Raw genomic sequence first — 144179 nt, 5'->3', positions numbered from 1 at the left:
TTTGCTCAAGTGACCACGTTGGTTGGGGACATGGACTATTTCCCTCTTAAATGGTTCTAACCATGTAAAAGTGATGGTGTTATGATCTCTAATTTGGTTGTGTAAGTTGTTACTTAAGGTTTTTGTCTTATATGGAATACCAATTTTTTTCCAAACATAGTATTAAACCCCATTTGAAGAGTTTATCTTGTTGTTAATGAAGTTTTTTCTCCCATGTTGCCACATTTATAGGATATGTTATTTCTATACATTTTTAGAATACACAAAAAATTCCATTGCATCCATAGTAGTGTTCTTAGTTAAGAGCATCTTTTATTTCATCCATAAAGGTGTATGCTTGCTTAATATACAACATTGTTCATCAGATTCAAAGGTATACACTCCAAATACGTTATTTTTTAATTTTATTTTTACAAAGTTCATATTTTAGTTTTCTATTCATATTCTTAGTTTGTTACTCTTTCTAGTATGTGTATTCTCTTTTCCGTATGCTCTATGTGTCCTTGGAAAATTAAAAATAGAGTGGAAAGTGTATTCTTGGTTGCATATGCTCTTTGTTATGTGCTTTACATGTGATCTTGGAAAATGAGCAATAGAGAGAAAAACATGTATTTCTTCGGTAAACTAATGGAGGTCTAACCCCATTAATGTTGAGATTTTGCATTATTTTGAAATTGTTGTTTGCTTTTGGATGAAAACCTTCTAGTTTATAAGAGCTTACTTGGAGGTAGAGCTCTAACATGATCAACAACAACTTCATCCTATATTTTTATTTTAATTATTTATTGATATGCTAAATTTTGATCATGGTTTTTTAATAAAAGAATCAACCATGCCGTGAGTCTCAATAATTAAGTGTCCGTTTCCATAACTACCACTCTAATCTTTAATTGAAAATCAAGGTGAAACACTACCACTGTAATCTTTAATTGAAAGCCAGGGTGAAACAACCATAAAGTTTCAGAGGAATAACCATGAAACAACATTTTTATTTTCAACTTATATTTTATTTTAATTATTTTTTTAATAATTTTCTTTTCACTTAAATTTAAACCTACACACTCGTTTCCCTTTTGTATCTAATATACTATATAAATAAATATACATTTAAAAATATAATATATTAAAACCTAAAATAAATGACATCTTTTATTATAATATATAGAAACATTAAATTTGAATTAATTATATATATATATATATATATTTTATTTTTTTTCACTTTGAAATTTCAAAGTACATCATCTCAAATATTGTAGTTCATATTATTATTGGTATTAATTTGTCTCAAGGGAAATTATATTTGTTGTTCACTAATTTAAGAGTAATTATATCAAAATAAAGTAATTGTTCCACAAAATAACTATTTAGGACTCAATTACATATAGAAGTAAAATAAATGTATGGAGATATATCATGTGGTCAAGAGAAGAAGTCACTGTAGCGGGATCCTGTGCACTTGTATCAATAGGAGCAAAGGGCTTGATCTCACTTTGAAGATGGGTTTCCAAGTGATGCATATGAGCATCCAAGCTCGCCTAACATGAGCATTCATATCGCTAAACGTTATTAATTTTGTTGAAGGAAGAGACAATGTCATTATGATCTTCATGTTTTCATCTGTCAATGGAGATTGATGGAGTTCAGATAGTTGTTCCTTCTTCCCCTAGTGTGACTTTGGTTAGGGACCCAATTGACTACTTCCTCCAAGATTTTAGAGTCAAAAAATGCATGGACGTCATTAATCATTAGAGTTTTAAGCTGGTGGATTTCTTCAAGAACACCAGGAGGTCTAGCAGAGTGGAGTGGCTTCTTGGGCGTAGGCTTGGGCACGCGATCGAAGTTGTGGTCCTCTTCCACTAACTCCCCTACGACCATGCTTACATTAGATCTACGAATTTTGTGATACATAATGTAGATAAAACGTCTTTCAGAATAATCACATCTTAACTAGGTTGATGGTTGGAAATTGAGTAAGAGATGCATTTTGACTCTCTCTTTCTACTCTCTTTATTTTTATGTCTTACTTCTAAATATTATTTATCTGTAATTTGGAACTTTTTTTTTAATTAATTTTTTTTAATGATAAATGAATAATATATTTTTGGAACTTATTCTTAACCCTCGTACTATAGTATTATAAAATTTTACAAGATCAAGTATTAATTTATTTAATATAATTAAAATAAATAACCAATATAGTATTATTTAATTTAATTTATGAATCATTCTCACTATATGAATATTAAGTTTTATATATAATTATTTCTAACAATTACTTTTTATTTTTAATAAATAACTCTTAAAAACCAATTTTAAAATATTATTTTTTACCTTATTAACTAATTTACTAATGACTAACTCTGGGCAATGATGCATCCATGCTATTTATTCCTGAAGATCGATTGATTTTTTCACGTTGTCTCGAGGATGAACCACATTAGTTGGTTCAAAACATATATTTGACCAAGTCCTAATGGTGTGAGTTTTCGGAAAGACATTGATCTATGCTTACATTGTCAAGGCATTATGTGCTAATAAGTAAAGAGTCCAACGAGACTATTGTACCCCAACAAATGTGAACTAAGGTGATTAATACTTAGACAAACGAGTTAAATGAAAGGGTAGAAGCTACAGGGAATTTGAGACAACCTAAGCGAACATAGATAAAAAGACCAATAAACCATGGGTGTAGAATACCACCTTTTGGTAGTAATTCCCACTTGCCAAGAGACCCCAAGGCATAGGTCACAATGCATTGTCATGAAAATTAAAAGGAAACCTCTATATTTGAACCACACAAATTTAGAGTAATAGTAATAGATAATAGGGGACAAGAGGAAATATGATAACCTAATAGCACTAACTTATTTAACCAAACTTGAAAACGAATCAAACATTAAGTGTAGAATGAAATAATCAACAACTTCCCCCTTCAACTCCAATGGAATCTGCAGAGTCACAAGGCATGAATATTTTGACTATCTAAGTTCGAGCTCTAGTCTATAATTCCTACTAGCCTTAGAAGTTGATTTGCATGCATTACAAAGTCACTACCACTGCATCACAAGAGGCAAGTGACCCCTTCTCAGGAAAAGGCCAAGATTCATGCCATGGCTCTCCATACTTCCCTCTACACACATGCTCGACACTAACACATTGTCAAGAGAATAATCCCACTAGTTGTAGGGTAAGGGTGCAAGCACATCATAAATTTCAGAGAGCAGCGTTGCACTTTATAGGATAAAAGAACTGTGAGAGGCTTCACATCATAGTAAGGAATAAACTCCAATGCAGATGCATGGGGTAGACTGGCCATGCTACACCCTCTTAAATGCAATGGGAGGGGGCAAGGTAGCGAGCTCCCTCAAAACTCCATTGCCACCTAGCCTATCACCTCAATTGGGGTAAATGTGTATAAATATTTGAAATAGTTTCTAAATTTAAGATTTTCCATTTATTATACTTGTAGATGGTAGGTTATATTGTAATCACTTTTAATAAAAAATGCTTGACTTTCAATTAGTTTTGAAAATTTAAAACAAATTTTATAATGTTTATTAAAGTTTTTGAAAAAAACAAATATTTAACTGAATATTTTGCAAACTAAAAATAAAATTTGAAATTTTTTAAATTTAAATTTCTATTTTTTCATTGGCTCATACATATGAAAAGACTATTTTTATGGGCATATAAATAGAATTCGCTAGATATAAAATTCATTTTTAAAAAATAGATAAAAAAATGTACCACCAAGTGTTATAATAGTACACACATCACATCCTAATGTTTATGAAAATTCATTACAACATCAAATCAACCTTATAAAAAGCTATCAAAATATGTTAAATAATAGTGAATTTAATATCATATATGTGAGAGATATAAACCGTAAAATATGAATCACTTTTAATTAAGTGATACACATCTTGACATATATAAAGCACGAAGTAATTGAGACTTATATAAGACAAGGCCGCATAGCTAGTGTCCCTGCAGCATAGTTTAATTTAGCTACTAATTCATTTTTTATTGCTACAATGTAATTAGTTTTGGTTAAATGTAATTACTCAAAAATTGGTCAAAAGTAATGTCGCTGCTATATTGCTTTTTTCCCAAGTTGTTATATAACAATTTCTCTTTTTCTTTTAATGTGTCATCTACAGAGCCAATTGGTTCAAGAACTTTAGTGCTTTTCATGGGTGGCATTGGGAAAGATACAATGTAAGCCTTTTCTCTTTTTACAACTTTTTGTATGGTGGTGTTCATCAGGGTTGGAATTTGGATTTCTCTTTACCCATCTAACAATTTTTTTTGACGTTTTAGGTCTTTATGTTACCAGTCACCAAACATTATGTTTAAAATTTTGCCCTTCAAGATTGATGTGTTGAAAATAAATTAACCCTTCAACAATAAGTGTTTGATTAAAAAATTGTCTTCCAATAACATAGTTATATTAAGAAATTTAATTTATTGTAATGGAAAAAACAAAATGACCATAAAAGGCAAATGATTTAGCTATATATATATATATATATATATATCAATCAAATTCTCTCTCTCTCTCTCTCTCTCTCTCTCTCTCTCTCTCTCTCTATATATATATATATATATATATATATGACTAACATTGAACTCAAAATCATATCAAAGCCACTCTAATAGGAATCCATATTCCATTTAATTAGAATATTTTTTAGACAAAAAGATTTACTTAAAATTTCATATCAATATCTCATTTAACTTTTTAAGAAATCTTTTATCTAAATATTCACAAATAAATGTTTTGGATGTAAGGTTGGATATTTAGACATCTAAAAAACTCAAACATATATGGTTGTCCTTAAGAATACAACTTAACTAGAAATTGCACATTAAAGAATATTCAGTTAAAATACTAATGATGAAAAGCTCAGAACAAGGTTGGATATTTAAACATCTAAAAAAATCAGAAACAAAGTTGGATATTTATTACACAATACACATTTATTTGATCCATCCTTGCATAGAGATTCAACACAACATGTGAAAACATAGATAGTCTAATTTTATGTATATTTGATCCCAAAATAAAAACCAAAAAGACTCTAAAACTTAAAATAGCCGTACATCCAACTTTGCAGCACTACCTAAATAATGTTGGTGTCAATTTTAATGTGTTAAGAACATTGTAACTAGTTGTAGACAAATTTCAAATCTTAAATGGCATTGGTTGTATCTTAAGTGGATAAAAATCTGATGTGATACTCAAACCAAGTGCAACATTTGAAAGTATTTGTAGCTCACGCAAATAAAAGGAGTGATACTCAAACCAACTGCAAATAAAAGTAGTGAGCTCACGCAAGCTTAATATTAACTCAAGCTGACTCGGTACATGCTTCATTACAAAGGTTTTGGATGGACAATTTCAGGGCAAAAGACAATTGAAAGGTGCAACCTATTTGAAATGAACACCACTCATAATTTCAAGTATATTAATGCAACATTGCTTATATTGTAACTTGTAAAGGCCCCATTGGTTTATATAGTCCATCTCTGTAAAGAATCATTCTCTGTAAAAGCTTTGAGAGCATTCTGTAAAGATTTTCTTCCATTCTGAAATAAAATGAGTATGTCATTCTGCTATTGGGTATCTCTATGCATTGATAAAGTCTGCTGTGGTAGTAGTTTTCTCTGTGCTTTCGTCCGAAGTACGCAGGAAGTTCGCCAAAGGATCAAAGGGACACCAAGGTCGTTTGAAGGCGTGGGAGCCATTGTTGAGGCCGTCAGAGTGTGAAAGATCCGAGTAGGTTCACCACTGGTTCACCAGGAGTTCAATATCAAAGAAAAACGAAGAGACTCAGCAAGAGCAAGCTCGTGACAGGAGCCCCTGCTAGAAATTGGTATCAGAGCCAGTAACGTCTGGTTCTTGAGGTTGGTACTCAGATCTATACTCTTTTAAGAAGAATGGAGTCTTTCAGAAAATCTGTTTCTTTCCGAGAGCTTGAAGAGAAGGATTCTCAAGCAGAAGAAAATCCCCTTAGGGATATGTTTGCAAGTAGTTCAAGTAGAACCTTAAACTCTGCTGAACTTACTTATGAGGAAACTCAGCCCTCAACCCGGTGGGAATTACCAGCTATAACCCCCTCCGAAGTCTATAGTGATTTAGCTCCTTTTCATTTAATTGTTGCTTCTAGGATAAGCATTAAAGAATCTGTCAGTCAAGTCCAAGAAAACTCTGATAGTATTCAGACAATACCTTTGCTAAATCCCAAAGCTTTACAAGCAGAAGCAAAAAGGTTAAAGACAAATTATTTGCATCTAGGATGTATTCGGATTGGAATCAATCCTTTAATTCACAAAGGACTAGATACTTTTGTGCTTGCTACTGTAAGAGACATGACGCACAACAAGTATACAGATTCTATAATTGGTGGAATAGTAGCCCCTTTGTCTGATGGCCCTGTATATTTCGACTGTTTCCCAAACTTCTCTATGTATGTGTTTGATGAAACCATTGAAGATATCCTGCAGTTGCAGATCCAAACAATGGGATTTGATATGAAGAAAAAGAGAAACAATATAGCCATCCAGACCAAAGCCTATTTTAGACACACCAATACTTTGTGGCCAACAATCCGTCATACTCCCAGTAGAGACTCCAAGTCTAGTGTTGTAGTCAAAACAGATCCTAAGAACCAAAAGGTTGAACATCTGTTAATCAAATGGGAAGATTTGCAGTTTCCAGAACATTGGGTTGTAAACCATTCCAGGCCTCATGTACCCCGAAACATCACCTCTGCAAATATTACAGAAAATGCTTCTAATGCAGTCATATCTTTTCCCCGCAGATCAACTATTGATCGCCGCAGAATTGATGTTGCTTGTAAATCTTCAAAATACTACAGAGATCCTTCCACTGTTGATACCGCCTGTTCGTCATCATCTTCCTGTAGACATAATCAGCTTTATGAATTAGCCCAGCTTGTAAATTTTTCTTCTTTAGAAGTAAAATGTCCAGATTGTAGAGATGTCATAAATCTGCTCACTTTAGCTGAACAAAATGTTCATCTGCATCATAATCCTCGAACTGGTATTGCTCCTCCTTCTACTTCTATCAGCTCATGCCCGAATCCTAAGTGCTCTGATATTCCTTTCCCACATGAGCCAGAGCCGGATTCAGACCATGTTCTCATGATCCATACAGTAGAAGAAGAAGACCCTAGGCTCACTGAGATGATTTGTTTAATGAGACCAGCAAAACCAAGATATGGGCTAGGGAAACTTGAGCAATCAGAACTGATCCCAGAATGCAGATTCAAACAAATTCCTTCTGACTGTAAAAAGCCTGCAGTCATGGAAATGCATAAGTTCTTTGCACTTATGGATGGATGTTTGAAGTCAGAAATCAGTGCCAAATGGATGAAAGATATGTTGAATTGGGATTTGTATACAAATCCTCAGGCAGAAGAGTTTGACCAAGCATACACTCCAGAACAAAAAAGACAGTTAGCAACTGATTGGAAACATTATATGGAGACAAATAATACTTGGATATCTTTCTATTCATGGAAAGATAAGATTGCTCCTATAAATGTTTTCACTGGTGCTACCTCTAGCAGTATAACTGATAAACATGGATGGACTGCACTTGATGGGTCTAAAGTAGAAACTCCTACTACATTCCCTCCTTATAAAGGAATTATTTTAGGAGAAAATACAAATGCAGCCAAAGCCATCCCTCTGGTCCAAAAAGATGACAATGCCTTAGGCATTGATGGAAGAATTCAAAAGGCAAGTGAACAATTAAATTGGACCAATACTGCTATTAAAGGTCTAGAAATGAATGTGGCAAAGACAGAAGATGTAAAAAGGCAGATAGATGTTGTACAGTCTTCACTGAGTAGTGTAAATACTTGTTTGAATAATTTACAGTTTGATTCCAGCATGACTCGTTCTTACACTAGAGAGTCATTAAATAAGATTGAAGAAGTAGGAGAAAACTTAGTTGAACATATTGATGTAACTAAGACTCTCCTTACTGACTTGAATGCAAAATTTAAGAAGATGCAGATAACAAAGATCGAGAAGCCATTTCCAAATTCTTTCTTGATAAAAAGAAATATAAAGATTGAAAATCCTGTTAGAAATGTACATAAATTCCCTCTGCTGTTCCCTAAAGAAACTGCCTCATCATCAGGAGTTGATGAGTCAGAACATATCAATATTGCTTCCTTATTTAAGGAACCAGAGGTAGAAAAGGAATAGAAAACTCAGGAGACACAGATATTCCCAATCTATGAGCCTCTAGAACATAGATTTTCCAAATATCTTGCTCCTGACATTGAAGGAAAAGGGAAAATGCTTGAAGCCCATACTTTCTTCCCTGATTCTCACAGAGAATGGAACATAGACAACATGAGCATTGGCCAAATTCGCCAAATGATAGATTTAATGTATACTGAATACAAACTCATGTGTCTCAGAGGCAAGTCAGAAATAGATGCTTGCAGAACCATCATTCAATGTTTTACAAGTACTCCCCTCAGGTGGTGGGAGACTGAATCTTCTCCTAAACTCATTGAAACCATGGAAGCAAAAGTTCTCAAGAATGAGAAAGGAGATGTTATTCATAATCCTGATGGTATTGTCATAAGAAATATTATTGGTGCACTAACATCAATGATTCTGGAACATTGGTGTGGCAGTGAGACAGAAATAGCCAACAAACATGAGGTTATCCTAATGAACCTCAAGTGCCATAAGATGTCGCAGTTTGATGATTTTCACAGAGACTAGATGCAGCGGATCTATGAGGTGAAAGATTCCAAGAATTTGTTATGGAAGTAGGTATATCTTGCTGCTCTACCCTCTAGATTTGTTGATTACATCAGAATGCAAGAGATTTTTCAGTTACCTTTTGAATCTTACACATGGGGTGAGATTTATTCTCATATTACAAAGGCATTGGTGAGTCTTTGTACCAGTTCAAAGGTTAACAAATCTCTAGAAAAATTGTCTAGATTGCCAGATAGAAAGTCCATTTGCAACAAATATGGACTTACAGTAGATGACCCATTGGTGAAAAAGAGAAAGTCTAGAACAAAAGCCAAAAGAGAATTTAAAGAGACTTTCTGCAGAAACAAAAGAGATTATCCACAGAATAAAAGAAAGCCTCTTACAAAGGATAGAAATCAGAAATATAAGAAGAAGGGTTATTACAGATATGTTTCAAAAACTCATTATTATAACCCCTCTGATATTCAATTGTGTACAACCAAACAAGATAAATGGAATAAAGTCACTTGTTGGTTGTGTGGCCAGAATGGGCATACAACTTCCAGATGTCCTCAAGGAGAAGAATCAAAGCTCAATAAAGGAAAAAGGAAAGTTGTTTATGCTCAAAAAGCTAAACAGGTAAAGCAAGAACACTTAGGACCAATATTTGGTCTTAGATGCAAATCAAAGACACATGTTACAGAAAGGTGCCCAAACCTTTCTATCAGGGATACCGCCCAGAAACACCAACTAGAAGAATCCTCTCTTGATCCTTTTAGTACTACATCAGAAGAAGAATTTCAGGTTAATATGGGCCAGTATTCTGATTCAAATTCATCAGAATGTTCATGCTCAAATTCAGAAGAATGTGCTTGTCATATTTTCTATGAAGATGACTCTGAATATTTTTCCAGCTCCAGTGAAGAAGAAAGACCTAAGCCTCCTAAAGAAAAAGTCCTAATGGCATCCACTGAAGAAGAAGCAGAAATGAAGATCCTATCTCAGATTAGGGCAATGGAGGAAGGAGACATGAAGAATCGCCTGATAGAAGCATTCACTGACCAGCTCAAGACCAAAGCTTCAAAAGAATCAGGTAAGAAACCTTTGTTTGTTGATGCATCTTATGAAAGGAATACTAAATCTTTCCAAATGCATCACCAAAAGCCAGGAAAAGTAAGATCCCTGACTCTAGGAGAAGTAAGTGGTGAAATCCACCATCTCAAAGCCGAGATTTCTGCAATCAAAGCTCAAATTGCAGAAATACAGAAAGGGAAACAAATTAAAGAAGAAAAAGAAGAAGATTCCTGGAATCCTACAGCCTATCATCAGGAGATGCAAGTTGCTGAAGGATCAGAAGACCCAAATTTTGGCTTCAAAGATATGAGGTTGTTCACTATCACCTATCAGCAACATCATGTTAAGGTAAAAATCTGTATCCAAGGGCAAATCTTTTACATGACTGCATTATTAGATTCTGGTGCAGATATTAATATTCTTAACATTAAGAATGTTCCAACCAAGTATTGGGTTTCTGCTGAAAGAGAAGTAGGTCTAGGAAACAAGAAACTCAAATATGAGATTCCTAGAGCTTCACTATGTTTCGATACCCACTCTGTATATATGAAGTTTTCCATAGCAGACATCCCTGTTGATTGTATATTAGGGAATGTCTTTTTGGCTGTAGTTGAACCTCATGGCTCAGCCAGACTAAAAGGAAGTAGAGCCGGCTATTTCATTTCTGTGCCTACATCAAAAGGTAGAAGAAAAAGAATTTAACTTCCTTATGTTTCAAGCCCAAGAGTTTCTACAATGGTCCAAGCTATGCAAAAATTGGACAAAGCATAATCTCTACTATCAGAGCTCAAAGATCTAAAAGGCACATTGAGAATTGAAGAACAGCTAAAACTATCGCAAATCAAGAGAAATATCCAAGAGCTAAAAGAGAAATTAGAAGAAAAATGTTGTTCAGAAGAGCCAAATGCTTTCTGGAAGAGAAAGAAACATACTATAAAACTGCCCTACAAAGAAGGATATACAGGAGAGCAATCCCAATGAGCTATGCCAAGAAGAAATCCAGCAATTGCTTAACAGAGGATTGATCAGAGAATCCAATAGTCCCTGGAATTGCTATGGATTCTATGTGAACAAAAGAGCTGGACAGATTAGAGGTATTCCTAAACTTGTGATAAATTATCAGCCTCTAAACTCAGTCTTGGCCGATGACACTTACCCCATTCCACATAAAGGAGATTTGATTAGAAGAATTGTAGGAGCCAAGATATTTTCAAAGTTTGATCTAAAAGAGGGATTTTGCCAAGTTGCCATTGATGAAGAAGATAAATTCAAGACTGCATTTAGTATTCCTGCAGGGCACTACGAATGGAATGTCATGCCATTCGGTCTCAAAAATGCTCCCTCCAAATTCCAGAAAGTCATGGATGATATTTTCAAGCCATATTTTGATTGGCTAATTGTTTATATTGATGATGTTTTAATTTTTTCCAAGAATGTTGATGACCACTTCAAACATGTAAATATTTTCATGAAGTTGGTTTAGAAAAATGGGCTTGTACTTAGCAAAAAGAAAATAGAAGTATTCCAAACTTCTATAAAGTTCTTAGGACACAATATTTGTAATGGACAGATCTCTCTGCAACAACATGCTATTGAATTTGCAGACGAATTCCTGGACGTGTTGAAAGACAAGGCACAGTTGCAAAGATTTCTGGGATGCTTAAATTATGTGAGCAGTTTTTATCAGGATTGTGCCAGCGACGGGAAAGTGCTCAATAAGCAGCTTGGAAAAAAACCCACTGAATGGTCAGATATCTAGAGTTGTCCAAGAAATCAAAGCAAAGGTAAAATCTTTGCCTATACTATATGTCGTTGATGACCAAGCTTTCAAGATAGTTGAATCTGATGCCAGTAATATTGGATGGGGAGGAATCCAAACAAAAAGTTGGCAAAGAAGAACAAGTTGTACAGTTTGCTTTAGGAGTATGGAATCCAGCAGAGCAGAACTACTATGTTATTGAAAGAGAGGTAAAAGCTGCATGGAATTGTATAAGCAAATTCGAAGTATCTCTGATAAACAAGCCTTTTCTTCTGAGGACATATGCTTCGGCAATGCAGAGAGTCTTATCTAAAGATATCAAGAAAGATTTTTCTGTAGAACACATCAAAGGAAAAGATAACAGTGTTCCTGACTTCATGAGCAGAGAGTACATTGATCAGAAGGAAGCACATGTTATGATGATTATTACTGAATGGGACCAGCACCAAAAACAAGAAGTCTTGAGGACCATTCCGGATGACCAAGACTCGGAAACGTACAAAAACCATTGGAGACCCACATGGCAATTAAGGAATACAAAGGTCCTTGATGCCAACCTACAACCCCTGACCTCCAGCACTATGTACCAGAAAGAAAAGTATACCTAAGGGTAGAAAATGGATCCATGATATGATGTATGACAAGGCAAAAGTAGACGCTGGAACTGCGCGACGGGCCCTAGAACAAAGTTTTCATGACATTGCCGGCATTTAGTACCATGGACGTCGCAACACAGTAATTTATGAAAGCTACTATTGCATCTATCGAACCAGAGATTTGTGGAATGAACCAGGACAATTCCCTGTCCAACCATGTGCCTAGTGGCCGAGAAATGATCCCAAGGTAATGTTTCCTCACACAGTTTATGATTTTGCAGACTACAAAAAGCTATGGTGGGACTTCCTTAATGTTGATGATAGAGAAGACACACATTATACAAAGCTAAAATTCAGTACGCTAGCAGCATCTCAACGAAATCAACAATGTGAGTGGTTCCAGAATTAGTGAACAGATTACAGAGTAACCAGAACAACCATGGACCCAGTGAACCAATAGGGGATATCAACGTCCATTAAATGCTGACAGTACCAAATACGAACGTCTATTAAATGTTGAATGCTTTACCATGGAACGATGGCAGCGTCCATTTGAAAGCCAGCCATCGATAAGGGGCAACTTGTTTGAAATGAACACCACTCATAATTTCAAGTATATTAATGGAAAAGTGCTTATATTGTAACTTGTAAAGGCCCCATTGGTTTATATATAATTTTAAGTGCAAACCAGTAGGGGATATCAACGTCCATTAAATGCTGACAGTACCAAATACGAACGTCTATTAGATGTTGAACGCTTTACCATGGAATGATGGCAGTGTCCATTTGAAACCCAGCCATCGAGAAGGGGAAGAAACCTCTCTGTTAACATACGAACAGCAACCATATTATGATTACAAAATAAGATCCCAAACATTTTAACCCATCAAAACCTAGAAAAAATAGATTTCAAAAAGAAATTACAATTTTCTCAAATGTAAACATTAAATAATGTAGTTTAATTTCTGGTCTATTTAGATTTAATGTCAATATTAATACATTTTGAATAAGTTATTACTCTGCGGCTGCCCCAAGAAATAATAAATTAGTCTGCATATATAAAAATATTAAACAAGCTATTATAAAATAGCTATTATTTGTTATATTAATACAGTGGGAAATAAAGACTAGGCTAAAAGAACATATATAAATATATGAACAGGGAGGGAGTCGTAAGTTGTGTAAGTGCCGTATGCATTACAGACAACAGTACCACAGATTTTTCCAGCAGAGAAATTAACAGAATAGTAGAAAACAGACTTCACTTTCAAATAATTTACTAAGTTAAATTTAGTTCAATTTTCGATAGTTTAATCATTATCCAAATATACGGATACTGGAAGTCATTTTAAATTACGACTCTACTTCTGTTCCCGTCTTCCAATTTCCCAGGTACCAGAAACTTCATAGGTCGAGTCCCGACAAAACAATGACGGATCAGTTCACCAACTTTGTTGCAATTCCTTCAATGGCAACGATTTTAAGAGGAGTGGTGAAGGGGCTATTTCTTTCTTAGTATGCGGTTGCATAACCCAAAGTACAAATAAAAGTCACAACTACCATTAACGTTTGTCTTTTATTTGACATTTATCACTATCTTTATCTTGCTTGTTTGGTGCAAGTTATTATCAAACGTTCGTCCTGGTACGTTTGGTGGATTATTAAGTTTGAAGTTTCATTTTAAATTTTCATATGTGTTTGAAGGAGTACAAAAAAGTGAATTTTTGAAGGTGAAAATGTGTGGTTCAAGGTGTGGAGTTGGGTATTTGTGTAATTTTTATTTATTTTAAATGCCAACTTTTTTTTCATAACTAACTTTTTCACATTGTTTTGAAGTCATCTCTTCTTTTTTTCTTACTCGCAAATATTATTTGGGAATTTTCCTTTTTATGAAGTTTCATTTTCTTTTAAGCAAACATTGGCTTTGAAATCAATTTCCTATAACTTAAAATCTAATTCAAGTTTTATACCTCATTATTAAAATTATTATTATTATTTAAAATTATTAATTACTTTTAGCATAAACAGCAGGTAATAAGCAACAACACAGCATATTACACTTATTTTATGTTATAATAAAAATAATTTACATTTGTTAGCTTGATAGGCTTTCAAAAAAATATGGATGACCTAAATGTCATCTAATATTCTTATTCTTACAATATCTAACCCATGAGATGATTTTATATTCTTATTCTTACACTATCTAACCCATGAGATGATTGTGGCCGCTACATCCACGTGAAAATCTAGATAGATCAACCCAAAGTGTGACGCCCTCGGGCCTCGGGCAGGCGTGCACGATGGGCGGGCGCCCTCGTGCACGACGGAGAGCGCGTTTTGGCACGAGCGGGCGGACAAATTGGACGACGGTCGGGTGGCGAGCTGGGTGAAGGCGCGCCCACCCACCGGGCAGACGCACACGGGAGTCGGGTGGAAGGCGAGCTGGGCAGAAGCGCGCCCACCCACCGGGCGAATGCACACGAACGAAATGGCGAGCTGGGCAGGAGCGCGCCGGGCAGACACACACGACGGTTGGGCGGCGAGCCGGGCGAAGGCGCGCCCGCCCGCCGGGCAGCAGTAAACGGAGCAGAGGTATGGTTACCAAAGCTGCGGGCAAGCAGCGTGGTTCGTCACCAAGGCGGACAGACACGAAGATTGAACGCAGGTTGGGTTGTCAAGGGAGGCCGAGCAGATTTGAACCGTGAGGACTGTTGAAGCCATCAGAGCCAACGTTCGAGCGTAGTAAACAGGGAGGCGGATCTTGGTGACAGCATCTTGGTTCGGGTGGCACGTCAAAGTGCGCAGGTTGGAGGTAGAGCTCGGGCGAGCTACCTCGGGTGATAACTGTGCACAAAGGCGGAACCAGCAATACGACATTGGAGACACATTGGCCGGATGTGGCCAAGTGTCGAACGAGATGAAGAAAGCATCATACGAGGCTTATACACATGTAATGGAACAGCCATTAAAATGTGAAGAAGAACGTATGTAAATGCATATGTGGAGCTTATGCGAATAAGCGGAACATATGAATAATAACCATTTATATACAGGGCTGATATATGTGATGGAATGGCCATTAAAATAAGGAAGACGTATATAATGGAGAAAAAAGGTGAAATGGGTGACAAGGAATAAAATATATTATATACGGGGCTTATATGATATAATGGGGCAGCCGTTATATTATGGAAGGAAGTGCGTATATAGTTGGAGGATAAAACAAAATAGCCACTTTACACCCAAGGCATGAGTGCATTCCACATGGCAGCAAGGATGGGCGTAAGGGACAAAGTATGGGACTTGTATTGAGATAACCGACATACTTATGGGTGATAATGTATGGAAGGTTATTAAAATAACATAAATTAAAGTGATACGTGAAACTTTATGGTAAAAGGGGAAGTCGGCCTTAAGGCGGTGGAGACCTTTACGAACATAAGAGGAAGTATAAATATGAGCGGATGAAAGCTCATTTGGGATCATCGAAGTATTCGCTCAATATCTCTCCTTCGTCTAAGGACAGGAGTGTTGATACTGCCTACTCGTCATCATCTTCCTGTATACATAATCAACTTTATGAATTAGCCCAGCTTGTGAATTTTTCTTCTTTAGAAGTAAAATGTCCAGATTGTAGTAATGTCATAAATCTGCTCACTTTAGCTGAAAAAAATGTTCACCTGCATCATAATTCTCGAACTGGTATTTCTCCTCCTTCTACTTCTATCAGCTCATGATCGAATCCTAAGTGCTCCGATATTCCTTTCCCACATGAGCCAGAGCCAGATTAAGACCATGTTCTCATGATCCATACAGTAGAAGAAGAAGACCCTAGGCTCATTGAGATTATTTGTTTAATGAGACCAGCAAAACCAAGATATGGACTAGGGAAACTTGAGCAATCAGAACTGATCCCAGAATGCAGATTCAAACAAATTCCTTCTGATTGTAAAACGCCCGCAGTCATGGAAATGCATAAGTTCTTTCCACTTATGGATGGATGTTTGAAGTCAGAAATCAGTGCCAAATGGATGAAAGATATGTTGAATTGGGATTTGTATACAAATCCTCAGGCAGAAGAATTTGACCAAGCATACACTCCAGAACAAAAGAAACAGTTAGCAACTAACTGGAAACATTATATGGAGACAAATAATACTTGGATATCTTTCTATTCATGGAAAGATAAGATTGTTCCTATAAATGTTCTTACTGGTGCTACATCTAGCAGTGTAATTGATAAACATGGATGGACTGCACTTGATGGGTCTAAGGTAGAAACTCCTACTAAATTCCCTCCTTATAAAGGAATTATTTTAGGAGAAAATACAAATGCAGCGAAAGCCATCCCTCTGGTCCAAAAAGATGACAATGCCTTAGGCATTGATGGAAGAATTCAAAAGGCAAGTGAACAATTAAATTGGACCAATACTGCTATTAAAGGTCTAGAAATGAATATGGCAAAGACAGAAGATGTAAAAACGCAGATAGATGTTGTACAGTCCTCATTGAGTAGTGTAAATACTTTTTTGAATAATTTAAAGTTTGATTCCAGCATGACTCGTTCTTACACTAGAGAGTCATTAAATAAGATTGAAGAAGTAGGAGAAAACTTAGTTGGACATATTGATGTAACTAAGACTCTCCTTACTGGCTTGAATGCAAAATTTAAGAAGATGCAGATAACAAAGATCGAGAAGCCATTTCCAAATTCTTTCTTGATAAAAAGAAATATAAAGATTGAAAATCCTGTTAGAAATGTACATAAATTCCCTCTGCTGTTCCCTAAAGAAACTGCCTCATCATCACGAGTTGATGAGTCAGAACATATCAATATTGCTTCCTTATTTAAGGAACCAGAGGTAGAAAAGGAATAGAAAACTCATGAGACACATATATTCCCAATCTATGAGCCTCTAGAACATAGATTTTCCAAATATTCTGCTCCTGGCATTGAAGGAAAAGGGAAAATGCTTGAAGCCCATACTTTCTTCCCTGATTCTCACAGAGAATGGAACATAGACAACATGAGCATTGGCCAAATTCGCCAAATGATAGATTTAATGTATACTGAATACAAACTCATGTGTCTCAGAGGCAAGTCAGAAATAGATGCTTGCAGAACCATCATTCAATGTTTTACAAGTACTCTCCTCAGGTGGTGGGAGACTGAATCTTCTCCTAAACTCATTGAAACCATGGAAGCAAAAGTTCTCAAGAATGAGAAAGGAGATGTTATTCATAATCCTGATGGTACTGTCATAAGAAATATTATTGGTGCACTAACATCAATGATTCTGGAACATTGGTGTGGCAGTGAGACAGAAATAGCCAACAAACATGAGGTTATCCTAATGAACCTCAAGTGCCATAAGATGTCGCAGTTTGATGATTTTCACAGAGACTAGATGCAACGGATCTATGAGGTGAAAGATTCCAAGAATTTGTTATGGAAGTAGGTATATCTTGCTGCTCTACCCTCTAGATTTTTTTATTACATCAGAATGCAAGAGATTTTTCAGTTACCTTTTGAATCTTACACATGGGGTGAGATTTATTCTCATATTACAAAGGCATTGGTGAGTCTTTGTACCAGTTCAAAGGTTAACAAATCTCTAGAAAAATTGTCTAGATTGCCAGATAGAAAGTCCATTTGCAACAAATATGGACTTACAGTAGATGACCCATTGGTGAAAAAGAGAAAGTCTAGAACAAAAGCCAAAAGAGAATTTAAAGAGACTTTCTGCAGAAACAAAAGAGATTATCCACAGAATAAAAGAAAGCCTCTTACAAAGGATATAAATCAGAAATATAAGAAGAAGGGTTATTACATATATGTTTCAAAAACTCATTATTATAACCCCTCTGATATTCATTTGTGTACAACCAAACAAGATAAATGGAATAAAGTCACTTGTTGGTTGTGTGGCCAGAATGGGCATACAACTTCCAGATGGCCTCAAGGAGAAGAATCAAAGCTCAATAAAGGAAAAAGGAAAGTTGTTTATGCTCAAAAAGCTAAACAGGTAAAGCAAGAACACTTAGGACCAATATTTGGTCTTAGATGCAAATCAAAGACACATGTTACAGAAAGGTGCCCAAACCTTTCTATCAGGGATACCGCCCAACAACACCAACTAGAAGAATCCTCTCTTGATCCTTTTAGTACTACATCAGAAGAAGAATTTCAGGTTAATATGGGCCAGTATTCTGATTCAGATTCATCAGAATGGTCATGCTCAAATTCAGAAGAATGTGCTTGTCATATTTTCTATGAAGATGACTCTGAATATTTTTCCAGCTCCAGTGAAGAAGAAAGACCTAAGCCTCCTAAAGAAAAAGTCCTAATGGCATCCAGTGAAGAAGAAGCAGAAATGAAGATCCTATCTCAGATTAGGGCAATGGAGGAAGGAGACATGAAGAATCGCCTGATAGAAGCATTCATTGACGAGTTCAAGACCAAAGCTTCAAAAGAATCAGGTAAGAAGCATTTGTTTGTTGATGCATCTTATGAAAGGAATACTAAATCTTTCCAAATGCATCACCAAAAGCCAGGAAAAGTAAGATCCCTGACTCTAGGAGAAGTAAGTGGTGAAATTCACCATCTCAAAGCCGAGATTTGTGCAATCAAAGCTCAAATTGTAGAAATACAGAAAGGGAAGCCAATTAAAGAAGAAAAAGAAGAAGATTCCTGGAATCCTACAGCTTATCATCAGAAGATGCAAGTTGTTGAAGGATCAGAAGACCCAAATTTTGGCTTCAAAGATATGAGGTTGTTCACTATCACCTATCAGCAACATCATGTTAAGGTAAAAATCTATATCCAAGGGCAAATCTTTTACATGACTGCATTATTAGATTCTGGTGCAGATATTAATATTCTTAACATTAAGAATGTTCCAACCAAGTATTGGGTTTCTGCTGAAAGAGAAGTAGGTCTAGGAAACAAGAAACTCAAATATGAGATTCCTAGAGCTTCACTATGTTTCGATACCCACTCTGTATATATGAAGTTTTCCATAGCAGACATCCCTGTTGATTGTATATTAGGGAATGTCTTTTTGGCTGTAGTTGAACCTCATGGCTCAGCCAGACTAAAAGGAAGTAGAGCCGGCTATTTCATTTCTGTGCCTACATCAAAAGGTAGAAGAAAAAGAATTTAACTTCCTTATGTTTCAAGCCCAAGAGTTTCTACAATGGTCCAAGCTATGCAAAAATTGGACAAAGCATAATCTCTACTATCAGATCTCAAAGATCTAAAAGGCACATTGAGAATTGAAGAACAGCTAAAACTATCGCAAATCAAGAGAAATATCCAAGAGCTAAAAGAGAAATTAGAAGAAAAATGTTGTTCAGAAGAGCCAAATGCTTTCTGGAAGAGAAAGAAACATACTATAAAACTGCCCTACAAAGAAGGATATACAGGAGAGCAATCCCAATGAGCTATGCCAAGAAGAAATCCAGCAATTGCTTAACAGAGGATTTATCAGAGAATCCAATAGTCCCTGGAATTGCTATGGATTCTATGTGAACAAAAGAGCTGGACAGATTAGAGGTATTCCTAAACTTGTGATAAATTATCAGCCTCTAAACTCAGTCTTGGCCGATGACACTTACCCCATTCCACATAAAGGAGATTTGATTAGAAGAATTGTAGGAGCCAAGATATTTTCAAAGTTTGATCTAAAAGAGGGATTTTGCCAAGTTGCCATTGATGAAGAAGATAAATTCAAGACTGCATTTAGTATTCCTGCAGGGCACTACGAATGGAATGTCATGCCATTCGGTCTCAAAAATGCTCCCTCCAAATTCCAGAAAGTCATGGATGATATTTTCAAGCCATATTTTGATTGGCTAATTGTTTATATTGATGATGTTTTAATTTTTTCCAAGAATGTTGATGACCACTTCAAACATGTAAATATTTTCATGAAGTTGGTTTAGAAAAATGGGCTTGTACTTAGCAAAAAGAAAATAGAAGTATTCCAAACTTCTATAAAGTTCTTAGGACACAAGATTTGTAATGGACAGATCTCTCTGCAACAACATGCTATTGAATTTGCAGACGAATTCCTGGACGTGTTGAAAGACAAGGCACAGTTGCAAAGATTTCTGGGATGCTTAAATTATGTGAGCAGTTTTTATCAGGATTGTGCCAGCGACGGGAAAGTGCTCAATAAGCAGCTTGGAAAAAAACCCACTGAATGGTCAGATGTCCAGAGCTGTCCAAGAAATCAAAGCAAAGGTAAAATCTTTGCCTATACTATATGTCGTTGATGACCAAGCTTTCAAGATAGTTGAATCTGATGCCAGTAATATTGGATGGGGAGGAATCCAAACAAAAAGTTGGCAAAGAAGAACAAGTTGTACAGTTTGCTTTAGGAGTATGGAATCCAGCAGAGCAGAACTACTATGTTATTGAAAGAGAGGTAAAAGCTGCATGGAATTGTATAAGCAAATTCGAAGTATATCTGATAAACAAGCCTTTTCTTCTGAGGACATATGCTTCGGCAATGCAGAGAGTCTTATCTAAAGATATCAAGAAAGATTTTTCTGTAGAACACATCAAAGGAAAAGATAACAGTGTTCCTGACTTCGTGAGCAGAGAGTACATTGATCAGAAGGAAGCACATGTTATGATGATTATTACTGAATGGGACCAGCACCAAAAACAAGAAGTCTTGAGGACCATTCCGGATGACCAAGACTCGGAAACGTACAAAAACCATTGGAGACCCACATGGCAATTAAGGAATACAAAGGTCCTTGATGCCAACCTACAACCCCTGATCTCCAGCACTATGTACCAGAAAGAAAAGTATACCTAAGGGTAGAAAATGGATCCATGATATGATGTATGACAAGGCAAAAGTAGACGCTGGAACTCGCGACGGGCCCTAGAACAAAGTTTTCATGACATTGCCGGCATTTAGTACCATGGACGTCGCAACACAGTAATTTATGAAAGCTACTATTGCATCTATCGAACCAGAGATTTGTGGAATGAACCAGGACAATTCCCTGTCCAACCATGTGCCTAGTGGCCGAGAAATGATCCCAAGGTAATGTTTCCTCACACAGTTTATGATTTTGCAGACTACAAAAAGCTATGGTGGGACTTCCTTAATGTTGATGATAGAGAAGACACACATTATACAAAGCTAAAATTCAGTACGCTAGCAGCATCTCAACGAAATCAACAATGTGAGTGGTTCCAGAATTAGTGAACAGATTACAGAGTAACCAGAACAACCATGGACCCAGTGAACCAATAGGGGATATCAACGTCCATTAAATGCTGACAGTACCAAATACGAACGTCTATTAAATGTTGAATGCTTTACCATGGAACGATGGCAGCGTCCATTTGAAAGCCAGCCATCGATAAGGGGCAACTTGTTTGAAATGAACACCACTCATAATTTCAAGTATATTAATGGAAAAGTGCTTATATTGTAACTTGTAAAGGCCCCATTGGTTTATATATAATTTTAAGTGCAAACCAGTAGGGGATATCAACGTCCATTAAATGCTGACAGTACCAAATACGAACGTCTATTAGATGTTGAACGCATTACCATGGAATGATGGCAGTGTCCATTTGAAACCCAGCCATCGAGAAGGGGAAGAAACCTCTCTGTTAACATACGAACAGCAACCATATTATGATTACAAAATAAGATCCCAAACATTTTAACCCATCAAAACCTAGAAAAAATAGATTTCAAAAAGAAATTACAATTTTCTCAAATGTAAACATTAAATAATGTAGTTTAATTTCTGGTCTATTTAGATTTAATGTCAATATTAATACATTTTGAATAAGTTATTACTCTGCGGCTGCCCCAAGAAATAATAAATTAGTCTGCATATATAAAAATATTAAACAAGCTATTATAAAATAGCTATTATTTGTTATATTAATACAGTGGGAAATAAAGACTAGGCTAAAAGAACATATATAAATATATGAACAGGGAGGGAGTCGTAAGTTGTGTAAGTGCCGTATGCATTACAGACAACAGTACCACAGATTTTTCCAGCAGAGAAATTAACAGAATAGTAGAAAACAGACTTCACTTTCAAATAATTTACTAAGTTAAATTTAGTTCAATTTTCGATAGTTTAATCATTATCCAAATATACGGATACTGGAAGTCATTTTAAATTACGACTCTACTTCTGTTCCCGTCTTCCAATTTCCCAGGTACCAGAAACTTCATAGGTCGAGTCCCGACAAAACAATGACGGATCAGTTCACCAACTTTGTTGCAATTCCTTCAATGGCAACGATTTTAAGAGGAGTGGTGAAGGGGCTATTTCTTTCTTAGTATGCGGTTGCATAACCCAAAGTACAAATAAAAGTCACAACTACCATTAACGTTTGTCTTTTATTTGACATTTATCACTATCTTTATCTTGCTTGTTTGGTGCAAGTTATTATCAAACGTTCGTCCTGGTACGTTTGGTGGATTATTAAGTTTGAAGTTTCATTTTAAATTTTCATATGTGTTTGAAGGAGTACAAAAAAGTGAATTTTTGAAGGTGAAAATGTGTGGTTCAAGGTGTGGAGTTGGGTATTTGTGTAATTTTTATTTATTTTAAATGCCAACTTTTTTTTCATAACTAACTTTTTCACATTGTTTTGAAGTCATCTCTTCTTTTTTTCTTACTCGCAAATATTATTTGGGAATTTTCCTTTTTATGAAGTTTCATTTTCTTTTAAGCCAACATTGGCTTTGAAATCAATTTCCTATAACTTAAAATCTAATTCAAGTTTTATACCTCATTATTAAAATTATTATTATTATTTAAAATTATTAATTACTTTTAGCATAAAAAGCAGGTAATAAGCAACAACACATCATATTACACTTATTTTATGTTATAATAAAAATAATTTATATTTGTTAGCTTGATAGGCTTTCAAAAAAATATGGATGACCTAAATGTCATCTAATATTCTTATTCTTACAATATCTAACCCATGAGATGATTTTATATTCTTATTCTTACACTATCTAACCCATGAGATGATTGTGGCCGCTACATCCACGTGAAAATCTAGATAGATCAACCCAAAGTGTGACGCCCTCGGGCCTCGGGCAGGCGTGCACGATGGGCGGGCGCCCTCGTGCACGACGGAGAGCGCGTTTTGGCACGAGCGGGCGGACAAATTGGACGACGGTCGGGTGGCGAGCTGGGCGAAGGCGCGCCCACCCACCGGGCAGACGCACACGGGAGTCGGGTGGAAGGCGAGCTGGGCAGAAGCGCGCCCACCCACCGGGCGAATGCACACGAACGAAATGGCGAGCTGGGCAGGAGCGCGCCGGGCAGACACACACGACGGTTGGGCGGCGAGCCGGGCGAAGGCGCGCCCGCCCGCCGGGCAGCAGTAAACGGAGCAGAGGTATGGTTACCAAAGCTGCGGGCAAGCAGCGTGGTTCGTCACCAAGGCGGACAGACACGAAGATTGAACGCAGGTTGGGTTGTCAAGGGAGGCCGAGCAGATTTGAACCGTGAGGACTGTTGAAGCCATCAGAGCCAACGTTCGAGCGTAGTAAACAGGGAGGCGGATCTTGGTGACAACATCTTGGTTCGGGTGGCACGTCAAAGTGCGCAGGTTGGAGGTAGAGCTCGGGCGAGCTACCTCGGGTGATAACTGTGCACAAAGGCGGAACCAGCAATACGACATTGGAGACACATTGGCCGGATGTGGCCAAGTGTCGAACGAGATGAAGAAAGCATCATACGAGGCTTATACACATGTAATGGAACAGCCATTAAAATGTGAAGAAGAACGTATGTAAATGCATATGTGGAGCTTATGCGAATAAGCGGAACATATGAATAATAACCATTTATATACAGGGCTGATATATGTGATGGAATGGCCATTAAAATAAGGAAGACGTATATAATGGAGAAAAAGGTGAAATGGGTGAAAAGGAATAAAATATATTATATACGGGGCTTATATGATATAATGGGGCAGCCGTTATATTATGGAAGGAAGTGCGTATATAGTTGGAGGATAAAACAAAATAGCCACTTTACACCCAAGGCATGAGTGCATTCCACATGGCAGCAAGGATGGGCGTAAGGGACAAAGTATGGGACTTGTATTGAGATAACCGACATACTTATGGGTGATAATGTATGGAAGGTTATTAAAATAACATAAATTAAAATGATACGTGAAGCTTTATGGTAAAAGGGGAAGTCGGCCTTAAGGCGGTGGAGCCCTTTACGAACATAAGAGGAAGTATAAATATGAGCGGATGAAAGCTCATTTGGGATCATCGAAGTATTCGCTCAATATCTCTCCTTCGTCTAAGGACAGGAGTGTTGATACTGCCTACTCGTCATCATCTTCCTGTATACATAATCAACTTTATGAATTAGCCCAGCTTGTGAATTTTTCTTCTTTAGAAGTAAAATGTCCAGATTGTAGTAATGTCATAAATCTGCTCACTTTAGCTGAAAAAAATGTTCACCTGCATCATAATTCTCGAACTGGTATTTCTCCTCCTTCTACTTCTATCAGCTCATGATCGAATCCTAAGTGCTCCGATATTCCTTTCCCACATGAGCCAGAGCCAGATTAAGACCATGTTCTCATGATCCATACAGTAGAAGAAGAAGACCCTAGGCTCATTGAGATTATTTGTTTAATGAGACCAGCAAAACCAAGATATGGACTAGGGAAACTTGAGCAATCAGAACTGATCCCAGAATGCAGATTCAAACAAATTCCTTCTGATTGTAAAACGCCCGCAGTCATGGAAATGCATAAGTTCTTTCCACTTATGGATGGATGTTTGAAGTCAGAAATCAGTGCCAAATGGATGAAAGATATGTTGAATTGGGATTTGTATACAAATCCTCAGGCAGAAGAATTTGACCAAGCATACACTCCAGAACAAAAGAAACAGTTAGCAACTAACTGGAAACATTATATGGAGACAAATAATACTTGGATATCTTTCTATTCATGGAAAGATAAGATTGTTCCTATAAATGTTCTTACTGGTGCTACATCTAGCAGTGTAATTGATAAACATGGATGGACTGCACTTGATGGGTCTAAGGTAGAAACTCCTACTAAATTCCCTCCTTATAAAGGAATTATTTTAGGAGAAAATACAAATGCAGCGAAAGCCATCCCTCTGGTCCAAAAAGATGACAATGCCTTAGGCATTGATGGAAGAATTCAAAAGGCAAGTGAACAATTAAATTGGACCAATACTGCTATTAAAGGTCTAGAAATGAATATGGCAAAGACAGAAGATGTAAAAACGCAGATAGATGTTGTACAGTCCTCATTGAGTAGTGTAAATACTTTTTTGAATAATTTAAAGTTTGATTCCAGCATGACTCGTTCTTACACTAGAGAGTCATTAAATAAGATTGAAGAAGTAGGAGAAAACTTAGTTGGACATATTGATGTAACTAAGACTCTCCTTACTGGCTTGAATGCAAAATTTAAGAAGATGCAGATAACAAAGATCGAGAAGCCATTTCCAAATTCTTTCTTGATAAAAAGAAATATAAAGATTGAAAATCCTGTTAGAAATGTACATAAATTCCCTCTGCTGTTCCCTAAAGAAACTGCCTCATCATCACGAGTTGATGAGTCAGAACATATCAATATTGCTTCCTTATTTAAGGAACCAGAGGTAGAAAAGGAATAGAAAACTCATGAGACACATATATTCCCAATCTATGAGCCTCTAGAACATAGATTTTCCAAATATTCTGCTCCTGGCATTGAAGGAAAAGGGAAAATGCTTGAAGCCCATACTTTCTTCCCTGATTCTCACAGAGAATGGAACATAGACAACATGAGCATTGGCCAAATTCGCCAAATGATAGATTTAATGTATACTGAATACAAACTCATGTGTCTCAGAGGCAAGTCAGAAATAGATGCTTGCAGAACCATCATTCAATGTTTTACAAGTACTCTCCTCAGGTGGTGGGAGACTGAATCTTCTCCTAAACTCATTGAAACCATGGAAGCAAAAGTTCTCAAGAATGAGAAAGGAGATGTTATTCATAATCCTGATGGTACTGTCATAAGAAATATTATTGGTGCACTAACATCAATGATTCTGGAACATTGGTGTGGCAGTGAGACAGAAATAGCCAACAAACATGAGGTTATCCTAATGAACCTCAAGTGCCATAAGATGTCGCAGTTTGATGATTTTCACAGAGACTAGATGCAACGGATCTATGAGGTGAAAGATTCCAAGAATTTGTTATGGAAGTAGGTATATCTTGCTGCTCTACCCTCTAGATTTTTTTATTACATCAGAATGCAAGAGATTTTTCAGTTACCTTTTGAATCTTACACATGGGGTGAGATTTATTCTCATATTACAAAGGCATTGGTGAGTCTTTGTACCAGTTCAAAGGTTAACAAATCTCTAGAAAAATTGTCTAGATTGCCAGATAGAAAGTCCATTTGCAACAAATATGGACTTACAGTAGATGACCCATTGGTGAAAAAGAGAAAGTCTAGAACAAAAGCCAAAAGAGAATTTAAAGAGACTTTCTGCAGAAACAAAAGAGATTATCCACAGAATAAAAGAAAGCCTCTTACAAAGGATATAAATCAGAAATATAAGAAGAAGGGTTATTACATATATGTTCCAAAAACTCATTATTATAACCCCTCTGATATTCATTTGCATACAACCAAACAAGATAAATGGAATAAAGTCACTTGTTGGTTGTGTGGCCAAAATGGGCATACAGCTTCCAGATGCCCTCAAGGAGAAGAATCAAAGCTTAATAAAGGAAAAAGGACAGTTGTTTATGCTCAAAAAGCTAAACAGGTCAAGCAAGAACACTCAGGATCGATATTTTGTCTTAGATGCAAATCAAAGACACATGTTACAGAAAGGTGCCCAAACCTTTCTATCAGGGATACAGCCCAACAACACCAACTAGAAGAATCCTCTCTTGATTCTTTTAGTACTACATCAGAAGAAGAATTTCAGGTTAATATGGGCCAGTATTCTGATTCAGATTCATCAGAATGTTCATGCTCAAATTCAGAAGAATGTGCTTGTCATATTTTCTATGAAGATGACTCTGAATATTTTTCCAGCTCCAGCGAAGAAGAGAGGCCAAAGCCTCCTAAAGAAAAAGTCCTAATGGCATCCACTGAAGAAGAAACAGAAATGAAGATCCTATCTCAGATTAGGGCAATGGAGGAAGGAGACATGAAGAATCGCCTGATAGAAGCATTCACTGACCAGTTCAAGACCAAAGCTTCAAAAGAATCAGGTAAGAAGCCTTTGTTTGTTGATGCATCTTATGAAAGGAATACTAAATCTTTCCAAATGCATCACCAAAAGCCAGGAAAAGTAAGATCCCTGACTCTAGGAGAAGTAAGTGGTGAAATTCACCATCTCAAAGCCGAGATTTGTGCAATCAAAGCTCAAATTGTAGAAATACAGAAAGGGAAGCCAATTAAAGAAGAAAAAGAAGAAGATTCCTGGAATCCTACAGCTTATCATCAGAAGATGCAAGTTGCTGAAGGATCAGAAGACCCAAATTTTGGCTTCAAAGATATGAGGTTGTTCACTATCACCTATCAGCAACATCATGTTAAGGTAAAAATCTATATCCAAGGGCAAATCTTTTACATGACTGCATTATTAGATTCTGGTGCAGATATTAATATTCTTAACATTAAGAATGTTCCAACCAAGTATTGGGTTTCTGCTGAAAGAGAAGTAGGTCTAGGAAACAAGAAACTCAAATATGAGATTCCTAGAGCTTCACTATGTTTCGATACCCACTCTGTATATATGAAGTTTTCCATAGCAGACATCCCTGTTGATTGTATATTAGGGAATGTCTTTTTGGCTGTAGTTGAACCTCATGGCTCAGCCAGACTAAAAGGAAGTAGAGCCGGCTATTTCATTTCTGTGCCTACATCAAAAGGTAGAAGAAAAAGAATTTAACTTCCTTATGTTTCAAGCCCAAGAGTTTCTACAATGGTCCAAGCTATGCAAAAATTGGACAAAGCATAATCTCTACTATCAGATCTCAAAGATCTAAAAGGCACATTGAGAATTGAAGAACAGCTAAAACTATCGCAAATCAAGAGAAATATCCAAGAGCTAAAAGAGAAATTAGAAGAAAAATGTTGTTCAGAAGAGCCAAATGCTTTCTGGAAGAGAAAGAAACATACTATAAAACTGCCCTACAAAGAAGGATATACAGGAGAGCAATCCCAATGAGCTATGCCAAGAAGAAATCCAGCAATTGCTTAACAGAGGATTTATCAGAGAATCCAATAGTCCCTGGAATTGCTATGGATTCTATGTGAACAAAAGAGCTGGACAGATTAGAGGTATTCCTAAACTTGTGATAAATTATCAGCCTCTAAACTCAGTCTTGGCCGATGACACTTACCCCATTCCACATAAAGGAGATTTGATTAGAAGAATTGTAGGAGCCAAGATATTTTCAAAGTTTGATCTAAAAGAGGGATTTTGCCAAGTTGCCATTGATGAAGAAGATAAATTCAAGACTGCATTTAGTATTCCTGCAGGGCACTACGAATGGAATGTCATGCCATTCGGTCTCAAAAATGCTCCCTCCAAATTCCAGAAAGTCATGGATGATATTTTCAAGCCATATTTTGATTGGCTAATTGTTTATATTGATGATGTTTTAATTTTTTCCAAGAATGTTGATGACCACTTCAAACATGTAAATATTTTCATGAAGTTGGTTTAGAAAAATGGGCTTGTACTTAGCAAAAAGAAAATAGAAGTATTCCAAACTTCTATAAAGTTCTTAGGACACAAGATTTGTAATGGACAGATCTCTCTGCAACAACATGCTATTGAATTTGCAGACGAATTCCTGGACGTGTTGAAAGACAAGGCACAGTTGCAAAGATTTCTGGGATGCTTAAATTATGTGAGCAGTTTTTATCAGGATTGTGCCAGCGACGGGAAAGTGCTCAATAAGCAGCTTGGAAAAAAACCCACTGAATGGTCAGATGTCCAGAGCTGTCCAAGAAATCAAAGCAAAGGTAAAATCTTTGCCTATACTATATGTCGTTGATGACCAAGCTTTCAAGATAGTTGAATCTGATGCCAGTAATATTGGATGGGGAGGAATCCAAACAAAAAGTTGGCAAAGAAGAACAAGTTGTACAGTTTGCTTTAGGAGTATGGAATCCAGCAGAGCAGAACTACTATGTTATTGAAAGAGAGGTAAAAGCTGCATGGAATTGTATAAGCAAATTCGAAGTATATCTGATAAACAAGCCTTTTCTTCTGAGGACATATGCTTCGGCAATGCAGAGAGTCTTATCTAAAGATATCAAGAAAGATTTTTCTGTAGAACACATCAAAGGAAAAGATAACAGTGTTCCTGACTTCGTGAGCAGAGAGTACATTGATCAGAAGGAAGCACATGTTATGATGATTATTACTGAATGGGACCAGCACCAAAAACAAGAAGTCTTGAGGACCATTCCGGATGACCAAGACTCGGAAACGTACAAAAACCATTGGAGACCCACATGGCAATTAAGGAATACAAAGGTCCTTGATGCCAACCTACAACCCCTGATCTCCAGCACTATGTACCAGAAAGAAAAGTATACCTAAGGGTAGAAAATGGATCCATGATATGATGTATGACAAGGCAAAAGTAGACGCTGGAACTCGCGACGGGCCCTAGAACAAAGTTTTCATGACATTGCCGGCATTTAGTACCATGGACGTCGCAACACAGTAATTTATGAAAGCTACTATTGCATCTATCGAACCAGAGATTTGTGGAATGAACCAGGACAATTCCCTGTCCAACCATGTGCCTAGTGGCCGAGAAATGATCCCAAGGTAATGTTTCCTCACAAGTTTATGATTTTGCAGACTACAAAAAGCTATGGTGGGACTTCCTTAATGTTGATGATAGAGAAGACACACATTATACAAAGCTAAAATTCAGTACGCTAGCAGCATCTCAACGAAATCAACAATGTGAGTGGTTCCAGAATTAGTGAACAGATTACAGAGTAACCAGAACAACCATGGACCCAGTGAACCAATAGGGGATATCAACGTCCATTAAATGCTGACAGTACCAAATACGAACGTCTATTAAATGTTGAATGCTTTACCATGGAACGATGGCAGCGTCCATTTGAAAGCCAGCCATCGATAAGGGGCAACTTGTTTGAAATGAACACCACTCATAATTTCAAGTATATTAATGGAAAAGTGCTTATATTGTAACTTGTAAAGGCCCCATTGGTTTATATATAATTTTAAGTGCAAACCAGTAGGGGATATCAACGTCCATTAAATGCTGACAGTACCAAATACGAACGTCTATTAGATGTTGAACGCATTACCATGGAATGATGGCAGTGTCCATTTGAAACCCAGCCATCGAGAAGGGGAAGAAACCTCTCTGTTAACATACGAACAGCAACCATATTATGATTACAAAATAAGATCCCAAACATTTTAACCCATCAAAACCTAGAAAAAATAGATTTCAAAAAGAAATTACAATTTTCTCAAATGTAAACATTAAATAATGTAGTTTAATTTCTGGTCTATTTAGATTTAATGTCAATATTAATACATTTTGAATAAGTTATTACTCTGCGGCTGCCCCAAGAAATAATAAATTAGTCTGCATATATAAAAATATTAAACAAGCTATTATAAAATAGCTATTATTTGTTATATTAATACAGTGGGAAATAAAGACTAGGCTAAAAGAACATATATAAATATATGAACAGGGAGGGAGTCGTAAGTTGTGTAAGTGCCGTATGCATTACAGACAACAGTACCACAGATTTTTCCAGCAGAGAAATTAACAGAATAGTAGAAAACAGACTTCACTTTCAAATAATTTACTAAGTTAAATTTAGTTCAATTTTCGATAGTTTAATCATTATCCAAATATACGGATACTGGAAGTCATTTTAAATTACGACTCTACTTCTGTTCCCGTCTTCCAATTTCCCAGGTACCAGAAACTTCATAGGTCGAGTCCCGACAAAACAATGACGGATCAGTTCACCAACTTTGTTGCAATTCCTTCAATGGCAACGATTTTAAGAGGAGTGGTGAAGGGGCTATTTCTTTCTTAGTATGCGGTTGCATAACCCAAAGTACAAATAAAAGTCACAACTACCATTAACGTTTGTCTTTTATTTGACATTTATCACTATCTTTATCTTGCTTGTTTGGTGCAAGTTATTATCAAACGTTCGTCCTGGTACGTTTGGTGGATTATTAAGTTTGAAGTTTCATTTTAAATTTTCATATGTGTTTGAAGGAGTACAAAAAAGTGAATTTTTGAAGGTGAAAATGTGTGGTTCAAGGTGTGGAGTTGGGTATTTGTGTAATTTTTATTTATTTTAAATGCCAACTTTTTTTTCATAACTAACTTTTTCACATTGTTTTGAAGTCATCTCTTCTTTTTTTCTTACTCGCAAATATTATTTGGGAATTTTCCTTTTTATGAAGTTTCATTTTCTTTTAAGCCAACATTGGCTTTGAAATCAATTTCCTATAACTTAAAATCTAATTCAAGTTTTATACCTCATTATTAAAATTATTATTATTATTTAAAATTATTAATTACTTTTAGCATAAAAAGCAGGTAATAAGCAACAACACAGCATATTACACTTATTTTATGTTATAATAAAAATAATTTATATTTGTTAGCTTGATAGGCTTTCAAAAAAATATGGATGACCTAAATGTCATCTAATATTCTTATTCTTACAATATCTAACCCATGAGATGATTTTATATTCTTATTCTTACACTATCTAACCCATGAGATGATTGTGGCCGCTACATCCACGTGAAAATCTAGATAGATCAACCCAAAGTGTGACGCCCTCGGGCCTCGGGCAGGCGTGCACGATGGGCGGGCGCCCTCGTGCACGACGGAGAGCGCGTTTTGGCACGAGCGGGCGGACAAATTGGACGACGGTCGGGTGGCGAGCTGGGCGAAGGCGCGCCCACCCACCGGGCAGACGCACACGGGAGTCGGGTGGAAGGCGAGCTGGGCAGAAGCGCGCCCACCCACCGGGCGAATGCACACGAACGAAATGGCGAGCTGGGCAGGAGCGCGCCGGGCAGACACACACGACGGTTGGGCGGCGAGCCGGGCGAAGGCGCGCCCGCCCGCCGGGCAGCAGTAAACGGAGCAAAGGTATGGTTACCAAAGCTGCGGGCAAGCAGCGTGGTTCGTCACCAAGGCGGACAGACACGAAGATTGAACGCAGGTTGGGTTGTCAAGGGAGGCCGAGCAGATTTGAACCGTGAGGACTGTTGAAGCCATCAGAGCCAACGTTCGAGCGTAGTAAACAGGGAGGCGGATCTTGGTGACAACATCTTGGTTCGGGTGGCACGTCAAAGTGCGCAGGTTGGAGGTAGAGCTCGGGCGAGCTACCTCGGGAGATAACTATGCACAAAGGCGGAACCAGCAATACGACATTGGAGACACATTGGCCGGATGTGGCCAAGTGTCGAACGAGATGAAGAAAGCGTCATACGAATGTAATGGAACAACCATTAAAATGTGAAGAAGAACGTATGTAAATGCATATGTGGAGCTTATGCGAATAAGCGGAACATATGAATAATAACCATTTATATACAGGGCTGATATATGTGATGGAATGGCCATTAAAATAAGGAAGACGTATATAATGGAGAAAAAAGGTGAAATGGGTGACAAGGAATAAAATATATTATATACGGGGCTTATATGATATAATGGGGCAGCCGTTATATTATGGAAGGAAGTGCGTATATAGTTGGAGGATAAAACAAAATAGCCACTTTACACCCAAGGCATGAGTGCATTCCACATGGCAGCAAGGATGGGCGTAAGGGACAAAGTATGGGACTTGTATTGAGATAACCGACATACTTATGGGTGATAATGTATGGAAGGTTATTAAAATAACATAAATTAAAGTGATACGTGAAACTTTATGGTAAAAGGGGAAGTCGGCCTTAAGGCGGTGGAGCCCTTTACGAACATAAGAGGAAGTATAAATATGAGCGGATGAAAGCTCATTTGGGATCATCGAAGTATTCGCTCAATATCTCTCCTTCGTCTAAGGACAGGAGTGTTGATACTGCCTACTCGTCATCATCTTCCTGTATACATAATCAACTTTATGAATTAGCCCAGCTTGTGAATTTTTCTTCTTTAGAAGTAAAATGTCCAGATTGTAGTAATGTCATAAATCTGCTCACTTTAGCTGAAAAAAATGTTCACCTGCATCATAATTCTCGAACTGGTATTTCTCCTCCTTCTACTTCTATCAGCTCATGATCGAATCCTAAGTGCTCCGATATTCCTTTCCCACATGAGCCAGAGCCAGATTAAGACCATGTTCTCATGATCCATACAGTAGAAGAAGAAGACCCTAGGCTCATTGAGATTATTTGTTTAATGAGACCAGCAAAACCAAGATATGGACTAGGGAAACTTGAGCAATCAGAACTGATCCCAGAATGCAGATTCAAACAAATTCCTTCTGATTGTAAAACGCCCGCAGTCATGGAAATGCATAAGTTCTTTCCACTTATGGATGGATGTTTGAAGTCAGAAATCAGTGCCAAATGGATGAAAGATATGTTGAATTGGGATTTGTATACAAATCCTCAGGCAGAAGAATTTGACCAAGCATACACTCCAGAACAAAAGAAACAGTTAGCAACTAACTGGAAACATTATATGGAGACAAATAATACTTGGATATCTTTCTATTCATGGAAAGATAAGATTGTTCCTATAAATGTTCTTACTGGTGCTACATCTAGCAGTGTAATTGATAAACATGGATGGACTGCACTTGATGGGTCTAAGGTAGAAACTCCTACTAAATTCCCTCCTTATAAAGGAATTATTTTAGGAGAAAATACAAATGCAGCGAAAGCCATCCCTCTGGTCCAAAAAGATGACAATGCCTTAGGCATTGATGGAAGAATTCAAAAGGCAAGTGAACAATTAAATTGGACCAATACTGCTATTAAAGGTCTAGAAATGAATATGGCAAAGACAGAAGATGTAAAAACGCAGATAGATGTTGTACAGTCCTCATTGAGTAGTGTAAATACTTTTTTGAATAATTTAAAGTTTGATTCCAGCATGACTCGTTCTTACACTAGAGAGTCATTAAATAAGATTGAAGAAGTAGGAGAAAACTTAGTTGGACATATTGATGTAACTAAGACTCTCCTTACTGGCTTGAATGCAAAATTTAAGAAGATGCAGATAACAAAGATCGAGAAGCCATTTCCAAATTCTTTCTTGATAAAAAGAAATATAAAGATTGAAAATCCTGTTAGAAATGTACATAAATTCCCTCTGCTGTTCCCTAAAGAAACTGCCTCATCATCACGAGTTGATGAGTCAGAACATATCAATATTGCTTCCTTATTTAAGGAACCAGAGGTAGAAAAGGAATAGAAAACTCATGAGACACATATATTCCCAATCTATGAGCCTCTAGAACATAGATTTTCCAAATATTCTGCTCCTGGCATTGAAGGAAAAGGGAAAATGCTTGAAGCCCATACTTTCTTCCCTGATTCTCACAGAGAATGGAACATAGACAACATGAGCATTGGCCAAATTCGCCAAATGATAGATTTAATGTATACTGAATACAAACTCATGTGTCTCAGAGGCAAGTCAGAAATAGATGCTTGCAGAACCATCATTCAATGTTTTACAAGTACTCTCCTCAGGTGGTGGGAGACTGAATCTTCTCCTAAACTCATTGAAACCATGGAAGCAAAAGTTCTCAAGAATGAGAAAGGAGATGTTATTCATAATCCTGATGGTACTGTCATAAGAAATATTATTGGTGCACTAACATCAATGATTCTGGAACATTGGTGTGGCAGTGAGACAGAAATAGCCAACAAACATGAGGTTATCCTAATGAACCTCAAGTGCCATAAGATGTCGCAGTTTGATGATTTTCACAGAGACTAGATGCAACGGATCTATGAGGTGAAAGATTCCAAGAATTTGTTATGGAAGTAGGTATATCTTGCTGCTCTACCCTCTAGATTTTTTTATTACATCAGAATGCAAGAGATTTTTCAGTTACCTTTTGAATCTTACACATGGGGTGAGATTTATTCTCATATTACAAAGGCATTGGTGAGTCTTTGTACCAGTTCAAAGGTTAACAAATCTCTAGAAAAATTGTCTAGATTGCCAGATAGAAAGTCCATTTGCAACAAATATGGACTTACAGTAGATGACCCATTGGTGAAAAAGAGAAAGTCTAGAACAAAAGCCAAAAGAGAATTTAAAGAGACTTTCTGCAGAAACAAAAGAGATTATCCACAGAATAAAAGAAAGCCTCTTACAAAGGATATAAATCAGAAATATAAGAAGAAGGGTTATTACATATATGTTTCAAAAACTCATTATTATAACCCCTCTGATATTCATTTGTGTACAACCAAACAAGATAAATGGAATAAAGTCACTTGTTGGTTGTGTGGCCAGAATGGGCATACAACTTCCAGATGTCCTCAAGGAGAAGAATCAAAGCTCAATAAAGGAAAAAGGAAAGTTGTTTATGCTCAAAAAGCTAAACAGGTAAAGCAAGAACACTTAGGACCAATATTTGGTCTTAGATGCAAATCAAAGACACATGTTACAGAAAGGTGCCCAAACCTTTCTATCAGGGATACCCCCCAGCAACACCAACTAGAAGAATCCTCTCTTGATTCTTTTAGTACTACATCAGAAGAAGAATTTCAGGTTAATATGGGCCAGTATTCTGATTCAGATTCATCAGAATGTTCATGCTCAAATTCAGAAGAATGTGCTTGTCATATTTTCTATGAAGATGACTCTGAATATTTTTCCAGCTCCAGTGAAGAAGAAAGACCTAAGCCTCCTAAAGAAAAAGTCCTAATGGCATCCACTGAAGAAGAAGCAGAAATGAAGATCCTATCTCAGATTAGGGCAATGGAGGAAGGAGACATGAAGAATCGCCTGATAGAAGCATTCATTGACGAGTTCAAGACCAAAGCTTCAAAAGAATCAGGTAAGAAGCATTTGTTTGTTGATGCATCTTATGAAAGGAATACTAAATCTTTCCAAATGCATCACCAAAAGCCAGGAAAAGTAAGATCCCTGACTCTAGGAGAAGTAAGTGGTGAAATTCACCATCTCAAAGCCGAGATTTGTGCAATCAAAGCTCAAATTGTAGAAATACAGAAAGGGAAGCCAATTAAAGAAGAAAAAGAAGAAGATTCCTGGAATCCTACAGCTTATCATCAGAAGATGCAAGTTGCTGAAGGATCAGAAGACCCAAATTTTGGCTTCAAAGATATGAGGTTGTTCACTATCACCTATCAGCAACATCATGTTAAGGTAAAAATCTATATCCAAGGGCAAATCTTTTACATGACTGCATTATTAGATTCTGGTGCAGATATTAATATTCTTAACATTAAGAATGTTCCAACCAAGTATTGGGTTTCTGCTGAAAGAGAAGTAGGTCTAGGAAACAAGAAACTCAAATATGAGATTCCTAGAGCTTCACTATGTTTCGATACCCACTCTGTATATATGAAGTTTTCCATAGCAGACATCCCTGTTGATTGTATATTAGGGAATGTCTTTTTGGCTGTAGTTGAACCTCATGGCTCAGCCAGACTAAAAGGAAGTAGAGCCGGCTATTTCATTTCTGTGCCTACATCAAAAGGTAGAAGAAAAAGAATTTAACTTCCTTATGTTTCAAGCCCAAGAGTTTCTACAATGGTCCAAGCTATGCAAAAATTGGACAAAGCATAATCTCTACTATCAGATCTCAAAGATCTAAAAGGCACATTGAGAATTGAAGAACAGCTAAAACTATCGCAAATCAAGAGAAATATCCAAGAGCTAAAAGAGAAATTAGAAGAAAAATGTTGTTCAGAAGAGCCAAATGCTTTCTGGAAGAGAAAGAAACATACTATAAAACTGCCCTACAAAGAAGGATATACAGGAGAGCAATCCCAATGAGCTATGCCAAGAAGAAATCCAGCAATTGCTTAACAGAGGATTGATCAGAGAATCCAATAGTCCCTGGAATTGCTATGGATTCTATGTGAACAAAAGAGCTGGACAGATTAGAGGTATTCCTAAACTTGTGATAAATTATCAGCCTCTAAACTCAGTCTTGGCCGATGACACTTACCCCATTCCACATAAAGGAGATTTGATTAGAAGAATTGTAGGAGCCAAGATATTTTCAAAGTTTGATCTAAAAGAGGGATTTTGCCAAGTTGCCATTGATGAAGAAGATAAATTCAAGACTGCATTTAGTATTCCTGCAGGGCACTACGAATGGAATGTCATGCCATTCGGTCTCAAAAATGCTCCCTCCAAATTCCAGAAAGTCATGGATGATATTTTCAAGCCATATTTTGATTGGCTAATTGTTTATATTGATGATGTTTTAATTTTTTCCAAGAATGTTGATGACCACTTCAAACATGTAAATATTTTCATGAAGTTGGTTTAGAAAAATGGGCTTGTACTTAGCAAAAAGAAAATAGAAGTATTCCAAACTTCTATAAAGTTCTTAGGACACAAGATTTGTAATGGACAGATCTCTCTGCAACAACATGCTATTGAATTTGCAGACGAATTCCTGGACGTGTTGAAAGACAAGGCACAGTTGCAAAGATTTCTGGGATGCTTAAATTATGTGAGCAGTTTTTATCAGGATTGTGCCAGCGACGGGAAAGTGCTCAATAAGCAGCTTGGAAAAAAACCCACTGAATGGTCAGATGTCCAGAGCTGTCCAAGAAATCAAAGCAAAGGTAAAATCTTTGCCTATACTATATGTCGTTGATGACCAAGCTTTCAAGATAGTTGAATCTGATGCCAGTAATATTGGATGGGGAGGAATCCAAACAAAAAGTTGGCAAAGAAGAACAAGTTGTACAGTTTGCTTTAGGAGTATGGAATCCAGCAGAGCAGAACTACTATGTTATTGAAAGAGAGGTAAAAGCTGCATGGAATTGTATAAGCAAATTCGAAGTATATCTGATAAACAAGCCTTTTCTTCTGAGGACATATGCTTCGGCAATGCAGAGAGTCTTATCTAAAGATATCAAGAAAGATTTTTCTGTAGAACACATCAAAGGAAAAGATAACAGTGTTCCTGACTTCGTGAGCAGAGAGTACATTGATCAGAAGGAAGCACATGTTATGATGATTATTACTGAATGGGACCAGCACCAAAAACAAGAAGTCTTGAGGACCATTCCGGATGACCAAGACTCGGAAACGTACAAAAACCATTGGAGACCCACATGGCAATTAAGGAATACAAAGGTCCTTGATGCCAACCTACAACCCCTGATCTCCAGCACTATGTACCAGAAAGAAAAGTATACCTAAGGGTAGAAAATGGATCCATGATATGATGTATGACAAGGCAAAAGTAGACGTTGGAACTCGCGACGGGCCCTAGAACAAAGTTTTCATGACATTGGACGTCGCAACACAGTAATTTATGAAAGCTACTATTGCATCTATCGAACCAGAGATTTGTGGAATGAACCAGGACAATTCCCTGTCCAACCATGTGCCTAGTGGCCGAGAAATGATCCCAAGGTAATGTTTCCTCACACAGTTTATGATTTTGCAGACTACAAAAAGCTATGGTGGGACTTCCTTAATGTTGATGATAGAGAAGACACACATTATACAAAGCTAAAATTCAGTACGCTAGCAGCATCTCAACGAAATCAACAATGTGAGTGGTTCCAGAATTAGTGAACAGATTACAGAGTAACCAGAACAACCATGGACCCAGTGAACCAATAGGGGATATCAACGTCCATTAAATGCTGACAGTACCAAATACGAACGTCTATTAAATGTTGAATGCTTTACCATGGAACGATGGCAGCGTCCATTTGAAAGCCAGCCATCGATAAGGGGCAACTTGTTTGAAATGAACACCACTCATAATTTCAAGTATATTAATGGAAAAGTGCTTATATTGTAACTTGTAAAGGCCCCATTGGTTTATATATAATTTTAAGTGCAAACCAGTAGGGGATATCAACGTCCATTAAATGCTGACAGTACCAAATACGAACGTCTATTAGATGTTGAACGCATTACCATGGAATGATGGCAGTGTCCATTTGAAACCCAGCCATCGAGAAGGGGAAGAAACCTCTCTGTTAACATACGAACAGCAACCATATTATGATTACAAAATAAGATCCCAAACATTTTAACCCATCAAAACCTAGAAAAAATAGATTTCAAAAAGAAATTACAATTTTCTCAAATGTAAACATTAAATAATGTAGTTTAATTTCTGGTCTATTTAGATTTAATGTCAATATTAATACATTTTGAATAAGTTATTACTCTGCGGCTGCCCCAAGAAATAATAAATTAGTCTGCATATATAAAAATATTAAACAAGCTATTATAAAATAGCTATTATTTGTTATATTAATACAGTGGGAAATAAAGACTAGGCTAAAAGAACATATATAAATATATGAACAGGGAGGGAGTCGTAAGTTGTGTAAGTGCCGTATGCATTACAGACAACAGTACCACAGATTTTTCCAGCAGAGAAATTAACAGAATAGTAGAAAACAGACTTCACTTTCAAATAATTTACTAAGTTAAATTTAGTTCAATTTTCGATAGTTTAATCATTATCCAAATATACGGATACTGGAAGTCATTTTAAATTACGACTCTACTTCTGTTCCCGTCTTCCAATTTCCCAGGTACCAGAAACTTCATAGGTCGAGTCCCGACAAAACAATGACGGATCAGTTCACCAACTTTGTTGCAATTCCTTCAATGGCAACGATTTTAAGAGGAGTGGTGAAGGGGCTATTTCTTTCTTAGTATGCGGTTGCATAACCCAAAGTACAAATAAAAGTCACAACTACCATTAACGTTTGTCTTTTATTTGACATTTATCACTATCTTTATCTTGCTTGTTTGGTGCAAGTTATTATCAAACGTTCGTCCTGGTACGTTTGGTGGATTATTAAGTTTGAAGTTTCATTTTAAATTTTCATATGTGTTTGAAGGAGTACAAAAAAGTGAATTTTTGAAGGTGAAAATGTGTGGTTCAAGGTGTGGAGTTGGGTATTTGTGTAATTTTTATTTATTTTAAATGCCAACTTTTTTTTCATAACTAACTTTTTCACATTGTTTTGAAGTCATCTCTTCTTTTTTTCTTACTCGCAAATATTATTTGGGAATTTTCCTTTTTATGAAGTTTCATTTTCTTTTAATCCAACATTGGCTTTGAAATCAATTTCCTATAACTTAAAATCTAATTCAAGTTTTATACCTCATTATTAAAATTATTATTATTATTTAAAATTATTAATTACTTTTAGCATAAAAAGCAGGTAATAAGCAACAACACAGCATATTACACTTATTTTATGTTATAATAAAAATAATTTATATTTGTTAGCTTGATAGGCTTTCAAAAAAATATGGATGACCTAAATGTCATCTAATATTCTTATTCTTACAATATCTAACCCATGAGATGATTTTATATTCTTATTCTTACACTATCTAACCCATGAGATGATTGTGGCCGCTACATCCACGTGAAAATCTAGATAGATCAACCCAAAGTGTGACGCCCTCGGGCCTCGGGCAGGCGTGCACGATGGGCGGGCGCCCTCGTGCACGACGGAGAGCGAATTTTGGCACGAGCGGGCGGACAAATTGGACGACGGTCGGGTGGCGAGCTGGGTGAAGGCGCGCCCACCCACCGGGCAGACGCACACGGGAGTCGGGTGGAAGGCGAGCTGGGCAGAAGCGCGCCCACCCACCGGGCGAATGCACACGAACAAAATGGCGAGCTGGGCAGGAGCGCGCCGGGCAGACACACACGACGGTTGGGCGGCGAGCCGGGCGAAGGCGCGCCCGCCCGCCGGGCAGCAGTAAACGGAGCAGAGGTATGGTTACCAAAGCTGCGGGCAAGCAGCGTGGTTCGTCACCAAGGCGGACAGACACGAAGATTGAACGCAGGTTGGGTTGTCAAGTGAGGCCGAGCAGATTGAACCGTGAGAACTGTTGACCATCAGCTAGTGAACGTTCGAACGTAGTAAACAGGGAGGCGGATCTTGGTTGCAGCAACTTGGTTCGGGTGGCACGTCAAAGTGCGCAGGTTGAAGGTAGAGCTCGGGCAAGCTACCTCGGGTGATAACTGTGCACAAAGACGGAACCAGCAATACGACATTGGAGACACATTGGCCGGATGTGGCCAAGTGTCGAACGAGATGAAGAAAGCATCATACGAATGTAATGGAACAGCCATTAAAATGTGAAGAAGAACGTATGTAAATGCATATGTGGAGCTTATGCGAATAAGCGGAACATATGAATAATAACCATTTATATACAGGGCTGATATATGTGATGGGATGGCCATTAAAATAAGGAAGACGTATATAATGGAGAAAAAGGTGAAATGGGTGACAAGGAATAAAATATATTATATACGGGGCTTATATGATATAATGGGGCAGCCGTTATATTATGGAAGGAAGTGCGTATATAGTTGGAGGATAAAACAAAATAGCCACTTTACACCCAAGGCATGAGTGCATTCCACATGGCAGCAAGGATGGGCGTAAGGGACAAAGTATGGGACTTGTATTGAGATAACCGACATACTTATGGGTGATAATGTATGGAAGGTTATTAAAATAACATAAATTAAAATGATACGTGAAACTTTATGGTAAAAGGGGAAGTCGGCCTTAAGGCGGTGGAGCCCTTTACAAACATAAGAGGAAGTATAAATATGAGCGGATGAGAGCTCATTTGGGATCATCGAAGTATTCGCTCAATATCTCTCCTTCGTCTAAGGACAGGAGTGCGAATAAGGTTCGGGAATGCGCATGTCTTATGCGTATTGAATCAAAGGAGACTTCGCATCTTTGGAGGTCTGTTATACGAAGTGAAGGACGGTTGAGGATTACGGGATTGCAGTCACGATATTGACAGCGGGTTGGATATTAGATCTTGCAGGTCCGGGAATGTTTGGGTATGCTCGGGCCGCAGCGAAGGGAGTATCCGTAACAGGTGTGAACAGTGGCTGTAGATGTGTAACTGCGTGGATCATATGAACGGGTGATCTCGCAGGGATATACGTATACTGTGAACTGTTTGGCAATTGGTTAACGTGAGCGGCTCGGTTGATGATCGGTTACGTGGCAGAGCGCAGATAAGGGAGTGAACTGACACTGGACAGCGATCTACAGAACGGCGCCAGGGTTACATACGCAGTGAGCAGTCGAGTTGCGGTAGTGACACGTGGTCAGATATCTGTTGCACAGGTTGATGGTCTGACGCGTGGACAGTTATTCATACAGTTACGCCGGTTTATATGTGCGCTGGTACATTGGGTAAATGGCGTAAATGATATATGCGAAAGTCAGCATATGAGGAGTTCTTACAGGTTTATGATCAGACATACGGTTGCAGGATTGTGATCTCGGTTTGAGACGTAGAATGGCTTCAAGATCTGGGCGGTAGCTCAGTCATACATCTGTGCTGAAGTATTAGACGGTTGGGGCGACCCGCGTGGGTACCAACCTCGGCGGAAGAACAGAGAACGGTATGCGGCAGTGGACTGTCGGGTCTTGATAGTCGGACGAAGTGGATGACCGAAGGTCGTAAGCGTGCACAGGTTGTATAGCCGGACGTTTGGGAAGAACAAGAATCTCATGCAGGTTGACGGTCTATGCACAGTGAGGCAGAATGATATGAACGCATAAGCAGCTGGTTGGGTATGCGTTCAGGTCGAAACTGTGTATGATAAAATATCTGTTGTAATACAATTTGTGTTGGTCGAGGATCTTGCCCGACAACACACGGTTGATTGTATATTAATGAAAACAGTTTATAATTGAAAGGTCGGGCGAACTCTTGGGGAGTTGCCATATCTTCAATATATTCTTATCTACCTTCTTTATTGAACTTTGTTGAATAGAAAATATCAAAATCACTCATTCGACACACTTGATAAAGCACCATTTTTCATGGACATCATGTATTTTTATTTGTAATGGTCATATATAATTAGATGGGGCTTCCACAGCTGGAGAGTGTGTTGTGGAGTTGCCTTTCACATTGATCCCGTAATTCACTATCATTTTTTCTAGTATAGTGGCAGGAGAGATAATTGCAAGGCATAATTGTTAGAGATGTGGGGTGCTCTCGAGTGTTCTTATTGGCTTGGGTTAGATAATATTTTGATCATTGGAGGTTCCCTCACTATGATCAAGTGGGTGCAAGATCGTTGCTCTCTTAAAGTTCATGCCCTCTGTAATTGGATGTTGTTGATCAGGAACATCATCCCATCTCCCCTGGAGGTTTCTTTCCAGCATGTATTTTAGGAGAAAAATTTGGAGGTTGATGCTCTCTCTAAGCTCCACCTCTCCCTTTGTCTAGGCTATATTTTCTTTGAAAAGTTCTTTGATGGGCAGAGTAGTTGTGTGGGATTTTTTGAACTATAAATCCCTTATCCAACTGCTGATGTTTTTCTCCTCTTTCATATTTCCTTAGGATATTGTTTTTTGTAGGACTTCTCTTTTCTTTTATTTCATCCCTCTTCGCTTGTAGAGAAATGGACTTTAGTTTAGGATCTCTTTTGTAATTAGAAGTGTTGACATCTATGTATAAGTTGATATAAACATATGATCCTCTAAAACTTTCTCAGTTTGAATGTATGTTCTGTTTTTTCGTTTGGAAAAAAATAAATTAAACATATTCTCTTGAATGCGAAATAATATTTGTGGTAGCTACTAAGAGGATATTTCACAATATCATGCTCATACTATTCACTATTCAAAGAAAATTGATGACTAGTTAACTACAGCTTCTAGGAATTGCATGATATTGAGGTATAGGTATTGTCTATTGAGATATGATCTTTCTCATGTATTTACTATGTCTTCATTTATTTGAAGCACTAAATACGAAGTCTAAATTAGCGTCAAAGAAAAATTGAATTAATGCATCTATCTTTTACTTTTCATATCGCTAAAATGGATATGTGAACAATTAGCTATTGTCCATAGCAGATAGAGACGAATCTGGGCCTAGTCACATTTCAATAATGTGGAGTTTAATCTCAGCCTTTCACATTTCAATAATGTGGAGTTTCAGTTATCATGTACGAGATGAAAAATGTTAAACATCTAGTAATTTCCAACATAATTCTACAATTCTTGTCGGACTTAGTCAACATTCTATTCATTTTATTCGGACGAAATAGGTGAATGAAATATCTTCATTGCAATTGTACTACTGGTCGAAATGTTTTATTTGGTCAATGATAGATCAACTTTGAAGGTTTCATTTTGAATAAGAGGCATCGAGGTATTTTCCTTTTTACTTATATGATAAGAGTGAAAAGTTCAGGATTAGGTTGTGATTTGATTAAATATTTTTATGTGGACATTGTCTATTACGCTTACTACTCATAACCTATGCATGAGTACAACATGTTGACAAACATTTCCGCAAGTGTGTCACACCCGACTACCTCTATTTTCTTTGCCACTAGTACTTGAATCATGCATTGGTGCACTTGAAATTGTCCAATATTCAATACTACTAGAAAAATTTTACTTAATACTTTAGTGTACCTCTTGCACTTTGATTTGATACCATGAAATTCTTCATGTGAGACACGGGAAAGATAGGAAAAAACTTAGAGTGTGCTAGAAGAGGCAAGATATAGGAAATTTTTCAAACACATTGTATGATTTTATAGGGTCCATGGAATTTTGGTGCTAATTTTTGGGGGTTATTTTCTTTGAGTGGTGGTTGTTTATAAGGTTGCAGGAAAAGAAACACCTAATCCCCTTTTACAAAAGAAAATTTGGAGAGATGCTAGTCTACTTGTGGTTTCATTCTATTTTGAGCCATAAGAAATTTTTTTTAAATGTGTAGAGAACGTCTTCTTTGTTATGAAGTGCATTATCCATTGTCTAAACCTTAGAGATGCTTAGTAAATAGGAGGTTACTAACAAGGGTTTTGGGCCATAAACAACTTCATATGTTGTTGTTTTGATAGCTCCATGATAAGTGGTATTGTACCACCATTGTGCTAGGAGAAGCCATTATGCCCATTGGTGTGGTTTTTCAATCAAAAATAGGTTTCTAAGAACTTATTGATCACTTTGGTTGGACCATCTATTTGGGGATGTTACACAATGCTTATGTTTAGCTAGTTTTGTATGTCCATGTTAGCAATTTTCAACACAAGGTTTTTTCTTTTGGAAATTTCATGGCACATGTTGTTTCAACCCATGGTTTTCTAATTCTGATTAAGGAATAATATTTTAATCTAATATGAGTAAATGAATTAAGTATTTGGGATGTCACAAGACCCTATATATTGTATTGTAAACAATGATGTTTCTTGATGATAAAAATGATTGTGACATTCCAACTTTACAAAAAATCCAAAGAAGACAAACACAAAAAAATCGTACTCGCTCTAAAACTTATTATACTCAAATATGATTCTGTAACAGTGATTACGATCGGTATGCCATGTGCCTCAACCACAACAAATTTGTCAGAGAATTAGAATCACTGTAGCTAGTGGGAGACTAGACCTTTTAGAGGGCGGTTGTTGTATCATATACTCCTTTGAACAAAAATATAAATCCCTTCCAACCATATTCAACGTCACCATCTCCATTTTTGCTCACCTAATCTACCATCTTTCTAGCATATTGCAATCATAGAACAAAAGCTTTGTAATTGGCAGAACAGGAAGCAATTGAATACTTAGTCTACATTCTCTACATAAACCACAATTTCTTGTCCCGCTTAGTCGCCCACAAAATATGCACAACGTGGTGCTCTATTAAGGGACTGGTAAGGGAATCCTTGATGTGAAGTCATGAGTTCAAATCCTTGAAGTGAAGTCACTAGTTCAATTCCTTATGATTGAGTGCTCTGTTAGGGCACTCCTTGACGTGAAGTCACCAATTCAATTCCTTGATGTGAAGTCACCAGTTCAATTCCCTGTGATTGAGTGCTCTGTTAAGGCACTCCTTGATGTGAAATCACCAATTCAATCCCTTGATGTGAAGTGATTGAGTGTTATGTTAACGCACTCCTTGACGTGAAGTCACCAATTCAATTCCTTGATGTGAAGTCACTAGTTCAATTCCCTGCCCCATAGGGTGCCTTGTTAAGGCACTCCTTGATGTGAAGTCACCAGTTCAATTCCCTGCCTGATAGAGGTGATATATTGGACATGATTAAGATATAGTCACACCAATCTTACTATATATATATATATATATATACACAAAACCTTCACTATACAAATCATTAAAATGATAAGAAAACTTTAAATAATAGATCTAATAAAGACTCCAGAAGTAATAAAGTGTCCAAGCATATGCTCTATATGGTTTATCTTTCTATGATATATTTATCAATTGCATGTGATACTAAACTAAAAGAGAGATTCAGACATCATGTTTAATCTAAAATTATTATTTTATTTATTTATATTTACATAAAAATATTCATCTCTAAAATTATTGTTTATTTAGTTTCACATAACAAAATTCTTTGATTGTTAAATTTAAATTAATAATGCAGATAACCATTAGTAATTGCAAATGTAAATTAATTTTTTATTATTTATGAAAACTAAACCATCAAGTACCCTCTAATAATCCATAAGGAGTAACCTTTTACTCCTACTAAATATATAAAAATATAAGTTTTTATTTTTTAATAATTAAAAGCTATTTTTTTTTTTAATAAGTATAAGGTAATTTTTCATTTTTATTACCTATACGTAAGAGTATAGTGTTGAATTTGAAATGAATGATATATGTACATTTAAACACTAATAAAAAACCCTTTATTCAATTGTTTTTGCTAACATGTTAGGTAAGATATTTGATTAAAATTGTCACTTTCTTTTTAAAAAAAAAATTATGATAAAGTAGGTTAGTTAAGATATTCTAAGCAGATGGAATTTGAAGTGATAGTGTCATTTGCTTCCATTAAAATCTATGGATTATTATATCAAACCCTATGATAAAGTATGTTAGTTAAGATATTCTAAAGAGATGGCATTCATGGTAATAATGTCATTTGCTTCCATTAGAATCTATGGATTATTATATCAAACCAATGAGTTGTATTCCTAACAACATTATACATTATATATGATTTTGATTATATATATCTATATCTATATATATATATATATATATATATATTGTATAATGTTGTTAGGAATACAACTCATTGGTTTGATATATATCTATATATATATATATATATATATATATATATATATATATATATATTCTAAAGAAAATAAAGTTGGAAAAATAAAAATTAAAAATTAAAAAATGTTAGGGAAAGGGTAAAAAGCGAGCTACATAATACAAATAGAAAACAGTGAAGGCATTCGACATAGGTGAAGTGACACCTCACTTAAATCCCTGAAACTTGTTGAAGAAGAGTTTAATGGATTAACTCAGGTAGAGAAAGAGCTGTTGAAGAGCAATAAGAAGAAGGACTCAAAAGCCCTTGCATTTTTATATCAAGCTGTGCATGAGAGTGTGTTTCCAAGGATAGCAGTAGCCAAGACATCCAGAGAAGCATGGCAAACTCTCAAGACAGCCTATCAATGCATGGAGAGAGTGAAGACAGCAAAACTATAGTTGCTGAGGAAAGATTTTGAGAACCTGCACATGAAGGAGTCAGACAATATTGATTCATTCTTCACACAAGCAATTGGTCTGGTCACACAGATGAGATCTCATGGAGAAACTCTGGAAGAAAGGAGGATTGTGGAGAAACTATTGAGGTGCCTACCCTCAAAGTTTGATGTGATTGTCAACACCATAGAAGAGACAAAGGATCTCTCAAATTTTTTAGTTGATGAACTTCATGCATCACTGATAACACATGAGCAGAGGTTGAGTAGAAATGAAAATTCATCTCCAGGGCAAGCCTCTAAGACCCAGATGTCATTTGGAAGAGGAAGAGGTCAAGGCAGAGGAAACAAGAGAGGAAGAGCCAGAAGCCAATACAAAGGTGGAAGAAACAGTTCAGAAAACGTTCAAGGAAGAGGCAGCAATCTGAATCAGAACCAAGGCCATGGCAGTAGCCAACAAAGTGGACAACATCATGCTCAAGGACAAAGGTATGAAAAATCCAATGTCCAATGTTATTACTGTAAAAAATATGGGCACTACGCAAATGAATGTAGGAAGAAGCAGCATGATATGAGTAATAGATCTAGTGCAAATATCACTAGAGAAAATATCAGTCAAGATAATGTGTTGTTAGTTTGTAATATGGTTGAAACAAACAGTGAGGATATATGGTTTCTAGATTCTGGTTGCAGCAACCATATGATAGGAAACATAGCCCTGTTTTCTGATTTAGATCAAAATGTGCAGTCACAAGTTACACTTGGGACTGATAGTAAAATTTATGTTATGGGAAAAGGAGAAGTTAAAATATTTACAAAGAAAGGTGAAAAGAAAACCATAGCAGATGTCTATTATATTCCTGGAATGAAGTGTAACCTCTTGAGTATTGGACAACTTGTTCAAAAGGGTTACAATGTTTTCTTTGAGAATGATGTATGCACCATCATGGATAGATCACCCAGAAAACGTTGTATTGTTGAACTGAAGATGACAAGGAACAGGACGTTCCCTCTCAGAATAAGAGCAGATTTGAAAAGTAAAGAAGAAATTGCAGCAGTGACACAAGAGGCTCTCCAAAGCGTACCAAAGGATGAAAATTGGTTGTGGCATTTGAGATTTGGACATCTCAACTTTGGAGGTCTTAATTTGTTGAGTAGAAAAGGAATGGTAAGAGGATTACCATTGATAGAAAAGCCAGACAACCTTTGTGAAGGTTGTATATTGGGGAAACAACACAGAGAAAGTTTTCCAACCGGGAAAAGCATAAGGGCAAAGGCACCCTTAGAAATTGTCCACTCAGATTTATGTGGACCGATGCAAGCTCCATCACTTGCAGGCAGCCAATATTTTCTAACATTTATTGATGACTTTACCAAAAATACTTGGGTTTATTTCCTGAAGAATAAGAGTGAAGTGTTTGAAAAATTTCAAAATTTCAAAGGACTTGTAGAAAATCAAAGTGGGTTGCTTATCAAGGTTTTGAGAACTGACAGAGGAGGTGAGTATATCTCCAAAGAATTTTTATGTTTTTGCAGAGAAAATGGAATTCATAAGCAATTTACAGCAAGGTACACCCCACAACAAAATGGAGTTGCTGAAAGGAAAAATAGAACAATCATGGATATGGCAAGGAGCATGTTGAAGGCAAAGAATTTGCCAAATGATTATTGGACTGAAGCTGTACACTGTGCAGTATATATTTTGAATAGGTATCCTACAAAAGCAGTAATGAACAAAGTGCCAGAAGAAGCATGGAGTGGGAGAAAGCAAGGAGTCACCCACAAGAAAGTTTCTGGTTGTGTGGCTTATGCACACATTTCAGATCAACTAAGAAAGAAATTGGATAGCAAAGGGGAGAAATGTATTTTCATTGGATACAGTGAAGAATCCAAAGCTTACAGGTTGTATATCCCATCCACCAAGAAGTTTTTTGTGAGTAGAGATGTTCAATTTATTGAGGAGGAAGCTTGGGATGGAAGCATAGAGAAAACAGTTAATGTTAAAAATTGTTTGTCTCATGATGAAGATGATGAAGAGTTGGCTGAAACACATCCCCAAACAACAGCGCCAACACCAGAACAGCAAGAGACACCCTTAAGAAGAAATGAGAGTGCTTCTCCAAGCACACCACAAGGAGGAAATTCAAGTGCATCTACAAGCACTTGCACACGAAATGAAAGAGGTCAGAAATTTAAGTGATATTTATGGTGAAGGTATGAATTCTCTGTTTGCTTTGTATTGTCATGTTGATGACCCTGTTCATTTCGAAGAAGCAATTAAAGATAAGAAATGGATAGAAGCTATGGATGAGGAGATGAATGCCATAGAAAGAAACAAGACATGGGATTTAGTTGATCTACCAAAAGGTAAATAAGTCATTGGAGTTACATGGATCTACAAGACCGAGAGTAATGCTGAAGGCAAGATAGAAAGGCACAAGGCAAGACTTGTTGTCAAGGGATACAAGCAGCAGTATGGGAGAGATTATGAGGAGACTTTCGCACCGGTTGCAAGAATGGAAACTGTGAGAGCAGTGCTGTCCATAGCAGCACAAAACAAATGGAAAGTTTACCAAATGGACGTGAAGTCAGCATTCTTGAATGGAGTGTTAATGGAAGAGGTTTACGTTGAGCAACCTCTAGGCTATGAGAAGAAAGGCCAAGAGCACAAAGTTTGCAGATTGAAGAAAGCTCTTTATGGGCTGAAGCAAGTGCCAAGAGCGTGGTACAGTAGGATAGATTCCTATCTACTAGAGAACGGATTTGAGAAGTGTGAGGGAGAACCCACAGTTTACATCAAAGAAAAAGACGGTAAAATTTTAATTGTTGTGCTATATGTTGATGATGTGATTTTTACAAGTAATGATGACTACCTCATTGAAAATTTAAAATCAGTCATGAAAGAAGAATTTGAGATGACTGACATGGGTTTGCTGAGATACTTCTTAGGAATAGAAGTAGGTCAAAATAAAAATGGAATTTTTATTTCACAGGCAAAATATGTAAACGAAGTGTTGAGCAGATTTAACATGCAGGACAGCAAGGCAGCAATCATTCCCACAGTGATGGGATTAAAACTCAGCAAAGAGGACATTAGCAAAGATTTTGACCCTAGCATGTACAAGAGCATAGTTGGCAGCCTTATGTATTTAACTGCAACTAGGCCGGACATAATGCATGTTGTTAGTTTAATTTCCAGATTCATGGAGAGGCCAAAAGAAACACATTGGCAGGCAGCAAAGAGAATTCTGAGGTATGTTAAAGGTACAAAAAGGTATGGCATATTTTCTACTGTTTCAGAACATTCAGATTTAGTTGGATACACAGATAGTGATTGGGCTGGAAGTGTAGATGACCGGAAAAGCGCATCTGGTTACATTTTTCACATAGGTTCAGGAGCCATTTCATGGGCTTCCAAGAAACAACCAATTGTGTCATTATCTACAGCAGAAGTAGAGTATGTGGCAGCTACAGCAGCAGCGTGTCAGGCGGTTTGGATGAGGAGAATGTTAAGAAGTCTATGCCAGGAGCAGGCAACATCAAAAATTATTTTTTGTGACAATAGCTCAGCTATTGCATTATCCAAGAATTCTGTATTCCACAAGAGAACAAAACACATAGACACAAAGTTTCACTACATCAGAGAATTGGTGAACAATGGAGAAATCATATTACAACATTGTAGGACTCAAGAACAGGTTGCGGATATTCTGACCAAGGCATTGGACCAGAAAAGTTTTGAGTTTTTAAGGAAACGTTTGGGTATGACTGATAACCCAACAGTTGAAATTAAAGGGGAGTGTTGAAATTATAATTTCAACTGCAGTGAACAGTTGAACAACAGCAGCTACTTTACTTATTTTTCCTGATCCGACGCCCCACATTTATTTCTGTTTCTTTTAAGTCACCGCCATTACCATCTTTTCACTCTTTAATCATTTTTGTGTTCCCGAAGGACGAAGATCAGATCTAGTGCTACACCATTACTTCTCAACAACCGTATTAATGAGCAGAATGGCTGAAAGAGAAAAGAACCAGCCTCGAGCTGTCGCAGCATTTATCAACAATAAATTTCAACCCCACTGACTCAAGAAATACAACAAAAGATCAGATTTGTTCATCATGAGCAGCAAAGACTTCATCAGCAAGTTAAAGCGGTGATGGATAAGTTAGACCCTTTCCCTCACTATAAAATGCAGACACAGTAGTGTAGAAAACAGGGGAAATAGATTGAGAGTTTTTTTTGTATCGCACAACAGTGCTGAAATTGTAATTTTCTGAGATAGTGAAAATTTGGTTTGTGGAACTGAAGCGTTCCTGTTGTAATCCCTCTGTCAAGAGGAAGATGCTCTTTAGCATAATCTTTTGTGAAGATCCCTCTATGTGAGGAAGACGTATTTTTATCAGTTAGTTTATTGTTTATAAATAGAAGTTTCTTTTTGCGTGTTGCTGAAACACCGTAAGTCAAAAATAGTCTTGACGTCAAAAATACCGTTGCTGAAACACCGTAAGTCAAAAATAGGCTTGACGTCAAAAACATCGTTGCTGAAACACTGTAAGTCGAAAATAGACTTGACGTCGAAAATTACGTTGCTGTAACAATACGAACAACAACTGAAAAAAATTACATTGCTGTAACAGTACGAACAACAACTGAAAAACACTGCGTTGCTGAAACACCGGTTACAGCAAAGCGATTTTTTTCTGTTTTCGCTATGTTAAAACAGAGCATTATTTTGTTCAGTTTTTGATCCCGTGGCAAAGTAGAGTATTATTTTATGCTCTGTTCTTTTGTTTTTGAATTATCAGAAATTCCCAAAACAAAGTATTACTCTCTGTTCACATTTTTTTTGTTGTTTCGAAATTCATCAGAAAATTCCTAACAATGGTAAAAGAGGATTTTTCCACTGCATTTTGTTTGGAATAACCAGAAATCCCCGACAAACGGAACATCATTTCTCGCATTTTTATGCTCGTGGCGAGCCCTAGGCCTGCATCAAAATTTTGGCATAAGTGAAATAAGATCATATCACCACTTAGATGAAGGAATACCTATGTCTTTCTGCAGACTCTCTTCATCCAAAATCTCTAGTAAAGACTCCGCCATAAGTGAATCTATTGTATAGAAAGTATAGTCAAGAGTTCCAAGAAAATATCTAGTACAATTGGTGAATAAAGGTTGATTTTTTGCACGGTCTGTTCTTCTTTGTTGATGGTATAAACCTTGCTCTACTCCTGCCATTCTTGCAAAGGAAGAATAAGCACTAATGAGAGGTAGTTGGTAACAAATCTTTCTTACAGGACCTAACATACCAAGGGGATTTGTTGTTAATTCCAAATGTTAGGGTTCAACTTTTACTATTACAGGAATTGAGTTGAAATATCCACAAACTAACATAGGTATGTTTGCATTGGCAACTATTTTTTCTAGTCCTTAAAGAAGAGTATGAACCTGTCAAAGTTTGACATCCTTGAGATCCAGATTGGAATTTATGTGTGTATTAGGTACATAAATAATTTAACGTTTTCCAAGTGCAAGGGCTTCGATCCCATGCTTACTGTCCTTTTCCTCCAAAACTATAATGAAAGTAACATTATCCTTAAGAAACTGACTAAGAGTAGCCTTTTTCAGACTTGATGGCACCACAACTTCTGTCAGAGACTGTGAAACTTTATTGAATTCAACCTCATAGTTCTGAACAAGTGAAAAAAAACCATGATAGTAAAGATTTGTAAAACCATCAATTGCATAAGTTGTGCCACTTTAAACCTCTATTGTTTTCCTCTTGTAAACAACTATGTACTGATGATTTTCTAATTCAGGTGCAAAGAACTCCTCAAAATGATCACTTGAACCTCTTGAAGGCAACGAATATCTACCTGATAACCAAAAATTTCACTAACCTATAGCCATGAGCTTTAGTCGTAGCAAATATCGACCTCAAGCACATGAAATTATAGGCAAGGACAAAGCCGACGGGAAACATGAAATTACAGGTGATGATGAAGCTGATGGGAACAACTATAGCTATGATGGCAGGAAAAACGATAGCACGTGTCATTTTTTTATTCGACGGAGGATGAAAAAATGAAGAGTCGTGATTGCATGGGCTGAAAAATGTTTACCCATCCCAACCCTGAATGAAAACACCTGCAATGTAATTATGATATTTAACACAGGGATATTTAAAATATCAATGTTTGATACTATATTGAATAGTTTAGACTTGGTTTATTATAAATAGAATTCAGGTCATAACAAAAATATAGAGATGTAAGAGGATAAATATATATTAATTAGAAATATCATTAAATTAATATAACTTATTATAAAAAGTTGGTCATGTACATATTAAGTGTTAGTTGTTTAGATGAATGTGTGATTAAATGATGTTATTTGAATTAAATATTTTATAATTTCAAGTTATTATTATTAATTATAAAAATAATTAATATAATCTCAGATTAGATGTTTCTGTGATTCATGATATAAGCTAAGAATTTATGGAGAAATCATATAACCATTTTAGGGTTAACATGTTTTTCTTTTATCTAGGTTCATAATGAGGACAAGGATGAGGAGCAAGATTAACAGACCATTAATTTATACGAGAGATGCAATGGTAAATTTCCAACGTTCAAAAAGAAAAATAAATGAAAAGATCCGTTAAGGGATAAAAATAATTTAATTGTTAGTTATTTTTGAATTTTATATTTAATTTGTTTAATTTTCATACTTCAGAAATTATTATATCCTCTAACAATTTATTTATTTATTTTTTAATACTTAATATTTATTTATTTATTTATTTTTATTTAATTCTTAGGAATTCACATATCATATTAATTCAAATTATATTAATTATAAATAATGATTTACTAAAAGAAATATCTATGTAATAAGAAGGGAAGTTTTTATAATAATAACAATATTATTAATAAAAACCAATAAAATTATATCTGTTTAATAATATAATAATATTATAATTCATAAAATCAATAATAAACCAAAATTCAAAATAAAATCCAAAAGAATTACAATAAAAGATAATATAGAACTCGGTACATACCAATCTGGAAAGGAGAAATACCAAAGGAGGAGAGAGATACCCGGGGTGGGTGGGGGCGCGGGGTTAGGGGAGAGGGGTGTTTAAGAATAAAGAGAAGGTAGCCATCAGCTACTTAACTTCCATCCATTGTCCCTATAATGGGGGCGGGGGAGCGGGGTAGGGGAGAGGGGTGTTTAAGAACAAAGAGAAGGTAGCCATGAGCTACTTAACTTCCATCCATCGTCCCTATAAATAGTCTTCTCTTTTCAATCTCGATGTCTTCTCGTAATTTTCAGACATGGAAATGATCAACCCTCAAAAGGACCTAAGAATCCTCGAAGAAAATATGATGTTTTTTTAATTCAACATGTTCCGCTAGAGAAGAGGAGTGAGTCCTATAGTGCCTAAGATCCACTGCGTGCTCTTGAATCCTCTGAGAAATGGAATGACTAGTCTCTCCAATGTAGGGGGTTCTAGAAGAACATGGAATTAAATAAACACCCTTCATGCTTTTTGGATAAATCAGGTCCTTAACGGATCTTAAAGAGCCATGAATGGTTTTCAAAGGTCTAAAAGTGGATCCAATATTATGCTTCTTCAAGATCCTAACAATATTGTGTGTCGTCCCTTGGATAAACGGAAGCTGCATACTAGAGCCACCTCAACCTATTTCTTAGATATAGGTCCCTCACTAGCTTTTGAAAAGGCCTCAAAACCCTGGAACTTATTATAACCATTCTTATTTAAGACATTAAAGAGATTAGTTTTCTCAACCTCCAAATGTTCTTCATCAGAAAACCTTAAAGCCCTAGTAGCTAGAGTGTTGAGAACCCGTAGTTTTTGGGCTAGAAAATGATGAGATTTAGCATGAAGATATTGTTCTGTGTGGGCTTCCTTATGAAAAACATGGTTTGAGAAAAACAATTATCTTTCTATGAGATAATCACATCAAGGAAGGTCAAGCTTCCATTAACCTCACATTCCATGGTAAATTTAATGGAATTAGATTGATTATTGAGATGCTTGAAAAAGGATACCAATTTTTCCTTCCCATGGGGCCATAGGTTGAAGGTATCATCAATGAATATTTTCCAAATTTTTGGCTTAAATCTAGCTGAAGCTAAAGCTCTTGCTTCGAAATCTTCCATAAATAGGTTTTCAATCTGTAGAGAGGGGGAAACCCATTGCCACCCCACATGTTTTCTCATAGAATTTTCCTTCGAAACTAAAGAAGGTGGACGCAAGGCAAATTTCTACAAGCTTTACAATATCAAGATCCATTATGTGATTGATACCATCATTGACTTATGAAAAATCATAGTTAGTTGTTAAAAATAGTGTTTAATATTATTAAATCTTAAAGACTTTTTGGGTAAAGACTTTGTTGGGTAAATACTATATCCATATTTTCATAGTAATTTGCATTAATATTTATTGTGTTATTAAGATTGACATTATTTATTTTTTCCGGCTTACATTATTTCTTAAAATTGAGATTATTATTGTGGTTGATATTATTAACACTAACACTGATATTAATATTAGTATTAATGTTACTATTAATTTTATTAATATTAGTATTGACATCAATATTAAATATGTTGACATTTTAAGACTTTGTATATTAATATTAGTCTTAAAATTAACACTAATATTAATAGTAATATTAGTATTAGTATTAACATTAACATTAACAATAATATTCATATTAGGTTTTAGTTTTTTTTTCCAAAGGGAAGAGACCCCAATTTTATTCATCTTGAAACAAGGAACAAAATTACATTCTACATATATTGTAAGTATTTAGTAAGACACACCTCGCAAATTATGAGCTAAAGAAAAAATATGAAAAAATTACATATGAAAATATGAAGCTAAGTGTGATAATAATCACTTAAATTCTCTTTCTTTCCTTTATTTTTTTGTACTTTCTACCATTCCCCTATGTTCTAACCAAATGAAACCATTTCTAGTTCACATCCTATTGACCCTTGGGTTTGAACCCAACCCAGAGGCTTTGGTCCCTCTTCTTGTACTTAAGTTTCTTCTTGATTCCATGAATTCATAGTTTCTTTCATTTCAGTAGAAGTTAACCTAAAATCCTATGGTTGTTGCCTCTACATCACCTCTCTTATGGGAGAATGAGTGTAACCTCTCACAACTAGAACACAAAAACATTTTGTTTATGATTTCTTGGAAACAGATTAGTGTTGGTTGTCCTGGTTTACATTTTCTTCCTCTAGTTTAGAAGATAGTTCAATGATTAGATCACTGGTTTGCATGAATTAGATGTCATTTAAATTCAACTCATATTTTTCATCATAAGTTATTTCATTTTATAAATGATAAATGGATGCATGCATATGATTGATTGTTGGGCTAATTGATCTACATGGAAGGGCGCCCTCACCACTTCCATCCTGAGCTCTTTCGCCTTTACATTCCACCTCCAAGCTTTGTCCCAAGAAAACCCTATTTTATAAGCTATTATGTCTAGGTCACCAAGAGAACTCATCCTAGTGCAAGACATGCCTTCGAGAGGTACTGAGCTTGGCTAGGGGCTCAAACCAACCTCCTTTTGTTTTCTTCAACTACTATTCACCACTCCATAGCCTCAAGCCAACATTTTCACCTTTAAAAAGCAATCAGATGCCCTCTTGTAGCATTACAGGCCTCATGTAGCAATTGCTTCTAGTAGACCTGTAGCAACCTTTTTCTTCATAAGTTTCAAACCAAGCTACAATTTTGACTTAAAATAGATTTATAATGACCCCCAACTGTGATAATATGATTGCGAAAAGCTCCTAGACCACTCCAAACCTTCATTGTATTCATTGCAAAAATAGAGTAGAGTTAGTTTCTTTATCATGCAAGTAGGTTATTGATTTATGAGAAAATGTGAACTAGGTAGATGGTATGATGTGATTCTTATTTTTATTTTGATGAATTTTTCAAGATATATTAGCTTCTTTTCTTCAAGTAGATAGGTAATTTGATGAATTCTGCAAGATAACATTGCTCCATTTATGTAAGTAGGTTAGCCTTTATCTTTTCATGAATTAATAGCTAGGGTTTCACAAGTTGAGTCAATGGAATTTCTATTTTCATACTTAGAGAAATTTCCAATTTTTCCTTTAATCAAGCTTTCCTTCTAATTCAGTAGAAGGAAGGGACTTTGAACACTTTTTGATCTAACGTCATAACTGAGGGCAGCATTAGTGGAATCCTACATGATGTGCATATAGCACTGTCACCTTGAAGTTTTTTAAAACCCTGGGTTGATAATTTGAGTTGAGGAGCCCTTGTGAGTTGCAACATTCTTGGTGCAATACTAGGGCTCACCACTCCTCTATACCTGTGCCCAAACCAAACCATAACCAAATTGAAAAGGCCCTCCTTCCTTATACTCTTATTCAGCTTCGCTATCTAAGGTATGTGAGGTCTTTCTTCAGAAGTTACGACATGCACTTGTTGGACGAGAAAATGATCCTCCAACTCTATCTTATTTATATGTTTCTTAGGGTGTTGTCTAGCCATTATAAGAGGGGTCATTTATGCTAAGGTTGACTTGAGTTCTAAGAAATTTTCACCCACATAAACACATAAAAATTAATATATGCACTTTGGTAAGGGATCTAATGGTGGTTGATGTTTCCTGTTGCTCCTTTATGGGTGCACTTCCATATTCATGTGCCAATTCATCAAACATCTTCATGGATTCACACCCACAAAATTGGATGCAACGTTCACATGCTTGGGTTCTTATGCCACAAGTGACCTTGTGATGCTAATTCCTCAACAACCCTGTAACCTAGGATTTGGAGTACCACCCAAGATACAAATATCAATAGTGGACCAATTCTCTAATCCTCATCTTCAACCTTGAAGGCATCAAGCCCGATAACCTATGGGTCCACCCAATGACTCCATGTTTGTTGGTATAAGATGAAATTCATTTCAATGGAACTAAAGGGACTGAAAAAAATCAAGAGTCGGCGACAGACGGATGATATCATTCTATCAGTAATAGCCTCTCCACATAATGCTTCATTCAATTTCCCTAAGGATCCAATGGTTGATGGCAAAGATTATGTGGAACCATGGTTTTACCTCTCAGTTTGCATACCTCCTTTTCACACATTTGAATAATAGGTCATTGATATTCGATCGTCCTCAGAAAGTTTGCTCACTTAATCTGTCTAGTGGTTTTCTGGCTCGATGGCCATGTAATACAATAAGTCAAGTCGATATCCATAAAGTGGATATCCTAGGAGGGTGATGGAAAAATGAAAAAATTAAGTAGTTTATGGTATGAGGGCGACAAGACAAAAAGTTTGAGTATGAATGAAACTCACCAATGACATGACGATTGAAAGAAATAAATAGCCTCACTATCAAGCTATTGGAAATAATACTGAGAGGGGGGGTGAATCAGTATTAGTAACTCAATAATTTTTCATTTCCATAGGAAAATTTGTATACGCTACTTTTAGCTAAGTGAACCAGCATGTACACGTGACTGTTATTAAAGCAACCAACGTATATGCAGAGAACTTTTGATTTACCCAATTTATCGTGTATTTAACTTTAACCAGTATGTTAGATATTAATTAGACAGTGCATTAAAATTAGAATAAAGCATAAGCATCACACATGAACACCAAGATATAAGGTGGAAACCCTATGTGGGTAAAAACCACCTACTGCTATCGTCTTTGTCCTCTTTTAATAATAAGAAAATTCTGTTTACAATTTTCTACTGGCGCAGACTTAGCCTTCTCTTGTTTTCCAACTACTACTAGAAGGGAGCTACAACCCCCTAGCTCTTGTACTAGCCGATATGTTTGCTGGCACATATGTACTGACCTACAAAAGGCTATGACCTTCTCTCTTCCTCCAGGGCCCACGTTTCATAAATTTTTAGACTGGATCCATCAACAACATCATATGTGTAATTAAATCATCAAATGCATCTGAATCAACCCATCACCTTTGAACAAACTACTACCAAATCAATCAATCACTTTGATAAGCCATCAATTAGATCATTCAGAATATTGTCACCAGAATACATTAACCAGAACTCAAACCAGAGCCTAGAACTCTGCAACAACAAACAACAACAACTAAAACATATTTTATAAGGTATACGCTACTTTCATGTGTTGAACCTGCGTGTATACATGCTTTCCTCAAATCCAACCAGCTTATACATCTGCAAATATTAATTCATAATTCTGCAGCTATTCCAGCTTTCAATTATACACAAATCATATCATTTATAGAATAATATATGTGTCAGTATTCAGATCTATAATATTCATGAGAAAAAACACATAATAATAGTTCCTTTTACACCTTAAGATCTCGATCCATCATTAGATCTAGTCCCTCATCATCCACTAAGGTTCATCCTTGGTTTAGATCCAACAATGCACCATAATCCAATAACCTACATACTAGATCTCACACTTCATCAAATATTCAATACTTGCACACCTTGGCCTAATGATCTTCTCCTCCTTTTATAGTTTTAGGCCTTTCTCAATACCGTGGACCAAAACCACTTAGGACCAATAAATTGGACCAAATACCTAGGGTAAATACCTCAGACCAGATACCTTGGACCAATACCATGGACCAAATACTTTGAACCAAAAAACTTAGTTTTCCAAGGTATACGTGCTTTTCCTTTCGTGAAAGTGCGTGTATACGTATACGAGACTTGTATACAATGAACTTGCGTGTATATGTGGTTTGGTCAATGATGAACTTGTGTATACCTCTCTTTCTTCATTTTGTGAAGATTGTTATGTAATTCTTTGTTGTTTACCTGCTATATTGATATCTTTCATCTGAGTGAGTTGCCATCAAGGACAATATTTATATCATAATGCCAACAATCTCCCCCTTTGGACTTGATGGCAACAACCACACCAAGTCACTCTCCCCCTTTGACATCAAGGGCAAAGGGTCATGCCCCCCCCGACTGCATGCTGAAATCTATGATACGATGAAGTGTACTAATTGAGTTCCCATGATCGAGTCCATGCTCCCCTGAGCACAAGCAAAGTCTGCAAAAAGATTTTCTAAAAGAAGAACATGACTCTATACCAATGACCTTCCTATCACCAATGACTCATACATACATCCATCTCCCAACCAAGTGGAGATATACCAATTGTTTATGCATGAAAATAACAAGAAACATTACATCATCCATCCCATGCATAGTGGGGTTACAAATTAAGTCTTTTCAAAACCTTTACATTAAATACAAAATAAATTAAATAGTACCATGATAGTCATAAGCAACTACCATATGATTTGTATCATCAACAACATTTTTCAACGACATCCAGACCAACAACCTGTATATGTCCCAAAATATCATCAACCTATTGTCAAAGTATGTCGGCATATATCAAATCATCCTCTTGATCTCATCAAGATAAACTTGATATGTTCCCTTATCATAACTTTCCATGATTCAACTAAACATATGTCATATCTCCAAGCAGTAGCACAAAATCATGCACATCATATCATATCATTATCAAGAATTGCATGATCTTTCCACAAGAACCTTCATTATATCATCAGTAGGGAACATCCCATATCATCAACCATAATAATAAACATATGTGAGTATCAACCTATAATCATAAAGTTAGAACTCATCATCATTGAAGACTTCTAGACATAATGCCAACAATGCTTTATTAGTAGCATACCATGTTCTCCCCCTAAACCTATTCCACCTGTTCATTGTCACATCTGATCATTGCATATGTCAGTAATCATATATACATCAAGTTATCAACAACTTTATGAGGACCAATATATTTCCACATGTTATCAGTAGATTGTAACCATTATCAAACAGAGCAGATAACCGACAGAACCATAGCATACCCCCCCTTTTTTTTTCTTGAGTCTGGCCCACTACTTTTCTTCAAACCAACATATATGCAATTGTGCCCATTGAAATCCACATATGTATGTGATTACGCTTCATGAAACTCACGTATAACAACCTATCTCTGAAAAAATAGGATTTTAACAGCAGGATGATGCAGTAACTACTCCCAGCTTTTGTCTGAGATATTCAAATGTCTCTCTAGGCAATGGTTTAGTGAATATATTGACAACCTATTCTTTGGAGGGAACATACTCCAATTTGACCTTTTGTTCAAGCACTTGTTCATATAGAAAAAGATATTTGATGGATATGTACTTGGTCTTGGAGTGTATGACTGGATTCTTTGAAATACTGATGGCACTTGTATTATCACATAGAATGGAGATGGGTGGAGTACATGTGATCTGAATGTATTGCAAGGTTTGCATCATCCAAAGTAGTTGTGTGCAGCAAGATGTAGCGGCCATGTATTCTGCTTCACTTGTAGATAATGCAATTAAAATTTGTTTCTTGCTGAACCAAGACACTAACCTAGAACCCATATAGAATACACCACCACTAGTGCTTTTTATTTCATCAACACTTCTTGCCCAATGTGCATCTGTATAAGCATGAAATGTAAGATCTGTATCTCTAGGATACCATAAACCAAAGTTCTATGTTCCTTGAATATATTTGAAAATCCTTTTGACTGCCTGAAGGTGTGATTCCTTTGGATTTGCTTGGAATCTTCCAACTATTCCTACTCAATGCATGATGTCAGGTCGGGTAACTGTTAGATAAAGCAGACTGCTAATCATGGATCTGTAAGTTGGTTGATGTACTACTACTGATTCATCATTTGAGCTGAGACAACATCCTCTTACCATTAGGGTACATACTGGTTTAGAATCTTCCATGCCGTAATTTTTTAAGATCTGTTTGAGATATTTGGTTTGTGAGAGAAAAATACCATCTTTATTTTGTTGAACTTGTAGACCAAGAAAATAGGTAAGCTCACCAAGCAAGGACATTTCAAATTCTTGTTGCATTACTGAAGCAAAATTTTGACTCATGGATTCTTCATTGCTAGCAAAAATGATATCATCAACATAAACAACAATTATTAGCAATTTATCAGTGTCAATCTTTGTATATAGATTTCTATCTGCTAACCCCTTTAAAAAACCCTATTGGTAGATATATTTTTCAAGATGGTAATACCAGGCCCTTGGATCCTTTTTTATACCATAGAGAGCCTTTCTGAGTCTGCATACAAGTTTTGCATCATTTCCAATAATGAACCCTTCTAGTTGTTCAATATAGACTTCCTCTTCCAAGTCTCCATTAAGAAAGGAAAATTTTACATCCATTGGTATCCCTTAATTTTTATAAAAACTAGAGAGAGCAAGAAACATTCTTATGGCTTCCAGTCTAGAAACAGGTGCAAAGGTTTCTTCAAAATCTATACCTTCTTGTTGAGCATATCCTTTACAAACAAGTCTGGCCTTGTTTCTAATAACTTCTCCATTTTCGTTCAGCTTGTTTTTGAATATCCATTTAGTTCCTATGATATTTTTATCATGAGGTCTAGGAACTAATTCCCAAGTATTATTGTTTTCAATTTGGTCAAGTTCTTCATTCATGGCCTTGACCCAACATTCATCTTTGCATGCTTCATTTACATTTTGAGGTTCAGTGGAAGATAGTAATGCTAGATAGCTTGAGGCTTTTGTAATAGTTCTTCTTATCTACACACCTGCCCCTTTTTCCCTTAAAATTTGAGTTTCTGAATGATCTTTCTGAACATACCTGGACAGAGTCTTTTCTTCTACTACTATCTCTTCCTCTGGTGTTTCATTGGTTTCTTCTTCAGAATCAATGTGAGTTGATGTGTGAAAATGATTCTCATCTTCTTCATTGTCATAATCTTTGGTTTTTATCTATTTTGGATTTTTTCATGCTTCATCAACCACAACATCAATACTTTCAATAGTTTTCCGAAGTCTTTTATTATAACATTTATATCCTTTACTTCAGGAAGAGTAGCCAAGAAGAATACCTTCATCTGCTCTAGGTTCAAACTTACCGAGTTTTTCATCAGTCCTTTTGATGTAACATTTTCTTCCAAAAACTTTGAAGTATTTTAGAGTAGGAGTCTTACCATACCAAAGTTCATGTGGATTTTGAGTGTTGTTTACCCGAACGTTTGCTTGGTTGAGAATAGTAACGGTAGCGAATGCAACTTCAACCTAGAAGGTTGCAGGAGTTCCAAATTCATCTAGCATAGCTCGAGCCATTTTTTGAATAGTTATGTTCATCCTTTCTACCACTCCATTTTGCTGACGAGTCCTTGCGGTGGAGAACTGCCTTTTTATTCCATGTTGTTCACAAAAGTCAAAGAAATTATTCGAGTTAAATTACCCTCCTCGATTAGATCTAAGGCATTTTATTTTACGATCTGATTCATTTCCAACCAAAGCTTTGAACGCTTTGAACTTTTCAAATGCTTCATCTTTATGATTTAGAAGACCTATCCAACACATTATGGAAAAATCATCAATGAATGATATAAAGTATTCTTCTCCATGACGTGAATTTTTCCTTGATGGTCCACATAAATCAGTATAAACAAGTTCAAGAGGCTTACTAGCTGACCCTTCCTTTTCGATGAAGTGAGATTTGGTTTGCTTACTAAATTGACATGATTTGCATATAGTTCAAGAATGCTCATATCTGGAAGATCACGAATCTGTATGCTTTTCTTATTTGAGGAAAGCTTAGATGTCCTAATCTTCTGTGTCATAGCCAATTTTCATCATTTTTTCTTAGATAGCACTGTTGTTGTCCTCCCTTGAGTATGTATTGGTTTTTTGGAGTTCTTGTACCTTTGATCATGATTTCTACTTTATCAAGCTCATGAAAAACACATCCATTTGAACAAAACACTGCTTCATTTCGTTGATCACACATTTGACTCACACTCAACAGGTTATGCTTTAAACCATAAACTTACATAACATTCCTAGCTTTAACTTTTTCTTTCAAGAAAATAGAGCCTTTACCTTTTATGACAGCAGGAGTGTCCTTTCCAAATGAGACATTATTTTCCTTTTCTAAGGCATTATATGAGTGTAGTTTTTCTTTGGCAGTTGTCATGTGTTTTAAGCATCCACTGTCGATGTACCACTTGTTTTCTTGTCCTTCTGCATACAAGGCTATACCACATATTTTTGTTTTTGGTTCTTTCTGTCTCCATATTTTGGGATTTAATGGAATTTTCTCCTTTTGAGATATTTTCCGAAATTTGCTCCTGCATTCAGATTCTTCATGGCCAAATTTGTTATAGATTGAGCATTCCATTTCATTTTCAAGAAGAGAAAAGTTATTATAGGAACTTTTCTTGATCCATATCACATTCCTTTGATTTTGTGCTTCTCTAGTCATTATGGTTTTGTAAGCAACACATTGACAAATTTTGTGTCCAAAATTATGACATGAGAAACATTGACCATTGAAGAAGTTCCTGCGATTATTGAATCTATTGATATGGTGATTGTAGTTTCTATTCATCTTTGAAACAAATTCACTATGATTTACCTAAGGTTGGTTGTGACTTCTGCTTATCCTTGGAGCAAACTGAGCATGATTTACCTAGTGATCTGCCTTATGCCTTTACTGATGATTTTCATACTATTTACTGTTCTTTGCTGCATCAAGATAGCTTTTAGTTGAGGTTGATGGCTTCTGTGATTGAGGTGCTTCTTCAGTATATCCAAGACCTGTCTTTATCAGAGGAGAACACTGCACTTTGATAATTTCATTTAAGGTTTATGATCCTTTAGAAAATCTAAGATTGAGAGATTTTGTTTTCTCAAGATCCTTTCTTAGACCCACAATTTCACATTCTAGTTTTTCATTATGTTTTTCTCTTTCAGCAAGTTGATATGTCAAGGTATCTATAATCATATTCTTTTCTTCTAAACAGATTTTGAGTTTATAAATTTCTTCATGAAGTTCATCTTCTTCTAAAGCATCCAAAAATTTATCATCTTTATAAGCCATTAGAAGTCTATAGTCATTACTATTTTCATCTTCATCACTATTTGATAATCCATCACTATCTTCATGAGTATAGTAGCTCTTTTTACTTACACTTTGTTTTCTATTCCATTTTGCAGATTCCTTCCCTTGATCATTTTTATCTTTATGAGGACATTTGGCATCATAATGATTGACTCTACCATAAAAAAACATTTTAAAGGTAGTTTACTCTAAATCTTCTGGAACCCTGTTGAAGCTTCTTGACAAAGTTTACTTCATCCTTTTCTTCTGAAATATGTCCTGATTCATTGAGTTCTTATTTTCCTTTTTCTGAAGCTTTAAATGCTGCTTCTCTCATATTTGATGGGCCTCCTTTTCTCATCTCAAAGGCAATTGAGATTCCGTGAAGCTGTGTCATAGTAATAGTCTGTAGATCGTATTTTTCTTCTACGACTGATACTTTTGATTCAAATTTAGCAGACAAGGATCTTAAAAGTTTCTCAACTAAGGTAACTTCCTTTATCTCTTCACCCAAATTTTCATGCAATTAACAACCTCATCTATATGTAAGAAGTAACTAGCAATACTTTCATCATTGTGCATCTTAAGAGTTTCATATTGAATTATGAGATTTTGCAGTTTAGCACGTTTTACCTGAGAGTCTCCTTTGTAGCTTAGAATGATTTTATCCCATATTTCTTTGGCTGATTTGAGCTGCATAGCTTTGACAAAACTTCATTGTGACAGACTTCCCAATAATGTATTGATAACCTTGGCATTGGTTTCATATTGCTTTTTACATGCCGTATATGTATGAATTTCTTATGGAAATGTATATCCTCCTTCCACGATTTCCCAAACATCTATTCCAAGTGATTTAAGGTAGGCTCTCATTCTTATCTTCTAATAAACAAAGTTGCTCCCATCAAATATTGGGGGTTTGATGGATCCCCCGCTTTCTTAATTATTCATGATGATGGATCTTCCTTCAAACAATCAAGCTTTTTCGGAAGGACCTACTCTGATACTAATTGTTGGAAATAACAGTGATAGGGGGGTGAATCAGTATCAATAACTCAATAATTTTTCATTTTCATAGGTAGATTTGTATATGCTACTTTAGCTAAGTGAACAAGCATGTACACACAACTGTTATTAAAGAAACCAATGTATATGTAGAGAACTTTTGATTTACCCAGTTTATCATGTATTTAAATTTAACCAGTATGTCAGATATTAATTAGACAGTGCAGAAAAAGCAGAATAAAGCATAAGCATCACACATGAACACCAAGATATAAGGTCGAAACCCAATGTGGGTAAAAACCACCTGCTGTTGTCATCTCTGTCGTCTTTTAATAATAAGAAAATTATGTTTACAATTTTGTACTGGTGCATACTTATAACAGTACGCATGCTTCTACCTATAGAAGGTTGCAACCTTCTCTCATTTTCTAGCTACTACTGGAAGGGATCTACAACCCCCTAGCTCTTGTACTAGCCGATATGTTTGCTGGTATGTAGGCGCCGACCTACAGAAGGCTATGACCTTCTCTCTTCCTCCAGGGACCACGTTTTATAAATTTTCAGACTAGATCCATCAATAACATCATAAGTGTAATTCAATCATCAAATGTATCTGCATCAACAAATCACCTTTGAACGAACCACTATTGAGTCAATCAATCACTTTGACAAGCCATCAATCGGATCATTCAGAATACTGTCACCAGAATATAGTAACCAAAACTCAAATGAGAACCTAGAACTCTGCAACAGCAAATAGCAAAAACTAAAACATATATTATAAGGTATATGCTAATTTCATGTGTCGAACCTGCATGTATACGCGCTTTTCTCAAAGCCAACTAGTGTATACATCTGCAAATATTAATTCATAATTCTACAGCTATTCCAGACTTCAGTTATAACTAGATCATATCATTTACAGAATAATATATGTGTCATTATTCAGATCTAGAATATTCATGAGCAAAAACACATAATTATAGTTCATTTTATGCCTTAAGATCCTGATCCATCATTAGATCTAGCCCCTCAACATCCGCTAAGGTTCATCCTTGTTCAGATCTAGCAATGCACCATAACCCAATAACCTACATACTAGATCTCACACTTCATCAGATATTCGATACTTGCACACCTTGGCCTAATGCTCTTCTCCTCCTTTTATAGTGTTAGGCCTTTCTTAATACCATGGACCAAAACCACTTTGGACCAATACCTTGGACCAAGTACCTAGGGTCAATATCTCATACCAGATACCTTGGACCAATACCATGGATCAAAATACCATGGACCAAATACTTTGAACCAAAAAGCTTAGTTTTCCAAGGTATATGCACTTTTCCTTTTGTGAAAGTGTGTGTACATATATATGACTTGTAAATAGTGAACCTGCATGTATACGCGGCTTGGTCAATGGTGAACCTGCGTATACCTCTCTTTTTTTATTCTATGAAGACTGATCTATAATTCTTTGTTTTTTACTTGCTATACTGGGATCTTTCATATGAGTGAGTTGCCATCAAGGAAAATACCTGTATCATAATGCCAACACAAGCATCACAAACCCTCTTAAGCAAGTGAAGCTTTTATTTATAGATCAATATTGTAAAGAAAATTAAAAGTGAACATGGACATGTAGTTAATTACTTCCATCATGAACATACAATTAACCAACACATCCCAAAAATTTATTTCCACTATAAAAATACAAGATAACTACAATTCACAGGTACGTAATAAATCTTCATAATTCAAGAATTCAATACAACTATAAAACTGTAAGGTAAATTAACAATCCCAAGTTTAACAATGGAATTTTGGAAATTAACTATAAACATTTAAGGTACGTTTCAATCATGGATATGATAGTGAACTACTTAGTTCAAACATATAATATGTAATCATAAGCGCATAAAACAACTAATAGATTTTTAGCATGATAGGGAGTTTCAAGCATTCAATCATGAACATACGGGATTAAGCATTAATCATAAGCACAACAAGGAATGCCATAGTTCATAATCCAACATGTATAAACAATTATTCTTATCTAGGCATGTTAACATGGTTGGCGATTGAAGGAGGGAGTTCTACTCTCCTCCCAACAATAGGCCAACTATATTGTGACTCTTGTGGCTAACCACACCCAAGTTGGATCCAAATTTTATAAGGATGGTGTCCATTGTCCAAGTGGTTTATCAACTAACTTGTAGTAGTATGCACCACAATGACCAACGCACTCATATAATATCATTCACGGGGCTTCAATCATGGTCCAAATTAGGAATTTCTTGATCTAGATGGTTGAATCCATTTCCTAGGTGGTTTGTCACCTATCATTTCATAGCAAGCACCATCAAAATATAGTCCACTATCTAGGTGATTTATTAGCTCTCGGGTAAGCATAATACATACTTATATTTCCCTATCAAAGTTCTTTATCAACCATCCAACAAGAATCACAATGATTTGATCATCCACTCAGCCTCACACATACCACTTAGTCTTACACACACAGTGTAATGGCCTCTAACAATTCATAGGTAATATCACCCAATTTCATAGCAATTCAAACTAGTCACAAGGTTCAATAATCAGCTCCATAACTACTTTGTCTATTACTATCACTGCTCCACAAAGTCCACAATTGGTATTAAGGAACCTTCGTCTCATATTAGAATGAGAAAATTCTCATGCACTAAAACTCATAGAGAGAGAGGAAGAGTGAGAGACAACTCTCTCACAGGAACAATGATAAAAGACCAACTCCCACCATAAAACAACAATACCCCCCACCCATCTCTCTTTTGTTGTGTGTATGTATATTTTTTCTTTGCATCCCTTCACATGTTTGAGAGAGCACTCACATGGACCTTCCACTTACTAGGGATATGGGAACCACATTATGCTTACACTATCCCAATCCCTGGGAACCACATTATGCTTACACTATCCCAATCCCATCACATAATTTACTGACTATTAGTCATCTCTTACCCAATCACATCATATACAAAATATGTCAATATGTGGCTTTGATTGGTCTACGACTGAATTCTGAAATTAATTATATCTAATTTAATATTTAATTCAATTTTTTGCATCGCCTTTCAAGAAACACAAGCTCACCACCCCCTTTCGACCATGGATATGTGTGCCCCTTCCTTTAAGCTGGAATAAAAAATGTATATTTTAAAACTATTTCCAAGTGTTCATAGTGATCTAGGTGGATATTGGTGGCCACCCGCCTATTCAACCCTAATCTCCAACTAGTTTCATCAATTTCCTTGATTATAACACAATTTACGATTTTTAATAGTTTTTTGGGTCCTAGACTTTTAGAGTTGTTTTGACCCCCTAATTTTTTTTTTGAGGTTAAAAGCAAGCCCATAACCATGGGTAATGGCTTGGCGCAAATATATTAGTACTAAAAGATAAATTTCTAATAAGGTATCATAGGTGCCAAATGGAGATCATATGAAGAAGTTAGAACCTAGGGAAGTTGATCGTCCAACTAACCCCAACGGGGCCCACAAACTCTTGGCATTCCATCTTCTAGGTTTAGGGTTTTGGTTGTTTAGGGTTTTCCATTTTATTTTCAATAATAAGAAGGCCCTTGAGCCTTATTGTAACATAGTCCAGAGGCATGTAGCCATCAAATCTCTTCTCTGAGATAAGATACCACTGCCTGAGCTAATTTATTTCCATTCTTCTTGTAACATTTTTTAGTACTTTGTTATTAATGAATTGAAGTTTTGTTTCTGTTGTATCTCTAAGTTTTTATTCATATCTATATTTCATTTCATTCCTTCATAAATCTGGATCTGTGGTATCAAATAAGTCTCCTCTTTCTTTGTTTTTTTCTCCATGTCCCCAACAAGTTCGGGATATAAGGGTTTATGGATTGAATTGGTTTAACCTTTGCAATACTAGCCTCACTGACCCCGAAGACCTCCTATGGTAGAAGAAAAGAAAGACAAATGATCAAGAGATCCTTTCTAAATATTGCTCGAAGAATCCATTGAGAAACAAGGAAATGCAATGATGGAAAACTTTTCCCAGATCCTTTGGTAGATGACCATAGATGACAAATATTCATCCAACACCCACTCTGGAGGTACCACTCCCTTCATGGTACAAGTAAATTTTGAAATATTGTATTGGAAGGCTAAAGAGATGCAAATTTCATAGATAAATGGTTAAATCTGTTGGAAGGATATTTTTTGGTTCTTGATTTTTCTAATAGGGAAAACATTATTTTTACATTGCTCAAAGTCATCCCCCACATCAAGGACTGGTGGCAAACCTTCTGTGAACAAAGGGATGAGAGGGAACCCTCATTGTTTCTAGTCGCACCCACTAGGAATTATTTATAAGATGCCATCAAGGAATAATATTACCCTATCAGGATCTATGAACACAAGTACATAAAATGGGTTATGGTGTAACAACAAAATGATCAAGATGTGCATGAGATGACAAATCTTTTACATTCCCTCCACCCGAATTTTGGTATCAAAGTTTTTGAGAAACATCTAGTGCTCAAGTACTATAATTGTTTGCAAAAGTACATTCAGGAGGAAATGGAGTTCCTAGACATCTCCTCGCTTGGTGTAGCATACTGATATGATACTAAGATTAAGCAGAAATTCAAGAAAAAGAAGAAATACCTTATATCTGCAAACCCAAAGCAGAGAAAATACTTCCCCAAGCCACAAAGTAGAGGGAAATGTCAAGCTGTGACCCCCTATAACATCTCCATGAAGTCACAAGCCAAGAATAACAGGAAGGAGAAGAAGGACACCAACAAGTGGTATGAGTTCCAAAAAACTCCCACTCACAACACAAATTAATTTCGCACAAAGAAGGTATTGGTGGTCGTCCTAAAATATTTAGAGATAGAAACATGCTCTAATTCTAAGTTGGAAGTCGACAAGGGAACCAACAAAGGGAAGCACATCATTTATGTAGACCCCATTGCGATGCTAACCACCACCAATATCTGAAAGACAGAATATGAGGATCCAGAGGAGAGGGGGCATCTCTTCCAGTCGCAGATGTGGGTAAAGGGTTCACTAGTGTAGTTTATTGTTTATAGTGGGAGCCATAAGAGCCTGATCTCAACTGAGGTTATTAATATATTGAATCTTCCAAAAACACTGCACCCACAATCGTACACCATTGGGTGGCTCCACCAAGGGTTAGATCTTTGTGTCAGCTAGCAGTGTTAACTACCTTATAGCATCAATCCCTTTGCAGATGAGGTATTATGTGATTTTTCTCCACTAGAATTATGTGATGTTTTATTAGGTCAACCATACCTATTGAAGCATCATGTTGTACATGAATCTAGACCTCATTTTGTTATTATTACTTTGGTTCAGAAATTGTACACGATATCATAGGTAGCGTCGCCTACCAAATTTTCTTTGATCTCTACTAAAATTGTAGTAAGATAATTTCCCAGGCTGAGAAATGTCTCTTCCTAATGATTCGCCCTCAAAGAAAGAGGAAGATTGTGTCCACATCCAAAACCTCTAGGCAGGGCTCCTTCACATGGAAGCAGTAGATGGACAAGGTCATGGAGGAGTACATGGACATATTCACCTCACCCACAAGGGTGCCCCTACACTATATGGTCAAGTACTCCATCAATTTGACCCTAGGCATACTACTACCCAATGGACTGTTCTATTGACACTCTGTTATGGAGAACGATGAAATCAAAAGGGAGATTCAAGATTTGTTGTAGAAATGGCACATCAAACAAAGTTCATCACTCCGTGGGAGTTAGATCGTGTTGGTACAAAAGAGGGATGGAATCTGGAGACTCTGTATTTACTATCAAGTGTTGAATAAGATCACTATCTGGAACAGGTATCCAATCCCATGGATTGATGACATTTTTGACTATCTCAAGGGGCCCAAATATTTCAGTAATATTGACTTGAAGCTTGGGTATCACCAACTTCCAATCAAACCCTCCAACATGTGGAATACTTCCTTCAAATATAAGGAGGGCTTCTTCAAATGGTTGGTTATTCATTTTAGTTTGACGAATGCCCCCGCAACCTTCATGAGATTGATGGATGACATCTTGTAACCCTTCAACAACTCATTTATGGTAGTATATTTTGATGACATCCTGATCTTTAGCTAGAGTTGGGAGGAGAACCTACACCATATTCAACAAGTCCTCGAAACCTTGCAAGAACAAAAATTGTTTGCTAGTTTGGAGAAATGCACTTTTGGTATGACCCAATTGAAATATGTGGGGTACATAATTGATGGGAAGTGTGTGCATTTGGAGCTAGCAAATATAAAAGTTATTCAGGGCTGGCCAGCCTCAACCACTCTAACAGAGCTCCACATCTTTCTATGTCTTTCCAATTTGTATCACAGGTTCATGTTGGGATTCTCTAATATCACTTGGCCTTTGAGGAAAATCACCAAGGGTAGAACGAAAGAAAATTTCTTTTGGTATGAATCCTACTAGAAGACATTTTCCATGTTGAAGAATTGGCTCCACCCTACACCAGTTCTCACATTACCAAACCTACAACAACTATTTGAAATTTAGAAAAATGCCTCAGACTATGCTATTGGTGCAGTTCTTACCCATCAGGTGCATCTCGTGACATATAACAATGAGACAATTTTAGATACCATCTGAAATTATCCCATCTAGGATAAAGAGATGTATTCCATTATGCAGGCCTATCGACAATGGAATCATTGAAATCTGGGGAAGGAAACAGTCATCCACACAAACCATTGACCCTTGCAGTTCATACAAACGCAAGGAAATTTGCAGAATGATCGCCATCAGAAATGGACCACATATCTAAGACAATTCTATTTGAACATTAAGTACAAGAAGGGAGACACCAATAATGTTATAGAATCCTTCAACTGACCACTAGTTATGGCGTTGACCATTGTGCTCAACTCTTGTGGAAACGATACTTTGGGATGGATGCATCTTTACAAGAGTGATCTAAAATTCAACACCACATACTAGATGCTCCTAGAAGGCAAGAAAAATCTTGACTTTCACTTCTAGGATGCACTGTTAAGTCACCTAGGACACTTGTATGTTCCTTCGAGTGAGTGTTCCAAGATGATTTGGGAGTCACACTACATTTAGGTCATTGCACATTTTGGGGTAGAAACAATAGTGGAAATGCTACAAAAGTATTTTTATTGGCCGAATCTTCAACATGATGTTGGGAAGTACATCAAATCCTACACTGCCTGTGCCATTGCCAAAACTACAATGAAGAAACCGGGCTTGTATACTCCTCTATCTACTTCTACCCAGTCTTGGGAATCCATCTCCATGGATTACATGTCGGGCCTTCCTTCTACCAAGCATGGAAACGACTATGTTTTCGTGGTCATTGATAGATTATCTAAGATAGCCATTTTAGCAGCTTGCAATAAGAGTATCATAATCCAATCCATTACCAAACTCTTCTTTGAACAAGTATGGGTACACTTTGGGATCCCACAGTCCATTATCTCATATCGAGATAGAAAGTTCCTAAGTAAATTTTTTTCAATCCTCTGGTCATTATTTGATACCAAGCTCACTAAGTCCATGACCTTCCATCCGCAAACTGATCGCCAAATAATGGTCGTCAACAAGATGGTCATGCACATACTACACATGTACAACTTAAATCATCCATGCATATGGGATGAAATCCTACCATATGTCTAGCAAAACTATGACAGAGCTCTCCATAGCTCAAATAGCCACAACTCCTTTCATGTAGGGTTAGGATTCCAGTCACTATGTCCCATTTATGTTGCCACACCACTTACAGCTACTTAGGATGATTTGAATCATGTCTAGTTTGAAGATGAAAAATCTACTAACTTCATTGAATGCATTCAACACATATTGAACAAAGTTGATGCTAAATACAAATAACGTCATGATTAGCATTAGGTGCCACAAAAGTTCCAGTTGGGTGACAAAGTTTGGTTACATTTGCATAAGGACTTCCCATTAGGGGCCCACCACAAGCTTCACACTCGATCTGATATTGGATTTGCACATTCATTGAGGATATAGGAGACAATGCTTTCAATCTCAACATTCCACCTTGTCGTGGCCCCTATACCTAGAATTCAATGTGGACTAGTTGCGGCCATACTTCCCCACATTATTAGAAACATCATACATTTATGAGAAGTTGACACCAACATAGCTCAACCCAAGTTGCATTGAAAAGACCATGACTGATAGGATCATGGACACATATATCACAAACACTCACTAGCAGAGGTTCCACCTATATCAGGTTGTCAAAGTAGACCAACTCCTTCACGAGGGAAAGTGACTCATCAAGGACTAGGTTCAACATAAATTTCCTCACCTCATGGAGGCTCTACAGGTAAGGGTGACCATTGCTTCCTAAGGGGAGAGGATTGATCTAGGTGGATATTGATTTCCACCCACCTATTCCACCTGGACCTCCAGCTAGTTTCATTAGTTTCCTTGATTATAGCACAATTTACTATTTTTAGTAGTTTTTCAGGTCATCAAGTTCTGGAGTAGTTTTGGCCCCACAAATGGTATTTTTTTAGGTCTGTAATAAGCCCAGAGCCATAGGTAGGGTCTTGCCTCAAATATTGTAGTACTAGGAGAGATATTTCTATCAAGGTATTGAGTGTGCATGTTGTGGCCAACAACAACCCCCCTTCTTATTGAATGTTATTCCTAATACTAAATAAGTGGGGACCCTTAGTTAAAAATGTAAAAAATCAAAGTGGTGTTTAAATTTCCTTTTCAAATAAAATTACCATCATAAGCTTAGGAAACCCTCTTGGAAAATCCAAAAAAGCTAAGTTTTATGATAAGGTAAGATAAAATATTTCCTTAGGAAATATCGCATCGCATAAGATAGTGGGATGCCACCTTACAAGCACAATTCCAACATTTGCGAGATCACGATATGCGATAATAAACAAATATCGCATCACATTCAACACAACTCACATCGAAACACTTCAATTTGCCGATATGTGATGACGTCGATCGCCAGATCGCATTTCGCAGAAGATAGGTTAACAAAGATTGTCATGCATAATGTTTTTGCGATTTACGATATTGTGATATTACGATTTCGCGATACAGAGATGTAGCAATGATACGATAATGCGATGTCACGAGCAATCAATTTTGCGATGTTATGATTTTGTGATTTTGTGATCTGCGATGTTGCGAAGCAAATCGCAAAATCGCTTCATCGCAGATCTTTTGGGCACGTTATTCAAGAAAATTATTTTCCCTAAACTGACACCTGGTTATGCGATTTAATGCTAATAAATGAGGTAGTTGCGAGTTATTAATGGATTATGGGTGCGTGCTTATCGAAAGAATCATTTCACGTAAGGTGGTATGCTTGATATGTCTGTGACATTTAAAACTTTCCCATCACCCTTCCCTGTCGTTCATTTTCACTTCACTTGTGAATTGCAGGAACATACAACAGAGGCTGAAACAAAGCAATACACAGGTTGAAATGGGAAAGAAAAGCAAAGCCCCGAGCTCAGAAGAAAAGGAAATGGCTCCCTTATATATAGACACGGCCTGTAATAGAGACACGGGAATAGCTACATGGGAAGGCATGTATAATCTGCTCGAAGAGGAGAATCCCAGAGTAATGGAAGTAGTTGCTACCGCGGGCTCAAATGGTTCTTCTAAAGCATCCACTACAGAGCTAGCCTGCTCATTTCTACACCGGATAGCAGCAAGACCCAAAATTCTCCCATAAATAGACATGGTTAGGTGGGCACTCGACAAAGTTGATATCAGAAACAAACAGTTTGAGACTCAAAGTCAAGAGTTCACAGAAGTATTATTTTTACAAATTTTGAACATTATATCTGTTGGAAGGAAAAAGCACAAAAGGTGAAAAACGCATCAAGAAAACCCGGATCAAGAAACAGAGGCAGTCGCGCTAGGATGAGAAAATTTTTCCGAAAAGGCAAGCTGCTAATTGTCCAGTCACCTGCGAGCCCCGGAAACTGCAAAAAAGTTATGATAGAGACAATTTGGAAACAGAGAGCTCAAGAAAAGACAAAAGAAATCCAAGGGTTAACCAGATTGAACTGGGATTATTACTGGGCATACTTGGTAAAGCCACATAGCAAGTGGATGACTGTTAAGTGTATCATCAATTATGCCGAAAAAATGGCGCCAACTCTTGTCGATTTTGTTTTCTCAGCTTAGCTAGAAGCGGAAGTCAGCCAGCCGACTCTTCTCTAACAGATGTTGCAAGCGTGCGATTTCAAGGACCAAATACAGAAGTAGTTTAATGTTAGATTTAATTTTAGCTTTAATTTTGTTTTTTTTTTTTCTTGAAAAGAGGACGGTCAATTAAACCGCATCCTACATTGTTGTAATAATTTATTTTTAGATTTAGTTAGTATTATTTAAACCCTTCTCATGCATTTAGAGAAGGGTCCTGAAATTTATCAAAAACTTATTGCCAGAACATGCACTTCTGTACCCTCTGAGGAGGTTTTGATGAATGAATGGAATAGGATTTATTGATGTTTGCATTTAATATCTACTATTGACGTTGCACTTTTTTACTCTTAGTGGATATTTGATCAAGGAGAGATAAATAGTTATCATTTGAAGCTCATGAGTAGGACTAGTTATAAATGGTATTTCTATCTCTTAACTATTTATGCCTTGTGTTAGAGTGATTTCCAGTTTAGTTATTTATATATTAATGTATGAATGTCTGAGTTATCATTTGGCACTTTTTTACGGTGATAGCTATTTATTTATGCTTAGTGTATGAATAGCTCATTATGCGATATGTTTTGCACAACTGTTTCGTCTAACCTTTTGTACGAAGTGGTTCACCTGTACTGAATTATTTTCTCATAACAGCTAAATGATCTTTATTACCAGTTGTTGTTTGAAATCATTTTAGATCGCATACAACAAATATCACACCCCAGGTTAGTGTAGATTTATGTATTTATGTCATTAGAATAATAATTTCCTTATTATTAGATTAGGATTAGATTAGAAGTATTCCATTTAGAAACTGTTAGAAACAGAAATATCAATCTTTCTCACACAAACACTGAAATTGGGAAACTGGTCCCATATCCCTAGTCGAACCCGCTATACCAAACGGAAAATGAGCTGCCAACCAAGGTCCAGACTGGGCGGATATCCCCCTTGTTGTAGACCCAATTTTCAGGGCTTCAACATATTTGGTGCTAGAAGGAGGGCCACCGAACTGTGAATGGCAAGCAAATCCAAATCTAAATACCATTCTGAGTGTAAATCCCCCTCACGATCTCCTCCGAGTTCTCCATTGCATTCAGAAACTTTAAATCCAGAGTTAGAAGTCACTGGATCAACAACCGCTGCTACAAACCCTGACATTTCAAAACAATCTACTATTGAACCTCTTGAAGTTGAATATTTGATTCACAAACTTCAGCGATTTTCTATATCTCCTTAGAAATATTATAAATCTCAAGGCAGCGTGACTTCGCAATACAACCCTGCTCATCCTCTCACCAGATTAAAGAACGAAAATTTTGGTGTTCAGCCAATCGAATTACCTCTACCTTCTAGGAAGAGAGAAAGGAAGTCTCCTAAAGGATCTGATAGCGAGACTCTTTCATCATCATCATCCATATCAACCTCTTCACCATGAAGTCAACCATCCACTCCTCCACTTCAGATCATCATCCATCAGCCTATTACAACTTCCTCAACTCCTTCTCAAACATCTGGAGTTATAATATCCTCATCTTCTGCACTTTCTTCTGTGAGTAGTTCAACAATGGCCCAATCTCCATGGAATAACCTAGGGGCAGTCTTAATGCCTACACCCTTGAGTCAGATATTGGTCCATCCTGAAAAATGGCTGCCTAAGTTTAACCCTAAGGTAGGCATGCTAGCAGAAGAACATATAAATAACTTTATGCTATCCATAAATCTCAATGGAGTTGTTAATGAGGATGTTGTTTCGACTTTTCCCTTATACTTTTGAAGGGACAACCGGATCATGGTATTTCTCATTACCATATAAATCTATTACTAGTTGGGACATATTCCAAGAACAATTCTTGACCAAGTTTGGTGATGACAGCTCTACAACGACATTGATCAATGACTTGTCTAACCTTAGGGCCGAGTCAAGAGAACCTATTAAAGATTTCAATTTACGTTTCAATAAAATCCTAAAAAAAATACCTACTGTTTCTCAGCCTAGTGAAGAAGTGCGAAGTGAATGGTATATTACTACTTGACCATCAAAATTAGCAATCTTTGTTGATAGGGCTAACAAAACAACCCTAGTTGAAAATATGAAAGAAGCTATAACAGTAGAGAAATGTAGTACGACCCTAGAAAAGAAAAATGCGATGGAAGAACGAAAATCTAAGAAGGTCTCTTTCAAAGAAGATCCCAAGAAGAAACAACCCAAAGATCCATTCGATTTAGAAGGATTACAAAACGTTTTAAAGACCATGTCTAACGAAATGGTCGACATTAAGAAACAAGTGGTAGAAACTTCTTCTAAAAAGCCATACAAGCCTTTTAAAATAAATCCTTCGACTGATTCTAAACCCCCTAACACTATTTCAAATGCTGAATCAGAAGAAGAAGAGGAAAACACTACTGAAGAGCATATCGATGAAGAAGAAGTTGTAGAATTACAAGGTATGTGGGATTTCATCCTCCCAAATGAAGAAGATAAAGAGGTATTCTCAGTTAGTACTCGTAGCAGAAATCAATTTGATCCTCCTCAGCCTACACCTAAGCCAATGAGCGCAAGCTCGATGATTAAGGATAAAGTCGCAGCGAAGAAAACATCACCTAAAGCGACTCAAACTAGCCCAGTCCAAATAGACACATCTACTCCATCTAAAACGCTAATCGTTTCAGATGAAATGGAGTATAATATTGTTGAAGACATGAAAGAGACTAGGGCAAATATTACTCTTTTTGAATTGAGCAAGTTAAAACACTAGCAGAAAGTACTTTTGAAAGAATTACATGTTGTGCTAGTTGCGCCTTTACTAGCTGCTGTAATCTCTCAAGCTTCCCATGATATGGGAAGAACTCTAACTAATACGATAAATAAAATTGATCCAAATGATATCGCATTAATTGGAGGAAGATCGAGATCGCATACTCCCCCATTTCTCCTTACTTATGAAATTTTCAATAAAATGTGCATAATTGCTTAGTGTATTATGGAGCTTCATCAAATATTTTGCCAAGATCAATTTGTGCAAAATTGAATGTTCAACCATAGAAATCTGTTGTGTGCATAGTTCAGCTAGATCGATCGCAAGTTGAAGTGATTGGCGAGTTAAATCAGGATACCATAAGGCTGTCATCCAATCCAAAGGTATGTCAAGTTATCGACATTTTAGTTGTGGATATTCCTAAATTTTATGGCTTCATTCTTAGTAGATATTGGTCAGAAAAATTTCATGGATACTTTGCAACTGACTGGTCACATATGTGGCTGCCTTATAATGGTAAACCAAACCAAATAAAAGTTGAACGCGAACGACATCAAAAATAAATAGTAACATAACTCGAGGGAGAAAATGAACCAGTAGCATATAATTCTAACATTATTGGCAACTATTTAGTAGATTCTTTCTTAGGAAATTTTAATGCTCACACATCACCTTACTTAGAACATTCTGTTTTGTCTCAAGTAGAAATTTTTTCTCAAATAGATAGTTCTAAATGCATTAATTTTATAGATAGTCCTGTAAATAAATCTTTATTTTGGAAATTATTTTTTGATGGTTCTAAGTCTAACAAAGGAGCAGGAGCAGGATGCGTGTTAGTAAGCCTAGAGGGAGATAAAACCATGTTAACTTGCAGACTCTAATTCGTGTGCACCAGCAATACCTCAGAATACAAAGCTCTAGTCCAAGGCTTGTATAAGGCAATCGGATTAGGCGTCAAATAACTGCAAGTTTTTGGAGATTCTAAAATTATAATAAGATAGGTACACAATACTATACATGGTTTATCAGGTCATTTAAAGCATTACCAATATTTAGTTCAAGATTTGACTGAACATGTTATCGCATTTAATAACTTGTCAATTCCTAGACTCTAGAATGCTAGTGCAGACCTCTTAGCCAACGTAGCTTCCAAGATCATTCCTTCAGAAGATTTTAGCCCTAACCGATTTTCAATTGAGTTAAATTTTAGACAATCTATCCTTGATAACATCACCAATTGGAGGATTTTCAATGACAATCCTGATATCATGAGTTTTCTCACATCTGAAGGATCCTACACCAATCAAATAATTGACGAAGATCAACATGACCAACAATTGCAACAAGATAGTACTAACAATGCTATACCTAAATCAAGAGTCAAATTAGAAGACCTTTATGATTTGAAAGATCGATTTTAAAAGATCTACCAATTCAAAAGTCCAAAGTTCAACTTTGAATTATGAATTAGTAAATCTAGGAACTGATGCCAAACCACAGAATATCAACCTAGGCCTTGGCCTAGCCCCTGAAGAGAAATTAGCATATATTCGTCTCTTGAAACAATACAAAAGTGTCTTTGCTTGGAATTACGATGAAATCAAAACATACGACACCTCCATCATCCAACATACTATCCCAATGATTGATAATGAAAAACCTGTCCAACAGAAGTTGAGAAAGATCCATCCAAGTTTAGAAAATCAGATCAAAACTGAACTCAACAAGTTATTTAAAGCCAAAATAATCTTTCCCGTTATACATTCTAAATGGGTCTCCAATATGGTATCTGTTAGAAAGAAAAATGGAGATATCAGAATCTGCATTGACTTTTGGAACCTTAACAAGGCTTGCCAAAAGGATAATTTTCCTTTACCTCCCATGGAACAAATACTGCAGGTAGTTGCGGGCTCAGAACTAATGTCATTCTTGGATGGATTCTCAGGATACAACCAAGTGCTGGTACATCCTGACGATCAATTGAAAACTACATTTAGAACTAAATGGGGCACATACACATATCAAAGGATGCCATTTGGTTTGATTAACGCAGGCACCACATTTCAGAGAGCCATGGACATTGCATTCAAAGGGTTAGTTAATAAGTCAGTGGTAATCTATTTGGATGATATTACTGTTTATTTCAAGAAACGAAACAACCATCTCAGGGATGTAAAACAAATCTTCCAATGTTGTTTAAGGTATGGAATTTTGCTTAACCCTAAAAAATCATTTTTCGCATTAAGTGAAGGAAAGCTTCTAGGATTCATAGTGTCAAAATCTGGAATTCACATTAATCTTGACAGAATCAAAGAAATTTCCACAGTTCCCCTACCTCATAATAAGAATGGCATGCAATCTTTCCTTGGCCAGATCAACTTTGTAAAGAGATTCATCCCAGGATTTTCGAGAATTGTGTCTCCTTTACAAGAAATGATTAAAAATAACGTAAACTATAAATGGGGCCAAGATGAACATGAGGCTTTCAACTTGATCCAACAAGTACTTAGATGTCTTGAGAAAGCTGTAGCTGAAAAAGTTTTGCAGGAACTCCATGATGGGCCAGCAGGCGGACACTGTGCTGGAGATGCAACTGCTCATAAATTTTTACGCACAGGTTATTATTGGCCCACATTATTCAACGATGCAGATAACTACGTAAGGAAATGTCAAGTCTGTCAAACCGCTGCTGGGAGACAAAAGAAACCATCCTTGCCACTGCAACCAGTTACCATCGAACAACCTTTTGATCAGTCGGGATTAGACATAATAGATGAGATCGTTCCTGACTCTTCTAAACAACATAGATACATCCTCACAGTGACAGATTACTTTACTAAATGGATTGAAGCAGTTCCACTCAAGATGGCTAATGCTGAAAATATCATTGAATTCATAGATCAGTTCATAATCACCAGGTTTGGATTACCTTCTGCTTTAATGTTTGATAATGGATCATACTTTTCTGGTAATACAATGACTGAATTCACACTCAAAATGTGTTTCAAACTTAAATATTCGGCCAATTATTATCCATAAGGGAATGGGTTAGCTAAATCTACAAATAAGAACTTAATTAGAATTATCAAGTGAACCATTGACCAAAATCATAAGAATTGGCATAAGTCTTTAATATATGCTTTATGGGCAGACTGAATAACATAGAAAGCCTCTATCGGCACTTCTCCGTTTAATTTAGTTTACGGGAAAGAAGTGGTTCTTCCAACACATCTGGCAATTCCCTTTTTAGCCTTGGTTCAATACATTGATGAAGTACCAACTTCTTCTTTACAACTTAGGCAGCTGGAATTAATTAAATTAGAAGAACAACGAGAAAGGGCTAAGATTACTCATGCTCATCATCAAGAATTGGTAAAATCTTCCTTTGATTTCAATATGGTATCCAGAAAAGATTTTCAGATAGGAGATTTAGTTTTAAAATGGGACAAGGCTCATGAAGAAAAGGGAAAACATACAAAATTTCAAAGAATGTGGCTTGTTCCTTTTCAAATTGTAGAAATCATAGGTCCATTGACCTTCACGTTACAAGATTTAGCAGGGAAAAGAGATTGTCTACTTGTTAATGGTCAAATTCTCAAGAAATATTTTCCATAGAAGAATATTCTTCTATTTTTGTAGAGTAGTTGTTTTTCTTTTCATAATAAATCTAGTTGTGAATGGTTACGATAGGCATTTATGAAAAAGACACCAATTTTCTTTCAAATTTTGATCTTTTGCTTGTATAAATAGCAAATCTTTTGGAAAATTGATCTTTATTATTGAAAGATACAGTTAAAAACTCTAGGCTAGATATGATACTAGTTTTAACATCATAAAATTTGATGAAAACAACCTTTAGTGAGAAATTGTTTTATATCAGTGCAATGAAAAGTATCAGTAACAAAATAAAGATTCTTTGTAGAACAACTATTTCCAAAAACTCTACTATTGTTGTCTAGAGCTATCTTAAGGAAACAATGACTTCCTCCCTACTAAGGGAATCACAACTTTTAGAGGAACAATCCAAGGATACACTTTATCTTAAAGAGTGAGAGGTCTCATCACGACTCGGCTTATCATAATCACAGATATTATAACTTTCTAACTTTGCCAATACTGCATACCATAATAGGGTAAAGACTCAAGATTGTTGCAATCAAATGGCAAGGGGTCTCATCATGAGCCAGCTTGTTTAGCAAAGTTATAAATCAGTGAATGATTATGTCATAAATTGGCTATCAAACCAAGACATTGCTCTTTAAGACTAAAAATAAAATGAAAGTAGAAAGTGTGGATATGGGTTCTTCTTTGAGAATTGTGGGTTTCTTTAAGTAGGATATGTGGTCATTGTTGGGTAATAGGTAACCCTGTCAAGGCTATAAATGCCTACTGGTAGTAGAGGCTCTACCTACGATAATGAGCATATTTAAAACTGGTTTACAGAGAAAACTTTGTTTTATCTTTACAAACCAAGTAATGACTGATGTAAATACAAGGACTAGCTTGAGGAAACAAATAATCAATGTTGAAAATAGTTGAAACAAAATGTCATTGACAGGTTAGAATATAATGTACTTTATCTTTCTATAATAAAGTTTAACTTTATGGAAAATTTTCTGTTTTGGAAGTTTTGAAAATTCAAAAAGCAACAAAGATAACTAGTTCTTCCAAGTGAATCGCCAATTGTTGTGGCCAACAACATTCCCCCTTCTTATTAAGTGGTATTCCTGATACTAAATAAGTGGGGACCCTTAGTTAAAAATCTAAAAAATCAATATAGTGTTTAAATTTCCTTTTCAAATAAAATTACCATCATAAGCTTAGGAAGCCCTCTTGGAAAATCCAAAAAAGCTAAGTTTTATGATAAGGTATGATAAAATATTTCCTTAGGAAATATCACATCGCATAAGATAGCGGGATGCCACCTTACAAGCACAATTCCAGCATTTGCGAGATTGCGATATGCGATAATAAACAAATATCGCATCGCATTCAGCACAACTCACATCGAAACACTTCAATTTTCTGATATGCGATGACGCCAATTGCTAGATCGCATTTTTCAAAAGATAGGTTAACAAAGATTGTCATGCATAACATTTCTACGATTTGCGATATTGTGATATTACGATTTCGCGATACAGCGATGCAGTGATAATACGATAATGCGACGTCACGAGCGATCAATTTTGTGATGTTATGATTTTGTGATTTTGCGATCTGCGATGTTGCGAAGCAAATCGCAAAATTGCTTCATCGCAGGTCTTTCGGACACATTATTCAAGAAAAGTATTTTCCCTAAACTGACACCTGGTTATGCGCTTTAATGCTCATAAATGAGGTAGTTTCCAGTTATTAATGGATTATGGGTGCGTGCTTATCGAAAGAATCATTTCACATAAGGTGGTATGCTTGATATGTCTGCGGCATTTAAAAGTTTTCCCATCACCCTTCCCTGTCATTCATTTTCGCTTCACATGTGAATTGTAGGAATGGACAACAAAGGCCGATACAAAGCAATACGCATGTTGAAATTGGAAAGAAAAGCAAAGCCCCAAGCTCAGAAGAAAAGGAAATGGCACCCTTATATACAGACACGGCCTGTAACGAAGACACGGGAATAGCTACATGGGAAGGCATGTATAATCTGCTTGAAGAGGAGAATCCCAAAGTAATGGAAGTAGTTGCTACCGCGGGTTCAAATGGTTCTTCTGAAGCATCCCTTACAGAGCTAGCCTGCTCATTTCTACACCGGATAGCAGCAAGACCCAAAATTATCCCATATACAGATATGGCTAAGTGGGCACTGGACAAAGTTGATATCGGAAACAAACAGTTTAAGACTCAAAGTCAAGAGTTCACAAAAGTATTATTTTTACAAATTTTGAACTTTATATCTGTTGGAAGGAAAAAGCACAAAAGGCGAAAAATGCATCAAGGAAATCCGGATCAAGAAATGGATGCAATCACGCTAGGCTGAGAAACAATTTCTGAAAAGGCAAGCTGCTAATTGCCCAGTCACCTGCAAGCCTCGGAAACTGCAAAACAGTAATGATAGAGAGTTTGGAAACAGAGAGCTCAAGAAAAGACAAAAGCAATCCAAGGGTTATCCAGGTTGAACTGGGATTATTACTGGGCATACTTGGTAAAGCCACATAGCCAGTGGATGATTGTTAAGTGTATCATCAATTCGACTGAAAAAATGGCGCCAGCTCTTGTCGATTCTGTTTTCTCAGCTCAGCTAAAAGCGGAAGTCAGCCAGCCAACTCTTCTCAAACAGATGCTGCATGCGTGCGATTTCAAGGACCAAATACAGAAGTAGTTTAATGTTAGATTTAATTTTAGCTTTAATTTTGTTTTATTTTCCTAAAAAGAGGATGATTATTTAAACCGCATCCTACATTGTTGTAATAATTTATTTTTAGATTTAATTAGTAGTATTTAAACCCTTCTCATGCATTTAGAGAAGGGTCCTGAAATTTATAAAAAACTTATCCCCAGAACATGCACTTTTGTACCCTCTGAGGAGGTTTTGATGAATGAATGGAACACGATTTATTGATGTTTGCATTTAATGTCTACTACTGATGTTGCACTTTTGTACTCTTAGTGGATATTTGATCAAGGAGAGATAAATCGTTATCACTTGAAGCTCATGAGTAGGACTAGTTCTAAATGGTATTTCCATCTCTTAACTGTTTCTTCCTTGTGTTAGAGTGATTTCCAGTTTAGTTATTTATATATTAATGTATGAATGCCTGAGTTATCATTTTGCACTTTTGTACGGTGATAGCTATTTATTTATGCTTAGTGTATGAATAGCTCATTATGTGATATGTTTTGCACAACTATTTCGTCTAACTTTTTATACGAAGTGTTTCATTTGTACTGAATTCTTTTCTCATAACAGCTGAATGATCTTTATTACCAGTTGTTGTTTGAAATCATTTTAGATCGCATAGAAGAAAGATCACACCCCCGGTTAGTATAGATTTACATATTTCTGTCATTAGAATAATAATTTCCTTATTATTAGATTAGAAGTATTCCATTTAGAAACTGTTAGAAACAGAAATATCAATCTTTCTCACACACACATTGAAATTGGGAAACTGGTCTCATATCCCCAGTCGGACCCGCTATACCAAATGGAAAAGGAGCTGCCAACCAAGGTCTGGATCGGGCGGATATCCCCCTTGTTGTAGACCCGATTTTCGGGGCTTCAATAGTACCAAAGGGAGATCATACGACCAAGTAATGACCTTGGGAAGTTGGTTGTCCAACTAACCCTAATGGGGCCCACAAATTCTTGGTGTTCCATCCTTAGGGTTAGGGTTTTTGTAGTTTAAGGTTTTCCATTTTTTTTTCAATTAAAAAAACTCCCTTGAACCTCAATGTAACATAGTTCAAAGGCATGTAGCCACCACATCATTTCTTAGAGATATGCTACTGCCACCTCAGTTATTTTATTTCCATTCTGCTTGCAACATTTTTTTCAATACTTTTTATTAATGAATTGAAGTTTTGTTTCCATTGCATATTTATGTTTCTTTTCATATCTGTATTCCATTTTTTTACTTACTAAATATTCATCACATAGGTATTTGACTCATCCAGTGGTGGTTTTCATGCTAGCATTAACAATCATAATTAATTTTACAAAAATAAGAATTGGGTGGGGATGTTACAATATATCATTTATGAGTTAATATTAAGTTTGAGATAGTATATGAAATTATTTTTTTTAATTTTTAAATGAAATATTAATTTCTATTTTGATATGTGGTCAAATAAAAAAAATAAAATTTATGATTAATTAAGTAAAATCTTAAAAAACTAAATTGAAATTTCATTTGCTTACCCTTAATCAAGGTGTTGATTGATGGTATTTTGGAGGTAGAGGAGAATCCCACCACTGTGCTACCTCCCTTAATGGGGGGTGTGGTGTGGGGGGGGGGGGGGGGGGGGTTGTTGTTTTGGGGATGGGGTGGGGGGGTAGTGTAACAAAAACTCCCCATGCAACACATTATGCAGACCACATAAAATATATTCATTCTTATGTCAAACCTTTCTTCATTCAATTATTCTGTGGGGGTGAAATTTCTCTTCGAATTTTCTAGCATGCTCGAGCATCTTCCCTACTATAGGTGGGAAAATTCCTTTGGGTTTTTGACAAAGAATGGTCTGTGTGCAATGGAAAACTTATAGAGCCATGGAATAATCCATGAGATTTTTCTCAGGCTTTGACATTGGCCTCTTGTTATGGATTTGAATTGACCTTCTCCTGCATGCAAAAAATTCTCGCTTATGGGATTGGAGGCCCTTGACATAAGCACTGGAAGCTAAGAAATTATTAGGAGATAGGCTTTTGGCATGAAATGTTACAAATTTTTGGAGTTTACTAGATACATTGGCGAAACATATCGTAGGAGCCAGTAGTGGTATCCTATCTTCAACATAGACAAATTTTACAATCCAAGTTTGATGGGTTAGAAAATTTAGGGTATTGATATACTCTTCTAGGTCAATAATTTTACTCTAGTTCTTTTTCTTGTTGGTGGAAGCTCGTTTGCTATGTTCTGACTTCAACTGGTTTGGGTTGCGGTGTGAATTACAATGTCTATCAGCGAGCACTAGTTCGTTATAGGGGTCTTTCATCTTCCCTATTATTTAATTTTCCCTCCTTAGTATGTTGGCTTGGTCCACCCTAGGTTCCCATAACCTCCTAGTTTTTACTTTCTTTTCAGATTCCTTATCCTTATTACTCTAAGTCTCAGGAAATTGTGGACAAGCTTTCCATCCTAGATATTTTTCTTTTAGTGTAATATACCCCAACAACAAATGTGAAACCACCAAAAGGTTAGGGGCAACATCCCTTAGGGTAGGCCTTATGCCTAAGCCCATGCTTAGGAAGCTGAAACCATCTTCCATTCCTTCAACCCACTCAAAATTCATGAAGAAATCCATCAACTAAAAGACATTGCCCCAATGAATCAAAATCTTATTGTTAGGCATGTGCTATATTATTTCCATGATTGGCCCTGGAATAAATTTTTTGGGGTCCAAGGTAGCACCCTGGAAAAATGTTTCTCAATGGTTTTGCACATGGATTTCACTCATGGTTCTGGGTATGATGGTTTTCTTCCCATGGTATTTTGTAGATATGGTCAAGGGAACTAAAGTTATGTTCTAATACAGGGTTAGTGGATTGGGGTTTATGAATGCTTTGACATGGATGTATATGTATTGTAACATTTAAAAGAATATAATGAGAAATCAATCTGGTAGTCTCGAGTTTGGGATCTCGGAATATATGTGCATATTTGTTTCAAGTTCTCGCCATTATTTTTCTTTTTTAAGAATTCATTTGCAAGTAATTTCTACATAGGGTTAAAACCTACATTTGGTATTAGATCCATTTCAGCTTCATGGGAACGTGTTTGCTGCTGAGGGGTTTTGCTCATGCCTATGGTAGACCCTATTTAGTGGGAGATGTTTGGGATCAATTATGGTGGTGAAAGAAGATGGTAAACCATGGAAAGATAGAGATCAATAAATTTAATGGTCAAATTTTTGAGTTGTGAAAGCTCAAGATGGAGAATTTACTGGTGGATTGAGATCAATGGATTATTGTATATCTAGACATGACACAGACAAGAATGTGAGAAAAATACTAGGCGAAGTTATATAGGAAGACGAAGAGCACAATACAATTGCATCTCTTAGATTAAGTATTGTTGAATGTGTCAGGAGAAGATGCCATGAAGGCTTTGTGGGACAAGTTAGGGACTTTGTAACAATGTAAGTCTCTGGTGAACAAACTATTCCTACGGAAAATGTTGTATAACCTGAGGATGAAGGATGGAGACTCAGTGAGAGAGCATATGGACGTATTTAATATTATGGTAAGCTAATTGTTATCTATTTATATAAAAGTTTTAGATGAATATAAGTGCATCAGTTTGTTGTGTTCTCTACTAGATTCATGGGATAGTCTTGTTGTTGTTATAGGCAACAATACAACTACCTTGAAGTTTGATGAAATAGTCTCATTCTTGTTATCGGCGGATATGGGATGGAAAAATATGGAGAGCTAGAATGGATATGCCTTTTTTGTAAAAGGAAGGTCCCTAAACATAATTAGAAATAAGTCCTCCAGTGGGAGATATAAATCTAGAGGGAGATCTAAATCTCTAGGAGAACCTATGAAGGTACGTTGGAAATTCAGAATAGAAGGACACTACAAAAAAATTGTAAATCTAAAACTCCTTAGAAAGGAAAGGGATCTGATGATTCTCCTTCTGTAGAGGTGGAAACCACCTCAGATGAAGGTGGGGATGTTTACTTGGCTTCTTCTTCAAGTACACACGTATATCATGAGGCGTGGTTGATTGACTCAAGTGCATCCTTTCACTTCACTCCCCATTCGGAGTCATTTTACGAGTACGAGAATTATGATGGTGGTGATGTATTCTTAGGGGGTGATAGGAAGGTTAGAATCATCAGATAGGGAGAATTAAAGTTGAAGTTGTAAGGCGGAAGGATTAGAACACTTCATAGTGTTCTACATATCCATGCACTGGAAAAAATCTAACTTTTGTAAGCAAGATGGATGATGTAGGTCTAAAAACAATGTTCAAGAAAGATGCTTACAAGATGGTTTTGGGAGAGCTAGTACTCCTATGGGGAATTTGGATTGGAACTCTATATAAGCTTATGGGTAGCACTGTTATTGATGGGTGGAACAATTTTGTGGTTCCTGAAAATGGAGTAGAAAATATAGTTGTCTCTGGAGAAAAGATCATGCTATGCAATCAAAGTCTTGCAAATATTGGAGGGAGGGGCCTTCGAATACTACATGGTAATCGTATGGTAGAAGGTATGTCTGATTTGTCTATGGATTTTGATTTTTGTGAACATTATATACATGAGAAGCAAAATTGGGTGAGTTTCCTCTAAGGTGCTAATAGGGTAAAAGTGATATTAGAGCTTGTGCATAGTGATGTGTTTTGACCCATGATAGTTCCATCATTGGGTAAGTTTGTGTACTATTTCTCATTTTTAGATGACTTCTCAAGGAATATATGGATATATTTCCTCACGAAGAAATCTGAAGTCTTTGACATGTTTAAAAATTTAAAGCTCTCATGGAAAATTAGACAGAGAAGACGATCAAGTGTTGAGGACAGATAATCATGGAGAGTTCTGCATGAAGGAATTTGAAGAAATCGTTAAGAAGTGTGATATAGCACAACAAAATACTACTCCATACACACCTTAGAAAAATGGAGTTTGAGAAAGAATAAACAAGAAGTTGATGGAAAACGCAAGCATGCTTAGTGATGTCGGGTTAGGACAAGAAGTATGAGTAGAGGTAGTGGAAACTACATGTTACCTATTTAATATATCACCTTCATTAGTGTTGGAGGATAAGGCTGCACATGAGGTATGAAATGGTAAGAAACCCTCTCTCTAACATATCCGGGTACTTGGTTGTGATGCATATGTACATCTTCCAAAGGAGAAAAGAACCAAGTTAGATATTAAATATGAAAGGTGCATATTTATTGGGTATAAGGATGGCTTAAAAGGTTATAAGTTTTGGAACCTAGAAATAGGGAAGGTTGTGTACAATCAAGATGTGGTGTTTAGAGAGGGGAAGGATGTTATTAAACATGAATTCATACCAAAGGAACCTGAGAAGAAAGAGTTTGAATTGAAGGAGTTAGATTTAGACTCTACAACATCATAAGAATCAGAAGAAGAAGAGCCACAAACTCCATTTTTTAGAAGCTCAGATTGAGAGAGAAGGAATCTAGAGAGGTATAGGTCATCCACTTTCTATTCAAATTTTACTTTATCTATTATTGATGATTATCTTAGAACTACAAGGGAGGAAGTGGATTTAGAGGGTGGAAAACTATGGAAAGAGGCCATGGTTGAAGAAATGGCATCTTTGGATAAGAATGGGACTTGGGATCTAGTGGAGTTGCTAGCTAGAAGGAAACCCAAAGGAAAAAATTGGGTGTTTTAAGAAGAAGATGAACACACAAGGAAAGGTGGATAAATACAAAGTTCAATTGGTTGCAAAAGGTTATTCCCAGATGTCGGGAATTGATTTTTCTGATATCTTTTCTTCTGTTGCCAAGTTATCCTCTATTACATTACTTTTATCTATTGCTACTACTTTTGATTTTGAATTAAAATAGATGGATGTGAAGATAACATTTCTTCACGGGGATCAGGAAGACGAGATCTACATGAAGAAACCTAAAGGATTTACAGTGAAAGGTAAGAAATAAATGGTATGTGGTTTAAGAAATTCTTGTATGGGTTAAAACAATCACCAAGGATGTGGTATCAGAAATTTGATACATATATACAGGGACTTGGCTTCACCAAGAGAAAAGTAGATCATTGTGTGTATTTTAAATTGATTGGTGATCGTGTTATTTATTTGGTCTTGTATGTGGATTATATGTTACTGATTGGAAATTAAAAAGAAATTATCCAAGATTTGAAGACCCAATTTTCCTCTAAATTTGACATGAAGGATATTGGTGTTGCAAATTATATTTTGATGATCGAAATTAAATGAGATCAAGTAAAGAGGAAGCTGTAGTTAAACCAGAGGAAGTATGATTAGATAATATTGTAGAGGTTTAATATGCAAGATAGTAAAACGGTGAAAGTCCCTATTCATGTAGGTGTAAATTTATCTAATGAATAGTGTCCCAAGAAACAAGAAGAGGAAGAAGACATGTTGTGTGTTCCATATGTGAGTGTAGTCGGTAGCTTGATGTATCCAATGGCTTAGATGAGACTAGACATTGCACATGTAGTGGGAGTATAGAGAACATCTATGTCAAAACTAGGAAAGATCATTGGACAACAATGAAACACGTTTTCAGGTATTTTCGTTGCACTAGTGATTATGGTTTGTGCTACCAAGTGTTACAGATCCATTTGGGAACATCATTCCCATCATTGAGATCAGTACTATTGGGACTCTTCAAACCCTAATTTAGTTGCTACATGCCCTAGACAAGTCAACACTTTGAACGCCTCCTTCCCTGAGAGTTTCTTGGCCTGAAGCCCTCCAGAAATGCCTCCTTGAGGGACCAGCGCAACCTTGGATAGGGGTAAGTACGCTTCAGTGCAGGTAGGCCCATGTTAGGGTGCTTTCTAGAGAACTTAGGCCCATTTTGATGTATGCTTGGAGAGATTGATCGAAATTCACAAAGGGTTCTAGAAATATTCTTATCTTCTGGAGCCATCTACAATATTCCCACACTTATCATCTCCTATGAGCTTGAAATTGGATAGGGAATGAGTTAAGTAACCTCATATCCTCTCATCCCTTCCTCCATGGAAACTAACTCTAAGTTTGGAAGGCCATTCAATACCCTCATTTATGACCAAACCACCATCACTTGCCTATAAATTGAGCACTCATCTAAGTGATCAGGGGGACGGACTTTGAGAATTTGTAAGGAGATACTGTTGGTGTGAGGTTTGAAATTGTAAAAAAGTATTGTTACACTCCTGAAGTGCTGTGTTTTTGATGTGATGTTGGTTGGAACCCAAGCTAGAAGAATGACAATGGATCGAACTTCACAGTTGTAATTCTTCCTTCTACTTATAAAGGGTTTTACACCTTTTTCCATATTCTTGGCTTTATGTGTGATGATTATATGTGTAAATGCTTTCGATTCCATTTTCTTATAGTAGATATATCTCTTGCTTTGATTGGTTTTTGTCCTCTGTTTATGATTTTAGGTGCTTGTCAAGCAAGTTAAGCTTGAGAAGGAGCGAGGGGAGTCAAACAAAGGAGACAAAGGGAAAGTGAAAGATAACAAGTAGTTACCTTATCTTATTTATCTTCTATAGAAAAAGGTTAAGCACTTTAAATCTGTTGTTCTAGGTGTAGCTACCCACCTAGGGAAATTATGTTTATCCATAGATGCAAAATTCCACATAACACCAAGGAAGACCAAGATTGGACAGAGTTTTGGACATTTGGGGTTTTTCTAATGCAGAATGGGATGTAGTGTTGTGAGTGAGAACACCGTAGGGTCTTGGGTTGAGAACCCCAACAGAGCGGAGGGAAAACCACAACAAGAAATGCTTAGGGAATCAACCTAAATGCTTATTCTACTGAACTATGTAAGAGCATCCCTACACGAAAGTCCTACGTTTGAGTAGATCACGTAGGGTGCAAACCCTCAGCTTCTCTTGATTGTCTTCGAAACCTAAAAATTATTCAAATGAAACATATATACCAGTAGAAACATGAAGCATGTTCATGATATTAACTTTAAATCATATAAATGAATGAAAAATTACGCATCAATTTAAGATTCATAAACAAATTACAATATAAATAGATGCATAAACACATTTAATATCAGAAGCAGTACAACATTCCTCTATTGAAGTTAGTTATAAGTAAAGTGGAGAAATACGACCTGAGTCCTTCTCTGGCTCCAAGTGGAACCATCCTCCCGATCTGTCCTTTCTCGGCCTCAGAAATCTTCCTCGATCATCAATACAAGGATATCTCAAGAAAGATGAAGGATATCTCTAACAAGGAAACATAGGTTTCCTGAAGCTTTGGGGAGGGTAGGAGGCACATGGATTTTGTCATACTCGATCAAGGATAATATCACTATAGTATCAATATCTCATATCTCCTCCCTTAAGGCCTTCCCATGGAGGTTTATTTATACTTCTCCAAATTAGTTTTTTTAGTTAGGAAACAGTTGGGCCACGAGCGATAGGAGGTGAGCAACAAGTAAAATCCGTGAACTCCACCCGAAATTAAGGAAATTTAATATTTTTAAGTGTTTTAACATATGTATGCGGGTTGGGTGTATGATGAACTACATGTACATGCTTAGATCATATGGAAAAGTATCATATAGGGAACAAAATACTGTTTTTTAAATTTTTGACCAAGTTTGGAACGAAGGGTTGCCCTATGCCATAATCAGAGCATCAGATCCACCAAGAGTGGGAAATGGCGCTATAATAGATGCCCCCTAATATATGAGGTTAGAAGGGGTACATGATGGCCAAAATGTATTAAGTGTATAGAAGGAATCATGCCGAGATTAAGGAGGAGCTCACTAGAATTCAGCCTACCAAGTCAGTGAAAGAGATCAGAAAGAAACTACAATCTAAGGCGAGCATACCCATGCTCAGAAATAGTAAAGCATGTATACATGTCAAGTACAAAAGCGGATCTAATATGCATACAAGTATAAAGGAATTGGAAATACATAATGGATCATCTGATTATAATAAAAAAAGTATATGTCTGAATATCACATATAAAGAGCTGATCAATGACACTGAAGTATGAAGATGATCACTGAAGTCAAGAAACTGATCCAAATAGTACCAAGTGAACATGATGGAATAAATGTACTACATTGCAACTTGGGTGCCAACATATAAGATATCACTGTAATGAACTGCAATATATAAGTTGGATGGTGTCAACTAGCAGAAACAGGAGCAACTGACAAGTGAACCAAGACATGCTGATGCAAACCTGAGGTCTTCACCGATCGTCATGGTACATTTCTACAAATGGTAATAAATGATTTGAAGTTGGCCATGCGAGAAATCGTTTGATTACCGGTCATTTATGTATACTATTAACAAATGTGAGGCTACTCACTAATAATGATGATGAGAGTCAAGGTACCCAATACAATCTAACAAGTGCGAATAAATGAGTTGTAGTCTAACACTTGGAACAATCTATCAATTAGGAGACAATGATGTTTTCCCACTGTCGATAGCAGAGGAATCTACCACTAACGACTGCAAACCCTAAGGTACTACTAAATGGACTCTAGATCTCTTTCCCAAAGCAATGAGTCGAAGTTGATTGGAAAAGATCAGCTAGAAGGAAGACATTAAGGCATCATTCATCAATCTAGTGCAAGTGTAACCTGGAGGCCAATAATTTGGTAGGAATCAGACAAACAAAGATGTACTAACCCAACCAAAGCATGTTTCTATCATACACAAGATGGCTAGCACATGATAGAAACCCTCTAAACCAACCAATAATGAAAGCTAACATAGAGGTGATGAATCCACCAAGAGGGTCAAATGGAAACCAAGGAATTGCATGAATCCCAATGTGTGATAATGGAAGTTGATGTCGAACATAAGGGAAACCGCTCAGTAGAAGATCCATGATACTGATCAATCCTAAGCACAAGGTGACCTTTCAATAATGAAAATAGGGCCAAGGTGTGGCTCTAGATCTACTCTTAGAGAAATGTTTCGTAGTCGATAAGAGCAATATCCGCCAGCAAGAAGTCAATGGATACCTTCTCAAACTGGCACGAGAAAAGGACCAATATAAATGATGTGATAAAGAAACATGATGCTGACAACTAGGGATGGCCGACTGAAAAATAGGTCAAGGGACACCGCAGAGAGGCCAACTTAGGTTTACTTCCCTTGAACAACAACATGACTCAATTGCAGCTACATGGCAGCATATGATAACTTTGTATAAGTTCGTATTGGAAGAGGTAACCAACCAGAGTTGTATTGACTCAACAACAAGGTCAAGTCTCTCCTAATTCAAACTACAGCCCATCCCAATGGAGGAAAACATACAACTGACACTAGCTACCATCAAATATAGAAATAATGTTCCGTTCCCACTTTTTTTTGGAATATATATTTTTTTGTCTTTTAATTTTATATAAATCTTGAAAAAGAATAAAAGAATGCTATAGTACAGTGGAAAGAATGAGTGTCGAAATAACAGATGCTCTAGTTCCTGGGAGGGGAATTTTCCTATGGTCAATGCAAGGTGGCGAAACTAGTCAAAGACACTCAAAGGAATGTTCTTTCGATGAGTAAAAGGGTGGGTCAAGTCACAAAGGCTAAGGGATTGCAAGGTTGATTTTGCAGACGACATTGTCGAAAAGTGGCTTAAACACGAGTCCAAGTGAAGCCGTGTCAATGCAAAAAGTTGTAAATAGTCAATGTGAAATGCAGTAGTACAACTCAATACAAAGGAGCCTCTGGGGTATAAGGCCAGAACATAGCGAAGAAGAACGAGAATGAGTCTTCAACACACAAGTCATGGTGGTACTAAAGAGGACTCCTGAGCCTACTCAATATAGCAGCATGGGCAACAAATGTCAGTAAGGATCTAACTAAGATGCCCATGTAAAGGTTGGCTCTACCATCGCGTCATGATTTTAAAGTCGGTGAGTGAAAATGGTTTGTGAACCAAGACACGATGGGGCCAACCCTATGGAAAACATATCACAATATGGAGGCTAGTATGAAAAATGCAGCGGAAAGTGGTATTCTGTAACGTATATGCTAGTAAGAAAACGATAATTGCCATGACAGATTTGTGATCATTGGACCAAAATTCTTTCTCGAAGAAGTCCCCAAATTTTCCTGTAAAGACAACCCATTCCCAACACTCCAAGCCAAAAGGTCAAAAATTCCATAAGATAAAAATCAATTTGTGAGAAAATAATTTTCATTTTGCAACCTATATAAGGACTTTTGGACTCACATTTTTGTCATTTGTGTTTTGAGCAAGGAGCTGTGGAGACAAACTCAAACAAACTTCCTCCATCTAATCCAACTGTTCAAATTGCTCCAAAACTTCCAAGTAACCCTTTTATCATGCTTTTAATCATTTGTGGTACATTTTAGATGTTTTTTTCAAAGTTTGACCATAGGAACATATGTTAAAAATTTCAACTCTGCATACACGTGGGTTGAATACAGGTAACCCGCGTATACGAGGGCCCTACATGCGATTGTGTAAAAAAGGAACCCACGTTTGTGTGAGTAAACAATTTAAAACATAAATCTAATGATTTGAAACATCTTTTTTGGGCAGGATGAAATTCACTTGGTGAGAAAGGGATCATATTGCCATTGGTAACCAAGTAATGGAGGATCAAAATGACTTTGATGCTTTTAGAGGTTGTGGCTTGCTAATTTTTTTTAAAATGCCAAACATGAAGGAAAATACACGATTTCTTGAGTTATTGATTCATTAAAAGAGTGCAGACGATGATGCATTCATGATTGATCAGATGCCCCTAAGGATCGAGATAGAAGATATTTAATTCATTACTGGTATTTCTCGAAGGGGAGAGATAGTGCATTCTATTGGCAGGATGAGAGGTACTCTCAGTGTAGAAGACTATGTCCACATATACTATCCTGGTCATCCTGAAAAGATTAGAAGTCAGATTCCAATCAAGCACGTAGAGAGTTTATCCTTGAAATCCTAATATTTACCATCGCTGGGGTAAATGGTTCTACCGCTTTACATCAGGCCTCACGTGTATCCATGAGCCTAGCAGTTGAATGTCTCACTACTATGTTTGATTGGTGTACACCTCTACTAACCAACGTGAAGAACCAACTCACTTCCATTTAGAAGGGTTAGACAAATAATTTTGGATACGACACAATATTATGCTTGTTCTTCTTTGAGAAAGTACCTGGGCTTTGACCCAAGGTATTATCGATGATCAACATCCCGAGGGATCCGTGGATAGGTAGATGGGTTGACCTGATGAAATTCCTAAGGGGTGGTGATGTCCCCGGGATGACTTTTAATGACGCATTTTTCACATGGTGGGATCAACAGGTCATCATAATCGATGACTACCCCTATGTTGGCATGGATTTCCAGGGAGAGCTAAATTTAATATTACCACCACATGCAACATGGGGTGCCATAGGTAACAATATTTTATTTTCTGAATTTTTTAAGATTTTTTGGATTTTTAAAATAAATGAACTTAAAAGTATTTTTTGCGACAAGACACTTACAAAATATATGATCATGTTTCAGACGTGGGGCTAGTGAGACTTGATGGGTTTCCTCGACATAGGCATCGTGGAAGAGATGCCAAAGGGGCTGCAGCTGAGATGGAGAGAGTTCTCCATGCAGTTCAGAGGATCTTGGTGAGACTGACTCACCAAGTACCCATGATAGCCATGGAGGACTTACCCGAGGAGATGTAGCATCGCATGGTAGGAGTACCACGAAACTGGGTGCGACTATTTCGGCATGTGGACAATGCTGTTGTTTATTTTTTGGTTGCTCATCCTGAGCCACCTAGATAGATGATTAGATATTTTTATGATTAGACATGATGATGGGCATAAGCCCAAATTTTGTAGGGAATTTTTTTCCAATTTTTGTATATTATTTTGGACACAAAAACTCTATCTATGTACAAGCGATTTTATGATGATAATATATACAGATGATACTTTGATTATTTTTGATGTTTTTTAACTTGATGAATGATATATATGCCAGTCGAATGCTTGATTAGCAATAGAATCTACTAAGTAATTTTCTCATCGTGTAATGTGAACAAATGTGATATAAACAAATGATCATTGCAACAATTGTACTATCAAAAATTGGCTATACAAATAGGGATCTCGTACTCGATAAATGTTATTCAGCTAAGATACTACTAGTTGTGAGTCTAAATAAACCACTAATGAATCAATATCAAGAGATATCGCTTCGGATAGAAAATTAATAACAACAATATATTCGACAATATTATTCGAAGTAGGACCGATACATACTCCTCTTGAAACCATCAACTAGCCAAATGGATAATAAATCATCCAAGCTGCTGAGGCAAGGTTTCGAGTATGACTGCTAACACCATCGACGAATCCTAAATATATTGAATCATCCATCAATACCTACCAAAGCAGATAAAAAATATTGACATCCCTAAAACCGATAGATAGATATGTATAAACATACAATATATACAAATAAGTAAGTGCTTGGCCGAAGCCTATGCAAAGTACTTCTTAAGGTAGAGTCCATTTCTAGGCTCCGCCAACTTGTTTCCTTCAAAGTCAACTAATTCATAAGCTCCCTTTTTCAAAACTCGCTTGACTATAAAGGGACCATACCACATAGACTTAAACTTACCTGCCCCTAAGGTGTCTTTGTCTTGATCATAGACCAGGACAAGGTCACCTTCAGAAAAATTTCTAGGACATACAACTTTATCGTATTGAATTTTTAATATTTTTTTATGGGATCATTTATTGTGGCGGCATCTCGACGCTACTTATCCAGATGATCCAAATGAACGAGGTGCTCCTTGAGATTAGAAGTCTTTGGAAGAAGTTCAACAACTAGTTTAAGGGAAGGAATTTCACATTCAATAGGAAAAATATATTCCAACCCATAAACCAGTTGAAAAGGAGTAAATTGAGTGGTAGTATTAACTGATGTTCAGTATGCCCAAAGTGTCGGATAAAACATGATGTGCCAATTGGATCTAGCTTTGTTAATCATCCTTTTCAGGATGATTTTAAGGGATTTGATTAAGGCTTCAACCTACTCATTGGCCTGAGGATAATATGGAGATGAATGCTCCTACCGGAAGCCCAACTTGAGATCCAATTCAAGCATCAATTGGTTTTGGAAATGACTTCCATGATCAATGACAATCTCTTTAGGGATACCAAACCGAGAAATAACTTGATTGAAGAAAAAAAAGTCCATTGTTTCACTATCATTATTAAAAGTAGGCATGATGTACTTGTGACTTCCTTCCAAACATGGATTACAAGTAGTAAAATCAATGCCCCACTTCGTGAAAGGACCGATGGTGATAACAGGGAAAAGTGGAGCTGGATGCATGCACATTTTCCTAGTATAGACCTGACAAGGATGGCGTCTTTTGACCACTTCAATACAATCTTTGAAGATTGAAGGCCAAAGGTAGCCTGCTCACAAAACTTTTTGGGTTGTTGCAAGATCGGATAGATGACCACCACAAGCACCATTGTGGCAATCATTAAGAACTGACTCGGCTTCTTCCAAGGTTAAACAACACCTAAGGATTGAATCAATCATGTGATGATGTAATGTGTCACCTATAGTAACATAATTCTTAGCAAGGTGATACAACTTTCTACGCTCATCTTTGGAAAAAGCGGATGAAACTTTGAAGTCTGGAGATATATAATGATATTCCCATACCAAGGATCTTGTGAAGAAATAAGAAATAAGTTTTCATCAAGAAAACTTTCCTCGTGAATAATTTTTTCCTCACAAGGCAGCTCTGATATCAACTCTTCAAATACTAAATATTTCTTAGATCTAGCCGACATGAATTCAAGATCAAATTCTTGTAAAATGAAAATCCATCTATTATATTTTCCCCCAATCACTCACCTACTGAGAACAAACTAAAATGGATTGACAACTGCTAAGACAAATGTTTTTCAAAGTAGAATGTAATGTCAAAGTCACTGGACAACATGGAAAACTGCTAAAGCTAATTTCTCGATGGGAGAATAGCAGAGTTCAGGACCTACCAAGCCTCGACTTAGATAGTAGATTACATGCTGACATAAGTTATCATCTTCCTGAACTCGAACCATACCAATGGTTGATTCTACTGCAACGAGATACAAGGCAAAATCTCTACTATAATCAAGTGGAATAAAAAATGGAGCAGAGGTTAATGTTTTTTCAAAGCATCAAAAGATTATTGTGCGAAATCATCCCATAAAAACGGGACCCCTTTCTTAAGAAAATTCATAAATCCTTTTGTGATCTCGACATAATTGGATATAAATCTCCTCAAGAAATTTTCTTTTCCTTGGAGACTTTGAATTTGATGTATCGAAGACGGGTGAGGCAACTGAAGTATTGCCTCAACCATGAAGGAATCAACACGAATCCCCTCTGTTGACATGATGAATCCTAACAACAATCCAGATGTGACTTTTGAAAATGAAGTTATTTGGATTCAATCGGATTTTATAAAAATGACACCACACAAAGATCAACCGAAGGTGATTAGGATGATCAATTCTCTTTCGAGATCGAGGCCCTAAATCATCCAAATATGCTTCGATAACGTTCTTGATGTCATAAAAAGCATAAGGCATGGCCCGCTGAAAAGTGACTCCAACATTTTTTAGGCCAAAAGGCATCTTTTTGTATGAAAACGTACCCCAAGGACAAATAAAGGCTATCTCGTGCTGATATTTTGGACGGATAGTAATTTGATTGTAACCAGAGAATCCATCCATGAACAAAAAAATTCTGTTACATGCACATTTATCAAGCAAAAGAATTAATGGACATGAATTTTACAAAAGTGAAAGAGGTTTTTTTCAATCGCATACCAAGTAATAGAAACCTCCTTTATTTTATACACATGTGTTACTATGTGGGAGATATGCAGTGATATTTGAAGCCTACATTAAACCAAAACAAATCTTGCATTTGTTTTACTCTTTTAGTCATTGTAGTGCAACGCCATTTTACAACTAATGGAAAGTAATTTTGAGAAACCCAAGCAACGCTTTTTCAACCACGAGCCATATAAAAAAAACCTCTTTCATTTTATTCACAGGTGTCGTGAATTGGAATATTTTAGTAGATCTTAACAGCCTATTTTTACAGATTTAAATATTTAATGATTTCTTGTTTTAGAGATTATTTTGTGGCACATATTCCAAGCAACTGGAAAGACATTTCCACAATTTGATAGAGAGTTTTCTTCAACATGACCTTATATACAAAAACCTCTTTCTGTTTTATAACAAGTGTTATGGTTCAAGGGATACGAGTTCATCTTTGACACCTATTTTCAGAAATTCGGTCCAAATTTAATGTAACTGATTCTATCTTAAGGGAGATGGTTGAGTTCAACTCCCATAGTATAGGGATGAGCTAATTGTATATATTTTATGAATTTTAGAGTGTAAAAGGTTCGAATTTTTCAGCAGAGGAAAGCTACTTTGCACTGTGTAAAGATTTTTCTGAATATTATTTTTGATGGAGTAGTTTCTACCCTTTAGATTTGGTATCCATCACGGTGTTGAATGTGCAGCATGTCTTCTTTGTAAAATCACTTACATACTTTGTTTTTTCTACTAATTCTTGTTACAAAATTATCTTAGCGAAGTGTTAGGAATCCATCCACGCATGATGCTCCTTTTTCAATGACTTTGTTGTTAAATGTAGTGGTTATCTTTGCATAATCCATCCTCTGTTTGATGCTTTGTTGAGTAACCCTGTGTTTCTTTTTCTTCTAACACTTCCACTGTAGATCCATACCTTGATTGATGCCTGTAGGGTAGAAATCATTCTCCTCTTTCCTTCTTTCATTTACATATTTTATCTAGCTAAAAATTTCACTTACTTTGCCCCAATTTTGCTGGTAGAAACTAGCCTTGATTCCACAGCCCAATGATCCATTCTCTTGCTATTTTCAACCCACAACTTTCAATCAAATCCCCATACTTCATAGCTAACCTAAGATTCAGTTATCGCAGCCAAATTTTATTGGCAAAGAGAGAGACCTCTCTAGTCTGGTAGGGCTAGATGTCAGATCAAAAGCTTGGTCTATGGTTACCTTAGAATTGCCTCTTCTTAGCCTTGAGGTTCATTCTGAGTGCTAACATATTGGTGTCATTGCAGGGAAACGAGGTGACAAATATTCTCCAGGAAAGATCATTCAAGTTGTAGATATAGTTGTTGATGGTGGGAAGTGATCAGACACATATGAAGGTTGAAACATTCACCTGGCGACTCCAACTCAATCCAGAGATTCCAACACTCACTGATCTGTTCATGTACTAAAATAAGATGATGATAGGGTATGTGGAAAACCTTGTGTTTTGTGAAGTTTTAAAAGAAGTTAGAGATGAGTTAGTGGATATTAAAATAGATGAAGTATTTTTCATTACCGTGCTTCAATGTTTGACATCTCCGAAGTTTCCTCTTAACGGTAAAACTGGTTTCTTTGAGTTCGTGGTTGAAAAATTTGAGAAGGAGATTGAGTATATAGATGTTAAAATTAAGTCATATGAATTCCGAGATCCCAAAAAGTTATTGGAGAATCTCCCTCCTTCAAAACAAGAAACAATAGGGCTGCTCGTGGATGTTTGCATTGACAGTTTGCAGCTGGAAGCATATGTTGAGGAGTTAGGGAAACATACATGGTCTGATATCTGTGATCCTGTTGTTGCATATATGGAGTATCTTTTCAGTTTAAATGACAAACCATATTTTCTTTTACACAGCTAGACTCATTTTGTGCATGTATGGCTATCAACATTTCCAATTGTGTCCTAGTTAAAGCACTCCCTAGCATCATTGTTGCCAAAGCTGCTTGATTGGTTGGTATGGAATTACAACATTACTTGTTCTGTCAATTTTTCATTAGAGTAGGGTAGATTTATAAATAAATAAGCTTCCCAAGGTAGCATTTCAGTTTCCGGTATTTGTTTATGTACATATTGCAGTATGTATATGTTTTTGGATTGGTATGACTTTTTTGGGTTTACAGATGTTTGTGACTATATTTCCCAATGGATGAGGCACTTGGTCTATGGTGTTCTTGACACCTCCAAGGAGCTTCGATCCCCAATAAGGCCAATGTTAGTTCTAGTCTTTGCAGCCTGTCACCAGGGATCAAAATGGGCTCTTACTATGTCTGGTTTTCAAAGATGTTTTGCACATGAGCTTCAATGAAAATCATATCCTAAGTATGTACATTAGAATAATCTAAGAAAAATATGTCCAATGGTATATCACACTCCCATAACCAGTTTCTGGATCAGAAGATATGATCAAAATGAATAACTGATTCTTAGTTATGCATGTTTTGAGGTCATTTGCTGCACACAGGGACAAGTTTTCTACAAAATTCGTTTCTGAAGTAATGGACACGAATTTTACAAAAGTGAAAGAGGTTTTTGTCAATAACATACCAGATAACAAAAACCTCCTTCATTTTATGCACAGGTGTTACTATGTAGGAGATATACAGTGATATTTGAAGCCTACATTAAAACAAAACAAATATTGCATTTGTTTTACTGTTTTAGTCATTGTAGTGTGGTGCCATTTTACAACATATGGAAAGTAATTTTGAGAAAACCAATGATTTTTTCAACCACGAGTCATATAAAAAAACCCTCTTTCCATTTGTTCACAGGTGTTGTGAATTGGAATATTTGACTAGCTCTTTACAACCAATTTTTACAAATTTAAATATTTAATGATTTCCTATTTTAGAGTTTATTTTGTGGCACAGATTCCGCGCAACTGGAAATGAATTTCCAAAAATTGAGAGAGGCGTTTCTCAAACACAACCTTATTTAAAAAAACCTCTTTCATATTTGTAACAAGTGTTATGGTTCAAGAGATACGAGTTCATATTTGACACCAATTTTCAGAAATTCGGACCAAGTTTAATGTAACTGATTCTATCTTGAGGGATATGGTTGAGCTAAGCTCCCTTAGTACAGGGATAAGATAATTGTATATATTTAATGAATTTCAGTGTAAAAGATTTGAATTTTTCATCAGAGGAAGGCTGCTTTGCACTGTGTAAATCTTTTTCTGAATATTATTTTTGATGGAGCAGTTTCTGCCATTTACATTTGGGATCCATCACGATGTTTAATGTGCAACATGTGTTCCTTGTAAAATCACTTACATACTTTGTTTTTTCTGCTAATTCTTGTTACAACATTATCTAAGGGAAGTGCTAGGAATCCATCCACGCATGATACTCCTTTCACAATTATTTTGTTGTTAAATGTAGTGGTTATCTTTGGAGAATCCATCCTCTCTTTGATGCTTTGTTGAGTAACCCTCTGTTTATTTTTCTTCTAATACTGCCACTGTAGATCCATCCCTTGATTGATTCCTATATGGAAGTAGGCTTTCTCCTCTTTCCTTCTGTCATTTACATCTTTTATTTGGCTGAACATTGCACTTACTTTGCCCCAAGTTTGCCGACATAAACTAGCCTCGATTCCATAGCCCAATGATCGCTTCTCTTGCTCTTTTCAACCCACAAATTTCAATCAAATCCCCGTACTTCATAGCTAGCCTAAGATTCAGTTATTACAACAATGTTTTGTTGGCAAAGAGAGAGCCCTCTCTGGTCTGGCAGGGCTATATGCCAGATCAAAAGTTTAGTCTCTAGTTACCTCGGAATTGCCTCTTCTCAGCTTTGAGGTTCATTCTGAATGCTAACAGTCATAAAAGAGAAACTCTTCACTCTTGTGTTGTCACTAAGAAGAAAATTAAACCCTCCCATTGTTGAAATTTCTATAGTTCTTATCCTGAGCCTATTCCTGAATAAACAACCAAAAAACCCATGACTCCAGCCCATTCTCAAGTCTGATCTAAGATTGACGAGTATCTCCAATTATCCTGAGAAGTTATTTCTAGAACTCAAGACAAATTTGAAATATCAAGGTATATTGAAGGAAAAGTGTCTCAACACGTTGTTACAACCATTGATTTACATTTAGAAGAATGTATCATCTTGGATCCCAAAGCAATAAGTTGTACGGTTCCCTCTACCTCTCTTGATAGATTACATGACATTTTGACTAGTAGAGCTGACCTTAATCAATGAGCATTGGAACCACCCACTAGTTAGCCTATGCTACCTATTTTTTTAAGAGGTTCTATCCCACCTCCTTCCCCACCTAGATCATCATTTTCTCCTAAAGATTCCTCTAGTGAAGAAGATTCTTCATCCTCTGAATCATCTGATTCTCAAGGCTCTCTATGAATGGATAATAACCAAGGTAATCAAGAAAGATATCAAGGTAATCATGAAAATAACTTTTTAGATGTTGTGTCTCTCCTAAGTGTGCAACATCCTCTTCTAAAAAATCCTCACAAATTCCCGAACAAGTTTGACAAAGACTCTAAAAAACCAATAGAAGATCACATTAAGGCTTTTATGTTACCTATTAGGAAGAAGAGTGTCCACCATGAAGATGTTTTATGTAGGTTATTCCCATATACTTCCCACGGAAGAGATGAAAATTGGTAATTTTGTGTAACCCCTTCAAATTATTACGTCCTGATAGAGTTTGAAACTTCCATTTTAGAGAATTTTGGGGAAAACAAAACTATAGAGGTATTGTTCATGAGATATCTAATATTAATATGGAAAGTAAGGGTTGGATAAAGAATTTCAATGTAAGATTTCTTGCATGGAAAAAAAATATTCCTAACAATTCCATGCCTATTAAGAACCTAGTAATCACTTACTATGTCAAGGATCTACCTACTGAAATTTATATGTGGGTAAAGAGGGCCCAAAAGGAAACTTTACAACTATTTTTCAATAAAGCTTCATCTATTGAGAAGGACATACTTAGACCTAAACCCAATCCTGACAAACAAAGTGCTCAAGCCTCTTCCTCCAATGAGAAACCAGAAGCAATGTCAAAATATCTCACTCAAAAGAAGGAACAATCACCTTTTGGATCTTGAAAGCATTCAAAATTTCCTTAACAAGCACACTAATCAGGTCATTGATATTAAGAAAAATTCAACAAAAGGACCATCTAATAGGGAAAACTTTGAACCATATTTTAAGAATCAATTTCAAAATAGATCTACTCCCTGTAATGAATGCTAGTGCAGAGAGCTTATCGAATATTTTTCAAGCAATTATTGTAGGGACAGTGTCAATGCCTAATGAAAATGAGACAAAGAAGGGTAAAGAAAAAAATGAAATAGAGGATGAAAATCATCCACCTCCTACCATGGGACATTTTTAAAACAATCTATTCCAAAATGATTCTGAATCAGTTTTTGCAAATCACCATGAATACAATACACACAACAAAGGTCTTGTTGATAATCAAGATTCTTCTCCTCCTGATAAGGGTAAGAACTCCAAAATATAGCTAAAAAGTACACAGAAAATTTATGCTCTAAACTTAGAATATGATCCAATCAAATATATTAAAAAATTAAAATGCAATATTTCCCTTTTCGATTCGTTTAAAATTCCTATAATTCAACAGAAAATTCAGCAACATATTGCTAAAGATTCTAGTGAAAACATATCTACTCCTAGTGGGAATGTGGCTAGTTTTGATAAATCATTAGTTGATCATGTTTATATCTTAAAGCACCTTTTGGATAAATATCCTCCTCAAAAGAAGAAACCTTCTCCTTTCTGGGACACTTTTGAAATATTTAATCGAAATTTCCATAATTACATGATTGACTTTGGATCATCCTCCAATGTCATGACCCTTTGCATGTTTAAGAAAATCAATGCCGAAATTAAACCATCTAAGGTGAAAAATATATAGCTTGATAGAAAAAATGTCAGGGTGGTAGAAGAACTAATGGATTTCTTGATTAGATTATCTTATAACCATAGAGTCCACCAAAATGTTGACATAGTGATTGCATACATACCTGAAGGTTATGATCTATTCCTTAATTGAGATTGGATTCAACATTTAAAGGATTACTTGGAGACATATTTGAATCGTGTACTTTTCCCTGGAAAGGGGAACCTAATAAGATAAGAGTTAACAAAGAAAAGTATATGAAACATGTTGTTACTAATATTGATGGTCCTAATGAACCAATTATGTTGAATGGTTCTTTAACCATTGTTTCATTTTTTGGAAGTTCTTCTACTGAAACCTCCCCTTTTACAAATACCAAGTATAGATATAAAATTTGATCATTAATAAATTAGTGACAATTGAGAAAAGGTTAATTTATGTAAATCCTATTGAAAATAATTAAAAAAATGAACTCTTGTCATTATATTTTGAGAGATCCAAGTTGAAACAAGGCATAGGTGTTGGCTATTTGCTTTTGGACCCAAAATATAATAAAATTTTTATTTCTTGTAGATTAGAATTTGAGGTCACTAATAATATTACATAATGTGAGGCACTCATTCAAAAACTCAAAAAGGTTATTGAACTTAGAGCACAATGCTTAAGGGTTGATAGGAATTTTGAAATTATTATTGAGTAACAAAATGTTATATGTCATTGTGTTTCATCTCACTTGAGGAATTATCAAATTGAGGTACGGGATTTAATTTCTAAATTTTCAGCATTTAATATTAATTTTATCCCTAGATCGCTCAACCAGGAATATGATTTATTATCTAATATAGCATCTAGGCTAATTCTTGTTGAAGGCTTTCAACCAAATTCATTTTCTATTGAATTGATCTTTAAACCATCTACTCTAGATAATATCACTAATAGATATGTTTTTAATGATGATCATTAGGTCCACGGGTGGTAGCAAAATTCATAAAAAAACATGTTTACAGTCCCTTGTGTGTCCAAGTGATAAGAATTTGAATCCACCTAGACATGACTCACCAGTTGAACATAAAAGAAAAAAGGATGATCAATAAATAATTGAGTTATTGCACTTAGAAGATAGCTTCAAAGATGTTGTGGTTAATGAATTGAATCATGAAGGAAACCTCCAAAATTTATCCTAGATACAAAATCAATAGTTATTGAATGAATTGTTTGATATGGTAAAGGCCTCCATTCACTAGGTTGATCAACTGAAATTCCAATTTCCTAATATAACAACCAATATGGAATATAATTAATAGTAGTTGGATGCTTATACACTTGATATCAGTATAAAATACCTTTGGCTCTGACTATCTCTTTAAATTGAGGGGAAATAATATGCATCCTATAAATACCCACAAGTGAATCTTATCTAATCAATATAAGCCATCCCAATCCCACTACCCATTGAATTTCTTTGATATCCATATTTTGATACAAATTGAGCTTCTCTAGATAAATGAAAAGTTTCCTTTTTTTTATTTTGAGACTTTTACCCATGAAAAATCCACACCTTTGTAAATTACTTTTCCATGATTAAATCATGCCAAACAACCTCCTTAAACAAAGCTCTCCATATATGTTTTATGAGATTCCTAGCCAAACCATGAGATATTCCTCAGCCCCAACCACTTTCTCCTAAGGGCCTAGTCTGGTCATCAATCGTTACCAAGTGGAATTTGTGGCGATCCTTTGAGATATATCATAAAACGTTTTCCATAATGGCCTTTTATTCTTTTTAAATGAGTACAGGTACTTTTTCTGTTGTTAAGCAATATACCATAATATTTTTTCAAAAAGGCTTTTGCAAGAGTCAATTGCCTTCCAAATGAGAGCCATTTTTTAGGACCAATTTGTTGACACCTAATCATTGGGATTGGGTGAATATATATAAAATCATGTAAATAATAAATAACAAGAATAGGAATATGAAGAGAGATTGGGAGGTCAAGTCCAAGAGTCTCTCCCTCCATGTATATATCTATGAGCAATCTTAATGCAAAATGCAATTCACATTATGGAGTTACCTCCTTGCCTAACATGGTATCAGAGCCAACTCCATATTTAGATTTCCTTCCCTTATATCTCCCAGTCGAAGCAGTATTGAAGCCTAAACACACTATGTAATTACCACAGTTAGTTTTTGAATAATCTCTCCATGACTTTCTATATGCTGCCTCCATTATCCACACCCTACACACTACACTCCCGTTCAAGGCAGTTGTTTCTTCACATATCTTGCATATGATTTAATAACTCCCTAGTTCAGGGGAATTACAGTTGGTATAGAGGAGCAACCTCACTACGTTCACCCATCTCCCAAATTCAAACACTGCCTCTCCTCCAATGCTCCTCTCCACCATAGTCAACTCCCCTCTACACATATGTGCTCACTGCTCCTAGTTTTCACTCCCATCATATCCTCTCGATCCTCTAGTTGTTCGATTAGTCCCCCATCCACCCAACTCCAAATGTTGTCGCTACCATACGTGGCCCTCCCACTTGGCTTCTTCCTCTCCACAAAGGTAAATACTTTTGCTTTGGCCCTCCCCATAAGCGTTAATCCCTCAACCTCCATACACAAATTCCACGTTGGTTGAACATAAGTTGAACACTGCTGGTTCTCTTCGAGTTGGCCGGAACCGACCACACCTGCATACCTCATCTCCTCCCACAACACCTTTTCCTCCATACAAATATTAACATTGGCACCCTTCGTCCTACACACTATACGTTGAACGTTGGTGCCAAACGTTGCAAAAGCTCCTCCTATACTCTACAATTGTTGACACCCTTCCTCCTACGCACTATATGTTGAACGTTGGTATCAAACATTGTGTTGATGGTGCTGGACCGACCAACATGTCATGGGATCTCCCCCGTAAGAAGTCCCAAATATACCTCAGACCATTTGGAGTAGGAGTCCAGCAGTGGGTAGTACGGTATTGCCTTGAATGCAGTTCCTCGTAGAGGTAAATAAGATGCCATTTTTGGAAGAAAAGGGTGTGGCCTTGCAACAAGTTAGGGGAGGAGCATGAGAGATTCTAACACATGGAAGGGGAGAAGAGTGCAGCCCTTAGAAGCTTTTGATAGAACTCAACTTGAAAGGGAACACATGAGCTGAAAGAAATCACGAGATGGAAATCAAGATAGGCGAAAATCAAAAGTGATGAATTATAACAACAACACGCTTCGATAAGATTCATACAAACATATATAGAATAGTCCATACATACATGCATAAATTACAACTACATAAATCGTTAGAGTAACCAGATTAGCCGAACTGCAATAAACATATATGCATAAAGCATGATGACTCTGTTATATTAAAAGAGTGAAAGTTCCAATCATACATACAACCATTATAGCCACTATCCTTGATAGAAGAACGTTACAGACACTACCACCTCCTCCTCTGAAGATATGTACTCGCAATGCACTGTGGAGAGGCCAAGGCTCGTTACAATAAAATCAAATATTTCTCTAAGTTATACCTATCATTAGCTTGGCTCCCAATAGTGTTTACAATGAGTTATGAGGTTCTATATATAGCGAAGGGTGGGGTGGCCCTTAACATTCCCCTTTGTGACTCTTCAACTACCCTCATGACTATTCAACTTACACATGACTATTTACATTCTACTATTGACACTTGGTATTTCAATGTATAACATGTTTACAATACAATTTGCATGTTTACCCATGTGAGACAAAAATGGGCTTGAGTAAGCCAAGCAAGACATCAATGAGACTCGAACAGTTGTACGAAGACCAACTTTTCGAAATCCTCTTGGTGATCAATGGTGGAGAATGGATGCCAAGCTTGGTAGTCTATTATGGTGTCCACATACTCTGTGGGGACATCCATTTGAAAGAGAACTCTTGCCTCTGTTGCATCTAGGTACACTTATTTGGCACCTCTGTCCAACTCATCAAATAGCATCTGCATCATGGTATTGAGTGCAGTTAGACTAATGACATACTAGTGCATAGTGCCTGCTCTTATCTGCAAACCTACATTAGTGGCTATGTGCGTCAACTACTTGAAGTACATGTCTAGCTCCAATCAGACATGATTTTTTTCTTTCAGCTCCATGAGTATGCTAATGGATGGGATCAGATGTGTGTGGACAATGACATCCATGCTCTTGAACACTCATGCATGTGAAGCAAGTAATCTGGTGATGAGATGTGGGAGTTCCTCATAGTTCCAGATCTGATTCTAGATGCATGCCTTCAACTCCACTGCCTTTGGATTCATCATCTTTTGCAAGTACAATAGGGCTCCCTTGTACCTCATTGTCCATATTTGCATGTGATCAACAACATTTTGTATATCTCTCAAGATGCATGCTCTCCTAGAAGAGCGTTGCTGTCAACCATTAATATGGACAACTAACTTATGTACGGTGAAGAACCTAAAGTACAACTTCCACATGATCATCTCGAAAGATGATACTTCATCAAGTATTGTGTTCTCTAGTTGTGCTCTAGCAGATTTTGTAGCTTGTTCTTTCCCTACTTGGCCACTTGCAACTCCTTAGCCATGCACTCATTCTCAACTATAAACAATCTCACATTTGAGATGGTGGCTTTGCTATATGCCTTTGTAACATTGGCCAATGCAACTAGATGTCTATGCACATCGGACATGATCATTCATTCTTGAAAATGTGTAAGAGCTACATGGACATCCAGAGTGGGCACTCTTCGTGACTGCACAACTCTGTGTTTGTTAGGTAAAATTAACTCGGAGTTTGAGACAAGGCTAACCTGGTTAAATAGTAATGGTTTTGGGCACATGGTATAGTGTACCCATGGTATTATGGTCTGTGGTATTGCATGTAATGGAGCTTATAAAAGGTCAGGAATACTTCATTGTAATGTAGGCCTAGAGGTGAGCAGTGAAGGCTCACTTGGCCGAATTGGCCAGGGTTTCAACCAATGCTAATGAGATCTCATTGGGTTGGGTTTTCCCCCAAATTTGGGGTTTTCCTAGGTAAATATTATGTTCATAATATTTAAGTGTATTGTTATCGGTTATTTTCTTATTGCTCTCTGTAAATCTCGGTAAATAACAATAATAATTTATCTCTCTGCCATAAATTTCTTAACAACTAGTATCAGAGGTAAGTTGGCTTTAGAAGGACGTTTTTTGTTGCCAAGGGTTTGTATTGGCCTAGTAGATAGAGAGGTAATTAAGTTTTTCTTGCAGATCTAGATCAAAAGCCTAGATTGTGAAGCAAAGTTGCACACTATTGGGTCATGAGAGATTTAGTGGATGAGGAGGATATGTGCATGTGGATTAATTAATTGATGAACCATGTACCTATAAAGAACGCCTCGATAACTAGTGTTTGTAGTGGTTGGTGACACATGTAATTCAGTAGATGGGTTCTTTTTATATGGACATTGATGTCATATGTACAAAGACAACAACAAGGCTAATATATATATATATATATTATAATGGAGTGCTTTGAGGAGGTAAATCCCCTCTGCAGACAGAGGCGATCCCTACTAGCCCAGATCGGGTCTAGCAACAATCAAACAATGCTATCACGCAGGTTCCTTATTGCAAATTAAAGGCCAATGATGAGAGCCTACCTAGATTCCAACGCTAGTACTTGTAGAAGAGTCGAAGCTCCCGCTCCTTTGTTCTGGCTGGTCAAGATCCCCATGATCTCCGTGAATGGACACCTGCACATGCAAAGAACAACACAAACACAAGCATAAAATCCAATAGATGAAACTATATATCGGTCAGAAAAGATATAACTCAATCATCATTACAAAAGACAATAAGAGTGGAACCATAATGATAGTCGTTTATTATTGATAAACAAAGAAGAATACAACCATAGTTTTGATGTCATATCCTCCTTTGGTTGGGTGATCAGCAGCACATGCCTTGCAAAGCTTGTTGGGATTGGGAACAAGCCTCTCTCTCTTTGGTTACAAGAATATCCTTGCTTGGATTTGGCCTTATGAGTACTAAGAAGTCTCTTGCAGCATCAATCTCTTGGACTTCTGAAACTATGACTATGACTATCACTAGCTTGCTCAAGACAAAAGGACAAGCTTTTATATATAGAAGGGAAGGAGTTATGATCAACCACAGTATTCATGGGATTGGCTTTATCACTAAAAAGCTTCCATGAGAGGTGGCAAACCACTTCCCTTCTATGGAGATTTGAAGCCAAACCAAACCAACTCAATATAGATTCAGTTCATGAGTGGGTTAGGAAGAACCTTCGTAAGTTTGTTTGTTAAACACTTTACCCAACTGGGATAGCGCGAGTGTGACTCTGAGACAGAGCGCCAGCTGGTGCATCCTCTTTGGAGGATTTCCCCCATTGGCATGAGAGCTACATTGTCGAACTGTGCCAATGGAAAAAGGGCTATTTTTATGGGTATTTTGCAGAAGGTGTCTTTAGGGCATATGAAGTTCATACTTAGGGGAATACAATGCAAGTGTTTCCAGGTCATGTCACTTCTCACAGGTCCTAGAATGAGTCCTCCAAGGTGTGGGAGAAGGGGTAATAGGGACGGTGAGAAATTGTTGTGTAACAGATGACCCCTAAAACATGAGGCCCGAGAGAGATAGAAGGGTGAAATTCTTTACAAGAACACGTGCAACTGAAAACACCACTGCCAGAAAACCTGCGTAGAGAAGTACAACTGATATCTCAAGTACATGATATATGTGGTATGGGTGCAGCCATCTAGGGAAGGAGTCATGCAATAATCATAATAATCCACAAATCATAGCTTGGACTCTAACAAACAAAATCCAGGGTCTTGCGCTCCATCTCGATCCGAACAAAGTACAAGTTCAAGCATGTGAATATAGGAGTTGAAGTCGGACATGCATGACCATCGTCTGAGTACCAGCTAATAGTGAAGGCTGTTAACAGATGCGAGAGGTACCACCAATAATGACAATGGCCCTCAAGGTACTATAGGTACAATCTACGGCATGCGAATCAGTGAGTTGGCGTCGAAAACCCGCAAAATCATTCGATCGGAGGCCAATGATGAAAACCTCATGTCAAACGCGAAGAACCTGCCATTGAGGCATGTAGGCTCCAAGGCACCGGAAGGGAGTCTCTAGATCAACTTCTTGGATAAAAAGCTGAAGTCGACAAGAAGTGACCTTGATTGAAGGTGGGCCATAGTGTTTCCCACATCATTGACACGAGACAGAGGATGAGTGTTGTGAATCAAGATTATGTGAGTTATCAGAGGGAGGTTGTTATTTTGCATAGATCGATGGAGTTGAGCTCGGCAGGACTCAACGGCATCTCATCGCCCCAAGATCCTACTTGATCAGTGGGAGGGAGAACCCACGTATCAGAGCGAACAATAATCATGTTGATAGGAGTGACGTTAGGAGGCGGGAGTGGAAAAACACTCATGAGGGCAAGATCTTTAAAAAGTCTAGCTCCCACACTCTCATATGATTTGGAGTTATGCTCCACAAAAGGGACATTGCCTTCGGAAGAGGAGGCGAAGAAGGAGAGCTGGTCTATGGTAACAATATTCCCTTGATGAGGGAAATGAATGATACAAAACAAAGATGAAGCTACAGCTTGCATAGCGTATGTCCAACTACGTCCCAGAAGGAAGTTGTAGGTAAGATTGGCGTCGAAAACTTCAACTTCTATCTCGACTGTCTTCCCTTCCGAAAAAATGGCCAAACGTTGGAGTATACCATAAGGATGGAATTCTCTTCCATCAAAAACTTCCAAGGTTGTAGGAGACTGGCTCAGCGTCAGAGAACCAATAACCTTCCAACAGGCAACTAACATGATGCAAGTTGAAGCACCTTCATCAATGACTGTACGATGAATCATTTTGGAATTGATAATGACTTGTATGAGGAATGCGATTTGGTGAGGCAGTCTCGGCGTATGGCTTTCGAAGTCAAAAGTAATTAGGTCCGAGTCGGCCGAGTCTATGCCACCGATGGCCGATACCAAGGACTTCCTCTGCGAGGGGAAACTCTGGAGTACTTCTAAGGCGGACATAGCTGACGGGGACTAGGCTAAGTCCTCAATGATGTTGTAGTGCTGTGCAGCATGAGCATTAGGGTTGTAATAAGATTTCCGGAGTACACCTTTTGGAGGGGGTCGGATGGGAATTTCAGTGCTAGGTCTCTTAATATGGAGCGAACCAGAACTGGACGGAGGAGTGCTAGAGGGGACCTCAGGTTCTTTCTCGGCAGGCGACAGATATTCTTTTGCCCGAGTACTGATGTGGACAGGAATTGTCCCAGTCATAAATACTTGACACCCCAAGGAAGATGAGGGTTGAGAGGGGTCAGCCACCATTTGGGTTTGTTGTAAGGGAAAAGGTTCTTTGAGCACCGCAGGAGTCCCAGGAGCGCTCTTCAACAAACGACTAACTTTAGACCAATGTGGGCAATCTTTGGTATAGTGATCCTCGCCATAGATAAGACAAGGATACTTGGGTTTGCGCTTGGCACCTTCCTCGGGTGGAGCTTTAGGGGAGTCCTGTTTAGGTTGATCCGGCTTATTCTTTCATTTTACCTTCTTCTTTCCTTTCGAGGCTTTGTCTATCATGGTGGACTGGATGACATTGACCTCGGAAGTATTACTAGAATTGGATGTAGCCTGAGAAGTATTTCCATTCGAGCATTCGACTTTTGCTTGCCAGGGTTTGCAGAAGTCTTCTTTAAGGATGGATTAATGGAACCAATAATACCATCAACAGATGGTGTTGGTGGGGCTTTGGATGTTCCTGGTCTCGGGGCATCAGGCAAATAATCATATAACGTACCAGACTGGGAGTAAACCAAGTCAACGTATTGACCACGCGCGATATTTTTCTCTTCAGTTACACATGTCCCCATCACAATGTCCCGTGCTATCGGACCGACGAACGAAGTCGTAAACCAGTCGGTAAGAAGCTGATCGGGAATCCAAAACTTGATCAAATGTTGACGCCATCTCCATTCATCGATATGCTCAAAGATATGTGTAGCTGTTGTCTGTTTTAAGGATGTCAGGAGGTGTGTACCCATTTCATATCGAATGGGAAACTGAAAAGGATTTAAAAATTCCATAGCCAACGAGATAAAGTCCTGAAAGGATCCGTGAGCTAGCTCAATATACCATTTAGCTGCAGAGCCAGTGAGATTCCTTTGAAAGAGGCAAATCCGAATCGAATCATCAAGCCACGAATTTGATGAACACCATAGATGATAAGTCATGAAGTGGAATTGAGGATCTTCATTAGCTTTACCATCGAGTTTGGGACAATCATCGGGAATCTTAGTTGGAACCAGAGGCCAATACAGATTATGAAGAATGGGATCATAGGTTAGTTTGGACACATCCGGTAATTCCAACGTTGCTAAAAAGGGTAATTGAGGGTTGAAGGACATCTGGGGCTGTGGGTAGGATGGAGTACCAGAGTTCCAGCCAGCTGGTGGTTGCCCCCATGGATTTTGTCTAGACGGACTCAGCCCCAGAGGGTTTTGTCCATAGGGGTTATAAGATGGCTGACCCTGGATTTTCCCCCCAGCATTCCATTGATTACCAAATTATCCTGCAGGAGCAACATAAGATTGCTAGTAATTTTGATAAGGACTCACCTGCAGTTGTTGATAATTTTGATATGGGGCAAATACAGTTTGCCCTTGGGACTGTTGGTAACCATAAGGTGGCTGGGTTCCAAACTGAGCCTGAGGGATAGGTTGCGTTTGATAGGTTGGTTGGGATTGAATTCCAACCTGCATTTGAAGACCGGATGGGGCCTGGGGTCCAGCTTGTGGCCTAAAACCGGGTTGAGCTTGAGAGGCAACAATCATTTGAGTGCCCAGTTGAGCAGCTCCAGAAAGATGTCCTATAGGTTGAGCCATCTAGCTAGAAGGTTGAACTAGTTGAGATTGAGGTTGGCCCACCTGCCCAGAAGATTGAACTTGCTGGGTTTGGGGTTGCCTTTTCACAACTGAGGGTTGTCTTGACAGGCCGGATGGCTGAGTGGGCTGGACAGTTGGTTGACCTGATTGGATTTGAGGCTGGCCAACTTGCCCAGGTGCTTGACTATACTGGATAGCAGGTTGGCCTTGTTGATGGTACGGTTGACCAACTTGTCTAGATGTTGGACCATACTGGACATTGGGTTGGTTTTGCTGAACGTAAGGTTGACCAACTTGCCTAGATTTTTGACCATACTAGACATTGGGTTGGTTTTGCTGAACATAAGTTTGACCAACTTGCCCAGATGTTGGACCATACTGGACATTGGGTTGGTTTTTCTAAACGTACGTGTTATTGACATTTTTGGGCACTGTAACCCCAATCGTAAATGTCCATAAACCGAGGGCTCCTAAGTCCCTAAAAGTGTTGTTCCAACCCCTAAAAAAACAAGGTCAGCTCATTACATCACCTCTCAGAAGTTCTCCATGAAAAACTACTCAGAACTGGTTAAAACTGGACCATCCCACCTGCTCCATGGACAAAGTGCGATGCATCCCACCTAAATACTCATAGAAGGTGTGATGCATGTGAAAACGCCCTTCTATGGAGTGCGATGTGCGAGAATGGACAAATGTCAGAGGCAATGTGCGAGGTGGAAAATCATGGAATCTTCTAGAAACTTCTCTTGTGACACTTTCCTCCCTAATTTCTCCCAAGGATGAGTAAGAGATCATCATTCTCCAAATGGCATCAAGAACTATCAGAGAGAAGACACTAATCAAACCCCAAAAGCTGACTCACCCTTATTTCAAACATCTATATATGGATCCCTCATCCCAGAGATCCAGAGGCTGGAATTTTGTATCTTGTAAGGAAGTGCTATTGGTTTCTTGCTGCAACATCATAGTGTTGAGTGATCTAAGCTTTTCATGAGGTGAAGAAGGGTTTCTTGCTGAGAGGATGACGCTGGGTCAGAACAATTGGTTATAATCCTCCCCTGTACTTTTCTTGATCTCAATAAAGTTGTTCAAGTTTTCCTCCATGTCCTTGCATATTTTATGATATATGTTTGTATGTGGTCAATATACATCTGATCTTATATTGTTTATGCTAGTAGATCTCTGTTCTCGGATAGTATTGTGCTGCTGTGATTCCACAGGTACTCTTTGAAGCTAGGTTGGCGAGGGAGCAAGTAGTAGGAGTCTATAGGAAGGGAGAGGAATCAAAGAGAGGAACCAAGCACAAGATTGAGGCTGGTCCCTCCATTCTTCTCTTATCTATCTAGTCATAAAGGAATAAAAGAATAGCTTTACTCTGTTTGTTTCTAAGGTTGCTACCACCCTTAGTGGGATTAGCAGTTCTGTATAGAAACTATTGCCGGTAACAAAATGGCGACTCCATTGGGGAGCGACTAGATTGTTTGTTAGCCTATCTTTGTTTCTTTTATAAACTTACAGACGGAGCCTGAAGCCAAGCCAGCTAGCCTTCAAACTGCATTTGTTTTATGAATGCAAAGTAGATCAATGTTGCTTCAGTCAATCTCTGGGTTTGGTTTATAAATTAAACAATAGATCTACAAACAGACTAATTTCCCTAAGTGGTAGCTCTAGTAACCTCCTTAGATCCACCTCTGTGTTTTGCCTATACTGAACATTTCTTTCTTAGCTTAAATCCCCGAACTGAATTGAAAATTGTGAGCAAAAACTTGTTTGAAGTCTCGTTCTGGTACCATCGCACCTTGCTTTAAAGGCAGGCTGCTTCTAGCACACTTCCCGTGTGCAGTAGGTGCGCTAAAAGCAGAGTTCCCTGTGTGACAGATGTGCTGGTCAGATAAGGTTAACTTTACCTCAAGGCTTGGGTTTTTCACTCACTGTTTTCAGTTCTATTCTGGAGTTTAGCTATCTATGGTCAGTATATCTCTGTAAGAACCCCCTTCCTTTACATCTTTCCGCCTCCATAGTGCAAAGAAATGTAAGTGTTTTTATGTATTTTGCATCATTTTCAGTTCTCTTTTGCAAAAAAGTAGCATAATCGAGCTGTCGTTCTTTGATCTGAAAGTGTCGTAGCTATCGTTTTCAGCCATAGAAGACAATCCCCTTGCTTTGGTAGTCGATTATACAAGTTACTATTGCATATGATTTGAATTCGTAAGTTTTAAAGTGTCGAAAAGCAATTTTTCGTTTCAAAAATCGCAAAGTGTCTCTCTTACCCTCACTTCGTTTTGGAAAGAAATTTGTTGAGTACTGTCGCTTTAAAAGTAATTCAGATTTGCGCTTAGCTTTCTTACTTTCACATACATTAAGGAAGCTGAAAAACAATACATGCATGTGCATTTTCATTTAGATTGCTTGTCGTTTGATTTAGGACAGTGCATATAGTGTATGCTCTATGCTCTATGCTGAAAGAAAATCATCTCTCTTTCCTTAGTAGCTAGGATTTTCATTGCTGAAAGAAGATTAAACCACTGTTTATCATCTTAGACTGCATTTTAGGAATTGTACATCTACATCACGCGGTGAACCTGAGAGGCAAATTTCTTAAACAATATCAACTATAAAATAAATTCAATGAATCTAAAAATGCTTTGGAACCTAACGCACAACATTTAGAAGTCTAGGCTAGAGACGTGTTCCGGCGTCGTAAAACGTGGTAACTGTTTCTTTCATTGTTGGTTGGGTGATTCCTCCACTTTGAGACGACAAGTGCCAATACGGACTTGTGCTCCCACGTACCATCAAGTATATATTCGGAGACCACAATAGGCTTTATCGTTTATCCATAGAAAGCCGTGTCTGTCGCCCTATCAATCACAATTCACTAAACACAACATTTAGGAAGATTGAGTGACATACCGTAAAAAGTATTCTGTAGTTTTGCGATTCGTTTGGTAATCCCTCTGTCTAGATTTCTATAGCAGTCTCTTTTGTTCCTTTTCAGACTCCTTAAATGAAAAGGTCCATTTGAGCACTTGTCACTTCAATCTCATTAAAAATCGAAGGTGACTAGAGTCATCTTTTGTTTTTTCTCGACTCTTAAAAATTGAAAAAACAAGTTGTGTCAAAGCGTCTAAAATTCATTTAATTCGGAAAACATATTTACTCTTTGATTTTTAGTTGATCGAGTAATCTGCAACTGTGGAAGAAAGTCAATCAAAACCTCATCGTTCGCGGAGGCTTACGAGTCAACCGTCTTTGTCTCCAAAATCAAAATTGATACGGGCAAAGCGAACTCGTTGGACCGGGTCAAAGTCTCCTGGTAAAGTTGGAACAAGTGTTCCAACACCAGCAAAGACTCTGGTCACTCCAAACATTCTTGGTAACCTTTCCCTTACAGAAGAAATTTAGCAGCCACCAAAGGATAGTAGAACAGATCCTAATGCAAGAGTAAACACTTCTATCTCTGAACCAGCTACATTAAAAACTGATTCAAAAGGTGTTATTCCCCAAACCTCTATCGTTGCAGATTCTATACCTTCGTCAGCACCAGAAATATTTTACGGACCTGACGGTCTGCCTCTTCCACTAGGTTTGATTGCTATAGAAAAGATTGTGGAAGATCCTCAGTGTAATACTCCGTCTCAATTTGGAGTTGAGATCACCTTGTATCCCTCTTCTTCAGAAATTAGTCTATCGCTATCGGAAGCTCCTGTAGAATCGCTAGGCAATCTTATGGATAGGCTAGAAATGTCTGAACAACCGTCGACATCTAGGACCATGTCATCCGACATATCAACGACAGAACTTCCTGCCATCACTCCAACAATGTTCGCCGGCATACCATCTGTTCCAACTAGCTCTTAATCGCTAGAGGGGGGCCACCTAGGGGCTAGTTCGACAGTATGGTATGTTCCTATTTATTCATCCGGAATTATATCCAGAAACTCTCATGTTGGATCTTAGCAAATTGACCCTTCAGGGTGTCAATTTGGGTAGTCCGGTCCTGAAGGACAAACAATTCCCTTAAGTACCAAATTACCGCTGTATGGGGGGCAATATACCCTTTCATTGTCTCCTCCGAGAGGACAACCATACGAGAGCTCACAAAAAAATTCAGGTTATGCTGGAATAACATCTAGCAATTGGGTGCCAATACTGCCTCAGCAACCAAGAGTTGTATATTCAATGAAACAATGTCTACCTATGTCAAGTATACCAACTACGCCAGCTATTGTGACAGTGTCGCAAGTACAAGCATTGATGGTTGTATGCCAACCTCAGGTCTCTCAGGTTGTAATGCAATAGCCACTTTCCCCTACGACTTAGCCACAATCGCCAACTAGTGGAACGACACAGGCCCAAACGGGTAAAATTACCCCTCAAATTGGTCAAACATCCAGTATTGGACAACAACACATGGTGTTGTGGGGAAAAGTATCCGATGCGGATGACCCTATCCCTACTCTAAAGGTGACAGTCTTTAGCAACAACTGAAAGTAAAGCTTTGATGTTTTCCTTTATGAAAGTACAGAGAGGGGGAAGAAATGATCAGCCAACCTGGTATCCTTCGCTTGGTCGATCTTGATCCTCTCTCTTTGTCTCTTGTTCCCAGCTCCTTGCTCTCTTTGCCGGTCCAGCTACACACAAGCCCTGCACAAAACGAGAGAGGAAACTACAAGATACAAGTACTCATAACTGATGCATGGATTAGAGTGAATCAAATATACATGTAAATACAATACATCAATGCAATACAAGTATATAGGAGAACATGCAAAACTTTATTGATAGAAGTAACAGGGTTCTGAGAAGGTTACAACCAATGATGGTTCCAATCCAGCAGCACCTCCCCAGCAGCAAGAACTCTCCTCTTCACCTCTAGTAAAACAATCACCCAATAGCTCTAACTGTAATCCAACAGCACCTCCTTGCTTTACACAAAATTCCCGCCTCTTTAGACCTCATAGAAGAGCTCTATATATAGGAGAGAAGAAGAGAGGATGAGTCAGCTTGAGGCTGGCATAGAGCTGACTAGTGTCCTCTCCCTCTTCAGTTAATCTTCAGTTCTTGAGTCCACTTGGAGATCCTTGCTTACACATGGTGATCAAGTACCTCTTACTCATCAAAGGGCGAATCTCATGAACCAAGTGTCAGTTTGGAAGCTTCCTGGGCAGTTGACACCTTGCAGGATGACTGTGCCACTTGGCCAATCTCGCCCAGCGCAGGTAGCCTTCATTACTTTTGACTTCCAGCGCAGGTACAGAGTGGGACAGTTGCATTACAGCGCAGAAGCTCAGTTAAGCAGCTGACATGATCCAAAATAAGCCTGTTTTGAAGTGTTTTCAGGTGGAGAACTGATTGGAAGTGCTGTTGTTTGATGACCTTGTTCTTTTAGGGGTAAGAACAACATGTTTAGGGATTGAGGATCCCTGTAATTATTGACATTCCATGCTCCATGATGCGAGGCACAAAAATGTCTATAACAGTTGCCCCCTAAAGTATGAGGCCGTTTATCAGGTGAAATGCTTTATCTAGAGGATCCGAAGTTCGTTCCAGTGCTGAGGAGAGTGCCCTGTAATACAATACAATACAATACATTATTTTTCATTCATCATTATTCTCATGATCTAGCTGAGGCAGGCATTCCCATGCTCTGCTTTTTATAAATACATTTTGGTACATATGACAGACGATCGTCTGAAGATAGACTGATAATTTTCTGCTGAAATTATCATCCTTTGAGTAGGATGATCATCTGCTGCAATGATGTACATGGCAAATGCTTTTATATTTCCTGAATATATATCGTAGCCCGGATGGATGAAACTAGATCCGGGGTCTTCAAACTCGTTCGATCTTCACTCTAAGTACAAGTCGATCCATGTGAGAATTGCGCTGAAGTCGAACATGGAAAGACATCGCTTGATTACCGGTCAATAATGAAAACCGTTAACAAGCGCGAGAGGAATCACCAATAATGACGATGACCCTCAAGGTACTGCAGTACAATTCACGTGGCGTGAATAAAGGACTTGGCGTCGAACGCCACGCAAAATCTTCTGGTCGAAGGTCATTGATGTATACCTGTCGCCGGAAGTGAGAAACTTGCCATTGAGGCATGCAAGCTTCAAAGTACTGATGGGGGTGTTCCTAGATCAACTTCTTGGATAATGAGCTGAAGTCGACAAGAAGCGATCCGTCAAAGGAGGGCTTTAATGAATCCCACATCAATGACACGGAACGGAGCTAATGACTTTAGTGGAGGTAAAAACAAACTGTGACATGTGATTCAGGGTGGCGATCATGAATGGATGAAGGATAATGTATGGTAGTGGATGGGACACGGTTGACACTTTCAGAATGACCCCTCTTGAACATATAACGACACTGATGCGATGGATCGGTAGCATTACCCCAAACATGGATGGTGTGGCGAGGACCATGGTGATAAGACCGGTGAATGAAACAACCCAACCCGATGTGATACGGAGGAAAAGTGTCATGTTCAAGAGTGACTTGCTACCATTAAACTTTGAATGTTCTCCCAATTTTTCCCCAGTCATTTCTGACCAGTACCTCTTTATTTTTGTCAAGCTTGAGGAGGATAACATATGCTTGTTCTATAACCTGCCCTTCGGGCAAGCCTATCGCTATGATTTAACGAGCCTAGCGATAGGGAAACTCGTTCTCGTCTAAAGACAAGTTTGTCGCTATTTAATCATTTTAACGAGTCTAACGACAAGGAAAACTCGGTCCTTTTCATTTTTAGAGAGTCTGAAAAGGTACAGAAAGTCAACTCCATAATTCCTTTTTCGTCATCTAATCCCTTAAGTCCGAAAAAGTATAAAACAATACAGAAGGGATGGCTGTTCGCTACTTTTACGAGCCGAACAAGACAAGCGCTCGATCTTTTTGTGCAATAATCCCTCAGGTCCAAAAAAGATTAAAATCTAGAGGAGGGATAGCTCTTCCGGTCGTTTAACGAGCTGGAAGGCCAAAACTCGGCAAACTTTTCATATTTTACGAGTCAGATGAAAAGAGCTCAAAGAAGACTCGTCTTTTGAGGAACGAGTGATAAACAGGGATAGCAGCAGATTCCAGGTACAGGTTGGAATTCTCCAATCACGGCAGTGTCACAAGGATGGCTAGGTGAAATCACTCTTCGCAGCTGTTTCTCAAAAGAGGTAAACACACAAATGGAGGTGAATGATCGGCCAAATGAAAAGTGGAGGTGACGGTGCACAAACACGACCAAGGCTTTTATGGCTGATGGATTTACGATCTCAAAAGGTTATTTACCGGGATAGGTTCTTTTTTTAGATAAAAATGAGCTTAAACTCTGGAGGGAACATTGCTCACTGCTTTTATTTATTTTTTAACGAGCATGAAGACTGCGTTAAAACTGCTCGGATCTTGCGTTTATTTTTTAACGAGCATGAACTATGTGCTAAAACTGCTCGATCTTTTGCATGCCCCCAGCATCATAATAACGCATGTCAAAGGAGGGTGCCCCCCAAGCTTCATTGCATTCAACTTGGTGGTTGGAATGAAGGTTTACCTTTGAATTTTGAAAAGGGGATTTGTTTCATTTTTTAATGAGGTTGACATAGTAAAAGAACTATCCTCGTGACTCCTTGTTTCATTTTTTAACGAGGTTGACATGAGATAAGAACTGTCCTCGGAGCCCACTGTATTTACAGTATTTCCATTAGGGCGATGATCCATGCTGACAAAATGTTTAGGAATCTTCCGAATCCATTAGATATAGAAGATTTCATATTGTAGGTTTCCATTGTGGCCACTTCCGCTAGATCACTTGCAGGCGGTAGGGAAAAAGTACCCATTAAGGCAGGGTCTTTTAGGAGACCTACTCCGATATTTTGAAGCGAATGACTGCTTCCATGGATCATTGGAATGCTTCCCGTAACTTGTGAACTGTCGGGGAGGAAAGTTTGTTGGTCGATGACTGTAATTCCTCCTTGAAAGGGAAATGCAATCTTCCTGAAGTAGGTCGACACAACTGCGGCCATGGCATATATCCAGGGCCTTCCTAGTAGGATGTTGTAATCGAGGTTTCCATCAATTACTTCAACATCAATTCCTACTGTTTTGCCCCCTAGTTCAACTTGCAAGTTACTTAAAATCCCGTATGGAGTGTATGATCGTCCATCAAATGCTTTTAACATCGTCGACGATTTCGACAAGGGTGGTGAGCCTAAATTTTTCCAGCAACTCATCGACATAAGACATGTAGATGCCCCCTCATCAATAATTGTTCGATGAACAGTTTTGTTGAGGGCTTTCACTTGAATAAGGAAAGCTAGTTGAGCTGGTAAGTTAGGGTCATATCCTTTATGATCAAAGGCCACAAGATTGGAATCCATTGAGCTAATCCCACCTATTGCTGATAATAAAGTTTGCTCTTGGGAGGGGCAATTTTGCGGTACCTCAAGTGTCGACATAGTGGATGGCGATTGGGCCAGGTCCTTTACTATATTATAATTCTGTGCTCCTTTGGCACGAGGATTAAATGTCGATTTGTGTACTGCTCCCTTTGGGGACTTTATTATTGGCTCAGGAACGATGGGTGGCACAACTTCGGTCAAAGTTGTTGTTGAACTACTAGGTCGTTCATTAACCTTGTTGTTCGACAGCTTTGGATTCCCGTAATCTTTACTCCTTGTCAAAGCATTATTCTGTTGCTTCGAGGTAGACAACATAAGCACTTGGGATCCGGAAGCATTTTGATTAGCAACTAGATTTTGACTTGGATTAGGAAACGGATCAGTCAGTACTGTTGGGGTTTTTGAACTCTTGAAGAGTTTCTTAACTTCAGCTATATGTGGACAATCTTTTGTCCAATGATCCTCATCGCATATATGACACCCTGTCGGGGGTCTCCCTTTCCTTTTCTTTATATTCTTGCCCCCTGGTTGTTTCAGTTGTTTGCCCTTGTCGGTCGACATGGCATTTACTTCTGAGGTAAGAAGTCGCTCATTTGCATTTTGACTAGAAATTTTGCGTTTGCCAGTCACGCCATTACTGGTGTGAGAGTTAGTATTCGATCCAGGAGGGGGAGGAATTGAAAATTCAGGTCTAGGGGCGTCAGGTATTTTGTCGTAGAGCGTGCCCGACTGAGTATATACTAAGTCTAAATATTGAGCACGAGCAATGACTTGCTCCTCTGTTACGACTCCCCCTTTGGCCACATCTTCCGTTATAGCAGGAAGTAGCGACTTTATAAACCACTCAGCTAATAGCTGATCTGGAACATAAGTTTTCACCATTCTGCAACGACGACGCCACTCATGTATATGATCAGATATGTGAGTGGCTGTTGTCTGTTTGAAGTTGGTAAGGAGTTCTGTTCCTGTTTCATACCTTATCGGTAATTGAAAATGGGTTAAGAAAGTCGTGGCTAAGGAGCTGAAATTGTCGAAAGAGGCTCTTGGCAATTCAATGTACCATTTAGCTGCTGGACCTGTCAATGTCCTCTGTAAGAGGCGAAGTCTTATCGAATCATCATTCAGGGTGTTTGATGAACACCATAGATGGAATGTCATCACATGATTCGATGGATCTTCACCAGGATTTCCATTAAATTTAGGAATGTCTGATGGAAGTTTGTGTGGAATCGCTGGCCACCAAGGGGCATAAGCAATTGGATCATTCGTCAGCCGGTTTAGATCTGGTAATTCTAGAGTTGCTACAAAGGGCAACTGTTGGTTCAGGTTAGGCGAAGCATATCCAGGATAAGATGGTATCGCCTGAGCAATGGGTCTTTGCAGACCAGCATTATGCTGACAACTTTGACAAGGTTGATGGGTGTAACCATTATAGTATGGTTGCCCATTACTTACAAAGACTTGTTGCCCAGGTCCTTGATATGATTGCTGGAAAGGCGGTTGTTGAGATTGAAGCAGCTCTGGTTGTTGGACCATTTGCTGTTGACCAATACCGGATGATTGACCAGGATGAGGAGTCATAGTACTTGTTTGGGCCTGAGTCGCTCCAGATAAGGAGGCACTACCCTGAGATTGTGATTGAGTCGCTGAGCCAAGAGGTTGTTGTGTTACAACAGGTAACGCTTGTACTTGCGACACATTCGCCATAGCAGGTGTGGTGGTAATATTCGACACAGGGTGGACTGGTTGCATAGAATATACAACTCCTGGTTGTTGAGGCAGTATTGGTACCCAACTGTTGGATGTAATTCCAGTTTGACCTGAACTTTGTTGTGAACTCACGGATGGGCATCCTCCCGGAGGAGGTAATGAAAAGGCATACTGCCCCCCATATGGTATCAATCCGGAACTCAAGGGGATCGATTGCCCAGGTTGACCTCCAAATGGATCAATTTGGCGAGTTTCAACATAAGAAATACCAGATGATAATCCGGACGAAGAAATAGGAACTAACCATGTCATCGTCCCTGATGGGACTCCGGCTTGTTGTTGACAACTTGCCGGGACAGATGGTATACCAGCGAACATCGTTGGAGTAGCAGTAGAAGCCTCTGCTGCTGCTGTGTCGGACGACACAATCCTAGATGTCGACGGTTGTTCAGACATATCTAGTCTATCCAAAAGATTTCTTAGAGATTCTACAGGAACTTCCACTCGTGGTGGACTAACTTCGAAGATCAACGCGGGAAGGGTGATGATTATTCTGCTTAAAATAAATTTTATTAACGACGCTTTTAGAGACAAACTTGCTTTTTCATGTTTTAAGAGTCGAGAAAAAGCTAAAGATGACTCTAGTCGCCTTCGATGTATTAACGAGCCCGAAGTGACAAATGCTCGGTTGGACTTTTTCAGTTATAGAGTTTGAAAAAGACCAAAAGAAACTGCTCTGGAGATCTAGGCAGAGGGTGTGCCAAACCTTTCGCGAAACCACAGAATACGTTTTACGGTACGGGTGGTCGATCTTCGTGAATGTTGTGTTCACTGCATCGCGATCAGTAGGGCGGCCGACACGGTTTCCTAAGGATAAAGGATAAATGCCTATAGGGGTCTCCCAATATATACGCGACGGTACGTGGGAGCACAAGTCCGTATTAGTGCCACCGACTCTCAGGAGGAATCACCCACCTTCGTAGAGATCGACAGTCACTACGTTTAACGACGCCGGAACACGTCTCTACCTAGACCTCTAGATGTTTGCGTTATGTTACAAAGCGTTGTTATGTAAATTGAGTTTATTTTAATGTTGATCTTGCTTAACAGTTTGTCTTTCAGGATCACCACGAGATGTATTGGTACAAATTCCTAAATGCAGCTAAAATGATAAGCAAGCTTTACAATCTTTTTAGCTTTGAAAATCCTAGCTACTGAGGGGAGAGAAAAACAATATCTTTCCACACAGAGCATAAAGCACAAACTAATGCACTTTCTCCTAGATCAGACACACAAACTTATCAAAAATGCAAATGCAAGATGCATGTATTTCTTTTCTCTTCCCTTAATGTTGATGTAAGACAGAAAGGAAACTGTTGTATAATTTTGAATCCGATTCGAAGCGTAAACAAACAAGTTTCGTCTAAAATGAAAAGACACCTTACAGGTACTTGTTTCAACACTAAAAATATATGAATTCAAACCATAATATGAAAAACAAACAAACTCAAACAGCCATGAACAGTAATAAAACTAGCTCTTAAGATCACAAAGACACTTTTACAGTTCAGGATCTAAGAGGTCACAACTATACTGGTTCGCTTTTCACAATGGGAAACTGTAAGTGAAACAAGAAATACTGAAAGAACATTCACAGTTTCATCACACAACTGAGGCGGAATAATGTCAAGGAGAAGTGGTTTACAGCAAGTACAATGACCAGCAAGCAATCAGCAAAAATCAGTGAAAACAGGGCCAAGACACAATGGGAAAACTGAGCAAGACAATGGCTAACTGGACCAGCGCAGGCTCTGGTCTGTCAGTTTGACTCTCAGCGCAGTTCTCGAAGGGAGCACCTGCGCTGTAATGCAGACTACCTGTGGACAGCCTGCTCTGGGACACGAGAGTTGCGTCTACAAAGCTTTCCGGGTCATAAAAAGCTCAAAAATGCATTGTTTTTGCTGAAATAAAAAGCTATAGGTCAAGTACAGGCTAAGGGATGATCAAGAGGACGAAGATCTATCACAAAGAGTAAAGAGTCTTTTGTAGATAAGCTCTTCAAATCTTGAATTTGCTCAGCAAGTGAGCAAGAGTAACAGTCCCTCTACTTCGCTTTTGATATAGTCAAAAGCTTTTCGATTTGGTACTCTTTTCTTCAAGAAATGAATAGCAAAGATACTACAAACACCAACAAGATACTATCGATCCCCAGCGGAGTCGCCAGTTTGTTGTGGGGAAAAGTATCCGATGCAGATGACCCTATCCCTACTCTAAAGGTGACAGTCTTTAGCAACAACTGAAAGTAAAGCTTTGATGTTTTCCTTTATGAAAGTACAGAGAGGGGGAAGAAATGATCAGCCAACCTGGTATCCTTCGCTTGGTCGATCTTGATCCTCTCTCTTTGTCTCTTGTTCCCAGCTCCTTGCTCTCTTTGCCAGTCCAGCTACACACAAGCCCTGCACAAAACGAGAGAGGAAACTACAAGATACAAGTACTCATAACTGATGCATGGATTAGAGTGAATCAAATATACATGTAAATACAATACATCAATGCAATACAAGTATATAGGAGAACATGCAAAACTTTATTGATAGAAGTAACAGGGTTCTGAGAAGGTTACAACCAATGATGGTTCCAATCCAGCAGCACCTCCCTAGCAGCAAGAACTCTCCTCTTCACCTCTAGTAAAACAATCACCCAATAGCTCTAACTGTAATCCAACAGCACCTCCTTGCTTTACACAAAATTCCCGCCTCTTTAGACCTCATAGAAGAGCTCTATATATAGGAGAGAAGAAGAGAGGATGAGTCAGCTTGAGGCTGGCATAGAGCTGACTAGTGTCCTCTCCCTCTTCAGTTAATCTTCAGTTCTTGAGTCCACTTGGAGATCCTTGCTTACACATGGTGATCAAGTACCTCTTACTCATCACAGGGCGAATCTCATGAACCAAGTGTCAGTTTGGAAGCTTCCTGGGCAGTTGACACCTTGCAGGATGACTGTGCCACTTGGCCAATCTCGCCCAGCACAGGTAGCCTTCATTACTTTTGACTTCCAGCACAGGTACAGAGTGGGACAGTTGCATTACAGCGCAGAAGCTCAGTTAAGCAGCTGACATGATCCAAAATAAGCCTGTTTTGAAGTGTTTTCAGGTGGAGAACTGATTGGAAGTGCTGTTGTTTGATGACCTTGTTCTTTTAGGGGTAAGAACAACATGTTTAGGGACTGAGGATCCCTGTAATTATTGACATTCCATGCTCCATGATGCGAGGCACAAAAATGTCTATAACACATGGCTTCACAACCATGGCTAGTGCAATATCAACAATCGCAATTCCAACAAGTTTACCAAGGGACCAAGCAAAAAATATTTGCGAATAGTGGGTAGCCGTATATTCAAAACGGTCAAAATCAACCATTCTACCATGGTTATGCCCCTCAACCTTACCAAAGTTACCAGCATCAAATGCATTATGCTGGTATGCAAAGACCAACTTCTTAGGCGATTCCATCTTACCCTGGGTATGCTTCAGCAAACCTGAATCAACAGTTACCCTTCGTGGTGACTTTATAGTTACCGGATCTAAATCGGTTAACAAACGATCCAATTGCTTACGCCCCTTGGTGGCCAGCGATTCCGCATAAACTTCCGTCAAATATTCCTAAATTTAATGGAAATCTGGGTGAAGACTCGTCAAATCATGTGATGACCTTTCATCTGTGGTGTTCATCAAACACCCTAAACGATGATTCGATTAGGCTTCGCCTCTTTCAAAGAATGTTCACTGGTCCGGTGGCAAAATGGTATATCGAATTACCAAGAGGTTCATTTTATAACTTCAGTACTTTAGCCACAACCTCTTTAACCCATTTTTAGTTACCAATAAGGTACGAAACAAGAAAAAAACTTCTTACCAACTTTAAACAAATGACAGCCACTCACATATCTGGTCACATTCATGAGTGGCGACACCGTTGTAGAATGGTAAAAACATACCTTCCTAATCAACTTTTAGCTGAATGGTTGATCAAGTCATTCCTACCTTCCATTACAGAAGATGTGGAAAAAGGAGGAGTTGTCACTGAAGAGCAAGTTATTGCTCATGTGCAGTACTTAGACTTGATTTATACTCAGTCTGTCATGCTCTACGATAAAATCCCTGACGCCCCTAGACCGGAATTTTCCGTTCCTCACCCTCCTAAATCAAACAATGACTCTCATGCTGGTGATGACGTGATAGGCACGATGAACACGAAATCGACAAAGGCGACATCTAAAAAGGCCCGTAAGATTTCTAGTCAAAATGCGAATGAAGAACTTCTTGCCTCGGAAGTAAATGTCATCTCAACTGACAAAGGCAAGGAAACCAAGAAACCAAGAGGCAAGAAGAAAAACAAAGGGAAAAAGAAGAAACAAGGAGAACCATCACCCAAAAAATCTTCTGCAAACCCTTCCGAAGATAGGAAACCAAAAAGTCCATGCATAATATGTGATGAGGATCATTGGACAAGAGATTGCCCATATAAAGCTGAGATTAGAAAATTTGCTAAGAATTCAAAAACCTCGGTAGTTTTAACTGATCCATTTCCAAATTCTGGAACAAATATGGTTGCAAATGATAATGCTTCCCCATCCCAAGTACTGATGTTGTCGGTTTCAAAACAGCAAAATGATGCTTTGATAATGACAAGGAAAAACGATTATGGGAATCCACAGATGTCGAACAGCAAGGATATTGATCAACCTAGTAGTTCGACAATAGGTGGGATTGACCTAAAGGTTTCTAATCTTGTGTCGTTTAATCACAAAGGATATGATCCTCAATTACCAGCTCAACTAGATTTCCTTATTCAAGTAAAAGCACTCAACAAGACTGTTCGCCGAACAATTATTGATGAGGGGGCATCTACGTGCATTATGTCAATGAGTTGCTGGAAAACTTTAGGATCTCCAACCTTGTCACGATCTTCGACAACACTTAAAGCATTTGATGGACAAACATATACCCCATATGGGATTTTAAGTAACTTGCAAGTTGAACTAGGGGGGGAAACAATAGAAATAGATGTTGAAGTGATCGATGGAAACCTCGATTACAACATCCTACTGGGAAGGCCCTGGATATATTCTATGGGTACCGTTTTGTCGACCTACTTTAGGAAGATTGCATTTCCTTTTCAAAGAGGAATCAAAATCGTTGACCAACAAACTTTCCTCCCAAATGGTTCCCAAGTTACGGGAAGCATTCCGATGATCCCTGGAAGCCCCCATTCGCTTCAAAATATCAGAGTAGGCCTAATAAAAGACCCTGTATTAATGGGAACCTTTGCACTCCCCTCTCTAATAAATTTAGCGAAAGTAGCAATGGTAGGAACCCGCAATATGATATCTTCTATATAGAAGATCTTAGAAAACGATGTTAATATGGATCATCCGCAGGTTTTGCCTCCAACATCAATAGAGATATTGTAGCAATCAATGTTTTTTGCATGGGAGGTGAACCCAAACCAACGCTCCTCAAGCATTTGGATGGATAGGTCTAAGGAATATGACACCCCTTTAGATCCTTGGTCACAAGTGCATAACACAGACGAAGGAATTATTCAGTCAATGATAATTGACGGGGCACCATGGGAAGATTACCACCGTCGTCCCATCTTCCAGATTGTCCTAACGACCTTAATCATCCTTCAGTTTTTGATTTCCTATCAAATACTGTAAATACGGTGGATTCCGAGAGAAACTTGTCTAATATCGAAGAGACTATAGCCATAAATATCTCGACCAAAACAAATGTTGTAGAGAATATTCATGTCGGCAAAAGCTGTTCTCCTTCAGAACTAGAAATATACGAAGCTCTTTTTCGCGAATTCAGAGATGTCTTTGCTTGGTCATATGATGAAATGCCAGGCATTGATTCGAGTATAGTTGAACACGAAATAAAGATGTATCAAGATTTCAAACCAGTAAGACAATGGCTATGGCAGGTGCACTCCAAGAAAGCTGTTGCCATCAAGGCAGAAGTTGAAAAACTTCTCCATGCTGGTTTCATTTTCCCCGTTCCTCTAACAGATTGGGTATCTAATATTGTTCTTGTAATGAAAAATCAAGGAACTATTAGAGTGTGCGTCGATTATAGGGATGTAAACAAAGCTTGTCCAAAAGACAACTATCCTACACCCTTTATTGACCAGATAATTGACGAGTGCGTCGGATGTGAAATCTTTTCATTTATGGATGGATTTTCCGGGTATAATCAAATTAATATCTGCCCACAGGACCAATCAAAGACTGCATATATTTGTCCGTGGGGCACATTTGTGTGTCGCAAACTACCCTTTGGTTTAAAGAACGCAGGGGCAACATTTCAGAGGGCAATGAATTATGCCTTCCATGACATCAAAAACATCGTTCAACCATATCTCGATGATCTTCTGGCTCGTTCGCGAAAGCAGCCCGATCATCCGCAGCATTTGAGAGCAATATTTCTACGCTGCCGACACTACAAAATACGACTCAGTCAACACAAATGTGTGTTATGTGTTAGTTCTGGTCGCTTACTTGGCTTTGTAGTCTCAAAAGACGAGATTTGTCTCAACCCTTGTAAGGTTCAGGCAATCATAAATTTGCCTCCACCTTCAAATTTTCTTCAAATTCAGAAACTCCAAGGGAAAGCAAACTTTCTAAGGAGGTTCATTCCAAATTATGCCGAACTTGCTAAAGGTTATACATGTCTTTTGAAAAAAGAAGTACCCTTCGAATGGGATCAGGTCACACAAGCTTCCTTTGACGCTTTAAAGGAATCCCTGACAAAAGCATCATTAATGTACGCTCCTCATTATCAAAAAGACTATAACTTGTATGTGGCTGCAGCAGACACAAACATCACAATGGTTTTAGTTCAAGAATTGATGGAATCGAACATCCAATATATTATTTAAGTAGAAACTTAAATGATATAGAGAGAAAGTATTCCTACGTTGAAAAGCTAGCTCACGCAACTGTTCAAGCAATACAACGATTTCGACACTATGTCCTCTTTCGAAAAACTACCATATTGTCAGATTGCAACCCCATGACTTATATATTGTCATGACAGTTACTGGGGGGAAAATATTCAAAATGGATGGCAATCCTTCAAGAGTTTGATCTGGAATTTGTAAAATCCAAATCAAAGAAATCCCTAGTTTTCGTGGAATTACTATGCAATTTCCCATCGTCATCCAACGATGACACATCTGAGGAAACCATCTTGGAAGAGTCTTTGTTTCTAAAATGTTAAAGCAATCCATGGTATGGAGATATAATCGTCTATCTCCAAACCCAAAAATATAGGTCTAATACCTCTCGATCGAAACAAAAATGTATTCGATACCAATCAAAAGACTACATGATCGTCGGTCATACGCTTTACCGACGTGGTGTCGATACAGTTCCGAGGAGGTGCCTCACCCATGAGGAGGCCGAAAAAGCCCTGAATGACTGTCATTCAGGTGCATGTGGGGGGCATCAATCTGGTTATGCTACGACACAATTTTTTTTACGAGCAGGATACTTCTGGCCAACAATGTTCAATGATTGCATAACTGCCGTCAGAAGTTGCCATGTATGTCAAATTTTTGTTAGCAAAACCAGAAAGCCACCCAAACCTCTGTAGTTGATTATCGCTATTAGGCCATTCGCCAAATGGGGCATATATTTCATGACACGTAACCCCACCTCGACCAGGGGGCATGGGTATATCATAGTCGTTGTAGACTATTTTACCAAATGGGCTGGGGCGATGCCTACATTAAACAACACCGGCGAAACAACTGCTCTTTTCTTTTTCAATCATGTAGTCACCAGATTTGGCATTCCAAAAGCCATAGTCACAGATCATGGGTCGCATTTTCGCAATCACATGATGATTGAAATGGCTGCCAAACTAGGGTTGTCCCACGACAGTTCTACTCCTTATTACCCGCAGGCTAACGAACAAGTTGAAGCAATCAACAAGATCTTGAAGCAGATGCTGCAAAGGATGATTGGAGTCCATAAAAGGAGTTGGCACCTGATCCTGTACTTAGCCTTGTGGGCGTACCGACCATCGGTAAGGAACGTAACCGGGTTTACACCTTTCCAACTAGTGTATGGCCTAGAGGCAATCCTACCAGTCCAGTGTGAAATCTCGTCCCTCAAACTCACAATCGACCTTCTCCTCGTAACCTCAGAAGAAGAAGCTCATTTCTTGGAACTAATCCAATTGGATGAAACTCTTCATGATGCCACTTTAGCTAATGAAGCCCATAAGAAACGGGTCAAGGCGTAGTTCGACAAGAATGTCAAACCCCATGTCTTCTTAGAAGGTGACTTGGTCTTACTTTACGACCAAGAATCCGATAAATTGGGAGTAGGTAAACTCAAATCCTTGTGGATGGGCCCCTATATTTTTAAACGGGTATTAGCAAAAGGAGCCTACGAGTTGATGGATTATGACAAAATCCCATTGGCACAACCTCGTAACGGGTTGTACCTTAAGCGTTACTACATGTAATTCAGTGTGGTAACCCATATGCTTTTGTTACGTTTTTGTTTTCACTAAGAGTAATTGTTTTGGTCGAGTAATCCACTCTTTACATTTGCCACAGATGTTGCACCCATTGGAATCTTTTGTTGGATATGCCGATGGAGCAAGTCGTAGTTTGCACAATCTATCTTCTGCAGCCTGGGCCATTTTTGATCCAAGCGACGAGTTAGAAAGTTTCAGAGGGGAATGTATTAGTCGGTAAAGGAATAACATCGCTGAATATAGCATGTTGATAGAACTTCTCTATGATGCCATCACACATGGCATAAGCCGAGTTGTTGTTAGGCTAGACTCGTAGCTCGTCATACTACAACTCACTGGTATCTACTCCGTACGAAATCCAGCTATCTATCGCATGTTCCTAAGGGTTAAGATTTTGGAAAGGCAATTTGATCTTATTCAATATCAACATATTTCCAGAAACTTAAACACATTAATAGACTCATTGGCAAATTATGTGTTAGATAGACATTTGCAACATTTGTAAAAGAAGCATTTCATCAATATTTGCATCAAGTAACTTAGCCAAAATAAAACTCCAAAAATAAAAAACATATACGGTTTACACATAATGTTCTGTAACCAAGACAAAATTGGTCAATTGACCCAAAACTCAAAATGCTAGGGGGCACCCTAGTCTAATGATGCTGGTGATAACATGCCACCGCCTATGCAATCATGCGTAAGAGCCTAGTCCATCGACTCGGCACACAAGTAGTATGTCGCTGCAACCTCAAGGGCAGCTCGTCGGTCCTCACATCCAGAATACCAAGAGTGAGACCTTTGACCTGGTCCTATAATGCTGAAAGAGTCTCGACCACATCAAGATCGCGAAGGATAGCCCTTCCTACAGCCTCTCCTGCTGGAACGACAACTGGAACTCTTAGGTGTACTACTGGTCGGACTGGTCCAACATCTACATGAGCACATGAATTTTGATTAGTCCTGATAGAAGAAAGCATAAGGACATTATAAAGAAAGCATAAATAGAAATATGGTCAGAGAATTTACCAATGACACCCACTGCTCACCGGCGAGAAATACCAAATCTGGAACACCCCGGAAATCCATGCCAGCATATGGATACTCGGAAAAGACCATCTCCTGACGGTGGAACCACGCAAATAAAGTATTAGAGAAGGAAACCTGGGACTGACCAGCATGTCGGGCCATAAGGTCGAGCCATCTCTGCATCCGTGGCTTAGTCGGTGGAGGTAAGCCAAGTGAAACATACTGTGGCTGCATCAGTGGGATCTTTTCCAAGGTGAAGGCGATCAAAATAGAACCATAGCCGAAGTTATTCATCTTTCCATTTTTCACCTTGGCCAGTTGTTCTCTCATCCCAAGGAGTACTGCATCACACCAGTTGAACACCTTTGGTTCAAGGCATTCCAAGTCATACTGCATATAAGACCTGTTCGCCACATGCAGCATTGCACTACCAGCCAGTCTAGCAAGAGTAAACAGAATAGTCCTAAGGGACTTGTCAGTGACATCTCAGATATGGATCTTTCCGTCCTTACTCGGCTGAGATCCATCTCTGCAATACCTACGAATATAATCTTTCACGGATTCACCCCCATGGGCTGAACCTGATAATGAAATAGGGGCGCCCCGCCTCGATAAGCCGGACAAAAAATAGATGTAAACAATAGTCAAGGGGATGGACTTGCCCCTAATCTAGAACTCCTGGGTGGTAGGATCCCGTGCATCAAGAAAATATTGCAACAAGTTGATTTGTTGCCTCATGCTAGAGATGCGGAAGAACTTGAACAGGCCACAGTTCCGTAGTGCATTTACCGTAACCAGATCATGTAAAGCAAGCATTTCCTCTTCTTCATGCTCATGTTCTCACCATGTAACAGGCATTCTGCTCCAATGAATCTCTGAAACAAACAAGAGAAGAGTCAAGATCCTAATTTGGTGAGAAAGAGGCAAAATTTTCCATAACAAACTGTGCATAAATTGCCCTCTTTGCACCCATCGCACCCCCAACATTGTTCTGGGTGGGATGAATGCTGACTGGCCAATTTCCAAGCTAGCATTTAGCGCACCTTTCGATCCAGAATAGGTTCGATAGAGCTAGGGCGAGTTTTTCCAATCCCAGAGGCTTAGAAAAACCAGATAACATGCTCAAAAATGGAAAAAAAAAGGATGAAACTGAAGAGCTCAGGTTTAGCTCCTACCTAGTCCAGACGGTGCCAAGAATCGTCCACAGAATCTCCCGGAATCAGATGGTGAAAATCAAGGGGGAAAAGCACCTCCAAAACTCCAACAAACCAAAGTTCAAATGAAATGTTAAAATGAGAGGTAAAAAACACTTTTAAATTACTTTTCACGTTATTCGAGTAAAATATTAGTGTTATAGCTTATTTCTCAAACATATATTGTTCGTTTCTAACTAGTTTAATGAAGCAATTGAGCAGGCGGTACCACCTTTGAAAGAACAAAGTTGCCAATGGTAAAATCAAGACAATCAATGACCATTATATCGAGCAGTTTTAGCACATAGTTCAAGCTCATTAAAAAATAAACATAAGTCATGAGCAAGTGTTTCTCCCCACGTTTAAGCTCATTAAAAAATGAACAGGTAAATAACCATTGTGAATGTCTTATTATCAGCTTTTGAAGCCCTTGGTCGTGTTCTCATCATCACCTCCACTCTACATTGGTCGATCGTTCACCTCCATTTGATTGTTTACCACCTTTGAGGAACAGCTGCGAAAAGTGATACAGTTAGCCATCCTTGTGACTCTACCATGATTTGGAAATTCCAAACCTTACCTGGAATTAGTTGCTATCCGAAATTATCACTCGTTCCTCAAAAACAAGTCTCCTTTAAGCTCTTTTCACCTGACTCGTAAAAAATGAAACGATTGCCGAGAAATTGGCCTCTCCAGCTCGTTAAACTGACCGAAAGTGCTATCCCTCCTTTATATTTTAATCTTTTTGGACCTGAGGGATTATTACACAAAAATATCGAGCACTTGTCTTGTTCAGCTTGTTAAAATTACCGAAAATTCATCCCTTTCATATTGTTTTATACTTTTTGAAACCTAAGGGATTATATGAAAAAAAAGGAACTATTGGAGTTTCCTTTATGTCCCTTTCAGACTCTCTAAAATTGAAAAGGACCGAGTTGTCATTGTCGTTAAACTTGTTAAAACCTAATAGCGACAAACTTGTCCTTGCAGACAAGACTGAGTTTCACTATCGCTAGGCTTGTTAAAACATAGCGATGGGTTTGCCCGAAGGGCAGATTATAGAATAAGCATATGTTATCCTCCTCAAGCTTGACAAAAATAAAGAGGTACTGGTCAGCAATGACTGGGGAAAAATTGGGAAGAAAACTTGAAAAAACTTTGTTGGTAGCAAGTCGCTCTTGAACATGACACTTTCACTCTGCATCCGAGTCGGGTTGGGTTGTTCCATTCACCAGTCACTTCACCATGGTCCCATCACACCATCCATATTTGGGGTTAATGCTACCAATCCATCATGACAGTGTCGCCGATATGTTCAAGAGAAGTCACTCAGAGGATTCACCTGTGTCTCATCCACTGCAATACATTCATCCTCCATATTTTCATGACCGCCATCCTGAACCTTGTATCCTCAGATCATTTTCACCTCCGCTAAAATCATTTTCTCCATTCCGTGTCATAGATGTGGGATTCATTAAGGCCCTCCTGTGACGGATTGCTTCTTGTCGACATCAGCTCATTATCCAAGAAGTCGATTTAGGAACAACCCTTCCAGTACTTTGAAGCTTGCATGCCTCAATGGCAAGTTTCTCACTTCCGGCGACAGGTTTACATCACTGGCCTTCGATCGAAAGATTTTGCATGGTGTTCAATGCCAAGTCCCTCTTTCACACTGTGCAAATTGTACTGCAGTACCTTGAGGGTCATCATCATTATCGGTGATTCCTCTCATGCCTGTTAACAGCTTACATGATTGGTTGATAATCAGGCAATGTCTTTCCATGTTTGACTCCAGAACATTTCTCACATGGATCGACTTGTACTTCGAGTGAAGATCGAACGAGATTGAAGACCCTAGATCTAGTTTCATCCATTCGGGCTGCGAAATACATTCAGGAAATAAAGACATCCAGTGTACATCATTGCTACACAGATAATCATCCAACCTAAGGGATGATGGCTCTACCAGAATCATCAGTCTGCACTTAGATGATTGTCTGTCCTATGTACATGAAAATGAATTTATAAAGCTGAGCATGGGAATACCCGACTCAGCCAGGAAATGAAAAATATTATGAACATAATGTGTTGTATTGTATCTTATTACAGGTCGCCTTCCAGCTCGAAAAAATTCGGATCCTCATGATAAAGCATTTCACTCGACATCAAAAAATTAATTAACGACCTCATGCTTTAGGGGGAAACTATTATAGACATTTTTGGGCACTGCAACCCCAATCCTAAATGTCCATAAACCAAGGGCTCCTAAGTCCCTAAAAGTGTTGTTCCAACCCCTAGAAGAACAAGGTCAGTTGATTACATCACCTCTCAGAAGTTCTCCATGAAAAACTACTCAGAACTAGTCAAAACTTAACCATCCCACCTGCTCCATGGAAAAAGTGTGATGCATCCCACCTAAATACTCACAGAGGGTGTGATGCATGTGAAAAATCCCTTCTATGGGGTGCGATGGGTGAGAATGGACAAATGGTAGAGGCATTGTGTGAGGTGGAAAATCATGGAATCTTCTAGAAACTTCTCCTGTGACACTTGCCTCCCTGATTTCGCCCAAGGATGAGTAAGAGATCATCATTCTCCAAATGGCATCAAGAACTATCAGAGAGAAGACACTAATCAAGCCCCAAAAGCTGACTCACCCTCCTTTCAAACATCTATATATGGATCCCTCATCCCAGAGATCCAGAGGCTCGAATTTTGTATCTTGTAAGGAAGTGTCGTTGGTTTCTCGCTGCAACATCATAATGTTGAGTGATCTAAGCTTTTCATGAGGTGAAGAATGGCTTCTTGCTGAGAGGATGACACTGGGTCATAATAATTGGTTGTAATCCTCCCCTATACTTTTCTTGATCTCAATAAAGTTGTTCAAGTTTTCCTCCATGTCCTTGCATATTTTCTGATATATGTTTGTATGTGGTCAATATACATCTGATCTTATATTGTTTATGCTAGTAGACCTCTGTTCTCGGATAGTATTGTGCTGCTGTGATTCCACGGGTACTCTTTGAAGCTGGGCTGGCGAGGGAGCAAGTAGCAGGAGCCTATCGGAAGGGAGAGGAATCAAAGAGAGGAACCAAGAATTAAGGTTGGTCCCTCCATTCTTCTCTTATCTATCTAGTCATAAAGGAATACAAGAATAGATTTACTCTGTTTGTTTCTAAGGTTGCTACCACCCTTAGTGGGATTGGCAGTTCTATATAGACACTATTCTCGGTAACAGTACGGTTGACCAACTTGTCCAGAAGGGTAACCTTGCTGGGCACCAGGTTGACCTTGTTGCATGTAAGGTTGTCCTGGATTACCAGAAGGTTGAGAAAAATAGGTAAAAGACGGACCACCAGAGGCCAAACGTTGTCCCTGAAAGGGTTGTCCTTGTGGGCCCCCAGGTTGCCCTGGGTAAGACTGTCCGTAATACTGCTTCCCTTGAGAGGTTTGCATGTAAGACGGTTGGCCTTGACTAGGTGGTCCCTGAAGATGCGCAGGCAATGCTTGGCCACCATGATAAGTGGTGGTGCCCCAAGCAACTTACAATGGAATCGTGACCTCAACAGCCGGTTGAGACGGCAAGGTTCTACCAAGATGAAGGTGATGCCCGTCGGGATCGACGTAATCATACTGGATAGTTTGTAAATACTGATCATATGCCCCCCTTGCTGGAATGGAACTAGAAGAAAGTGGGACATTCGACGTAGGATGAACGACATCGGGTACAAATGCCGATGGGCCACTATGGGTAGCAGTCATAATTGAGGATGCAGTAGTGGCACTGACAACGGGGGTCAAAGAAGCTACACAAACCATTGGAATAGTTGGGATGGAGGTAATGGACACATTGTGGATTTGCGGAATAAAGGACTCCGAGGTGGGAGCCACGGTGCATGACCATATAGAACTTGTGGAGGGAGTCCTAGAAGACATAATATCCTTTAACGCCTTATAGCATTCAGGCAACCTTTCACGAAGAGGGGTGCTACGAACAGGTGTAGCTTCCATTGCAGTGGGAATTTCACCACTCGTCGCAACAGATTCTTCAGTCGTAATAGGGGATACGTCCTCCATATCAGAAGAAGACATTTGGACCGAAACACCAGGAGGAGTGAAAGGGATATCTTCTTCAGAAGACTCCCAAATGGGGTTCCAGTGAATTTCGTAAGCCTCGACATCTAGAGAACAAGAGTTAAGTGGTTGGATACTCGGGATAACAGGGAGGGTATCACTCACAACCGGTACCTCAGGAGCAGCAGAGGAAGGAGAGCCTTGGTCACTTAGAACAGGGGACAGGATTGGTGATTCCGCCAGGATGAAAAACTTCACAAAATCCTAGGGAAGCTAACGAGAAAGAACCCTACTCAAGCTAACACAAACAAGATCTAACTAGGTAAATGTGAATCGTGGCCGAATAAATTTTAAGACGCAAGGACATAACTTTACCTTTTCATGTTTTAAGAGTCGAGAAAAGGAAAAAAAGATGACTCTAGTCTCCTTCGAATGTTTAATGAGCCCGAAGTGACAAATGCTCAGATGAGCCTTTTCTTTTAGGGTGTCAAAAAAGGATCAAAAGTGACTACTCTAGAGAACTAGGAAAAAGATTTACCAAACAAATCCGTAAAACTGCATATACACCTTGGCAATCATATGAAAACCAAGGACTTTCTGTACGATAATCAATCTTCTTGAATGATGTGTTCGGTGCATTACGGTTTGTAAGGCGGCAGAAACGGCTTCCTATGGATAAAGGATGATAACCTAGTGGGGTATCCCCATATACTCGACGGTACGTGGGAGCACAAATCCATATTAGACCACTATTGAGTCATATAAGGAGGAATCGCCCAACCTTAAGTGAAAACAACAGTGACTAGGTTTAATGACGCTGGAACACGTCTCTAGCCTAGACCTCTAAATGTGTGCGTTAAGTTCCAATGCGTTGTTAGATTTATTCAGTTCATTTTTGTTAGGATATTTTCGACACATAGGAAATAGTTAAGTACAACTTGGTCTAGTATAGGGTTAGGTAAAGTGTGTTTCTTTACTATGTACATTTTGTAACTTACAATCCGACGGTCACGATATGTAGTGATCCGACGGTTCACTCTCTCCTCGGTATTACCGACACTTGATTCGTGGCTTGACACCCGATTGGTCCATGAGTTCTATTTAAAGCGCATGGAGGGTCATTGT

The 144179-nt window shown here is 37.7% G+C and overlaps 1 pseudogene; it reads right to left on the bottom strand.

Annotated features, from left to right (window-relative positions):
- Window positions 1–39309: 39309 nt before the first annotated feature.
- Window positions 39310–118094, bottom strand: LOC149256359 (carbon catabolite repressor protein 4 homolog 1-like; annotated as a pseudogene).
- Between the last annotated feature and the right edge of the window lie 26085 nt (window positions 118095–144179).

This window comes from Pinus tabuliformis, chromosome 7 (assembly GCF_031772625.1).
Source record: "Pinus tabuliformis cultivar Carrire ecotype Pingquan chromosome 7, CPIR1, whole genome shotgun sequence".
Taxonomy (NCBI): domain Eukaryota; kingdom Viridiplantae; phylum Streptophyta; class Pinopsida; order Pinales; family Pinaceae; genus Pinus; species Pinus tabuliformis.
Note: the sequence above shows the minus strand (reverse complement) of the source record. Positions and strands in the feature narration are given on the sequence as shown.